Raw genomic sequence first — 140,136 nt, 5'->3', positions numbered from 1 at the left:
GGCGGAGGTGGATTGAAGTTGAAATCCGCCTCGGCACGTCCTCCTCTGAGCCCAAACATCACAAGCGCAGTCGGCTGTCCCACTTGGATGCCATTTTGTTTGTCTGTCAACTATCAGCTGGATGTCCAAAGTTACAGGGTGTACTTAAATGCATCGTTCTGCGCTGTTTGAATGTCACTGGGCAATTAGGAATGAAAACAATGCTAACATGCTAACATTAGCTTCCCCCAATACTGTTGAACCTTGGCTACACAGTTTCCACAATAATGCATTTTGCTCTGTCTCACCACTTTTGTTTCATTACCAAATGTGTGCTAACATTAGCTCACCCTTTTGTTGCTGCTTGTGCATCAGCCTTAAAATCGTCTGATTTTGCTCCACAGTCTTCACTTTGCTGTACTTTGCCCTCAGTCGCCTCTTGAGTAAAACTTGTTTCCTACTAAAAAAATATATAATCTACTCATGACCCTTCCTAGGTAGGACACTGCATTGATATACTCCACAGACTTTACTTTGTGGTACTTTATCAAATGCTAACGTTAGCTTTAACCTGTTGCTGGGCCTCTGCTCTGGAGTGGAATAAGTGTGTTGACAGTCTCTACTTTACTGTATTTTGCCCTCAGTCTCCTTTAGGATAAAAGTTGTCTTCTTACCTCAAAGTAAATACAAACCAGGCAAATGTATATACAACTAAAACACTTTAGTTTTGGATTCTGTTGAATTGTACTCCAAATTTCCACTTTGCTGCATTGTGCCCACAGTCTCCCCTCATTCGAAATTATTTAAAAATAAAGGCTGTCACTCAGCTGTACAAATTTACGGTATGATTGCTACTCATATGATGATACATACTTTTTTACTTTCCTACACTTTTCCCTTTAGTCTCCTCTTGAATATAATGTTCTCCATTACTACATGGCATGAAGTAACACACGACGTAAAAATACAGAAGAAAATGGGAGTAAAATGCCTCAATCTGGAAGCTGCCGGATTATACGTCACACTTTCCTGTTTAAAAATGGCACTGACTGGAGCTTCCTTGGCGGAGGTAACAGCCGCCAAGTGAGTAAGTCAGTGAAGGTATCACATGCTTTAGAGACTCTCTGCTGACACAGATGAGTGACAGCTAACCTCCCTCAGCGCTCTTTATTGATCACGTGTGTGTGCGTGTGTGTGTTTGTGTGTATGTGTCTCACTTGTGGTTCAGAGGTTATTAATACAGTATCCAGTGACCCTTGTATGAACTTCCTGTTGTGTGCTCTGCAGGTGTTGAGTGCCCTGTGTCAATTTTATATCAGTGCCTTTCCTCAAATAATACCCCCCCCCCCCCCCACCCCCAAACACACACACACACACACACACACACACACCATAATGGTTGCCCTGTCTGCTTCAGACAGTTAAATGCCTCCCTCAAATAGACGCCTCCCACCATCAGGAATTATTAGTGTTATCTAAAATGGCTAATTGGACAAATGTGGACATCTTGTCTGAGGGGTGTAGTCGCTTTTGTTGCCTGCGGCTTAAAAAAAATTCTCACTTCTTCAGTATTATCCCATAAAAGCATACAATAAAATATTTACTTTTATATTTATTTATGAGACTATACATCCTGTGGACGGTGGTGAAAAGTGACAAAGTACAAATACTTTGTGACGGCACTTGATTTTTCAGGTATTGTACTTGTGTATTTTCTGAGGACTTTTTTATGCCACTTTTGTCTATTTTTGATCATGTCTGCCAGTCACAAACAGTGCGCAGATGCTGACACCGTTTGGCTAACTGTTGTACTGCATGTCAACTCCATTTACAATCAAAATGTTTAGCAATAAATACAACAGAGAAAAACGAAAAAAGTCCAACTTTAATTCTTATTTATATGAATGAATGATAAATTAATAAATAAACGAATGAATAAAAAACAAAAATAATTAATATATTCTTAAAGTTTTCAAAAAGTTCAAAATTAAGTATAAACAATTTTTTCAAAACTAAATTATACGTTTCAATAAATTTGATAATAAATGAAAGTCCAAATCACAAATAGAATTTTTATAGTAAATACAATTCAAAATGTTACAGTTAAAAGGCAATTTGAAAGCAAATGTGAATACTGTACTGTTTAAACAATGCATTGAGTAAATATTTTTAAATTGTTGTTAAAATGCTAAATAAATCATAAACTCCTTATATAATACAATTATACATTTAAATTAAAAATAAAAATAATGAAATTATATTAAAATATAAATCAAATATATTTTAAATAAATATTCCAATGTTTTTTTAAATAAAAATGGAAAAACTCTTAAAATGTGATTATAAATAAAAAAATATTAAATAAAATGACTGACATTCTTGCACATACTGAACTGAATTTCAATATTTTTCTGAGAAGCAGTTGTCTGCTACATGTCGTACACATGTCTTTCTCTACTAGATCAGCAGAGGGAGCCATAACACAAACAGGAACCTTTAAAAAAAACAACAACAAAAAAAACGATAAAGACTGACTGTGTTATGAGCCACGTGTGACAGGATTCCACTAATAATGCAGTTAATAAAATATATAGTTTTGGACTAATGTGTGCAACTATGGCTCCTTGTCCTGTTGTCCACCCCCTACCCCCCTCGGCCCTCAGGCCGTAGTCATGACCCCGACTTGTTGAGGGCCATCCATCTGCTGGTTCATTTCCACTCTGGCCGAGTGTGGGAAAAAGTTGCCTCACTAACCTTTCACAAGACGCTTCCTGTTTCCTGGAGAGAACCGCTAAATTTAAATCCCACTTTGACCCCCCCCCCCCCCTCTCTGGCCACACACAGCACCAAAATTCCCCAATTTTATATATTAGGTGTTATTCACTGTGTTTTCTTTTTGTGTGAAACGTACATAATCTTGAAAATGGTTGTTGCTGTATACAAAATGTGGCTTGGGGTGAAATAAAAAACAAAAATCTTGTATAACCCTAATTTACAAAAAAAGTTAGTGTTTAATTTTTACTAATTAATACGCACATTTTTGCCCAAAATAGGTAAAACTACTACTACTGATGATGATGATGATGATGATGATAATAATAATAATAATAATAATAATAATAATAATAATAATAATAATAATAATAATAATAATAATAATAATAATAATAATAATAATAATAATAATAATAATAATAAAATAGGCGGCATGGTGGTTGACTGGTTAGCACATCCGCCTCTCAGTGCAGAGGACATGAGATCGAATCCGGGCTTCATCCTTCCTGGGTGGAGTTTGCATGTTCTCCCCGTGCCTGTATGTTTTTTTTCCCGTGTTCTCCGGTTTCCTCCCATGTTCAAAAGATATGCATGGCAGGTTAATTGAACACTCAAAATTTTCCCTATGTGCGATTGTGAGTATGAATGGTTGTTCGTCTCAGTGTGCCCTGCGATTGGCTGGCAACCAGTTCAGGGTGTAGCCCGCCTACTGCCCGAAGCCAGCTGGGATAGGCTCCAGCACCCCTGCGACCCTTGTGAAGAATAAGCGGTCACGAAAATGGATGGATAATGATAATAATGATAACAAAAATAATAAAGTTTATGGAGTGACTTTTGCTCACTTGAGTTACCCAAAATGGTTCCTTGCAGCCTAAAAGCCGAATTTCAGCGTTCATGGCCGGTAATGTAGGTCAAGCTTGTGCGAGAGAGCAAGTCAGGGATTTCCATTGTGCATCCTGTGTGAGAGGATGCAGCGAGAGGAAGCCATTGAATAATTCAGCGTATTTCCTGAGCCCGTAATGGCTCGCTGCCGCTGATGGCACTGCCGCGAGGTTAAGTGCTGCGTCTTCGTGCATCCGTCCGTCCGTCTTTAGGGGTTCGACCACAAATGACCCCAGAGTGGCTTGAATTATCAATGCTATTTGATGTATAGTAGCCAACAAGGAATGCAGAAATGATGAAAGTGAACTCCCAATTCACGCGAGGGTATGTACCAAGACACACTTGCAGCAAGTGACATTGTAAGACCATCAACAACAACAAAATATTTACCCCTCCTATATGCTTTAAAAGTTATAACACATTTTTTTAAGTATTCCTTGTGGCAAACCATAGAATTTAGTTTAACAAACGTTTGCTAGCTTAATGCTAACACTAATGCTAGCTAGCAATTTTACTTCTACTTCTACTACTACACCAAGTTTGCAACTTTTTTTTTTGTACCCGACCGTCCGCATCTTCCCAGTTTGTCCGGAACAAAAACTTTTAGCGAGATACGTATTGAATTGTCTTTTGCTATAAGGGAGCGTCAATTATTCGCTGATTTTGACACACACAGAGAACTAAGAGCAGCAACTCATACAAACTAATTATATAATATTAGTCCCAGGCTCATATTCTGCCTCTTCGCCTAAATGAGCCCCAATCAGGAGCAGGTGGTTGGTACTATATTGCCACGCTTTTTCGCCTTCTAATGTGTTCGGAGCATTGCTCAACATTTGGTGATCATTTCAAGGATTCACCATGAAAAAAGATTCACAAATGTCCGTTTTTGTTTTCTTTTCAAATCTGTTCTTTTCCACATCACATTCACATCTGTTTCCCTTGTACAAGAAACGCAAAGCTCAAGAGTCTCGACTGAGCTCTCAAAGAGGGTGGGAACATGCTGCGAGCAGATGCTTTATCGCTGTCCTTGAACGTAGCAGCTGCATGCTTGAACACAAGCCAACAACTCGGACGGACGTTCCATGTTTGACTTCAATTTTCAGTCTGAAAGGATCGTCTTTTGAAAAAAAAAAAAAAAGGAGGAACGGTCAGGAGGGGATGCGTTTGAATTCCAGAGGGGAGTTGTTGTTGTTGTCATACCAGCGGCAGGAACAGGAAGCGAGTTGAAACTTCTCGCCTGACCGCGTGACCCCAGCAGATAACATTCCCATCCTACCCCCAAAGCCCCCCCCCCTCATCTCCCACCCTCCATCAATGCATCCTCCTCCCTGTGAAACGTCTCTTCTTCCTCCTACTGATTTAGAAGTTTTTGTTTTTGTGCCTTGCTGTGCCCACATGCAATCATCAAAAGTTAAAATAAATGCATACAAATTAGCATCACCCATCTTTCTGGAAATGGCCGATATGTCAGCTTCAAACCAAAATAGCAGAATTTCTGTGTATTTTCAGCATGGCTTCTTGAGACTTTTTTGTGGGCCTACTTAGGATGGACATGTCTACCAAATGTCATACTTCTATAAGAAACTGGCTCCAGAATTTTTCCAAAAAAGTCCAGGGGTATGACACCTACCTGGAAAGGAAATTACCCAAAAATGGTCACTCAAAACCAAATAGCAGACTTCCTGTGAAGTTTTGGGTATGGCTTCTTGAGACTTTTTTTTGGGCCTACTTATGGTGGACATGTTTACCAAATGTCATACTTTTATAAGAAACTGGCTCCAGAATTTTCCCAAAAAATCCAGGGGTACGATACCTGGAAAGGAAATGACCCGAGCATGGTCACTCAAAACTAAATAGCAGACTTCCTGTGAAGTTTTGGTTATGGCTTCTTGAGACTTTTTTGTGGGTCTACTCATGTTAGACCTGACTTATAAATTTCACGTTGCTGTGTGAAACTGGCTTCAGGGGCTGAATTTTTCAAAATGCCATTCTGCTACCAACCTGGAAATGGCCAAAATGACCCAGAAATGGCTGCATCGAAACAAAATGGCAGACTTCCTGTGTCCTTTGGGGAGTTTCTTCTTCAGACATATTTGTGAGTCTACTCATGATAGACATGGCTACTAAATATCACATTGCTAATTTGAACTGGCTTCGGGGGTTGACTTTTTCATAGAATTCATGAGTACATGACTGAGCTGGAAATGGCCAATATCTCAGCTTCAAACCAAATTAGCTGTGTATTTTCCAGCATGACTTATTGAGACTTTTTTGTAGGCCTGTTTCTGATGGACATTTCTACCAAATGTCATGCTTCTATGTGAAACTGGCTTAAGGGGCAGAATTTTTCAAGAAAGTCCAGGGATATAATACCAACTTTGAAATTGCCAAAATGACCCTCATTGGTCGCTTCAAACCAAATGGCTGACATCTTGTCTCTTTTTTAACACGAGACTTGAGACTTTCTTGCGAATCTACTCGAGTTCTTCAGTCAAACTGTCTGAAAAGACTTCTGAGTAAATTTCCCATTTTCCCGCCTCCCGGGATGCTGACGTGTCGCCCACCCTGACCTCTGACCCCTAGTTCATTTGGACGACTCTCTGTTGACAGCTGTAAACAACAAAAAATTGGAGTAAACATTCCGGGGTAACTGTGATAGATTGACAGCTCAATGCGCATTTGATGGACAGCTGGTTTTGTCTCGGGGAGGGGGACTCCCAAGGGCGACAAGAGGATGGCTGGAGGGGGGAGTCGCTTGCTTTGACAGTGGGGTCAAAGGCTGGTTGTCTGTTCACATGGAGAGCAGGAAGAGTCTCTTCGGGGGCCCTCAACACATTCTTCAATGATCACTCCGTAAACAAAATGAACACTCACAACTTCAGGTGTTGATCCAGTGGAACATGGTTGATCACCAAAACAGCAGCACCTACTGACACATGTAGTTGGACAGAAGTGTGGAGTCTCCTCCTGTGTCATAAATAAGTTTCCTGATTTCACGTTAAGTTAGCAACGATAAGCGTTGGAAAAATAGAGTAGAATTGTTCTCAGCTTTTTGTGCTTTTTCCTACAAAATTGACATTGGAGTTTGACATTGATTGCATTCATTCGGCTTGGCTTTCTTTCTTAATGCAACGGGGGATTTTTTCATACTATAACTCCTTTTTTCACAACTTTTTTTCATATAGCAACAATACGACTTTATTCCCAAAACATTACAACTTTTTTCCATAACATTAGGACTTTTTTTTTTTTAACATTACAACATTTTATCATATTACCATGATCATATTTACTACTAATAATTATCATATTTACTCTTGAAACATTACAACTTTTTAAAATGTGACTGCTTTGACTTTATTCTGTTACCATTGAAAATGTTTTATCTTAATTTTACAACTTTAGTTCCCTAACAATACATTAGTTATTAAAACTTTGTTCTTACAACATTAACAAATATTTATAAGATTACGACTTTACTCTTGTGAGATCGCATTATTGTTTCTTAACTCTTATTACATTTCAACATTTTTCACATACTGTAACTACTTTTTTCATACGGTAACGTACGACTTTTTTTTTTCAGCACAATATTGCTCCTTTTTTCCGTAACATTACAACTGGTTTGTACAACTTTTTTTCAAACTGTAACATTACAGTTTTTTAACATGATGGCTTTTTTTATCATTACAACTTTTATTGGAATTTTGCAACTCTTTCCTCGTAACTAAACTACTTTTTTAATCTTTCACTACCATATCGCACAACTTTGTTAGTGACACATAAAAGGAAAGTAACATGGAAGGTTTTTCAAATCTGATATTATCATGAAAAGCAATTTAAAAAATTTTTTTTAGGTAGGAATTCCAATAAGACAATTTTTTTTGTTTGCTTTTATTTTTTAAATTACTGCTTATAAATAACTATTCTACAAATACTGAAGCATTTTGTGAGTCCTCTCTTTGAAAAGTACAGTAAAAAACAAATTTACTAACTTACCAATGACTTTTTCTGACCTTTTGGTGAATAGCCCTTCATAATTTTTTTCAACAAACTCAAATGTTTTTGTCGTAAGATATTACACCTTTGCCCCGTAATATTAAAACACTATTCTCCTCACTTTAGGACTCCATCCTTGTGATTCCACCCATTAAAATAAACATACACAGATGCTCAATGATGTTTGGAAAGCTCCTTTTTATTGGATGTTTGTCAGCAGCCACACCAACAAAAATACAAACGACAAGCACACGCATAATCTTATACTGTACTCCATGGTGGCCATTAACCTGTAAATAAATTACGAAATACACCACATCGGCAAAGAAATGTTTACTGTTCATATATCATAATAATAATCTTCATAATAATATTCAACTTTTAGATAGACTTCTGTATATATTTGCTCCATATACTCTCCTTAAATTTCTGTACAACAAACAAACAAGATGCCAATTGTGTACCAAAAGCATGTGTAGTGGTTATACTGTGTGAAGTGGGGGGGTGGACAACCTAAGGTGAATGAGCAATATGTATCCCCCCCACTGAGAGCGTTTGATTCAGCCCACCATGCAAAAAAAATAAAATGAAAATAAAATAATCAGATAAACTGTTTCAACAACACAAAATGTCATAATTCATAATAAAAGACTACTTTATTCATTATTAATTCACTAATTTAGCCCTTAGAGGACTGAAATGGCCCCTGATTGGAAAAAGGTTGCCCACTCCCGCTGTAGCTAACATGTTAGCCCCAAAACAAAAATTAACAAAATTTGAAAAAGCCCGCGTTACGTAATAGTATGTACTCCATACAATAGGAAATAAATAAATAAAACATAACACGTACCTCTACGCGCACATCCAAGAATAAATTCAAGTTTTCTGTTTTATTCAAATAAAAGGATCTTCTCCAACATGAGCCCATGACAGTTGAAAATGTTCTCCGTGACGACGTTGCATAATTTTTCACCCCCATGGTCTATTCTCACAAGAATTTAGTAGGATTTGAAAATATATCACGGCCACAGTCAATATATATATATCTATATACTGTATATAGATTTTGTGAAGTCATTACCATAATTTTTTTTAAAGATGACAAGAGAAAATATGTTACCGTTATGAGAATGAAGTCAAAATATTACGAGAATAAATGGTAAGGTAATGATACGTCGGAATATTACAATGATGAACACGAGCAAGGAAGCCTTTTTCTCGTAACATAACATTTGCCAAGTAAATTTATGACATTATTCACAGAATTTTACAAATTTATTCTCATAGAATATTTTTTTTTTTTTTAACTTTGTCATTGTTTTTCTTCGTAACATTATAGTTTTAATCGTAATTATACAACTTTATTCTCTGAACAACTTTTATTATTGATTAAGTGTTTAAAATTGTAATATTGCCACTTTATTATGCAAATTAAAAAAAAAATAGAATATTACAACCTTGTTGTCGTAACACTACAACTTTTTTACCGTTGTATTAACTTTTAAAATGATTCCTCACCTGTTTGTTTGTTTTTAGCCACCAAATGTGACATTTTGGGCTATCAATGCGGAAAGATGTTTTGTACACTATCCTACTAAATCCTTGTGCGTCCTCTTTTGATTGTTTTGTCGATGTCCCTGGCCCCAAAGGTTCCTGAATTGACAACCGTTGTCATGGAAGCGCAATAAAAAAAATAATAATTTCAACGCCGCTAGCTCGTATCTGCATATAAAAATATACCGGTAATCGCAAAGGAAGGTTTTAACGCGTCGGGTGTTGTTTTCATGCATCCCGCAAACACACACGCACGTTCATTTGAAAACATGCACACACGTGCACACACACGTCAGGAAACCCGAGCCTCGTTCTTTTTTTCCGCTCCATCCCGCCTTCTTCTCCGTCCGCCAAAACACCACAACTCCTTCCTGCGTTCTCGTCTGGCCCATTAAGAGCAATCACGGAGATAATTGCACGTCTGATCAACTCTCAACGGGAGGCTTTTAGCCCAGCGGCCAGCGAAAGAGGAGAGGCAGGCGTGGCCGGAGGGATGGGAGGACGAACTGGTGAAAAAGGGATGGTAGGCGATGTGAGGGGGACTAGGGTTTGGGCGGCGGCCTTACCAGGGAGCTTGGCGACAGACTGAGAAACCTGACCGGACCGGCGCAAGATGTAGCAGCGAGGCTAAAAATAAGACGATAAAAAAAACAACTCCTTCTTCTTCACACATACACACTGAGACACACACACACACACAGACGCGATGGACAAAATATCCACCCGGCCCACCCTGTTGTTGAATAACACACTGTTGAAAACGTTGTACGGTACTGCGCAAAAGTCTGAGACCACCAGAAGATTCCAATTCCGTTTCTATGAGATTTTCTGGAGTGGTGTTGCATACTACCCATTGCTGTTAAAAGTGTGCATATTGTCGCAGAATCCACCATCTGATCCTCCAGGAAACAGGAAGTCACCCGTGAGCGAACCCAGATACAATTTACTGTATCTCGGCAGTGCACAAGTTTTGCACAAAAAGTCTGAGGCCACCATCAAAGTTACAAGGCATTTCTATGAGATTTTCTAGAAGGGTGGCGCATAGAACCCATGGTTTTGGATGGAAATGTACAGTCCCAGAATCCACTGTAAGGTCCTCCAAGAACCAGGAAGTTGCCAGAGACTTTTGAGAAGCTTGCATCCATCTCGTACAAATGAAATGGCATTGAGATTTCATTCAGACAATGTGCGGTCAATGTGACTTCATAAAAAAAAGACATTCCAAGCATTTCAAGTGAGGGTAGAGTCCCAGAATCCAATGTCTGATCCTTCAGGAACCAGGAAGTCAACCCAAATGCAATTTCCCTCAGTGGCCCACAACTTTTGCGCAGTACCGTTCTTTTTTCAGTTGTGAAAGTGTGCAGAAGTCTAAGGCTAATGACTTGGGATGAGGACAGATTCAGTTCGAAGGCATTTCTCTGAGATTTTCTCAAAGGGTGGCAGATAGAAACCAGGTATCGGTGCCAGAATCCAGCGTCCAGCTCTGTGATTGGCCTTGGCGGCCCTCAAATTCTGCGCAGCACCGTGCGTCGACTTCATACAAATGAGCTTTATAGCGCTGAGATTCCATTCAGACAGTGTGTGGGTCCCTTTTTTCAGGGGCGTTAAAGTGTTCCAGGTGTGCTGCAAATGCACTGCGCAAAAGTCTGAAGCTACCATAGGTGACTTCTCTTAAGGACAGCTTGGGTTAGAAGCCAAGTCTATGATATTTTTTGGAGGTGTGGCATGTAGAACCCTTTGATTTTGGCGGCGGATCTAGTTAAAAGTTCCCAAAAAGTTGCCTACGAACTAACCCAAATACAATTTGCCTCGGTGGCCTACCACTTTTGCGCAGTACTGTGTGTCCACCTCGTACAAATGAGCTTAATGGCATTGAGATTCCGTTCAGACAGTGTGTGGTCCTTTTTTTCCGGGTGTGTCAAAGTGTTGCAGATTTGTTGCAATGTCCGCATGTTTACATCATTGCTTCCTTGGCCTTCAAATCTTCATTGGAAGTATCTACATTCTGTTATCCGTTATCTGAATTGTGAGTTCCTGATCCAGTCCGTGGTATGGGTGTCGACCACAAAGCGTTGGTAGACAGTCCGTTAATAAATATATGCATGTCAGACATCCCGATTAGGCAGAAGAAGGAAGGCAAGTTCAGTTCAGTTCTTCTTCAGGTTCAGCTTTTAGTTTCCAAGGCGAACAGGCACAGTAAAGCTTTTGGTCCCTCTTGAGCTGGAGAACAGGTGGATGCATACAAGGTAGGTGAGCACATGACATGGTTGCTGTCTTGTCGCCACCAATCCAGGCCTGTCATAGTGACTTCTCCACAGCCTTGCTCATGGAGGAATGACTCGGGTTGGGGTTCGAAGCGGAGATCTTGCGGCACACAGTGTTGGTGTTGCTACACCGGCAGCCGGGTCGCGTGGCCCGGTCGTGGGCGCAACGGCACAGGGCGAGGCACAGCCGGGCAGGGGGGTAGCAGCAGAGGCAGGGCAGGCAGAGAGCCAGGAGGCTCATGGTGCCCCAGCGGGCCAGGGCGTGGCCTGGGCCGCAGGAGCAGGGCCGGTCAGCGCAGTTGTCGTCGTCGTCTTGCGCTGAGCAGTGGTAGAAGAGGCCCTTGACACAACACAGGCAGGTGCCATACTCCATCGCACTCTCAGCTGAACACAGGCAGCGCTGCCCGCAGGCCCAGCAGGAGGGCAGGCGGCGCGGAGCGCAGCACTCGTGGCACTTGCAGCGAGCGCAGCGCTCGCAGATGAACTGGTGACGGCCCAGGTCGTCTTCGGCCAGGATTTTGCTCAGGGAAGTGTCATGCTTGAGCTCCCCTTTCGGTTGACTGCGCACAACCGAGGCCAGGCCGGAGTGCGAGGGCGTCAAGCCCGCCAGCAGCCTCTGGTCCGAGCCGGCGCTGGTTCGGGACATAGAGGAGCTCACGGTGCTGGAGCGGCTGATGCGGGACATGTGGGTGTGCTGCTGACTTTGGCTGCGGGGCAGGGCGGCGTGGCGGGGCGGCTGAGGGTGCTGCGAGTATATTCCATGCGGGTGTCGATCGTCGTGGGTGTAGAAAAATCCAGACTGGGACGCCAGTTCCAGCGCCACCGGCCGGTCCACGTAGTCGTTATGGGTCCGGATGGCACGGATCTGGTCGAGCGACAGCACCGGGACCTGCTGGAGGTCCAGCCCGTCCAGCTCCATCCTAAAGGAATGAGCGGGGTCCATGTCAGAGACCCACAGTAGGCGGTACCAGGATGGGTGGCACCAGGCCGACACTCACGGGACATCAGATAAACCTGACAACACAGGAATCACACAAGAAATAGTGTTAGTTAGTTGATTAGCTGCTGCTAATGCTACCTAGCCATAGTAAAAAAAAAAAATGCAGGCAAAAGTTTTTCATAAACCTGCTAACTCACTATCTAGTGCTCAAGCAAACTAACAAACCATGTGAGAAACCTCAATAACTCGACAGTTTGATGTATTTCAGTATTCTGATAATTATTTAACTAACAAAAAATAAACCAGCAAGCAAGCTAATTAACTATGCAGTCAAATATTATTTTACATAATGCTGTTGACTAATTGTAGAGTCAAATATTTCATTTTCACATGCTTCTATTTACTAATTATCTAGTTAACAAGCTAGCAAACGTGAAACTAACAAATAAGATGGCTAAAAAGCATGCTAGCTATAGCGTCCAGGCCAAATTACAGTACAGTTGGATATTTTTGCTTCCTGTTATCTAAATACCGACAAGCCAACAAGCTAACTAACTAAAATAGTAACAGTAAATAGCCAACAAGCTCAATACTATAGTCACGTCATAATTCTGCTTAGTAATTATATTACCAACAAACTTAACACTACTAAATGAAGAGAATAAGCTGTTGGAAATCAATTAATACAATTTACTGACAGAAATATTAGAATATAAATTCTACAATAAATCTAGGTCAGTGCTTCTGGTAGTGTTTCGGCTAGCAGAGAGGGCCTTGTGTCCCTGCATAAATTAGCTGTGAAGATGTCAGATAGACGTTCGGGAAAGGAAAATAAAGACAACAAGTGCAGGAAATGCACGGGCAGCAAAGTAGACTCAATTGAATAAAAGCTCCAGATGAATGGATAAGCAGATAAGGGAATAGGCAGAAGTCTCGCATTAAAGATGATGCTCGCCTCAGAGGACCTTTTGGGGGTACGCCCAAAAAATACATAGAGCATACATAAAACAAGACCAAAGATTTGCAATGTCTGTAGACTTTTGGCTCAGTGCAGGGATACAGAAGAACCTGGCATGAATCTGAGGCCTCTCTGAGGTTTATTACATTTTTAAACTCAAGTTAAAGGGTTGGAGCAGGGTAAAAGTCAGGGTTCGGGTTTCAAGTGTTTTAGGTTTTCGGTTACAGTGTTTCAAGTTATGGTTATAACTTCAAGTCAGAGGTTCATTGTTAAGATTTGGGCTTCAGGTTAGGATTCCAATATAGGGTTAATAATAGCCTACTAGTAGGCCTAGTAGGACTACATATTACTAGTGAGGCAAAAGTTGTGACTAGTCCGACTAGAAACATAAAATTCGACGAGTTAACATCTCGCACACGCTAACTAATTAACAAGCTAACTAGCAAGCAAGCTATATAAGTGTATATACAGATGTTTTTTTTCCATAATTCTGCTATATAGCTAACTAGCGAATTAGCTAAATAATTGTACAGTCAGATTTTTGTACATAATTCCGCTAACTATCTAGCTAACAAACTAACTAGTGGGCAGGCTAAATAACTACGTAGCTGTTTTGAGATAATTCTGCTAACTAACCATACAGTCAGACAGGTTTAAATATGTTAAAGGTGCAGTGCCGTTTAAAAAGGTCATGTTAAAGCTTTGTCTACATCATGCATGCTCCACCAATGCCCAGAGTACGAAGAGCCCTGACTGTTTTACTGTGACTGCACCTATCAGCTTTTATCTTCCCTTAACAGTTGAGTGTGCGAACCCTCACACTGAGTTTCCTTGGAGAGGGGCGGAGTTTTTCCTCACCTCATTTGAAGTTATCTCTTTGTTTGTCAACTGTGACTGTCGCTTTTAAATTGTGCACATACTCACACCCGCACCATGAACAAGCCTAACACAGATGCTGCAGTTACGCTTTGGGCCAGAGGTGGCAGTCACGAGTCAAAAAGTGACAAACTGCACAAAGATCCTTTAACTACTAGTGGGTAGCCGTAAACTCCTACAGTTTTGCTTCACTAATAGTATGTAGTTATTCTACTAATATGTCAACGTTGTCCTACTAGTTTTAAGAAATGCCATACATTAGTGTCATTTTACTAGTGAGGACAAAGAGGGTACTAGTCCATCAACCTGAAGCTGGATATCAAGTATATTGAGCTCAAACAGCTTTCCATATGAGCCTTCCTTCTCACATTACAAGACGAGCCAACAACGTGTCACATGATCGTTAATGTGCACCAGGGAGCATTAATGACGATGATGCAACAGATTCAGAAAAGTAAGATATTCCCCACCCATGGGCCATGGGTTTATTTAAGAGAATTGCTAGATGTTGTTGACACCAACGACGATTCAGTTGCACAACATCAGTTTGATGCTAATACACCCGAAAAAGAGATGGGTCAAAAATAAATAAATAAATAACTCAAATTGGGTCAAAAGGGATTGACCCAACATTTTGGTTTATCTAAAACAAAAAGTTGGGTCAAATGAATAACCCACAAAACAACCCATTTTTGGGGAACCGACCCAACATTTTAGGCTATTTATTTGAACCAAAATGTTGGGTCAAATGAATAACCCAAAACCCAATACTTTTGGTTGCTTGGGTTTTGTGGTCTATTCATTTGACAACCCAAAAAATTAATTAAATAAAAATACAACCCAAATTTTAGGGTTGTTTTGAGTGTTATTCATTTCACCCAACTTTTTGGTTAAATAATTAAGCCAAAACGTTGGGTCGGTCCCCTTAAAAATGGGTTGTTGTTTTTATTTTATTTTATTTTTTTAATCCAACTGTTTTTAGAGTGTATAAAAAATGGAGTGAAATTCAACTAGTCACTAATGAAACTTGTGTCACATGATGGTATTTCCAGAAAAAAAATCCTCTCACTTGGTGTGCATGCCACTGTTAAGAGCCAGGTTAACGCTTGCACAACCAAACATAAACCTGTCCTCGTTGTGGGCCCACCAAAGCACTGGGTTCTACATGGTGAATATTTTTTAATTTTTTAATCATCATCAATCACTTCTGAAAGTGCGGATCGAAAAGTTGTTCAAGATCCTGCTTGAGCCTGCCATTCTTCCACTTTACCGGTTCTTGTTCAGAAATACAAGACAATATAGGACAGACTCACTTCATTCTAGTCGATGTCACGCTCTAAATCAGGGGTGTCAAACTCATATTAACTCAGGAGCCACATGGAGGAAAATATATTACCAAGTGGGCCGGATCGGTAAAATCATGGTATATAATTTAAAAACAATTGCCATCAATTATACACAGATTTTCGGTATTTGCAGGTCAGCCCTAAATTGCAGGGCGCTGTAAATATATTGTCTCAAAAAAAACAACATGAATGCAAATGGAACGCGGCAAATACTTTGCCCATATGAGTTCCAGGCATGTTTTATCTACCTATTTTGCATATACTGACATCCAGAGCAATTCCGTGTACAAGTTGCTCATCTGAGGATTGCTTGTGAAATTACAAATGTATATGTTTTTATTGTGGCTAGCTGGTTAATTAGTCAGACATTACTTTTCTTTTTTTTTTACTTCACAAAGTAGTTTCGCAGGTCTGATTAAACCCCTTTGCGGGCCTGATCCGGCCCGCAGGCCGTATGTTTGACACCACTGCTCTAAACGTTATTGCCTTAAGACACCTAGTCGACTAGTCTGTAAAACCGTTAGTGCCAGCCTAATTTAAAAAAAACAAAAAACGTTTGTCATCTCTGAACCAAAGTGCTAAAAAGTGAAATGCGGATGCGGAAAACCTTAACGGAAGCCCTTGTGTTAGCAATGTGGTAACCTGAGCAAGGCCCCTATTGCGGTGCTGGGGGAGTATCAGTGTGACGGGACGGGTGGACCACCACACAAACACACACACATACACACTCGGAAAAAGATGCCCTGTGAGCCTATCTTTCTACAAGAACAGTTTTTCATGCATGGGTCACTTTATTAGGTACTCCATTCATGAGAGATTTGTATTTAAAAATTTGCTATCTGCCTCCGTGAAAAAACACGCTGGCTCAAGGTCGAAATGCGTTTCTTCCTTTGACTTCCGCTGAGTCTGGACGGTCGATGGGGCTTTTTAATGGACAAAGCAAGCTCTCTCCGCGATGACCTCATGGGCAAACCAAGCTATTTTAAAAAGCCACTACAAGTGAGAATGGGGGCGGGGGGGGGCACTTCCTCGGAAATACCAGTTAATCTCCAAGAAGAAAATATTAGTTGAATTGTGATACATCCGTCGGACAACACATTTAGCAACTTTAATGAAAGTGGAAGAAGACTTCCTGACACAACTAGCCACCACTTTGGAAGGTACCTCCACAAAAACCCAATTAGGTTCTCACATGATTTTGACTTTATTTCACCAATCAAAGTGAGCCACGAATAACAACATTCAGGGAATTTCTTTCCAGGTTATGCATGAAAAATTTGGGTGGGTGGTTTTGCTAACCAGGATGGTCACATGACCTGCTCACATATTGACCTTATGTTCTTCATTGCTTATTCGAGCTAAGTGCTAGTGCATCTTAATGCAATCAATTCAACATGCCGTGCAATTATCAAACCAAAACACCTGCGAAGAGCCTACAAATTCCTTGTTCAATTGTTGTATAATCGGTTTTCATACATGAAGTATTGTTCCTCAGTATTCACTAGGCACTAAGACCCTGAGGCTTTCCTTTCTCGGTGCCCTCCCGGGAGCAGCAGCAGCAAGATTGGATGACAATAAACTTGATGAGATACCGGATGTGCTGAATCTGACCGTGACGGAAAGACTGAAATAGACACTGAAGACCGGGGAGGGGAAGCGGGGGGGCGGTCACAGGAAGGAAAGGGTCAGCCAATGACCGAGGGATCACGACGCTATTAATGATTTTTAAATATAAATATGATGAAAGGCCGTCTGAGGGAAAGTTGGGAAGGAAGTTCCCCTAGCATAAGGGTGGGGAACCATTTCAGTTTTTATAAAGTCCTCTGAGGCCCAGGATAAACTGATAAAAAGTTAGGAAGTAACAACAAACACATTTTTTGATACACTATGGACATTTGGTGTTCTGTTTTTCGGGACTTTTGGGCTAAAACAACAAAGGAAAGCTGCCATTTTGGTTGGGAGCCACCATTTTAGGGTTATTTGGGCCATTTAAGTCAAGTCCACTTAGCAACGTGAAATTTGGTAGTCATATCCATCATGAGTTGACCTCCCCAAAAAAAAGTCTCAAGAAGCTATGCCGGAAAAGATACAGGAAGTCTGCCATTTTGATTCGGAGTCGCCATTATGGAGCCATTTGCATTTCCGGTTTCAACCCACACTGGAATAAAAAATTTTTTAAAAGCCAGTTCACTTACTGTAACAACATGACATTTAGTTGGAATGCCTGTCATGAGTCTCAAGAACCCCGTGCCCACAAAAACATAAAGTGCCATTTTTCTTTGAAGCAGCCATTTTAGTGTTAATCATGCTCGTTTACAGGATTTATTTTAAAGGGGAAGTCAAGTGAAAAATGCTCTTTACACTGTATTCTATGCAACACCACAATCTAAACGTGTCAGATGTCACACATGCTGGATATTTTGGGGCGTGGGTGGATTTGTGTTAAGTTATAATTTGTGTGATAGCTTTTTAGTATGGTTGTCATAGGCCGATCGCCTGACTGATTAATTGATCAAAAGGTGCATCCTGATACTTTTGTCCAGCAATGTGAGACAAATCTAACTCAGTAAAGTTGTCTTTTAGTGCAAATCGTACATTTCCGCAGGACTGTGGTCATACAGTGCATTAGTCGGAGCATTAGTGCTTCTGCTGTGGCGTTAAAAAAAAAAAAAAAAACTCCATTCATCCCCTCCCTCCCTTTCTCCATCATCCATTCATCCATTTCATCATCCGGCCTTCCCCCCTCCCTCCCTTATCCTCTCTTCCGCCCCATGGCTGGTTATTCCTCCTACCACTTCTACACCCCCCCCCCCCCCCACCCCACGTCACTCCATCCCATCATCCATCGGCCCACCCCGGCGGAGATGACTATCGACATTCTGCATCCGACCTTGAGGACAATCAATGGCAACCCTTGCAAGTGCGGCCCGGTCACGTTTACCCACACACGCGTGCACACCAACGTCCATTATGGGGAGGGCGTGACTTTTGGTCCCCGTGACGAGACAAAACCAGAATATGTACACAAAGTTCAGTTATCAGGGCTATGTTTTTGGTCCCCGTGCTTCAACAGCTTGATATTACCAGATGATTGGTCCCCACACAACAAGCCGACACTGCGACGGGATTGTGTAATCAGACATTTGTCCCATTGAATGACAGAACATACAGACACAAACATCCATGATGGGGACCTGATTCATGGTCCCTGTGCCGCACGGAAAACCCATAACTAGCGACTTTACAACAAGACCTCATGTGCACCTGACAACAAGACATACACATACAGTACACACAACCTTCAATTAGGAGGCTGTGATTTTTGGACCCTATGCATTAACTTTAAAAGTAACTTAGTTTCTTTACTGATTACATGACTTTAAAAGTAACTTATTGACTTTACTGATTACTCGATTGGAAAAAAAAGTTATATTACAAGTTACTTTATTAGTTACATTCAACAGTTGCCGACAACTCCGCTTAACAATACTTTAATGGGAGTGTATTTTTTTTTTACAGTGAAGTTTAAGAATAAAGTTTTATTTTTCAATTTTAAATAAAATACAACCTTTTTTGACATCAGTATATTTTTTAATGATTTTTTCTAGACTTCACATAACATAAATTTTAAAGAAAGTCTGTTTTGGTCTGACATATTTTGCTGTTAATATTGTTATAGCAAAATGCAATTTATAACATACGTTGTTTAGAAATAAGATTATTAAATTTGGAGACACAGCCTTGTGGGTCTTTCCCTTTAAGGATGAACGCGCTGCCGGCCATATTTTTTTGTTTTTTGTTTTTATTTGACATACTGGGAGTGATTTTGAAGCTAGATTACACTTTGTCAACAGCACAGCATGCAACGTACCTTAATATTTTCTTTAGCTGACACAAACTCAAAATAGTGACTGAATTTCCAGTTTTCCAAAATGCAAATCTTTCGTTTTCCTTCCTTCACATTAAATCTGAACACAGACACTTCCATTGTGTAATTTGTGGTCCACTGTGCCTCTAGGGATCTTCATGGTGTAACTATAAGCAAACTTTTGTCCCTACAGAGTGACGAGTACCTGATTTCTGGTCCCCACAACACATGCATAAACTTGTCATTTTCAAAAGGATGCACTTACCTCTGATTCGATTAAGATCCATTTTGCACTCGTGCAACTCGTCCCCTTTTTGCAAATTATCCTCACGTCAACTAATGTATGATTACAATATGCATCTGTGACAACTAGAGTAACTCACTTCACAGGACGCTGTTACACTGGAAAAGTCCTTGTCATAGTTGACGTGCAAATAAGTCCTAAATGGCCACGCGTGCGTGCATGGAGAGAAAGAAAGGCTTCATGGATGCTCTCTATCAGCAGGATGTGCCCTCTTCTTCCTCCTGCTCCTCCTCTTCCTCCTCCTCTTCCCGGAGCTCGGATCCCTTTGCGTCCTCCTGAGGTCACCTCCTCCCCCACCACCGCCGCCGCCTTCTTCTGAAAATCAGACTGCGTGCGATTCTTCCGAGGATGCTGGCGAGCTGGCAAGTAGGAGATGAGGAAGAGGCGTGGCTTTCATGGTCAGGAGCGGGTTAAAAAGTAAGAAAGTGCCTGAAAGTCAAGAAGATGGGAGTCACAAATTGTTTACAAAGAAGTCGCTTTCCCGCCCGGTTGTAGCATCCGCGTCTCTTCTCCAGAGATGAATGGCTGTGAGGGCTGCATGCTTTCTCGCACTCGCTCACTCTCTCTCTCGTAGAAACACACACACACATTCCTCCCTCTCGACCCCCGCCCTCTCCCATCACTGAATTCAACCCACTTCATGCACGTGCGCTCAAGTGGCCATCACACACACCAACGTACTTGAAACAATGATTAGTCGAGTCCAAATCCGTATGTACAGTGTATAGTGAAACTTTGTTGAGTATTGTTGCAGTATTGCTGCTTCGTGTATGCAAAAAGGGCAGTTGTTTGAAGGTTTATATTGACGTAAAATGTTATGGAAACGTGCTGATTTCCATTAGCCAATCTATGGAGTTTTACATTACATGTTAGCATTAAGCTAACTTTTGTTGAATTAATTCAGGGGTCTGCAACCTTCGGCTCTTTAGTCCCTCTCCTTTGACTCCCTATGGATCTTTTTATATATATATATATATATATATATATATATATATATATATATATATATTAATAAATTATTTAACATTTTTATTGTTTGGATAAAATATTTTAATGAAATTAAGATTTCGATTAAAAAAAATATATATATTTAATGTCAGAATTCAAATGTGTAAGTTGTCAGAAAAAGAGACGAAAGGTGGATGAAAAGGTTTTTAAAAATTCCTAAAAGTGTTCAAAGTGACCATAAAATGTCCAAAAAGAGCAACAAAAAACCCTACCATATAATATACAAAAAAAATGCCAAAAGTCAGAACAAATATTTTAAAAAGACAGAAAAGATGTTCAAAAAGTAACCATAAAATGTCCAAAAACAAAACAAGTAAGACTCAAAATTACCATAAAATGTCCACAAAATTGCCAAAAATGTCAGAACATTGATAGCAAAAAAGCAGAACAAAATGTCAAAAGTAGCCTTAAAATGTCCAAAAAATGGAAGGGAGGCAAAAAATTACCATATGTCCATACTGTTTTGTTCATCGCAACGTTCAAAGGTTTTGTGGCTTCAGACAGATTTTTTGTTATTTATTTGGCCTAAAATGGCTCCTTTGACAGTAAAGGTTGCTGACCCCTGGATTAATTGATAAATTCAGGATGTTTAATTCTCCTCTGTTTTATGTGTCACTTTATAGTAAATAACTGGGAGTGAACACTTTGAAGCAAGCACGCCTCGTTTTCATTTTGTCAAAGGGATGTCATAGGACGATAGTCTTTTATTAAGTGAGAACAGGCAAATAAATAGAAAAAATTCTCAGCATATTCTCGACATTGTCATCAAAATGTCAGTTCTGAAATGGATTCCAACACGTTTGAGCATCCGTTCCGTAGCAAGGTTTTTTTCCCCTTCCTTTGCCAGCTGCTTCTACGGTCACACCCACGGGCCCTCTAATTGCCGCTGATATGTGGGTGCGCAGATGAGTCGAGACACTGATCCATTAAGTGACCAGGCCCGGCTTGATTGGCTCCGGATGAAGCACCCCCTCCCTCCCCCTTGAAATAGCCCGATTGGCTGTTGGCCAAGCGGCCATTTCCTGTGTCTGAGAGGAGCTCCAGCCACCGGGGCTCGAATGCATTTCCTGACTGAGAATAAAAGTTTTATTAATGAGCGCCAGTGCATCAGTGGCCGGCCTCAGTCTTCTTGCCTTGCTCGTCAGGAAGGATGACGGGTGTGAAAATACAGACGAGGACGATTGGCCTTTATTTTGAAATTCTTTCTCCAGTTTCTGACTTCATTCAAAAAGAAGTGAGAAACACAAAGGCTCGGATGTTCTTGTTCCTGTGCTTGAATCCTCCTGGTGTCTTTCCTGACCTCCACCTTGGTTTTCACTACGGAAGGTTTGTGTTTTATGATTGTGGGGTAGTGTTCCAGTTAGGGATTAGGGTTAGGTTTAGGGAGGGTTAAGATTAATGGGGTTAGAGTTAGGGAAAGGCATGGTTGAGATGCTGCTCTACCAGGCCATCCTCAAACACACCTTTGATTGCATTTCGAAGGGGTTAGGGGTTAAAATTAGGATAGGTTAGTGTGGAGGTTCGACTTTGGTCCTGTTCCAGGGCTTCAACCCTCCGGGTGTCCTTCCTTAGCCACGCCCTTGATTTAGTTTCAGATGCCGCATGAACGTCCAGATGCTGCCTTGCATTCTTGGAGACCTTGGAGGGAGGTTGGACTGGTTGTGCAGAGTCCGCCAGACGTTTCACATAGCGGTGGTCAGACACAAAACTGTTTTTGGATAAAAGATCATTACAAAATTAGGGGTTCGATGTTGATTATGGTCCTTCTGGTTGAGACTACCTGGGCTGAGACCCTGCATCTGAAGTCTTTGGCTTTTTGGGAAGACTACCTGCTTCTTCCTCCTCACCATCCTTAACTTTCTTCTTCGGTCTGGACTGGTTTTTGCGCCAGCCACGACTGGCCGGATTCTGCGGTGAGACTTTAGTCTTTTTACCACGAGGATCTTTGCTATCACAGGCAGCCATTATCCCGCAGCAAAACCTAACACTGTGAAATGAATAAGCCTTTCATTAGCCAGGAGAAACCGATAAACTGATTTTTTAATCATTATTTAAGGTTCTTACTGTCGGCTGATGGCAAAGTGAGGCCATAGGTGGCTCATGCTGACAAACTGATGCTCCAGCACCTGGTGGGGCGTCATACGCATGGACGCGTCCATGTGGAACATCCCCTTCAGCATGTCCACAAACATCAGCTTATCAGCCGCATACACGACCTGGTCCAAGGGGTGTTTGGTATAACACCATTGGAACTGCTGGAGCTAGACAACAAAACTTATGAGAACCTCTTGAAGAGTCACTTAAGATTCTTTAAAGTCGTACTTGTAGAAGGTGGTCAAGAGAGCTCAACTTCTCTGTCTTGGCCGTCCTGACTGCTATTCCGGTTTCTTGCTGATAAGTTTCAGATGTCTGAAGACAGATGTTATTGAGGTTAGATTTGACTTTGACTTGGTATTCATGAGACTTGACTTGTCTTAGGCCTGAAATATATTTTTGCAAGTCTTGCCAAACACTCGACTTGACTTTGACTACCTTGAAATTTGAAGGCTAAGTCTCGAGACCGACTTTTGGCTTGCACATATGGGACTAGTTTGGAAAGGTCGTCTCTCTCTCACCATTTGTAAGAAAGCAACACTCCTGAACAGAACTCTAGGTGAGTTCAGTTCCACCAGTAGCACATGATAGGGTGTACCTTGAGACTCCACATACTGGTTTCACTTTCCTGGTGGAAAAAGTGTTCAGTCTTTTTGCCAGAGACCAGAAGGCTGTCTGGAAAGGCTCCTCGAGTCTCTGTGATGCACCTTATCTGAAGATACAACACAACAAAGTCGCCATGGAAACCTTTTGATTTTAAAGGCAAACATGATGTTATTAAGTCTAAAGGTAAAATAGCACAAAAAGTTCCCATAACCCTAAACTACACTTTATGTCAATTTGCTCGGCCCTTTCCCAAGCCTTCAAAGATATTTGAGCATTTTACCATACTGGATATTTACCATTTCGTAGTCATTCTTGCCAGGGAAAATCAGCGTACCCATGTACAAAAAAGCAGTCACACAGCCCATGGACCAAATGTCAATTGCCTCATTGTACGGCGCCCCCACCAAAATCTCCGGAGACCTGAGAGAGGGTCAGCAATGTCAAGTTGGCTCCCACGGACACCAATGGAAAAATCTCACAAACACCGATAGGGGCGACTCTGAATGTATGAGCCCGGTCTGGCATCTGCAGCGTCGTGTGTCAGGCCAAAGTCGATGACTTTGACGCGGTAGGGCTGCTGCCGGTGGTTGATGAACATGATGTTCTCCAACTTGAGGTCGGCGTGGATCATCCGCCCACACTTAAGGTGCTCCAGAGCCCTGGCGAGCTAACAGAAAATAGGTTCAAAGACAACCCATTTTCGAAAATTGACTTTTATTTTGTCTTGCTTTTTTTCTGGCAGTCAGCATACAAACAGCCACATGCTCAGAAGTGTATGTCATAGTACTTGCACAAGACAGGACCTCACCCTCAAAACAAGATATTTAACTCACTCACTGCCATTGACGGCTATAGACGTAAAAAATTCATTTGAACTATTTCTATTAGTTTAACATTTTTTCCACTTTTGTTAACAAGACTATGAAAACCTAAAAAAAAAGATATAAAATTTGTGATTAATCGTGAGTTAACTAGTGAAGTCATGCGATTAATTAGGAAAAAATTTAATCGCCTGATGCTCCTAATTTTTAATAATCATTTGTTCTTTTTTTAAAAGTATTTTTTTAATTATCTTTTCTTTCTTTCTTAAAAAAAAAAAGATTATTAAGAATTAGGGGTGTCAGGCAATTTTTAAAAAAAAATCATGATTAATCTGTTAATCTGTTCTAAATGTACAGTAAAAAAAGGTTCTCAATTTTGATACTCTTGTTAACAAAAGTGGGGGAAAAAAATTAAACTAATGGAAATAGTTAAAATGAACTTTTTTTTTAAAAAAAAATTTTTATGGAGTTAAAATGAACTTTTGACGTTTATAGCCGTCAATGGCAGTGAATGAGTTAAGAAATAAAAGAAAAAAGGGGTGTAACATTCCACACTCTAGGCTCTTGCTTTCAAGAAGAAGCCACTCGCCTAGTCGCAACGCCCTAGCTCCACCCCAATTTGCCGGTAACAGGGTAGAGAAGCTCACTTGAGACAGGGTCGCTGCATCAAAACGGGCTAGTTTCAGCAAGAAAATAAAAAGTTGTATGCTTTAGTTGATCCTTGGGGTAATTACTGACCAAAATGTGTCACATGCATACAGTAGTAAGACACCTGTGAATTGTTTTACATTGTGGAAAAAAAGAAAGCACACTCTATGTTGACTTGAAATCCATGCGATTGTAGCATCACTGACTGAACTCGACGTACCTGGTGGACGATGGGTCGGATCTCCTTGACTTGAAGAGGCTTGAAATGTCGCTCCTTCATGAAGTCGAATAGACTCTTATCCAGGTATTCAAATTCCAAGCAAATGTAGCCCATGTAGCTGAAAGTGCTCATCCATTGGACCAAGTGACTCGTGTAGTTTTCCAGCATTTGGATTTTCTGTAGTGCCTCAATCTGTACACATTAGAGTAATGGTTCTCAAAGTTCATTCTTCGTTGAAGTACAACATTTTCATGATGATCGCCAAGAAATGTATTGATTTTTACGTGTTGTGTTCTAACCTCAAACCTGGCCTGCACAGCAAAGTTTCCCCGGTCCCTGATCATCTTCACCGCCACTGTCTTGTTGGTGTCCGTCTTGCGACATTTGGCCACTTTGCCAAAGGTACCCTCGCCCATAACGGAGAGCACCTTGTAGCCGGAAAATGGCGATTGAAACCTGGCTCCCGGGCACAGGCAGTAGACGGTTTCGTTGGGGGAGTTGTCCATCTTTGTCCGTAGCGTTTTCTCTCTTCACGTGGAAAGCATTTTGATGAGATTGTGTGTACAAACGTTCTAAGAAATGAAACTGAAGCGGCCTGGTTGGACACACACAGATGATCAAAGGTACACAACACAAAAAATGGTCATTTTCTATTAAAGTGTGACATCACTGATGTCTGTACCATGCCTTTTGACATCACAGTGCCTTGCCTTTGTGTGTTTATTTGTATACTGACATCACTTTGAGAGATTCTAATAAATAAAATAAAATCAAGCATTAAAAAAAAAATCATTGGGAAAAATCAGGTAAAACTAAAATAAACCAAAAATAATGCTATTGACTGGCGCCCATTCCAGGCTGTAGCTCGACTCTCACCACAAATCAGGTGATATAGTTTCCAGCCCACTGTGACTATAACGAGGATAAGAGAATAGATGGATGGATGTTAAATTTAAAGACAGTTACACATTAAAATCATATACAGCCTACATAGTCAATTTTCTTTGAATTTGATTAAATATAACAAATGCACATCCGTAACCCACATTGGTTGATAAGATCTTAAAAAAAATGTTACATTATTTTGTAACGGGTGAAACCAAAACATTACAATGATGTGACTGTGCGCCTGTAGATTTATTTTGAAGGGCTGACATAGAAACAAGTTGTTGTTTTTCTTACAAAGTTAAAATAAAAAAAATATGCACATACAGTGCTTTACTGTATACACAATCTAATTTTGTAAAACGAAAAAAAGTGTGAGGGTAAAAAAAAGAATCGAAGCCGAAGTAGAAACACAAAGATCAGATTTTTCTTTGAAGGACTGCATTTTTTTTTTTAAAGGAAATTCTGTTTCTTATTGACACTAGGTCATGAAGTGTAATACGCGTGACAAGTATATTTTTGTGGGGTAAAGACTAAAACAAAGGTTATTGATATACTTTAACGCTTGTACAGTATGTTTGATTTTATTTTGAACGGGCAATGTCAAAAGCGGAAGTGTTGCTTTTGAGCACAGCACACTAGTGATGGGATGTTTGGCTCTTTTGGGTGATCCGATTCATTTGGATCAGCTCAGCTTTTGGGTCTTTTTTAACTTTAGCTTTTCTTTTATTATTATTAAATTTAGCATACATTTTGATAAATGACTTAAGTATTTCACTCTACTGACTGTAACTAGCAACAATTATCAAATAAAGAAAACGTTTTTTGTTTATTTCATTGAAAGTTAAAAAGGCTAAAAACAATAATAAAAGCAACAAAATTAAAACTTCAACCAACAACAATCAAAATTCCAAAAATAGTGAGTAGTAATTTAAGTGCAACAGCAACAATGAACTAAACAAACATTATAAGCTACTCAACAGGTCCATGATAAAAGACCTTATTATATTACAAATCGGCATTGAGAAAAACTAAATACTTCAACTCTTTTCTTCTGTTTGTTTTCTGCTCCTCCTCTCTCTCTCTGACTAGCGGAGACGCGGAGCACGTGCTCCGGGTGCAGTACATTCATTGCATGCCCCTCCCCTTTCCCTTCCTGTCTCTCCATCTCTGAGCAGCGCGGCCAAACACATGAAAAAAAAAAAAAAAGAGAGAGAGAGAGAGAGAGAGAGAGAGAGAGAGAGAGAGAGAGAGAGAGAGAGGAAAAATGACGGAGCCAGCTCTTGAGGGAGGGAGCCGACTCTCATCGGTCACTTCAAAGAGCCGGCCTCTTTGTACCGGCTCATTCGCAAATGACCCATCACTACAGCACACTTGCGAGTAGAGATAGGGTCAGCAAGCACGAAGTTGGTAAGTTAATAGGCTTTTTAACTTTTGTTTGTTTTAACGTTCTGCAGTATGTAATTAAAATCACTTTAAAAACGAGTTTAAACTCCCCTGATTTTAACTTGAGGGGGATCATTTCAAAATTAGAAAATGGCGGCATCAATGTTAGCAACTATGAAGATATCTATATTATATCATATTTTCTAGACCTTGTGATGTAACTTAAAATATAACAGGGAGCTCCACGGGGCTGCAGACCCCCTCGGGCATGTGGGGCATGGTTTGTGTGGTAAAAGGGGGTCGACAGGCCTGGCAGGCTTTGGATGGGGGAGGTTGGGTCAAAATGGTGGCAATACATAAAAGTTTCTTTAACTCATTCACTGCCATTGACAGCAATAGACGTCAAAAATTAATTGAACTAAAATAAAAATAATTTGAACTATTTCTATTAGTTTAGCATTTTTTTCCATTTTTTTAAACAAGAGTATGAAAGCCTAGATTTTTTTTTTTCACATTTAGAACAGATATAAAATTTGTGATTAATCGTGAGTTAACTAGTGAAGTCATGCGATTAATTATGATTACAAATTTTAATCGCCTGATGCCCCTACTTTTTAATCTTTTCTTTTTCTTTTTTTTCTTAAAATTTTTAATGATCTTTTTTTTCTTTTAATTTTTAGTAATCTTTTTTTTTAAGAAAAGATTATTAAAAATTAGGGGCGTCAGGCGATTACAATTTTTAATCGTAATAAATCGCATGACTTCACTAGTTAACTCACGATTAATCACAAATGTTGTAATACAATAAAAAAAAAATTACTAGGTATACTCTTGTTAACAAAAGTGAAAAAAAAAGTTTAACTAATAGAAATAGGTTTTTTTTTTCCAAATTATTATTTTTTACGTCTATAGCCGTCAATGGCAGTGAATGAGTTAATGGAGGTTTCAACCATTACATACATGCATAAATGGAAAGTAATAAGTATACTCAATGTCATCTTTTTTCCCCCTGAAATTAGCTTCTTTTTTTTTTTTCTTTTACCCAAATACACAATTCTTTTGCACAAGTTCACTGAGGCTGTTCTTGGTCAAATATGACCCATGTCACCTAAAATGTATTTTCTCAAAGTTCCACCTCAAAAAAGACTTATTTCTTACTCTAAATAAAAATGCAATGACAATCATTAAAATACAGACGTCGCACTATACACAGTAAAGATTTCAAAAAAATAAAATAAATAATAGATGGAGGCTTTATTCATAAAAAGTATATTTAAAATTGGAACCATTGAGCTCCCACCACGTTTTCATTTTTTCCCCCTACCATAAACATGTGTTATTCTTTGAATGGCTGGAATCAAAGTACATTTAGCCAAACCAGGGTAGTCCATATTTATTAACCACTGTATTCATCATTCAAATATTTATTTCACATCCCTTTCCCCTCCAATGTCAATATAGTAACTCTTGATCTATGCCAATAAATCGGTATTGATCTGATTAGAGGAGAGTGTGTATGTAGGTTATAGAGGGGGAAGGGATCATAATAATGCGGGCCGCATTGATTATAGCTAATAACGCTTTTGATGTGGACAATGCAGTTTCTCTTCCTGCCTCCATCGCACTCAAATTCCCCCCGGGCCTCTCAGAGGGAGAGTGGGTTTAAATGGATGCATCCGACACACGCAGAAGAAATTGCATGTGGCTGAGATGAGGAGTGAAAAGGTTGAACGGTATGGGAGTTAAAGTAAAGGGTATTAAGTCATTTAAAAAGGGGGGGGGGGTTGATTTACCGTACAGAACTCAGGAAAAAGTCACCATTAGATTAGTTTAGTTAATGCTAAGGGTGGACATGATCAGCTAATCAGTGCTAATTATGCTAACCAGTGAATTGATTGTTAACATTGTGGATTAAATTTGTGCCGGATGATAAACTTAAGTGGGACAATGATGACGCTTTTCCACAGCGCTGAGGAAAACTGCAAAAATCATGCCGCATTGAGCTCTCCAGTCGGAACGAGATGCACCAAAAACAACTAAAGAATGCTAAGAAAACAACTTCTATTGATTTTTCTTTTTAAAAATATGACACATTTTATTTAAGAAGAGACTAAGGGCAAAGTGGAGGCTTTGGAACGTCAACAGGGTAAGGTAAGGTTATGTTGTTATTGTCCATTTATTTTTGTTATTTGTAGCTGCAGGTCCAAATATTACATAGCATCATGTCAACAACACATTAGCACCTAATAAAACCTCAGTGGAACAAAATTTTGGAACACATTGTGAAGTTTGACCTTTTTTTGTGCCATCTCATAGCTGAAATTTGTTTGTAAGCATTTGCTGCTTTTTTTATTAACCCCCTTCTTCCCCTGTCATGCCTCATAATTAATTCACGAGGCCTACATACCGTCGAACGGCCTGCATAATCGATTGGGTCCAGGAACGTGTGAGCCGAGGGTGGGGAAGGATTACATTAAATGAAGCTCTATATGGAAGAGCTTCACTTTTACGTTGCTTTCTAATGTGCACATTAGAAGCCAGTCAGGATGGCTTTCATTTGTAGGAGAACGTAGGGTGTAGTGACAAGCAGTCGATGGATCACGCGGCAGCCAACAAGCCCTACAGAGCTCCCATGACCTCATTCCACGCTCCACTGCCTGACTCAGAGAGGAAATGGCGCCATCTGCTGTCTAAATCACAACAGTGCAAAACAACAACACACAGACACGAAAAGACAGTTATGTTCTGTTTAATCCCAAACACAACAGCGGACGAACGTATCCATCCAAAACATATTACAGTGAAAACAGATATTACCAGATTCACAAAATCTACAACCAGTTAATTTAGCCTAGCCTACTGTTAGCATTTAGCATCGTTTCCACCTTTGGAAAGCAGTCAAAAGTTTAGGTATTTTATTGCTAATGAGTTAGCATCCATGCTATACAGGCTGCCAGTTTCCAGTGGACAAAAAGGGTTCACTACAAACACACAAAGAAAATAAGTTGACATCATATTGTGCCTTAAAAAACATCTTAAAACTCCATAACCATAAGCACCTCAATCTATGAACCTCTCCCCTTCATACCACCCTCAGATAAACATGATTACATACAAGCGTCGGACATCAAAGCAAAGCAAAGCTCCCCATTTCTCTAAACCGCCTCACAAATATATATATTTAAATATTTACAGTGACAAATTCACCGTGCTTTGTGGGGAAACATCAATGAGCTACTGCAAAAGCCAGGCAGTGTTTGCTCATAATTGGTCAATGCAAAAAAAATATTTGGGGAATTGTTGTGTTAGTATAAAAATAAGACATCATATGCTTGGCGAGGACAGGATAGGTGATCTCCACGTTGTTCTTGTTCCCTCATTCCTGTTGGGACAAAAGCAGTGTTCATTCATAAGTGTATAGATAGAATTGCCTGCTGTAACACTTTTTGGCCACCAAGAGGCGCTATTTTGTTTAATAAACGTGAACCTGTTATCTCAGGTTTATATTTAACAAGTGGGCCTGTAATGTATCCCTAGTCTATGACAGGTGGGATAAATTCAAGACACACCCGCAAAAGGTAGAAAACTGCAAAATAGCGAGACCATATAAACATTTAGCATTTTGCTAATGCTATATTTCTCTTTCTCTGTTACGTACCCGTCTAATAATCTCTCCGGATCTTTCAATGACGATGGTCTTGTCTTCACTGATAGTGGGCGATGATGTCACCTGGTAGTCGTCACTCAGCAGGCCGAGGAGGGGGTACTGGTTCCGGTACCTGCAGTGACGGAAAAGACCAGAAATCACGCGGTTGGGTTTTTGGGGCGAATGAGTGGTCGAGTGTGATTTAAAAAAAAAATTTTTTAAATCATGTCACGCACCTTTTGGTGATGATAGTCTTGGTAGTCTTGGAGCTGTCATTTCTGTTTATGTCCATCATCAGCTTTCGGATCTCCTAGAGGCAGGTCAAGAATGTGACAGTTAGTAGCCAATACACTGAAGATGCGGTCAGTGGAAAACTTTAATCAGGACTTTTTTCTTTTCCAAGGGATGCGTGAGCCAACCGTTTACTGTCTCTGTTTTTCAAAGGCTAATCGTGTATCGCGTGTATCGTTTGTGAAATACTATAATGACTACGAGATTCCTACTAATGGTAAAATTTTCTGGTGAAAGAAGAGAGTCTACTCTTTCTTTCGGCTGGTTTTGTTGAAAGGTGTGCGTTACTTCCTAAAAACATTAAGTTAGAGTGTATGTGCTGTTAAAGACCTCCTCCTGTCTGGTGATGGTGGTCTGCCGCTGCTCCAGCATGGCGAGCAGTTCCGAGATCTTCAACTGGAGGGTCTTCTCCGATGCAGATGACGACCTCTCGGTGGTGATCTCTGTATGGAGCCTCGTAATCTGAGTCTGGAAAGAGAGAGAAGCAAAGAAATGGGTGAGCAAAACCAGTATCGATGCGATGTACTGTACAGTGAACCGTTAGCCTGTCCGTGGCGTTTTGCTATATGTGTTAGCATTAAGCTAGCAGACTTTGGCCATATGAAATTATATGGTTTGGTTGAACAGTTTGCGTCTTACATATACAATGGAAACAAATCTATATTAACTCATTCACTGCCATTGACGACTATAGACGTCAAAAATTATTTTTAACTATTTCTATTCGTTTAACATTTTTTCCCACTTTTGTTAACAAGAGTATGAAAACCTAGAATTTTTTTTTTATTGTACATTTAGAACAGATATAACATTTGTGATTAATTGTGAGTTAAGTCATGTGATTAATTATGATTAAAAAAAATAATCGCCTGACACCCCTCATTTAAAAAAAAAGAAAAGAAAATATAATATAATAAAAAAAAAAATTACTTTTTAAAAAAAGAACAAAAGATTCATAAAAATTAGGAGCATCAGGAGATTAAAAATTTTCGTAATTAATCGCATGACTCCACTAATTAACTCACGATTAATCACAAATTTTATATCTGTTCTAAATGTACAATCAACCCCCCACCCCCCCCCCCCCCCCCCCCCCCCCGCCCCCTAGGTTTTCATACTCTTGTTAACAAAAGTGGGAAAAAAAAGTAAACTAATAGAAATAGTTCAAATGAATTTTTTACGTCCATAGCCGTCAATGGCAGTGAATGAGTTAAATAGTGTGTCCCAGTGCTGGTCCATAAAAAAAAGAAAAAAGATTATTAAAAAATTAGGGGCATCAGGCAATTATTATTTTTTTATTGTAATTAATTGCATGACTTCACTAGTTAACTCACGATTAATCCAAAATGTTATATCTGTTCTAAATGTACAATAATTCCCCCCCCCCCCTAGGTTTTCATACTCTTGTTAACAAAAGTGGGAAAAAAAAGTTAAACTAATAGAAATAGTTCAAATGAATTTTTGACGTCTATAGCCGTCAATGGCAGTGAATGAGTTAAATAGTGATCCAGTGCTGGTCCATTCACCCGCAGCCGCTGGATCTCTTTGTCCTTCTCCTCTCTCATGGTCCCGAGCTGCTCGTTGAACTGCCGCGACAGCTCCTCGGTCTTGATGTGCAGCGTGCTGTTGGATTGGCCTAAATTCTGTAAAGACCAACATGTTCAAATACTGTGAGGCAAAAGCGAGAAGGTCTTTACTGAATACGGGCCGGAGGGCGGTCGGCTACTTTCTGTCGGAGGATCTCGTTCTCTTTCTCCAGAGCTCTGATGCGTCCTTCCAGCTCTCGCATTCGGAAGTCGCGGCTAGAGTCGGTGTTGCGGGCGCTCGTCAGCTGGCTCTCCAAGGAACGCTGGGAGGCGGCGGTTCCTTTCAGAGACACCTGGACGTACAAGATGGGTCATTGGGGGATGAGACTGGGGAATTCTAGTCGCAATGCAGCAGACACGTCCATGTTGATTTAGTCCATTTAGCAGTAATACATATTTAGCAGTAATACATTTAATCATAATGCATATATTTGTGGGGACTGGGGTCAAGTTGTATTTCACAACTTGAAAAATGTGCAGAATTTCACAAGTTCCTTCATGTTAAAGATTAGACAGCTCTTAATATGAAAAGAAGAATGCACTGAGCTGGCACCAATGTCTTACAAATGCAATTATGCTATTTAGTGGCAGGAAAATGATCTCAACACAAATCAATACCACACTCGTTTTTACAGTACCATACATCTTTTTTAAATTTTAACTCAATTCTATAAATTATTATTAGAGATAGACCGATATGGTATTTTCAGGGCCGATACAGATGCCAATTATTAGTAGTCAAGGAGGCCGATAACCGATATTTAAAGCCGATATTCATTTGCAGTAAAAAAAAAAAGAGGGGGAGGGGGGGATTTGCAAAAAAAATTAAAATACAAATGCTAATCTTGACTCTAAACAATTTTTTTTTATGTATTTTTATCTTAGACAATTGACATCCTTTAACATTTCTAACAAAACGTTCAGGGAGCTTAAAAAGTTAAATGGAAACTCAAGCACGTAAATACCAAAGCTCTCTATAGTTTTCTACAGTATACATTTTTTCCCCCAAAATTTAAAAATGCCTGAAATCTTAAAACTTTCACACTTCTTAGTTTTAACGTCAAACAAAAACAAAAGGTGCAAATGATTCAGAAAATTGAAAATTTTAATAAATAGTTCCTAGAGAACCATTCAATTTACCTTATATCGGCCGTCAGTTTAAAAAAAAAAAAGGCCGATACGATATTTGTCAAAATGCCCAATATCGGCGCTGATAATCGGCCATTATTGTCTATTTCTAATTATTATGAAATTAGTTCAACTTTTTTCCCCCACTTTTATGTAAACAAGAGTATGAAACTTAGGAACAAATATTTTTTTGTAGATTTTATTGTACATTTACAACAAATATCAAATTTACGATTAATCGTGAGTTAAATATCGATGTAATGTGATTAATTACGAATAAAAATGTTATGGAAACCCATTTTTAGAGGCTCTGTGTTTATTCTTACCTGAAGCTGTCTGTTGTTTTCGCGAACCTCTTCCAAAAGGCTGTCGTACTGGCGAGCCTGATCCACTTTGAAGGCCAGATCTCGCTCAAGCGCCTCCTTCTCGCTCTCCAGACGCTGGAACACCCGCAGCCGCGCATGTTTCAGCCTAACTTGGTGCCTCATATTCAAACTGCTGAAGTGTCGCTGGTCTTACCCGCAGATCGTCGGACATGTGGAGGAGTTCCTCTCTCAGGCTGCTGAAGGTGGACAGCAGCAGACGCATGCTCTTATCCGCGGTCAGGCGAGTCTACTTGTGAGCAAACATACACAGTTGTTGACATTTTGCTCGACGCTGACCTCAGCACGTGATTCTCAATAACTGACCTGGAGCAGGTAACGGATTTGCTGTTTGGTCAGTTCAGTGGCTCCTTTAGGGAGCATAGCCTCAACATCTTCCACCTAAACACGCAAAATTATTACTGATATTATGTGTTCAGTCTAACAAAATGAACATTTTGAGAATTTTATGTTAACACACCTGGTCAACACCGAGATCCACTTTCCTGTCGCACAAAATGGAGAAAGCAAAGAAAAAGAAATTGCCTGATTAGAGCCACAACAAAATAAAACGGCAATCATCTCACACTGAAATAATTTGGTGATATCAGCGCCAACTACCACTGTGACGTATAAAATTGTTGTTGGACAGCACAATAGGGGTGTGCCAAAAAATCTATTCTCATAAGAATCACAATTTCTCATGTAGTACGATTCAGAATCGATTTTAAATGGCACAAAATCGATTTTATTTAAATTATTTTATACTGTCTTGCCTTACTTGGAGCGCTGTTCATGTTGTACCCGGTTTGGCCACTGAGGGGCAGTGTGGTTCCATGCGGCCTAATACACTGTTAAGTTGTAGCCACATTAGAGAGTAGAAGGAAAAAGTCACGATCAATTTATTCCAATAAAAGGTTGTTGTTTTTTTGCAGCATGGAGCCGTTCTATTGAGTGATAAAAGTGCCGCGAGTAGCGCGCTAATTAGCATTAGCGAGTCAGACTGGAGTAGATCATTACAATTCCTTGCACATCTATAGATTGAAGCAAAAACCATTGTCAATCAAATCATAAAAAAAATAAAAAACGTTCTTAATCGAAAATCGATTATGAATCGAATTGCAGACCCAAAAATCGGAATCGAAACGTGAGACATTCAAAGATTCCCACCCCTACAGCACAACAGTGCGGAGTAGATAGCATCAGGTGTCACACGTCTGTCTGGATTTTCCATAATTCCTTTACGCTTCAAAACCATTTATGCTATGTGCAGAGTTTTAGATTTTTTGGGGTAGGGAAACTCGGCGCTTGTTTTTTTGTCAGTGCGCCTGTCGTGGTTTGAAGAGGATGAATATTTTTCTCCCCAATTCCGTGTCAGCGCCGTTACAAAACAGTGACACAGGACAAAGACGTAAACATTACATGCAGTGTGAAAGGGGCACAAGGAAGTATTGGATGAGTAATGCACTCCACTTACTGTCCTCTGATCTTGGACACGTGCTCGGAGATGCAGGAGTGGATGTCGCAGTTCTTCCTGTAGACGTCGGCCAGCAGTGCGGCAAAGTAGCGCGTGTCCATTTTGGTGGCCTCGCTCAGGTCGGTCTTCACCTCCGTTCGGGAGATCTTCTCGATGGCCGGCAGCGGCTTCTGCTCTATGACGTTGATGATCTCCGTCTCCTCCACTTCCACCGCCTCCTCGTCCTGGAAGCACAGCGTCGACCTTAGATGGAGCGCTGGATGCTCACGTAAAATGTCACAATAGAGGCGTTTGCTAAGAAGCCACTCGAGATCACAATTCAGCGGCTTTTTTTTGTCTGGAACGCGCCTTCCTGCACAGTAAACATTTAATTGTTTGAAATGTTTTTTTTTGACAGTTTGCACATTCCATCGTGGTGGTGGTGGTGACGAAGGTCCCAGATCCATTTCCAGTCACACTTCACATAACCAGCCATGGAACTCCATAGTTGGGCCCAACCGATTAATTAATTAATCCGCCGATATTAGCTCTCTTCTATTTGGCAAAAATCAGCTGATTTTTGGAGATTCCTTCTTTTTTTTTTTATTTATTACAAATTAACTAATTCAACCCCAGCCATTTTCAGTGAAGCAACCCCCTTTGCTCACGGTTGTTTTACTGGATTTTAACAGATTTTGCAAGGCCCACAGAATATTTTGTTTTATTGCTATAAAAACATGGAACCTACCAAAAGAAAGATTAAAGTTTCTTCTTTCATCAGGAAACAAAGTATATTTGTATCTGTTTCTGTTTTGCAGCAATTAGCATTAGTTTCATCATTATTCACAAAATAGAATTGTGAGTCATTTTGTTTTGTTTTTTCCAACATGGCCCTGGTTGATCTATTTTGCTCTGCTGCCACCTGCTGGTCGTTTGTGTAATAACTACCATTTCTTCGACCGTTCTTTGCAGTTGAGAGGCAGCGTCAAAGCTTTCTGCAAGCTGTAGTATAAAAAAAAAACATAAAAAAACTATTAATACCTCTTTGGGACACTTAAAACATTTAAAATAGAACATATTTACATGTTTTGGGGGAAAAGTGAGTTAACACAATACAACATAAGACGTCCATGCACCCTCCCCCTTCCTTTCGCTTTTGTTAAGTTAAATAACATAAAGCATTGTTGAACGGTCAAATGTTTTTGAAATTTCTGTAATTCATATCTTTATTTATGTAAGCATTAAGGCACCAAAAAAGAAATTATTTTATTCTGTACACTTTTTTTTTTTATTGATCGGCCAATTAACTCATTCACTGCCATTGACGGTTATGAACGTCAAAAAATCATTAAAAAATTTCTATTAGTTTAACGTTTTTTTCTACTCTCATCTTTCATCAGAAAAAAAAGTTTGTTTCTACCTTATTCCGTTCTTCAGTAATCAACAATAGAAAATGGTTAGTTTCACCGAAATGCTCTGTTTTGAAACAAAAAGTGGAGAAAAAGAGCTTTTTGTGAAACGATGTTATTTCATGCACTCTAGTGAATTCTACACTTCTTTTCGTCCATGAATGATGCCACAAACACCTAAATAGTGCTTTACTTCTGTAATACACCACCACCAACAATGAAAAAGTGTTTTTAGATTGCAAAATACGTTTATTTGCATTCAACAGTGTAACAATTTGACAAAACAATTTCGCTAACTATTTACAAATGTGTGCAACTGTGGTACTACTTACAATTATGTGGATGTTTCAAATATAGTTTTTCTTTTTGTAACGCTCCCATGCGTGCAAGGAGACGCAACAGGATTTGCACAACAGACTAGTTTCACTTGCGATGGCTCCTTTCGCGTGCAGACGTTACACTTTCTTGACGGCCTTTTTTTCCGGGGAATAGCAAGTAGCAGACTGTACCCACTCCTCCGATGAATATGCATTGGACTCGGGGCACTCTTCGTCGTCCGATTGAACGTCCGCCTGAGCGTGCTCGGTTGTGCTCCGCGTTTTCCGGTGTTAGCATCGCTAGCCGGTGAACCTTTATGACGTCGTCAAAGCCGCCGCGTGAGCGCTTCCAACTTCGGCGTCAACCTCGGAGTCACCATCATCATCATCGATGATGATCATCGTCGTCATCAATGTGCTCTTTCGCTTTGGTCGATGCTTTTCGTCTTTGAAAAAAATTCCCAAGTGTGAGCTGCTTGCAACCGGTCGCCATTGTTCGCTTCTTCAGCCATCTAGCTCCGCCTCACGTCTTCTACTGCCGCGTCAATGCTTCCAACCTCGGAGTCACCATCATCATCATCGATGATGATCATCGTCGTCATCAATGTGCTCTTTCGCGTTGGTCGATGCTTTTCGTCTTTGAAAAAAACTGCTCGAGCGTGAGCTGCTTGCAACCGGTCGCCATGTTCTCTTCCCTTCCCCAGCCATTGTCCCCTCTAGCTCCGCCTCACGTCTTCTACTGACGCCTACCCAATCTTGTCAAAAGAGAGTCATTGCTGCCATCTAGGGGCCAAAAATAGTCATTAGGCTAACTAGATCTGCTTGAAACTTTCACCACAGCTGGCCAAGGCTTTCCTCCACCCGTTTCCCCCCCAAAAAAATTAAAAATTGGAGAACGTCTTTTAACGTCCTTGGCGGCCCTCCTTAGGTTTTTACTAAACGTCATTTAACGTTTTTGGCAGTCAAAGAGTTAAAAGTGTTTTCAATAAGTTTAAGTGTATTGGAGGCGGTAACATTTTTCGATGGTCTCTACCACACAAGCCCCAACACACCCACCGCCATGTTTTTCTTATCTTTAGCCACATAGACCTATTCAATGTTGCATAACCTGTTATCTGCAGTCATGCCATGCAAGTGTACGCAACTTAACTCTGTAAACAACCACCTTGTCACTCTCTCTTTTATGAGCTGACACTTGACGGCCGACGTCATCATTTGCTCGGCGCGCTGCAAATGTGATTGATAATGGAATAAGGTGGACGTTTTGCATTTCTGTGTTGTCATTCAAACTGAAAAACCGGTTTGTCAGATTCACTCCATCTGTAATGTATGAAATCGGTGTGTTATTCCTACTTTCCGTTTTCAATTGGCAGTTGAAAAATGTAAGATATCTGTTTTTAAATACAACACAAAAATCTAAATTGCATGATTTTTCATATTTCAATTTTTGGCTTAGATCCCCAAAAATATACATGGCTTTTTTTTTGTGCGTGACATGTTATGCATCTAATGCTAATCTTTTTTTCTTTTTTTTTTATCATTGCATTCATTTACTGAGTCAGCATTTATTCCTCTCCTTGCTGTGGACTCAGGTTTCTGTTTGTCATTCTAGCAGCACCACTGATTGCCAGTGATGCTTCAATGTTATGTGTTTTTTAGGGCTGTCAAAGTTAAAGCGTTAACTAATTCATTAATCACAAAAAATTATCGCATTAATCATGTATTAACGCAGATTAATCACTATTAACTGCCTTCGACGGCTATAGACATCAAAAATTCATTTGAACTATTTATTTTAGTTTAACATTTTTCCACTTTTGTTAACGAGAGTATGTATAACTAGAATTTATATTGTATTAGAATAGATATAAAATTTGTGATTAATCGTGAGTTAACTAGTCATGCGATTAATTATGATTAGAAATTTTAATCACCTGATGCCCCTAATTTTTAATAATCTTAAAAAAAAAAATCTTTGCACTAGTTATTAAAAATAAAAAATAAATAAATGTTTTTTTTAAAGAAAAGATTATTAAAACTTAAGGGGCAAAAGGCGATTAACATTTTTAATTGTAATTAATCGCATGACTTCACTAGTTAACTCACGATTAATCACTGTTCTAAATGTACAAAAAAAATCTAGGCTTTCATACTCTTGTTAACAAAAATGTAAAAAAAAGAAAAAGAAAAAAAAGCTTAACTAATAGTTAAAATTAATTTTGGACGTCTATTGCTGTCAATGGCAGTGAATGAGTTAATTTTGACTACAGATGATCATTAGGCTGACAGCGGATGGTTACGTTTAAGGTAGCACAGGTTGTGTTTGAGCAATAAGCATAACTACATGCATTTAAGTAATGATTTAATAATTGTTTGCGTATGACATTCAGAATATTTGTTAATGTCAAACTATCGAGGTAATTTTTTCCCCATTTTAAATTATGCAAGTAATTAACTGATTTGAAAAAGGGGTGGATGAGCGTATACAGTGGATCAAAAAATGCTGAAGACGTCCTCATAACATTAAATGTCGAAAGAATTAACACATAACAGGTGCGCTTTAAATTTGGCACGGAAAAAATGTTGATTAAAAAAAAGTATTTTTAAATAAGCGATTAATCGTGATTAATTACAATTCTAAAATGTGATTAATCTGATTCAAAAACTTAATTGTTTGACAGCTCTAGTGATTTTATAAGGTCAAATATAAAAAATAAATAAATAACGTTTTTAGGTGGTCCCAGTTGATTATTTAACCGACTTTGGGACATGTCCCGATACTCTACCCTATATTAAATGTACACTTCTCACACCGGGCGACGGCCGTTGATGTCATTGTTTCATAAATACCCGAGACTACCCAGAGTTGCTCCGCCAGATTCCACAAGGGCCCGCGGAAAAAGCAGAAAGTGGCATGACAGTGAAAAAAAAAAAACTTCATAGTGTTACATTTGGCTTGTTTAAAAAAAATGTATGTGACAGCAATTTTTCAGGCCACTTGTAGAACTCATATGAGTAATAGTTTAAACTTTTTTTTTTTACTAGTACTAGTAGCCTATTTCACATTTGGCATGCCCTGGCTTTAATGAAAACATTCCGAGATAAGGCCCCTAACGCTTCTGTCAATTAAAGTGAAAACCTGCATGAGGAATCACATGGGTGTGTCGCCGCATGCCAGTCATTCCTGCACAGAAAGCGAGCAAAGGCGGCCCAAAAACCGGTCGGCGACTGCCGACCGTTCTCATGTTGACGGTTAGACGAGGACGCTTGAAATCGTTGCTTCAAATTGCAGTGACACCTTACTTAAGCTTGAAACTCAATTTACTCGTATGAAATGAAGTGAAATGTCATTAGTCCACTCAAAACATTTTTCTTTGTTATGTGGTTTTAACTCATTCACTGCCATTGACGGCTATAGACGTCAAAAAATCATTTTAACTATTTCTATTAGTTTAACATTTTTCCCCACTTTTGTTAATAAAAGTATGAAAACATAGAAAAGAAAAGAAAAATTTGTATTAGAACAGATATAAAATTTTTGATTAATCGTGAGTTAACTAGTGAAGTCGCTCCAAATTTTTAATAATCTTTTCTTTAAACAAAAAAAAACATTATTAAAAATAAAAAATAAATAAATGTTTTTTTAAAGAAAAGATTATTAAAACTTAGGGGCGAAAGGCGATTAACATTAACAAAAATAAATTATTTTATTCTTTACACTTTTTTTTTTTATTGATCGGACAATTAACTCATTCACTGCCATTGACGGTTATAAACGTCAAAAAAATCATTTTAATTTTTATATTAGTTTAATGTTTTTTTCTACTTTTGTTAGAACAGATGCATTTAGAACAGATATAAAATTTGTGGTTAATCGTGAGTTAACTATTGAAATCATGCAATTAATTTCGATTTTTTTTAAAAATTAATCGCCTGACGCCCCTAAATTTTTATAATCGACTCGACAGGCGATTAAAATTTTTAATTGTAATTAATCGCATGACTTCACTAGTTAACTCACGATTAATCACAAATTTTGTATCTGTTCTAAATGTACAAAAAATTATAGGTTTTCATACTCTTAACGAAAATGGGCAAAAAAATGTTAAACTCATAAAAATAGTTCAAATGCATTTTTGACGTCTATAGCTGTCAATGGCAGTGAATGAGTTAATAAAGACAAAGAGCACTCTATTAGAAATTCTAAAACATAAATAAAAGACAATGTAAAGAGAGAAATTGGTTGAGATACAACTGTAGTTGTATTATCCTGGATTCAAACCGCAACAAAACAAATTGCTGTACAACTCGATGATGATGCAAATTTCTGACACTAAAAATACTCCACATTGTTTTAATATGTGTAGTCGTAATACATTTAAGCCTCCATCAGGTCACACTCGGAAAATGTTGGTAGTGTCGATTGTCACACAATGCAAGAAAGTGCTTGGTTGGCTCTGCAATATCCATGTAAGCAGCAGATGCCAAATTCCAAAGACAAGCTTGAGCTCATGCTGGACATTAGACGAGGAAAAAACTCGCAAGTGCATTTCTGCTGCCGGGGCTGTTTATTTATGCAACTGCATATGGGGGAGTTGTCGATATTGGGGAATGTTTTTAGTCGGACAAACATTACAAGTTATTAAGACAACTCAAGATTCAAACAGCATAAAATTGACTATCAAGAAGGAATATAAACAGATTAGAAGACTTGTTATTTTGTCCAACTGAAGTTTTTTTCCTTCATTTTTTTTTTGTTTCCTCCCCAAAAAAATAGCTTACTTGCAAGAATAGTTCCAAAAGAGTAGTAAAAGAGTCATACACTTATAAGTTTTCATTTTTAGGAAAAACTTTTGAACCTTGTGAGAATAATAAAAAAAAAATTGCCGGACTTGTCTTTTCTTTATCTGATGTTTTTTTTTTTTGCTGTATTTATATTTGGACACTATTTGAGGAAATACTGAGTAAAATAAATCTCAATTTCATTCTAACACAGACTCACAAAAAGAGGCAGTGAGTGTGGTAAACCGACCCTTTCTCAACAACAAGCTCTTAGGTTACACTCTGAGAGCCACCGTGTCACACACTGACCTACATCACCATCGACGCACACAAACGAGCGTACACACGTACAGTACTTAATACTCTGCCTTTTAGTTTGCTACTTTCATAGCTGCTTGATCTTTTAATGTTTCATGCTTTAAAAAAAAAATCTAGCTATTTCCTCGTCTGAGTAGACCCAGTCGGGGATGAGCACGAGCCAGCAAAACGTTGCTTATCATCTTCTGATAAGAACGCAGTCAGCGCTGCCGTGGAAAGTTTCCATCCTTGCGGCGTCAATAGTGTCTGCCAGCAGCCACTTTTAGTTGACTGCCAGCTAACGCCTCTCACTCAAGCTGCTATTTCGCTAAATCGCATTCAAGCTAAAGCTAGCAAGCTAACTAGCAGAGGGTTGTTGAAGTGGAAGTCAACCTAAACATTTCTTGACAATAATATGTTATTTGTGACCTCCCTAGTCTAACCATGACATTCTGATTAATATTACATTTTATCATCTTCTGATAAGAACGCAGTCAGCGCTGCCGTGGAAAGTTTCCATCCTTGCGGCGGCAATAGTGTCTGCCAGCAGCCACTTTTAGTTGACTGCCAGCTAACGCCTCTCACTCAAGCTGCTATTTCGCTAAATCGCATTCAAGCTAAAAGCTAGCAAGCTAACTGGCAGTGGGTTGTTGAAGTGGAAGTCAACCTTAAACATTTCTTGACAATAATATGTTATTTGTGACCTCCCTAGTCTAACCATGACATTCTGATTAATATTACATTTGTGGAATATGAGTTATTACGAAAGCCTATTGCATTCACTTGGGGGAAAAAAGTCCTGTTTTTCTGACTATTTTTGGGGGAGCTTTGTTTTTTTGTAGTATTTTTTTTCTGTTTTATTGAATATTTTTCCCCCTGTTTTTAAAGTGTTTTTTTTTCTGTTTAAAAAAATCCTGTTTTCTGAATAATTTTTTTTCCGTTTTTCTGAGTATTTTTTTCCTGTTTTATAAAATAATTATTTTTCTGTTTTTCTGAATTTTTTTTTAAAAGTGTTTTCCCTTAAAGATTAGAGAAACAACCACAATACAGTATACACATTCATTCCTTTATTGAGAGCCAGTATTTAAACATGACCATCTTATTGCATATGGAGGTATGCGGGAAAGTGTCCGCTTCCGCTATTAGCAAGTCTGCAACAAGTCACTTGGAGTTCAGAGGTAAAAAATAAAATAAAGAAATACTCAAAAAAACAGAACACCAGCTCTGTTTTTCGGTTTCGGTTTTCGGTTTCGGTTTCGGTTTCTGAGTATAATTTCCTCCTGTTTTGCTGAATATATTTTTTCAGCCTGTTTTTCTGAATATTTTTTTGACAGAAAAAAAATCAGTAAAACAGAAAAAAAATCTGAAAAACAGACAATTAAAATAAATACTCAAAAAAACAAAGCACCCCCTCCAAAAATTTGTCAGAAAAACAGTTGTTTTTTATTTTAATTGAATGCAATACGCTTCCGTAAGTTATGAAGCAAAATCCAACCGTTTTTATCCATCTCAGGAGGCGGCCATTTTGCCACTTGCTGTCGACTGAAGATGACATCAATGTTGCTCAGGCAACGATCAATCACAGCTCACCTGTTTTCTGAAGCTGCTCTGTGATTGGTTGGATTTTGCTGCTCAACTCGTATTCCACTCACGCAATATTAACCAGAATACCATATTTAGACTAGTAGGGCTGCATATAACATATTATTGTTAAAAAAAAAAGTTCACTTCCCCTTTAACTCATTCACTGTCATTGACGCCTATTCATTTTAACTATTTCTATTAGTTTAACATTTTTTTCCCACTTTTTCACAACTTTTTTTTATTGCACATTTAGAACAGATAAAACATTTGTTATTAGTCGTGAGTTAAGTGAAGTCATGCGATTAATTACAATAAAAAATGTTAATCACCTGACACCCCTATTTTTAATAATCTTCTCTTTTTTTATCGGGAGTTAACTAGTAAAGTCATGCAATTAATTACGATTAAAAAATGTAATCACCTGACGCACCTAATTAAAAAAATATACATTTAAAAAAAAAGATTTAAAAAAAAGAAAAGATTATTAAAAATTAGGGGTGTCAGGTGATTAAAATGTGTCATCGTAATTAATCGCATAACTTCACTAGTTAACTCAGGATTTTTTACCTGTTCTAAATATACAATAAATAAAAACATTCTAGGTTATCATACTCTTGTTAACAAAAGTGGAAAAAATGTTAAATTAATAGAAATAGTTAAAATGATTTTTTTTACGTCTATAGCCGTTAATGGCAGTGAATGAGTTAAAAACGTTTTGTGAAAGTCATTTGAGAATGTATTCGATATCAATGATATTAAAGCCATTTGAGCATCTAGTCAAGAACCATCACATCCATTTTCAAGTTGTCTTAGTAGGCCAAAAGTGGCGCTAGTAGTGGGTAAAACATCCGTTGCACCCTAATTGTTCTTGTGTACTTAATTGCCTTATACGCAAATGGATTTCTGCCAAAATAGGTAAGAACTAAGTGAGCAAGCGGGGACCATTTGCATATGCACATCAACGAGACGGCAACATTTCACTCACATGAGACAACACCCCTACAATATCAATGTTTTGATGAAGTGTTTGTCATTTTCACGGAAAAGCCTCTCAGGTCAATAATTAGTAAGCGCAGCGCCGATACTGTAAATCACTTCAGCTGTGGCCACGCCTGTCTTATACGTGACGCTGCAAGTAGACATTCCAAGGAATGTACCCACCCACAGCAAAAACGTGTGGGAAGTGGCTCCAGACACGCCTTTGTACACACACACATTCACACCCTTGAATGCTTTGTCACACACACTTTGATCGACAATACATGATCATGTGCTTTTTGAGTTGATGTGTGTCTGTGCATGCACACAGACTCGCACACTCCCCCAACTTTTTTCTGCCTTCTTTTTCCCGTCAAGGCCAAACGTAAGACACTTTCCATCAAATTTAACATCCCCCCCTTTATTATGTGACCGTAAAGTTCAGAGAGCAGAAATGTGCAGGTGTATCTAATAAAGTGTCCGTTGAGTCTTCCGTACAAGCTTCAACAAAGTGCGGTCACAGACAGGCTATTTGAGGACACTATAGTTCACGCCGTATTTCTTCAAATGGTGGCCTCAGCTCTAATAAATGAATTGTCTGCTTGAATAAATAAATCCTCCAAGCAAATAGCCTTTATAGCTTTTTAAAATCGTTTTTAAAATAAAGCTAAACAACACATGGCATGTAAAGCTGAGGTGCCTCAGTCAGAAAATGTTAACAATTTTGTGATATTTTTGATTTACTATATCAGATGTATAGTTTCTAGAGTATTTTTACATCCGTTTTAAATCACAATGCTGTGTAGGCTCTGTCACAAAATTTTGCACAAATATTTTTGATGTACAACAAAAATAGAAATATTTAGTGAATTATTTTGATTGGGATTTTAGATGGAAAAACAACCACTTATGTCAATATTTAATTAAATACCAATCAAATTTAAGTACTTTAGTTTTACTCTGTTGTCTGCAGCCAGGTTCAAATGTAATATTAAAATACAGCCTAATACAGTCCACCTCCGATTCACGGCGTATAGGGACCAGGCCGGGCCGCAAGTAGTGAAAATCTGCAAATAATTGCATTAAACAATATACTGTAGATTAAAAAATGTATGTTAAATAAAAAAAAAAATGTTTTTTAAATATGCAAATAGGTAACTGTGTGCTGAACTGTAAGTATTCATCAGTATCAGCAACGTATTTAAGCAATTTCAGTCATTTGAAGCACCCTTGGGATCCTTGAACAGACTGTGAGCAAAAATATTTGTTAATAATTGTTTAAATATAAGTCAAGAAGCTACAGATTAGCTTCTTTTTTTTTTAACTCATTCACTGCCATAAATCCATTTAAAAAAAAAGATTTTTAAAAATTCAGGGCATCAGGCGATTAAATTTTTTAATCGTAATTAATCGCATGACTTCACTAGTTAACTCATGATTATATCACAAACTTTATATCTGTTCTAAATGTACAATAAAAAAAAATTCTAGGTTTACATACTCTTAACAAAAGTGGAAACAAATGTTAAACTAATAGAAATAGTTCAAATGAATTTTTGACGTTTATAGCCGTCAATGGCAGTGAATGAGTAAATAGTTAGAACCAGCATCCTCATCTAAATCAATGCAGGTACACTTTACAATCTGACATAATGATTTCTGGCACAAAGTAATAACTCGTCAGTTTTGCAGAAGTAATTCCACTTGAAATTCAACTCCTGCTGCAACCTGTCGTGACAAGTTTAAGCTCCAGTGCTGAGGGAGAATGCAATGTTTCCTTAAATGTGTTTAATTTCTCAGACTACTAAACACAAAGTAAGGCAAACAAAGGCCAAAGGCTTTCATGGGCAAAGGACACATATTTGTGCGCCTGCCAAATGGACGGCTGCTTCCCGGAGATTCTCCACCATTACGAGCGGCTTTCGTGGCGGGTGGGGAAGCTAAAACTGGTGTGTTTGTGTGTGCCTTGCCTCCTCCTCCTCCTCCTCTTCCTCCTCCAAACTGGGCTCGGGGGTCTTGGCGGGACTGGAGGACAGGCTGAACCCTGAGGACGAGTTCCTGCTCACGCTCTGAGACAAGAGGAAGAAAGAGCCGTGTTCATAGAAAGCCGTGGCTGCCGGTGACCTTCAACCCGGCCCGCCACACACCCGGATAACGCTTCTTTGTACTCCTGTTTGAGGAACATGCGGAAAGTCAGTCTGGTGTATTCGGTTGGATCGGCCCGCTACTAAAAGCTGTGCCGCTTTTGTTGTTTTACCAATTGGAACCCTGTTCACTGGTGGACCATCAGGTGCATAATAAACTGCTATCAAAGTTAAGACTTTGGTCTCAAGTCAGGCTGACATATGCACAAGCTAGCGAAAAAAATGCACGAAAGTCACCAAACGAGACTTTGGCAAGTCGGGTGGACATAGTTTTGGTTTTTCAATGACGTAATCAACCGTCGTTTACCACCCAGTTTCAACGTTTAAAAGCGTTTTTTTCAATAAGTAGTCGAAACAACACGATTTTAAGTTCTCAGTTCAAAATATTCTCGTTTCAAACGTGAGACTGCAAAATGCCAGTGTCTAGTCAACAAATGGTCAAAATCGACAGGTTTTTATTTGGATAGATTTGTGGTTAAAAACGTGATCTCGTGCCACGTGCATTAGTGAACCGCGTGTTAGCATGCATGCTACATCACGGCGCAAGTGTACTTTTTTTCTGGCCTGTGTGTGTATAGTAAGAAGTCATATTAAAACTTACTTTCATGCAATTTTTTAAAAGCAATAAGGGTTCAAGAAACCATCCTTGTGGTGTGCCATTGCCTTATGGTAGATTTTTTTGTTTTAGATATTGTTTTGGTATTGTCATTGTTTTATTTTCATTTTTTTTGTTCTTTTTTAGACACGAAACCCCTTATCTTGAATTTGGTAAGAAAATAGCTTGCTGCTGACATCCACAAGTTGTTAGATAATGAGTCTTTGAGCACAGAATGGTAACGCAACAAGAAGCTCAGACTGTTACTGGCCTAAAATGCCTTCAAATCATTTTCTTTTTTTTTTATATATACCTTTTACTATGTTTCTACTTGCACAATCGCTTTACAACCCCACCTGGCAGGTTGGAGTCAATAATGTCAGATACAGTATCTGCACTATGGAACTTTCGAGTGTTGTTGTATGAGTGACTTACATTCTGTTTGTGATGCTCAACACCTTAGTAAAAAAAACACACACACACACAATAGGAACTTGTCTTTCCAGAAAATTACTATAACGACATTGCTGACAACCGTCTTTAATAAAAAAAATAATTAAAAAAAGCTCCTGCTGGCCAATGTCTAAATGTTTCCTTTAATGGGGTTAATTTTTGGGGGTATATCCCCCCGCCAAATTTTGTTTTGAATGAAAATCATGTCAAGTAAATTACTCTGCAATTTAATTTGATTTTTTGCCTTTTTCTGCTATTTATGTTAGCTTTTACAACTGCACAGACGATGGTTAAACTTACATTTTAACATTCCAAACAGTAAAACGTGAATTTAAACAAATAGCAAGTCAAATGACAATAATATAAAGTGAAACTAGTCTACTCATGCTGGCAGACTATATTTTGTGTGGCATTAATAATAATGTAGATATAGAGTATAAATTAAAAATAATTGTTTGCATATCTTAAATTGAATTAATTGGTTTCGGGGTCAAATTGTGGCCATCTTAAAACCTTGAACTCTACAGGTGATGCTTGGATGACACTTTAGCATACAACTAAAACAAAAACAGCCCATGGCCATTTCCATTCTACCTTTTAGCTGCATGCTATTCAGGTTAGCAACTCCTTCCTGTCTGAATATTTTCAATACATTTTTTTTTTAACTTTTTTGTGCATTTGGATTGTTTTAGAATGTACACAGTATGTGTATTTAACCAGACCTGCCCGTAATGATCTGTCCGTCAGAGCACTAATGTCTTTTAAATAGCACACCACCTCATATGACCTATGATCATGTCGTTATCTTCTTCAACTCAATTTCAAGGTGTGCCACCTTGGCAGTCGGGTGGGCGGGGTGTGGCGCTCACTTGCTTTCTGACAATTCCGACTGGAGTTACTCAAACAGGAGAACAAATGAGCGGGGTTGGAAGTGAAAGAGGAGCCAGAGGAAAAACCCTTGGTGTAAAAAACAAAACAAAACAAAAAAAGTTAAAGAATAGTAGAGTCCAACCAAAGCAGAGGAAGTGGAAGTATTATTTTTGAAGGAGGTTAGTCAAGTCACTCTGGGAGCATGCGCAGGACCTTCAATGTACAGTATCATAAGAAGACTGTATCCTGGTGAAGATGCATCCCCAAAACTCACTAAGTAGCACCCTTGGAAACATGAAATTGGGAAGACGTGTACCATAACTAGACATATAACAACAAACGTGTCAAGGACCCATGCAGGAAAGTGAACAGGAAGTCCACCATTTTGTTTTAGCAGCCACTTTGAGATGAATTCCAGGGCTCAAAAGTTTGAAAAAAATTCCCTGATCGATGTGAAATGGGGTAGATGTTTATCATGACGGGACGTATGACCAAATATCAAGAGCCAATGCCACAAATCGAACAGAAAGTTGACCATCTTGGTTTAAAACAGTCATTTTGAGGATAATTCCATGATTTCGAACATTCAACCGCCAATATCAGTTTAAGCCATCGATGCGATATTGGTAAACATGAAAAAGTCTCAAGCACCCAAATTGAACAGGAAGTCGGCCATTTTGGTTTGGAGCTGTGAGCCGTCATTACCCAGTGCTTGTACTTTGATCCACTCCCACTTGAGAATTTGCCCAAATGAACCCCAATCGGAAGCAGGTATCCTAGACAGGCGGCTTTATTTGTTTAATTACAATACTAATTCCATTCACTGGATGGGGTGAAAAAGATACATCAGCGTGAGTGACAAGTCACTCATATCCATCATGATGACAAATGATTGCTCATGATAGGCCGCGAGAAGTCGGGGCAGCGTGTTAAGATGCGGTCAGATGACGCCACATGCACATGCACACATTGTTGCATCATGCATCCCGCCCAAAAATACACACAAACAAAAGCCTTGAACCGTCTTCTTTTGCAAGCATGCAAAGGAGGAGCTGGAATACGATGATACAGCCAAATACTTCAATGCAAATGACACAGTATGTTTTCAAAATTATGAGACATGCTGCTCATAATGCACACACCCACACTCACCATTGCTAAATAAAGACACTTCGCATGTGGTTGATTTATGCAACAGTGGAACTTCCATAATGGGAATTCCAAAAGACAATTTCACACTATCAGCAAATAATGTAGTATCTTATGTGTAATAATGTACTTAAGATGGAAAGCCTTTTGGCCATTTATGCCCTACCTTTAGGATTAAGAACCATGTCCTAGTAATACTAGTAACAAGTTGACAACCTCACTATCATTTTTTTCAATCCTGTATGACATTACTATTGAGACAAATCTGCACTGGATGACATTCGGGCGCTACTAGTATAATTTTTAGGTCACTAGTAGTTGTCATGCACAGTTGTGCCTCACTATTAATATGTAGTCCAAACAGTATGACAGTTGTAGGACATAGACTGCACTAGTATGCGGACATTAAACTGACTATCATTGTAAATATGTTCCTTGTCAACAGTCTAGAGATCAACAACTTGTTTCAAGAAGTTGGCAGTAGTGAAGTATTTAAGTGTTGCGTTCACGGACCGCGCAAGAGTCAACAGTGGACCTCACCGTGTTCTGCTGGAACAGGAAATCGGAGTCCACGCTGCTGACGCTCAAACGGGGGACGCCCTGCAGGTAGACGGGCGACATCATCTGCTGCATGACGGCCGGCTGCTGCACCAGCACGTAGGACTGCTGCTGCACGGCTGGCTGCATCTGCACGGTCTGCTGCATCGGCAACAAGTAGCGCAGCGTGTTGTAGTTGCCGCCGTTGACGGCGTACTGGAGCGGGGAGGCCGAACGGGCCGTCGTCGCGGTCAGCATCGTGCCGCCGCTCACCGGCTCGGGCGAGGCCACGTTCACGGTCCGGTAGGTGGAGATCTGCTCAGGCGAGGCCACGTTCACGGTCCGGTAGGTAGAGGTGGTCGTAGTGGTGTTCTGGTTCTGGACGGACATTGTTGTACAGATGCGGGAAAAAAGTTTGAAAGGAAACAGAAGTTGTGAAAATGTTTCAAACAAGCTGGTTCCTGGTGTTTTTTGCCCCCCAGAGAGGAGACGTGAGTCCTCCGATGTTACTTCCTCCTCTGCAGGCACTGGCAGCACTCCGGAGGAAAGTCCGGTTAGTGGAGTCGCTCCCGGGGGTGGGGTGGAGAAGCCATCGACGTGCGGGGGAGGGAGGTGCTTTTGCGCGGCATGCAAATATCGACTCTGCTTCTGTGGAAGTGGGTGGAACCGAGAGAAAGTCTCACCACATTTGTTGACTTATGGCAAGCTGTACGAGTTTGGTCGATATTCAGGTTGTTACTTTGGAAGTTACTTAGCTATCGTTAACATTTTTTTTTAAACATACTGTACTATAATGGGTGCATCAACTAGTGCGCCGTTTTGTCTCAACGACTATTCGAAAGTTGTGCCACTAATGTGCAAAAATGTCATGTCTTGTGATATCAAGAATATGAAACATCTGGTTAAACGCCTTTCACGCTGTTTACTAGGCAATAAGTCATTAATCTTGTTCGCTGGTTGGTGGTCGCCATGGAAACGTCCACCGCTCGGCTCATGAATGTAACAATAGGAGATGTATTACGTCATTCTGTGCTACTGCTTAGTCGACCGCTAGATGTAGCCAAAGAGCCACTAATGTTCAGACGTACCGTACGCGCACTTAAAAATAGAAAGTATTCGGACGTGGTTGCGATGTATTGGCGTGGGAGTCTGTAAACAAAGCAAACCAAAATAAAATTAAAGAACGTCAAATTTGGTTTAGCTGCAAGCAGTAAGATGGCTCTTTATCCCATAACAAAAGCCACAAACTCTCGCGAGATCGTGACGTGACGTCGCCCATCCTTCCCAGAAATCCTTCTAATAAATCAGCGTAATGGCCGTCAAGCATTTCAACTTTTCCGCAAACTGCTTACTCGTCGTTGGAGGTTCACACTGGACACTATAGCCTCACGCCCCGAAGGCACCGTTTTCGGTAAGAAAGACAATCCCCCGTAGGAGGTTTGGCCGCCAGTTATGTCGCATCTGGTAGTCCTTGAGCATCACTTGGTTCAGCAATCTGCGGCGCCTAACTGCGTTCTAAAATTTCACGGATGAACGAGGCCACCATATTTTCATTTCGAGGGTGATTAAAAGGTTCTTGTACGCTTTTATGTCACGTTTTAGCCGACACTCTTCAGTTCGGCGTCGATGACGTGCACCCAAGCCGTCGTTCATCTTAAAAAAATAGTTTGCTACTGCCCTTCGACGAAAACACCCTTAAACGGGAATGTCGTTGAAAATTGCTGACGTCTACCTTTAGCCTTTTGCAATTGTAACTAGGTTTATTATGAAGCATGTTGTACTTTTCTTATTGGTCACGGTCTTTCAAAAAAATGCTTTTGTTGACATTGGATCGCCTGTTTGTGCAGTTCTTTTTCTGGCCTGGCTGGCTTCCTTTTTCATGATGCACAACCAGAGGATTTGTGTCCATCTGACTGACCTGATGTAACATCAGCCTCTCCATCAGCCCGGTCCACAGCACATAAACACAGCCGGGTGTGATGAGCCCAACCACTGCCTGCTTCTGCTCTCTCCTGCCACTCTAATCACAGGTTAAATTGCTGTTTTAGTACTCCTCACTAGTCGTGTATTGACCGTAAATTCCCACAATAATGTGGGGTTCAGTGTCAATATCATTCTTGCATTTCCTGTTCCCACAGGTGCTGATTAATCTTTGCTCTTAATAGTACAGAAACCATGTCTGGTTCAGGTGACTTACCAGGTGAGTTGGATACAATAAATAATAATGATAATACATTCTATTTGTAATGCACTTTACATTTCAAGCGAAATCTCAAAGTGCTAAATCTGGTGTTTAAGTTAATGAACAAAGGGCATGAAATGACAACGTTATTGCCTCGGCAGCTCTCGAAGGTTCCGGGATGAAGCTCCCCATCGGCATGACCCGACGGGCACTCAGCTACGACGACAACATGGAGGCGCCCATGTCCACGCCCCCGCACGACATCAACATCACCAATTTTTGGAGGCGCCCTGTTGTTCCCGAGAGGAAGTTCAGCCACCTGGCTGAGGTGGGACACTAAAACCTGAAACACTCCAATCCCTTCTACTTTATAAGATTTTAGAGTTTGAAGGATTGCTAGGATAGGATAAAGTTTCTTAAGATAGAGAATTAACATAAGTGTGCATAGAGCTCTGGAGTGTGAGGCCCGTAAAACAGTATAATTGCACACAAAAAATAAGTTATATTATAAAATCTTTAAGAAGCGTTACCATTCACTGAAACATCATTTTAAAATGTAAGAATGGTATTGACTTTACCAGCAATAATTACTACTACACTTTTTGATATTAACACACTATAAATGTAATGTTGGCAAAGTAGCCTGCACAGCTAGTTGTCGCTGTATCGCGAGAAGGAAAACAATGGTCAGTTTCACTTCACGCATGAGCTGCTGTTGTTCCTTTTGTAATTTTATTTAGATAAAATTGCAACTTTATTTACATAATTGCATAATTTTCACACCGTTTTTAGACTTAATATCACATTACTGCTATTTTTTCATTTTAATGAACTTTATTCACATAAAATTACCACTTTATTTACATAACTAATCACTGCCTTCTCATGCTACTGCTACGTTATTTTTGGACAATTTAACACATTGGAAAGTTGGGGAAACTAAAAACTAATCTTTGATCCCCTTGAAATCTGCTGCATTTAAAGCTGTTTTTATTATTGTAATAATTTGGTGAATGTGTATCGCCACCAGGAGGACGAAGGTGTTGCAGTGCGTCAGTCTAACGTGTTCGATAGCGCCCCCGCCAGGTCCACAAGTGTGGTGAAGACCAAGGCTTCCTCCCTCATCCTTAACTCTCTCATCACCAGTACGGCAACCACATCACACTTAAAAATATGTTTGCACTTAAAGTAGCACTAAGGAACTTTTCAACCTTAATAAAATATTTTCATAACTCTTCTGATGAAACATCGGCTTAAATCTAGTTGAATGTTATGTTACCTTTGCCATGGTCTGAGGGGGTTCTGTATCATTTTTACTGGCACTAAGCAACTTTGAAGAGGGTGGCAGGAACACTGCCACACAAAAAAATACAAATGTGATGACTGCTTTATGGCATACATCAAAAGCTACCCCAGATGAAAGGACAGTCAAGGTTCAACATTGGTCCGGATTTCACTCGCTGGAGTCAGCTAAAAAAACGATGCAATGCGCTTGTCCTCATAGGAAATGCAGTCTTCCTTCAGACATAACAATACCGCTTTTGTCCATATATAAGGTGAACTGAAAGTTCCTTAGTGTTGCTTTAAATATGAAGTATTTTACATCCAATTTTTTAATCTGTTTCCCACAGAGCAAACTCATGATAGCATGTACAAGTTTGAGCAGAAAGCGGGGCTCACCGACACCAGTTACACTCCACACAAAGGCCTCACAGCAGAGGAGACGAGACACCACCATCGCATGCCAGAATCCTTCCAGGTAACACACACACACACACCTACACAATAAAATCACCACCATGATTATATATGGAATTTGTTACACAGACTACAAACTCATAAAATCTTTATTTGCCAGGGCTTAAAGTACTACGGCGTAAGAGCCACTAGCCAATCAGAGGCAGAGTAGGGCTAGTGTTGAAACACAAATCCAGCAAAGTAAACAGTTTACATTGTGGGGAATATTTGACACGTCTGGCAAAAACACCGCCAATGCAGAGAGAAGGCCAACTTGAAAATAAACCTTTCCATACCAAGTAATATTTGGAGCGCAATGCCAAGGGACACTTTTATTTTGAAGTTTTTCCCAAGAGCGACGCAACGGATGACTTGACTCGTCTTGTGGAATGTGTGTCTGCCGTTCTTATTGCCGGCATAAACTAGCAACTAAATATTGAGTTGAGGGTGCCAACAATTTTGTCCAGCCCATTTTTTGCATTCTGTGTACATTTTTATCAATTTTGGCTTTTTTTCTTCAGCTTTGCGTTTTCCCAATACACATCAAAGACAAACACGGTGACACCTAAAACATTTGTAATTGCAAGAATTTCTGGGAGAAATTGTGCATTTTCTGGAAAAATTCCAGGGGTGGCAATAATTTCGTCCATGACTGTAAGTACTTGTATAAACAGAAGTTAACCAGTCAGATATAAATATACATAAAACGGTAAAATACTCTTTAAGCTCTCCTTATTTCATTACGTTTTTATGTCATTATTTCTTTTTCACGTTATTTTACATTTACACTTTTGTATTGTAATATTGACATTTTTTTCGTGTAATATTATGACATTGTTTTTGTTATACTACCTTTTTTTTGTAATACTGTATTCCAACTTTTTAATAATAATATTTCCACTTTTGTAGTATTGCAAGTTGTAACTATATTCTTGTTATATTACAACTTTTAACTGTGAGGGTACAACTTTATTTTTGTAATATCCTAACATTATCTTTACACAATAATTTTTATTTTTGTTCTCCTAGAATTCAAACATAGTAGGCCTATTATTATTTACAACTTTATTATCTTAAATAACATTACAACTTTGTCTTGTTAATAGTGCTGATTATTTTTGTAGCATTTTTGTTGCTATATTAGAGCTGTTTTCTTTTAATATTACATCTTGTTTTTGTTTTTTTATACTACAACAATATTCCCATAATATTAAAAAAAAATCTTGGAATATTACAACCTAATTCTTATACAGGCTCTCGTAAAATTCCGACTGTGTTTACTTGTAATTTAAATGTCAGAATTTCTTGTCGTAGGAGCACTAATACTTTTTGTGTTATATGAGTAATTGTATTCTGTAGTAGTAGGACCTTCTTGTGTTTAAAGTAACATTATTTTTATGACATTTTCGTTGTGATGTAGAAAATGCAGATCCAGAGCATGGAGGCCCGGGAGGAGCGCCAAAACTCGTCTGCCCAGTCGACGCCATCCACCACACCGCACACCTCCCCAAAACAGCAGCGCAGGTAGGCCAAAAAAAAAAACCAACATCCCGGGCTAATCTATAACCAGCCCTGCCTCACATTTGTTGTTTTGTTTTGTTTAGAAGCTGGTTCAGCAGCACCAGTTCGGACGTCAGCGTGAGCTCCTCCAACAGCAGCGGGGATCTGGTAGGTGGCGACGGAGGAGGAGGCGTGCTGGAGCGCTGGGGCGTATTTGGGCCACGGCCGCCCGTGCACAAGTCCACCTCCGATCTGGGCACCGATCCCTCAACGCCAGGTAAACACGGCTGTGTAAACAAAGTGTCGAGTGTGTCTAAAGTGTGTTTATACAAAGACATCTGCTGTAAATTAGGTGCTATTCGTCCCAATAAAGGTAATTTTAGCCACTTACAGTAGTAGAATATCAATTAAACTCCAGTGTTAATCTCAGTTTTACAGATGCCACATCCACTCCATAATACTGTGTTGTTGTAAAGGCGTCTTATTGCCTCATGAATAACCACAGAGCTGCCGTTAGACTTGGTGAAGCAGCATGTGGCTCGTTCAGCAAGGTTTCAAGTCGCCGTGTAAACAACCATATCTTTACGAATAACTGGAGTGACGGGGCTCACGTGCAAAGCAAAATTAAAATGCAAACAAAAGCGGGGGTTTGGGTTAATGAGTGAAAGGACGACCTTCAGACCGGTGGCCGTTCTGGATGGCTGCGTATAAAAAGCAAACGGATGCGGATCAATTTCACGCCGAGCTCCAAGCAGTTGGAGGAGTGAGACTCGGCGTGCTGGGAAGACGTTGAAGCCTTTTGTCGCTACATGACTTTGGGTAGGTGACTTAAGAGTACGCCTTTATTTATCTATTGTTTTAAAGCAGGCTGCTCCATGCCATCAGATCTGTCAGTCTTTTTCTTGAGACTAGGTGAAGCAGCAAGTTTCAAGTAACACTTGTATGTTTGTGAATGTGAGGTGCCTGAAGGGTTTCACACAAGTGAGTTTACTCTCTCTTTGCTTTTTTTTTTTTTTCTATTCCCCAGCAGGCTTTGCTCTGCAGGCGTACCGCGGCGTCCACAAGCCCAGCGCCGCAGAAGTCATGAAGTCACAGGCGGCCGCCCGGTTGGCCGATGGCCCTGACGCCCAGAAGGCGGCTGCCCCACCCAAGATGGAGATCCCAACGGTGGACGGGCGGCGGCAGGGCGCTCGCCCACATAAGCTCAAGCCGCGCGACATGAACATCTTGACGCCCTCCGGCTTCTAGACGTCAGAACCCGTCCTGTTACCCAATTGGCTACGACGAGGTCACACGGTTCCCCCTTAACGTTCGGGCCGCTAACTTCCGTCTCAAAATGGCAGCTCTCATGTACGGTGGAATTTATCATTAAGAACGCAATCTGTGATTGTTTTTTGCGGCATTTTAAAGTTGCTGACAAGCACAGAGGAGTTTACCACTGTGTAATAAAACCAAAATACAGTAAAACTGCTCTTCGTGAACAGAGTGGCGTTGGCAGAGCGATACTGTCACCAGTCAGACTATGGCGGTTCTAGTCCATAATCATATCTAATCGTATCATAATTGGCATTAGGAAATGAGCTACCGTCACTTTAATCTGTGTAGCCGTATAATCTGAACGGAATATAACATCCCTAGGCAATTCCAACATATAAAAACAAACTTTGATTATACAGTATGTGATGCAGTGATGGACAAAATAAAAGTCCGGTAATATTTGTTGCATTACTTAATTTAATTCATTAAGTTAACATTTTTATAACCTAAAATTGGTTACATTGTAGTTTTTATTTTTTGTATTTCATTTATCTGAATAAACAATCGGTTTATTGTAAAGAATACAAATAAATGAAGATGAGAATGTATATACATTATGATTTTTAACATTTAAGTGCTAGGCTAATTAATTAAATTCAATGATAAATAATACAATAAAATTAGGCACGATTTCTGTCCATTATCGAAATATTTAGCATTTCTTTTAATTTCAACATTTCTTTTTTGTAACCTCATCCTGCCCCTGTGCACTGGAGGTTTGCCTAGCTCTGATATAGCGAAGTATATGCAACTGAAACTATTAACCTCAGCAAATTGTCACCTGTGAAAGAGTGACCCTTAGTATTATTGCCATGATCCTTTCAAATTACTGAAGAAGCCCGTCCTTAAATTGCACTTTATACTAACCATAGTCTTGTGCTTAATGATTCCATAAAATGTTCATGAAGTATACGGAAGTAACAAAAAGGTGGTCTCAGGAAAATGGTTGACACGCTCTCGCTGAAATATTCCGCTTTTCTACTTTTTTCTTGCCTGTTTATTATTTTAGTGTAGTGAATACATGATTGAAGTCTGTTTACTGTTTTTGACGTCGTTCAAAATGCCTAAAAGCAACACGTAGCTATTGTTAAAATGGTTGTCCTATGCGAAGATTGTATTTTTCCCCACCTTTAGTTGCACTTTTTCGTTGTTTTGTTATTGCACTTTTATTTTGATGAAGTGGACTAAGTGGTGTTGCTGTTACTTTGCTGAGGTGTTACCTTCTCTTCAAAAGAAAAAAATAACACACGCTGTGAATATTAGAGGACTTCTTGTCTGTGTCTAAGTGTGGCCAAGTTCTCCAAGGGCCCAACTGAAAAAATAAATAAAACACTCCTTGGAAATTTAGAAGAAATGAAAACACAGACACATCTAACGCATCCGTTTGATTCGTTTTTAGAAATGCACGGCAGGCCCAAAGAAAATGTTCTTGCAGGCTGTATATGTTGTGACCCATGTGACGTATGTTGATCCAACCGTCTAAATGGACTGATGTATGTCTCAAAATGTGTCTCTTTTATTTGTTGTGATTTATAGTTTCTGCACATGGTTATTTCTGACTGCATTAGAGAATAAATGTCACATTCTCATTACCCCAAAAACGTGTTTTGCCTTTCCTGTGAAAATATGCTGGTGAGGTAGGATTTGGTCATTGAAAATGAAGTGTACAGGGAAGGATATTGTGCTTTAGGTGTTGGTCCGTTCATGAAGTGCAAGAAATGATGTCGTTAAAGTCAACAAAAAGCACAGATAAAAGGGACTAAAGCTTGTATTTTTGTCCTTTATTGTAAAAGTTCACTCATGCAAATGAACGCAGACTTGCTGTGTGTTGTTTGGCATATAAAAGATGTAATTTGGAGAACCGCGATTAAATGTAAATCCATCAACCCGAATGATTCATTCTTCATCTTTCCTTCCATCCTCACAGGCTTAATACGCGCTCCCTCTTTCCTCCTCTATCATCATCCTCATCCCGCCGTTCCTGTGTTCTGATCTTTCCGTACGTCCGGAAAACCAGCTCCATGTCCGCCTGCAGTGTGAAGTTCCGGCGGTCGGCAGCAGCCCTGGCGCGCTCCACTTGACGGATCCTGATCTCGGCAGCGCTCTGGCTGCGCCTCTGCCGCTCGAGGCGGTCTCGCAGCGCTGCCACCTGCCGCTCTAGGGTGTCGTTGCCGCGCTCCAACCTGTGGCGAGAGTCCAAGAAGGTTCTGGTGAATATGAACATTTGTTATGTTGATCAGTTTGGATGGGTTTGCTGTTAACACCAAGCGACTGGTAACATTTGGTTCACTTTGGTTTTTCGGAAGTTGTGCATATCAAACGGAACAAGAGACTTGTATTTCTGTTTACCTGTGTATCCTGGCCTGGTATTCTGTCCTCTGCTGGGCCATCTGCTGTCGAATTTCGGCCAGGAGCGACTCAGCATCATCAGGCTGTGACTGAAGTTCGGGGGGTGAAGGTTCTGCAGGACCAGACGGCAGGAACACTTCTGAGCTCCCGGTGCTGAGGGGGCTCAGAATCGAGCCGGAAGTCGGGGTGTTCAAATTGTGTCTTCCGTTAAAGTCACTTTCTGTATCACCATCAAGGTGTTTGTCATCTTCTGCTGCTTGACTTGAGGGAGATCTCATTGGTGTCACGTCAGGACTAACCCGACCCACAGGATCCTTGTCCAGAGGTAAAACCTCACAGGAGGACCATGATGAGGAGTCGTCCACTGTCTGCCACGCCTCCTCTGTTTCTTCACCAGAGTTTCCCTCATCGTTGGGGTTGACATGTTCACCGGCGACGTCCTCCAAGGTCTGACCGGAAGGCGCCATGTTGAGGTTGTCATAATCGGATGGGCTGCTGTCTTCCTGCTCCTCACTGCTGCCTCCACTGGCCACTTCGGGGCCCTCACCTTCTGCCACTGCAATCTGAGTGGCACTGGAACTGCACAGGTCTCCGCCTGCCAGTGGTGAGTAGTAAAGTACAAATACTTGGTTACAAAATTTAAGTAGATTTTCAATTCACTTGAGTATGATTTCTCTGATGATTTTTTACTTTCACTCCCTACATTTGAAAATGAATCGATACTTGTTGAATCAGTACTTCATCTTTTCCCAAAGTATTTTTTTAATCCATATTTCTACTCAAGAGAGAGATTACTTTTCCCACCTCTGTCGCCAGCTTCTCCAAGACTGGTCCAGACTTCCATCCAGCCCATGTGTCCAGATCTAGGCTCCGCACAGCTGCGGACATTTGCGGAGGGTGATCCAAAACTAGCTAGGTGCTGGTGTTGATCTCTTGTTCTCTCCTCGTGGTGATTCTGGAGGGGCTGACTTGAGGAGGGTAGCGGGAAGAAGCAATTTTCCGGATGCGACGAAGTGTAGCGATGGCCCAGGAATCGCTTGTGGTCTGAGGTTACCTCTGACATTGCTGCAGCTGAGGGCATAGAGCTGCAAAAACAACAGGTATCTGTACTTTCTACTCTTGTCATAATGTATGTGTTACTTTTTTCAACCACTGCGGATGATGACACGACGTAAACAAAGAGGGGTAAAATACTAAACCGCAGTCACTCTCTTGGTTGATTGAGATCTTGGTGACTTGGTGACAGTTTAACATGTATTTTTTTACAGTTAGGATCTGGACTGGAAAAAAACTTAAATCAGTGCTTTGGCTTTCATAAGAGTCTTTTTCCACGAAGGAATAAATGTACTACCTAACTTTGCCACCTAGTAGGCAACTCAGGTTGGTTCTCAGCATTGAATCGAACATAGCTTAGCTAGTTGCTAATGTAAGAAGCCACGATTATAAAAAAGTTGAAAAGTCTGCAATGAATAATTAGGTATTAGAACTTTGTTCAGTGCATTCAATAAACAAAGTCTTTTGCTTAGTTTCTGAAGTTGCAATGTTCCTGAGGGCTCTATTCCTAAATCCACTGGGTTTTAGTAAAAGTACATTTTCCACCTCTAGATTAAAGGGTTTTCTGGGAGGATTAAGCGACAGTTGGTAGAGTGGATTCACAGTCAGAAATCCAGAAGGTACCTGGTACTCTGTCCCGGCTCTCGGCATCGCTCCGCAATAAGCGGCAGCGACATCTGGCGAAGGCAGGGGGGCTGGTGCAGATGCGGTCGCCTGAGAGCACCCGGCGATGCGTGAAACTCTCTGGCTGCATGTGCAGTAACTGGTACCGAGACTCTAGAAAAAAGGGACTGGTGTTCCCTGATGAGCTCCAACATCAGCACCTGGACTAGTGCTGCACCTGGAACACAATCCTTCAAAGGTCTTTCTGATGTTAAAACCTAACCACGCGAACCTTGTGAGTCGGTATCTACCTCCCATGATGCTTTCTGGGTCCTCCGCTTTAGCTCTGAGAATGTTTGGTCCAAAGACTGTAGCCAAGTTCTGACAGCTCATCTTGTTCCCATTTGAGTGACTCTGGACCTCGTTGAGAAACCTGTGCAAAGACAAAGCAAGGATTCAGTACAGTGGCACCTTGACTTTGAGTATTACGAGTTATGAAACGTTTTCTAAGCATGGGTCTAAGAAAGTGAATGCCAAGAAAAAGAAGATGGTTATGTTCATTGAATGAAATCTTGTGCCACCCTGAAGCAGAAGGATTCATAGATTGTATCTAGTAGATGCTAGTATTGGGTATTTATGCGGTGGATCTTACTGGCATATAAACTTGAGAAGGTTGAAATTGGCCACTGGTAGCTCCTGAAGAAGATTCCGCAACTCCCCCAAGCCCTGTGAAAAAACGAAGAGCGTTTGTAGTGTTTTACTTTCCACATAATATACTATTTCCTCACTCTTCTTCATATCATACCTGCGTGCGGTCACTTGAAAGCTTTTGGCCACTGAGCAGGAAGTCCTGATAATGGCTGAAAGGAACCAAAGGCTCTGGCAGCTGTCGTAAGTAGAGCTTTAGCAGTGATGCCACTGTGTGGACATCTGTGTTACTGCAAACAGATCAAGCTTGCTTTAAAATTCCTCATTGAATTGACGGACTGGATTTCAAACATAAAAAGTTGCAGGCTTACTGTCCGGACCTGTCGAAGGAGGGCCTTTCCCCGGCGTCAAACGCCTCTTGAAGCTCCTTCACCAAGCTGGCCCGTCCTGGTTGGCGAAACAAGCCTACCTCCTGGAGGCCCCGTTCCCGTATGTAGGCCACGCATTGTTCCACCACGAGGGGAACCGAGCGTACGCCGTAACGACGCTCGTACAGCACCGTCTCCTCTAGACGCTGACCGAAAACACCTAAGCAGGAGTCACGAATAAATTGTGTCGGTGTGGTAGAGATAGTAAGATACATAACAGGAGACACCTGACTTTTGTCATTCAGTGCCATTGACAGCTATAATCGTCAAAGATCCTTTTTAAACTGGGCTGGCTGTGAATGAGTTTAGCTGTTTTACTCTTTCACTCTGCAATTTCCCGCATGACTCTTGAAAGAACAACAGAGGCATCGTTCTTTAGAAATCTGTGCAAATGTGGTGGACACACAGCCAATTCTTGGGACTGTTTCATGCTTTATCTTAAACACGGTCCCATTAAGAAATACACATATTTATGGTATGGCAAAATAACAGTTTTTTTTAAAGGTATGTAACAAAAAAAAATCGGCCATGTGAAGGTTAATATCTCGGGAAATGCATGCGCCGGGTCACTCCATAAGTACCACTGGTACCACTGCACAGCTTTAGTGAGTGGGTGGTGTTGTCCCATAGAGAGACGGATCCGAATTTACTGATCTTTGGCAGGACTGGCCGGCCCCATGTTTTGAGGCCAATAAAAGTTGCTTAGCAATGTGACTGTGAAGCCCATTCAGTACAAGTTCTAGAATAAAAACAAGCATATCAAAAGGCTCATTTTGTTTACCTGTGAAGGGGATCCAGACGCCCTTGTTGAGGCTTTTCAGCCACTCGTCCCCCTGGCCGGCGCTGTTGGACAGGAAGAAATACGAGCCCGGGCTGGCCAACACGTCTCTGTTCCCTGCACACACCAATCCAGACATTCTTTTTATGGTTTTGGCTGTAAAGGGTCCCATCCCAAGTGTTTAGCAAATCAAGATTATGTGTTATCTTTTTCTCAAGACAAGCCAAAATCAGCGGCAGAGCAGAAGCTACTTAATGAGCTAAAGAGGAAATTAGATTATGTCAATGCAAGATAAAATCACAGGAGGTCGAGGCTCCAACCATCTCAATTATTGTCAAAACAGTATTCATTGATATACAATAGCTACTTGAGAGAACTTTCAAAACCCTGAGTCATTATTTGACCTCAAGGACACACATAATCTGGAGGGATTAATATATTGTTTGTGTGTGTGAGTCACCTTTGAGGCCTGCTCTGTCATGTTTCCAGGACTTGAAGCAGCTGAGTCCCATGCTGCAGCACTCCCGCTCTCTCTCGCTTGCCGGTTGCCGCGGTAACAGTGATTTATAGATGCTCAAATGCAAAGTTGATCTGATTTTAAAATAAAGTTGTTATCGTGTGCCACCTCTGGCTGTACGCACTCCTCATCTTTAGTGGAACTTTCATCCCAGATGAACAAATTCCAATCTGGGCTGTTATCATTTTTTTGATCAATTGTGTAGCTCCTTGTGTGTTTTGCTCCATTTGCATTGGTGGTCCGGGGGAAAATGTAGTGTGTTTCACACAGACTTTTCTACACCACCTCAATGCCACCTGTGATTGACTGTTTTGTGACCGTTCATCTGAGCTACAGCTGAACAGGAAAAAACAAGCAGACACTGGAGGATTGTATGGTCTTGGAAACGAGCCCAAGGAGATAACAGGAAATTCGAGAAGATACTAAACCTTAAATCTAAGCTCCTTAAGGCCAGGTGTTTAACCTTGAACCCCCGTTTCCATGTTCTCCAAGAGATGATCCTGGTAGTTCTAGAACCGTAGGATGTATGACTGTGATGTGAGAGTGTTCGGTTTTGGGGTTTTAAGATCTTGCTGCAGAATTTCAGGGTAGCCGGGGGGTAACTAGCAGAGACAGATATTTGGATGCAGGATGATATTCTGCTGTGGAAATCGTCAAGTTTAGCATGGAAAGTAGAGCGCCCGAGGGCAGGTTAGGTGGTATAGAAAGACATGGATGAATTTAAGTTTTAGAAGAGATCAAACCTCCAGTTTTGTTTCCTTGTGGATGCTTAAACTTTTCCATGTTCTTCTAGAGATGATCCTGGTAATTCTAGAATCTTGCAAAATGTTACTGTGGTCTTCTAGCCTAAAATACTTTTACAGGGTCTGACAGTAGCTGATGACTCAGTCTCCAGTCTTGGTTCCTTGTAGATGTTTCACCTTTTAAGGAGACGTTTCCACGTTCTTCTGCAGGATTGAAGGCTGAGTGTTGAGGGATGTTCGTAGAGGTAGGAATCCCCAAGTTGAGAATGGAAAATTTTAAGTGCCGGTCTTTTTTGGTGGCTGGACCTCACAAGCCAACTTCTCCTTGTCCTAAAAACGGAATCTTTTAAAAGAAACCAGCATCTTCCATCTGTGGTATCCTCCTCAAACTAGCGTTTTCATTCTTGGTTGTGCTGATTCCTCCTTGTGTAACCTTCTCTCCTTCAGTGTGTGGCTGCTCCAGTTAAAGGGTAAATCCCACAGTAGACGAAACCCCTTTTGGACTGCTCTGGGGGGACTTTGTAAGCCCATCTCTTGTTTGTCTGTCTTTTGGGTACTTCAAGCGGACGAAACCACAAAAGCGGCATTATTCCGTCCGTCTTGGAAGTTGTCACACATTTTTCTCTCTTGTACCCTCGTAAAAAAACAAGATTCTAAAGGAACCCCCTTTCAACATTCCCTCAGTTTAACTGAATGTCCTGTTCCGTCCTAGAACATCTGGCGGTCTTTTTCCCTCTCGCCTCCATCCCGTCCCCCCTTTTTCCCTCCTTCCTTGTCCGGCTTGTCCCTCTCTTTGTCCAGCTTGTCCTTCTACTATCCTCCCTCTCTCGCTCTCTCTCTCCATTTCCCAGCACAACGCGTGGCCCTGTGTCGCCCCCTCCCCATTTACCTCATCAATAACGTGGTGCTGCGTGTATGTGTGCCAGTGCATTAGGAAAATTGGTTCTCTGCGACGCAGCGCTCTTTTACTCCAGTAATCACAGCAGAGAGAGAAGGATGTAGAGAGAGAGATGATCTGGCTCTGATTCTGCTGCTGAGATATGGTCTGCAGCACTACACACACACACACACACACACACACACACACAAACACACTGTCACAATGATTCACATTAAAGCGAAAGAGACTGGTTGTCCCTGTCAACTTTTGAACTCACTGTAAAAAGCTCTCTCTCGGCTTCAGCTCGATATATTTTATTCCTTCTGACTTATTGCCCTGATGTTCTATCTGCCAGCAGTACCAAAATGTGTGGCTACTCTGATAATTGGCAACCTGATAAAAACTCCCCGGAGACCTATTTTGGATCTTTTTATTGGAAATGCTGGCATTGAAGACCCTTTCAACCATTTATTTTCTATCGGCCTAACCCAGTTGACTTTGGGTGAGAGGTGCACCCTGGACTGGTTGCCTATCAATTGCATTTAAGAACTCGAACACTGAGGAACACTGCAAGATGCAATTTAATGTACCCCATAGAGTGAATTACTGCACCCCAATGTAGCTGTTACCTTTGTTCTCACGAATATAGCCCAACATGCTAACAAAAAGCAGCAAACTCAAACAACAAAAGTACCCTGCATTTTATGAGACAAAAAGTAATAATTATTTATCTTTTGTGTGTTTCAACTAAAGAATAAAAAAAAAAATCTAATAGTAACACTTTTCTGAAATCTGAAAATTAGACATCTACGACTAGAACAAAAGAACAGTGGCTCTTGACAGGATCCCTGGGGAACACAACAAGATGGATTACCAGTTTCAAAAAAATGCAATATTTACTTTCAATTGCTATGGGTACAAAAGCAGAATGAACATGTGACAACACACTGGACGAGGACGTTAAAGGCAGCTCCCGAGGATCGGTGTTTAGCTTCGGAGCAGGCCAATTGATATTAACAGCCGACTATATATCTGCCTGATCGATAGTGTCCCGGACTTCTAATCCCGGCCGAGAGCTTTAACAGCTGTCCGTGGATACGAGCGGCACTGACTACTTCCATGACGACGACATAACTCTGTGTTCGCCTGAGTAACAAGCTTTTCAATGAATGAAATATTGAAGCACCTCCTCTCACTAATTGAATTAATGAATGATGCACGAGAAAAACGTGCCGCAAATATTGTTTTTACTACTACTTACTTATCTACTTTTACCTTGTTTTACCTGCTTCAAATAAAATGTATTATTGTTATTATTATTTTTACTTAGAGATTCGATGATGGAAGACGGATCATTTTTATCATTTTTGAAATATGTTTTAAATATTAAAAAATATATATTTTATTTTTCTGCAATTTAGTTTTGCTTCTGCCTAAAAAATGTTTTTTAACAAATTGAACCTCTTGTTAAGAGCTCACTTTAGATGAAAAACACTACTACTACTTCTAACTACTTATTCTTTTGAAAAATACAAGACCTCATGACAATCTAGTTTATATTGAGAAATTACCACTGTATTTAGATATTATTTATAGTGTTGGCAAATATTGTAAAATATGTTGTCATTTACCGATCCAACTGTTGACGAATTATCCTAAAAGGTATCAATCACCGTGTGGCATTACTATGGTGAAATACAAGGCCGTATCACAATGCTATTGCTATCGTTAGTGAGATATTTGTTAAATCATGACAATATTGTGATACAATTTATATAGTCAGTAAAATATTTTGAAAATCTATGACTGGCTCACAGTACCATAAATGTTGTTGTGAAATATATCCCTGTATCATTAAACTATTGATATTGTTGGAAAAATAACGTAAAAGGCAAGACCGTATTGCAATATGATTTCGCTACATATTTTAGATACTATAAAAAATACTGCATTTATATTTTTTAAACTTACTGTAGAGGAACTTGCATGCTTGCATTGTCATTTTTATTCACAATTTTATTAACATGATATTTGACTCAATTCACGTCATTAAGGTGAGATTTCATGTGCCAACGTGTTCCCTCGGCTCAGCCCGTTATGCAACCATCATAATTACCCTATCTAATAACAAACGGTTCCCTCCCACCACCGGTGGGTCACCGCAAGAACGTGCGGCAGCTGCTGCAAATTGTTCCGCTGTCTGGCCAGTGTTGGGATTGCGTGCAGCCAATGGTGTTGTTATGTTAATTTTAGCCTGACTTTTAGATGAGGTGCTGTTGCTTTGCCCGCTTGGCGCTAAAACTAAAGATAGGTGTTGACTTGCATCAATTAAGAAACAGGGACATTGCTAAGTTGTTTGTTTTGTGGCGATGCACTGATAAGTAGCTAGCCACATAGTTGATATTTAACAAATTGTTGCAAACATGTCAATGATTTTTTTTTGCCCCCCAATTATGAGTGGTTTTAGAACAGAATGTTGCATATATTGGAATTATTTTTTTAGTGGTATATTATGTGACCATGTATTTCCTAAAACAAGACAAATGCATTTAAGAAAAGCTATTGTTCGCATATATTTGATATTTTGAAAATGTGGATCTTGAAATAAGTCCCGAGGAACACCACCTCACCACAACTTGTCTCCTTTTATTATTTACTGTAATTCTGACTTTACTACTGTGTTAGCGTAGGTTAAGCAATGGATTATGCCTCCATGTGATTTGCATAAACATTCCGGTTACGTCACCACCGTAGGAACTGAACTCACTCATAAACCAAACCCTGTAATTTGTGCTTGCACTTTAGCTTTAGCATGGTTAGCATAACACTGAACTTGTGCAGTGTGTGTGGGGGAATTTCAAGCCAACCCTTTACAGCTTTAGCTTGACTGTGTAGCCACTACAACAACAGATGAAAGAAAACAAAAAAATGCCTCTAGAAATGAGCCCTGAGGACCACCACCTGTCATAATTGTCTTTTTAAGTACTGTACAGGCATTCCAACTTTTCTTTTCTTTTTCAAAATTTGGGTTATGTCATATAAAAAGAGGATTAGGGCCAGTGATAAGAGAGAGAAAAGTTTGGCAGGATTCTCACTTTATTCTCAGAATACTTTATTCTCAGAATATTAACTTTAGTTTAAGTGAAAACAGAGAGATTAAAGGCAGAATTCTAACTTTAAAGTGGGAATTCTCACATTAAAGTCCAAATTCTGTGATTAAAGTCAGAATCCTGCCAAACTTTTTTTTTCTCTCTTCACTGGCCCTAATCCTCTTCTGTAATGTCACCACTTTTGATAGAAACATCAAAACAATCCATTGCAGCTTTAATTTGATGTACTGTAACAGTGATTTTTATTTCAAAACCACAACTCTAGAAAGAAACCCTGTGGAACGGCGGCGCTTGAAAAACAATATTTACTAAATCCGGTTTCTCCATACAGTCACTCTCTAAAAATAATTGCCTAATATATATATATATTTTTTGCTTTAATCATCTCATCATGATGCAAAAGGTTAAAATTTTTGTGTTTCCTGAAAAATCTGAAAAAAATGACTTCAGTGATTATTTTAAGGTGTCGTCATTAAACATAAAAAAAAACAAAGAACTTCAAAACTTTTTTTATACATAAGCTACAGTATGTTTGCTTCAAATGTTAACTTGTGAAGATACCAGAAAGTTAACAAACACATTTTTCCACTGTAGTGGAAAATGTACAGTATGTACTGATAGCATGACACGTTAAATTTGTACGAATGTGATTCTGGATTATTTTTTTTGTTTGTCGTTAAATGAATGCCACATATTGACATTTTAGGTGTCCAACAACACCACGCGAGCCGTAACGCATCGTGAAATGCAGTGTACCTTTACATCACAAAACCATTATCTGCTAGTAAAATTAGAAAGGCAATGTTTTTTTTTGAAAGAGGAGCTCGTGCTGGGTCACCATCAGGGTCTGAGGCAGCGGTGTTTCCGCCCCGTCACCCACCACCCGCCACCTTACGACCCGTGTCTCGTTTCACTGCAGCTGGCTGTGACTTTTAACACCACTGAGATGTTTCGAGGGAATGTCCAACGTCTTGCTTTTTGGAAGAACATCATGTTTTATTGCACTGGTCACGCCAATTCCGTACCCCCTTTTTTGGCAGGCCGCGTGGCATTCGGCAATCACGTTCCACCTTGTGGGAGGGAGAGGAGTGGAGTCAAAACAAAGCTGCCGGAGAGCACGAAGAGCAACCAGCCAGCAGAGAACAGCACACAAAACAGAGCAGCTTTTATTCAACATTTGTTGTATTAAGGTGAGGACATTTTTATTTATTTTTATTTTTGGTGTAATGAAAAGCAAAAAACTAATTTTGTAATTTGAATTCTTAGCCTATTCTTGGTGGAAATTTTCGCTGAACAAAGTAGGAGATAGTAATATATGATAGCTTTTATTGACAATTTGTTGAATTTGTTTTAATGGGACTAAATCTGGGATGTATCCATAGTTACAATTAGCAAATATTAGATTATAATTCCGAACATATGAAATAGAACAGATTTTTATTTTTTTATGAATGTTCTGGAACATTTGGTAAAATTAATTCTAAAATATTGTTTTATACATTTAAATATGAACTAAAAATAGGTCAAATTCTAAATGCAATATTGTTAGATTTTTTTAAAAATGTATCCTGTAAATTTGGAATACCATCTCGAAGGTCAGCCGTCAAAATCATTCGCCTGCATTGGTTGAAAACACTGAGAAGTTATAAATTCTAAGACAATCCCTCTCTAAGACCAAGACTTGACTCAAAAGGTTCTGCCTAATAACACTAAAAACTTAAATATTATAATAAAAGGACTAAAGAAAAAAAAAGTAAGAATGTACATTTTTCCATCTTCACAGCTGTGGTTAACATTCTCTGTATATATATCTCAAAATTATTTGAAGAATTACAGGGTGCCTATAACTGACGCCTGAGGTACGTGTTACAGTTCAGAATTTACTGAAGAAAAGTGTGACGCTCGCTCCACTCGACAGCACCCTGGCAGCAGCCTTTGAGACTTTCAGGCTCTTAAGTGAGTGACAACAATCCTGCGTGTTGACAAGCGTTAAGAGTCTTCTTCGTCGCTGATTTACAGTCTGGCACTGCAGCCACTGACACCGTATGTGCTCTGTTGATTTCGGAATCACATTATTGGCGTCAAACATAAAGCCGATAAACTTCTCATCAAAATTACACCTGGAAATTAATTGCTTAAATAGCCTACATTTTTAAATATGTAAAATATATTTTTAATAATCATACATAGTTAACAATTCATAGAATTTTATATATAGTTTTTCCCATTTATCTTCTCTACCCAGTCCGAATTTGGACGTGATGTGGACACGAGGGAACGAAAAGATGAGTAAGACGTCACATCGAGGTGCATGAGAGGCCCGCTGCTTGCCAATGGCATCTCTGCTATTTGTGGAAGTGGGTTTATTGAGGGGGTGGCGGGATGTAACCTTGGCCTTGACCCACATGAGTAAAACCGTATGCTTGCGGAGAGACACCCACCATGTTGTCAAGATGGCATCAACACAACTTAAAGGTCATTTAGGAATTCTTTAACGGTGGCTAAAAGCAACAGGAAACAGATGACAGCCAATCAAAATTAGGAATTATTTGTGCCAAGCTCAAAGGCACAATGTCTTGTTTTGATCGCCTTTTTTTAAAAACTCCATTATGGGAAAAAATGACTGACCTTATTTGTTTAGTGATTTATCACATTTTTCAAGAAAGAGCCCATTTGATTTTGGTGCAAAATTGCCAAATGATAAAAATGCAAAATAATTTTGTCTCATTGGTCGAATGATCCTAAACTAGAAAGTAGCCTGTTAGTTAACAGAGAAACACAAATATGGTGTGTCAAGACTTTTTTCATTTTTATTATCATGATTATTTTCTCTTAATTTTTTTTGCGACCTATAAACGTGTGTCCTCCACGAAGACAACGTAGCCTACTAGCTAACTAATGGATGGACAAATTGATTAAAACAATTTCTTATCTTTATTTATTTTTTTTTTTTTCAATTGATTCTTCATGGATGTATTCTCCTGTCGCAGCATCAAAAATGGTACAGTCCGTGAATGACTATATGCTAACTAGCAATCTGAATTACCGGTAGGTCCCGCCATGATTTTTTTTTCTTCAGTTTTATTAAAAGAAAGTACATTTGGCTTTTCCATTAGGTTCCTGATAGAATTAAGAAATATAAGGTAGATATTTATTACATTATTTTTATATATATTTTTGGTGCTGATTTTGGACTATTGGTTAGTTTATGAAGCTAGCACAAGTGTCCAACATGTGTAATCCTATAGTTTTTTATTGCATGTTCTTTGCTACTGTTGCCATGTCCCATGACCTAATTTCCCCAAAGGGACTATCACAGTTTCACGTTATCTTCTCAGCACTGCGGGAAGCCGAAGGTCGTTGGTGTCCGGGAATGTGTGGAAGCCTCATAGTGACACAAGTGAGAAAGAGGGGGGAAAAAACAGGGCTCCTTCGCTATGTATAGCTTTGAAAACAGAGATGCTGGAATCGGTGTTTGAAGGGGCCGTTGACACCTTTGGCCAGGCAGCGAGCTCAGAATGCCGGGCAGATTCACGGCGTGCGTTACAAGCTGCAACATCCCGCGTGTGCTGTTTCCAACATTGGACATGGACAAGAGTACACACGTGTTTTAATGACATGGCTGGGACATGTTCTTGTCAAAATACTGTGAAGTGATACGGTTCAATATCTTAAAAAGCTTGTTCTTTGTTTTTCTCACCCATCCAGGTATCAAGTCTTGCTGAAGCGGGCGACTCGACTCTGAAGTATCAGCACCATGGGCAAGAAAGACCAGGATTTTGGTTCTTGGCTGGGTATTTCTACATTAATCTTGTCAAAGTCATGAATTTTGAGTACCGATATTGCTAATTGCTCCATGATTCGTCTTCTCTGGTAGACAACAATGAGGCCAAAAGAGACTCGGTCCAAGTTGAGATGAAGAACAGTGGAAGTGACAACCAACACAGCTCGACAGAGACTCACAACTCTGTATGTAATATTATTTTATAAGAAACATTCAGTGGTACCTTTGACAACTTTTTAGGCCGTGCTTATGAAAATCCAGGATGAACCACGATATATCCGGGGTTTCCTGTACAAGCAATTAAAAAGTCACTTTTTTATTATATGTCCGCTGTAAGTTATCCTTTACAGCTTTAGCTTGACTGTGTAGCCACTACAACAACAGATAAAAACAAAAAACAATGCCTCTAGAAATGAGCCCTGAGGACCACCACCTGTCATAATTGTCTTTTTTAAGTATACTGTACAGGCATTCCAACTTATTTATTTTTTTTCAAAATTTGGGTTATGTCATATGAAAAGAGGATTAGGGGCAGTGATAAGAGAGAGAAAAGATTGGCAGGATTCTCACTTTATTCTCAGAATTATTTTGTTGTCAATCATGTTGTAGTAACCATATAGCACTCTCGCGCTTCTTCACCCCAGCTGGAGTCCACTCACCTTAGTGATGACTACAAGGTTCAGAGGAGTCAAGATGGCGGGAGTGGCAACTACGATGAAGAGGAGGGTCACCTGGTCTACCGCGTCGGCCTCGTGATTAAGGAACGGTGTACGTTTCTGTTCTTTCTGTCTCACATTCCCTCAAAGTCGGTCAATAAATGAACGTCTACCTGTCTTTTTCAGATGAGGTGCTGTCCACACTGGGAGTGGGGGCCTTTGCAAAGGTGGTGGAGTGTATTGACCGAGACAAGTAAGCTACATTTTGATCTGAAAATTTTGTTGTGTCAGTGCTAAAAATGTGCCTTAGTTCAAAATTAGTAAAAAAAAAAATTAAAAAAAAGGGGGGTTGTTTGTCATCCATTAGCAGCAATGTGTGCACATTTGTTTCAGAGGCACGCACGTGGCAGTGAAGATTGTACGAAACATCAAAAGCTTCCATCGGGCAGCCAAGTGTGAGATCGCCGTCTTGGAGGAGATCAACACATTGGACGACGACGGTAAATTGTGAGTTGACTGAATTTCCTCTCGTGAAACATGAAAGTACTCCAAAGTACAGTTCAGTTGTATTTTAACATTTTGTATTTAATCTTTAAGAATGGTTTGATTTTAAACATTCATTTAGGTCATGCAATACCTTTTATTTGAATCATTATTTTAGTTTTCTTTTAATTTTCTTAAGCACAGTGTTAATGTTCCAAATATGCATAATGTTTCAGTGGCTTACATGAATATTATCATCATCTTAAAATAATAGCCTAAGTCATATTTTGACAACAACAAAAATTGCCTTAAATATCTCATCAGGATGTTGGCCACCTCCACTTAAATCAGCTACATTCTGAGTTAAATAGATCACTCATTTATACAATTTTTCCTTTTCTTATAAAATTATTATTAAGTATCATCAGTATTCGGTTGCGTGTTTTTGTTTACTGAAAAAAAAAATACTTAAGGCCATTATTGTAGGAAAGTGATGATATTTTTTTAGCTAAAAATCTCAGTCTTGTTTTTGAGGAACACTTGATTGTACCTAAGAAGCATAAAAAAACATGGCTCTAGAAATGAGCTCTGAGGAATACCACAACTTTAGAAACAAATTGAAACGCTACACTTAGTGAATCCAGGGATCAGATTGTCAATATGCTAATCACTTAAAATTAGTCCAACAGACAACATGGCCACCACCGTTTAGCTAGCTAGGCTGCTGGTACATTTGTTTCAATGGTAAGTTGTGAACCAACCAAAAAATGACATTTTTGGCAGTGTACAAATAAAATACTCACTTCTGGGAAGTGACTTCCCTATACAGCATTTGGATGTTAGTTTTGAAGTTACTTGGAGAGCAAAATATTTTTAGGTGGTGCATGGTGTAAAAACTATATCCAACAGGAATTTTTCTTTGTCTTCTTCCCAGTGCATGTGTACGGATGTTGGACTGGTTTGAGCACCAAAGCCACATGTGTCTGGTCTTCGAGCTCCTGGGACTCAGTACCTACGAGGTCCTCCGGCAAAACCAGTTCCTGCCGTTCAGCGTGGAGCAAATTCGACATATGGCTTTCCAGATCTTCCGAGCCGTCAGCTGTGAGTGTTGAACTAGCAAAAGACTAACGTAGCAGTGTGTTGAACCTGGTTGCTGGTCTATGCATCCATCAAAAGTCAATGCAGAAAAGGCAGGGGGGGGGGGGGATGTTTGATTTCTCATGAGATGGATAGGCGGGCACTCTAGGGACACAATTATTTGTAGATAGATTAGTAAAAACTAAATTTCCCCTAATACATCCCCTTTTCAGGCATTTTCTTTTGTGATTTCCCAGTCCTGCATCGCAATAAGCTGACCCACACTGATCTGAAACCGGAAAACATCCTGTTTGTCTGCTCTGACTATGACATGGAGTACAACCCCCGAAAGGTAAAAGCCTCCCCACAGTTGCCCTTAAAACTCCAAAATATAACCTGAATTGGAAGTGTTTGTTTGTGTTAGAAACTCGACGAGAGGAAGATGAAGAATTTGGATGTAAAGGTGGTGGACTTTGGCACCGCTATTTTCGACCATGAGCATCACGAATCCCTGGTGTCCACGCGCCACTATCGAGCTCCGGAAATCATACTCGGTAATGAACACAAACAGCTGGTTGGGGCCACCCCCTCCCCCCCAAAAAAAATGTAAAAGTTTTTTTATGAATAGCACTCTAAAATATTTTACTTCATAAACAATGTATTGTAAAAAAAAAAAAAAATGCAATTAAATAAAATTGCATTATGATTTCATGCTTTATTTCAATAGATATTGCTCTGCTCCTTTTTCTAATATTGCTCATAATTTAAACATGTGTGGTCAGACCTAGGCTGGAATCAGTCTTGTGACGTTTGGAGTTTGGCCTGCGTTCTCCTGGAGTACTACCTCGGACAGACGCTATTTCCGGTATAAGCACACACACTACAGCGGGTTCCAAATGGTTCACATTGAACTAGTTTTCTGGGCGGAGTGAGAATATGTGGCACTAACAAGGTCCTCGCAGTTAATGCTCTACTTGCTAACTCCACAAAATATCCAAAGAGCTGGTTCTTCATGTATGTTGCTCCAGACTCATGACAGCAAAGAACATCTAGCCATGATGGAGAAAATTCTGGGGCCCATCCCGCCGCACATGCTGAAACAAACCAGGTACCGGTCTAAACAAAGCACCTCAACATGGTTCCTTGGCAGCAAGTTGTCACAACATGGCAAAAGTTCTAAACTGGTGAATCTGCGACTGCTGTGCTGTATTGTGTTTAGAAAGCAACACTACGTCCTCAACGGCCGACTGGACTGGGATGAGCACAGCTCTTCGGGCAAATACGTACGGAAACACTGCAAGCCTCTCAAGGTGTGCTGGACACAGGAAAGCACGACAGGAAGTCAGACAGGAAGTGATGTAGTCTTGGTGTGTTTTGGCAGAGCTTGCTGAGACGCAGCGAGGACGAGCGGCAGCTGTTGGACCTTCTGGCCTGTATGTTGGAGTACGACGTGGGCCGACGCATCACCCTGGAGGAGGCGCTTTGGCACCCGTTTTTCGAACCGGCCAGAATGGAGAAGCTAAGGCGAAGCTAACATACACACACATGCTGTAATACAGTACAGTGAACAAACGCTATTTGGTTGAGGGACCAAGGCCAGCTACAAATAGCAAAAAATTGTTAATGATGGATATATATATATATATATATAATTTATTTGTATTTTTTTAATAGGCCAAACAATACAATTTGATGTAAACACTATAGACGTCTGGGCACCATTAAAACAAAAATAAATATGTTGTAGGGCACTGATAGGTGTGTTTCTGAGCACATAGTGTTTGTTACCTCCTACAAAAAAAATGTTGTCAGTAGTAGGCAAGTTTGCAAATGCCGATTTGTAAACTCAACAAGGGTTGACTGTATATAGAAATACATTCTACCTCAACCTGCTGCGTTTTGGGTTTCTTGATTGTTGAACTGAATTTTGTCACAATGGCAAGCATTCCTGTTAGCAAATGACAATAGCATGCTTTTCTGTTCATTCTTGTTGGCGAATAAATATGTGCCATTTTGGTCGGTTTTATCACAACTTCGATTTGGGCATTTTTTTCTGCTTACATGACCCTTCTGAAATGGCAAGTAACACTGAATTAGGGTATATTACGTATCTTGCCTTGCCTGATTAGATTACATAGACACTGCAGCTGGCAGTCACACTTAAGTCAATATGTATCCAAGCCGAGCCTTGTTCATGTGGTCTGGTGGCAGATTTATTGAGAGTGAAGCAAACCAGGACATTTCCATGACTGAATAATCAACTAGACATACGAAAACCTTTAGATAAACCTTGAGGCGCTTGGGTTTGTTATCTCCAGTAAAAGAGTCTTACTGTGAATCAGTTCATGTACGAATTGGATGTACTTTTGAAAGACACAACCAATTGGTGGTGGTGACACGTCGTTGGAGTATGTAGTTAGTAAATCTGTCTCACAGTCAAAGGGTTCTGGGTTTGAATCTGGTTGGTGGTTGGTTAAATGACATGGAAGCGTCGTCTCTTGCCAAAAGTAAGACGGTCCGAGCTCCAAAGATATGGAATTGCAGAGTTCAGCCACCAGTTCAAGTCTGCGCATGCGACTGACGATCCCCAACATTCAAAACCGGTCCATGTGCCGCCCCCCTTCCCGCCAGGCACGCAAAAATGTCTGCTATCTGCGTCCTCACCTCCCTCTGCCAACAGGCGTACACTAACGGGTTGATGAGCGAGTTGGACATGCCCAGCAGCCACAGGTGGTTCTCCAAAACCGTGATGAGCTGGCAGCTCGTACACAGCAGCTGCACGATGCTCACCACGAAGAAGGGGCACCACAGGGTCAGGAAGCAGCCCACCAGCAGGGCCACGGTCCTCAGGGCCTTGACGTGGCTCCAGTACCGGCTCCTCGCTTGGGGCCACTGGTGGTGGGCGGCGGCGGCGGTCCGAGATCCCGCCTGGCTGATCTGGAAAATCTGCCGTTGGTGGCCGCAGGCAATCTTGAGGATGTCCATGTAAATGTAGACAAACACGGAGAGGACGGGGAAGAAGCAGACGCTGAACAGGACGATGATGCCCGTCGGGTAGATGACGGAGAAGAAGGCACACAGGCCACCGTAGCCGTCTGTCTGCAGCTGGCGGACCATCACTGAGGATGTCAAGAGAGGATGAGTGGTTAGGACGTTGAAATCTTAAACAGGAAATCAACCCCCCCAAAAATGGACAACAATATGTTCTATGCAGCTCCACTAGTTTTAATACGGCGTTCTGGTTAATATTGCATCAGTGGAATGAGTTAAGCAGCAAAATCCAGCCGTTTTTATCAACATCAGAAGGCGGCCATTTTGCCATTTGCTGTCAAGTGAAAATGACATCACAGTTGCTCAGGTCTCAGGTAACAACCAATCACAGCTCAGCTTCAGAAAGCAGGTGAGCTGTGATTGGTTGTTGCCTGAGCAACTGTGATGTCATCATCAGAGTTCACCTGTTTTCTGAAGCGGACCTGTGATTGGTTGTTACCTGAGACCTGAGCAACTGTGATGTTAACTTCTGTCAACAGCAAGTGGCAAAATGGCCGCCCCGTGAGATGGATAAAAACGATTGCATTTTGTTTCATAACTCATATTCCACAAATGGAATATTAATCAGAATGTCATGTTTAGACTAGTTAGGTCACATACAACATATTATTGTCAAGAAATGTTTAAAGCAACACTAAGGAACTTTCAGTTTTTGCTGATAATCGCGCCACTGTATGGACAAAAGCGGTAATGTTATGCCTGAAGGAAGACCACATTTCCCATGAGGACAAGCTCATTGCGTCATTTTTTTCGTGCGACGACATTCAAATTATTTTCAGTTTTTGTAATGAATAGGGGAAGGGGGAAGTGACGTATGCCATAAAGCAGTCAACACATTTGTAGTTTTATGTGTGGCAGTGTTCCTACCATACTCCTCAAAGTTGCTTAGTGCCAGTAAAAATGATACAGGCCCCCAAGGTATCATTCAACTAGTGTTAAGTCAATGTTTCACCGAAAGAGTTATGACAATATTTTATTAAGGTTGAAAAGTTCCTTAGTGCTACTTTAAGGTTGACTTCCCCTTTAAAGAAACACCCACATTAGTAATCTATATAACATAGAAGCTGAAATCTGATTGGACAAAAAAAATCTACCATCCAGCAGTGCAGCTAAAATAAATGATATGAAATTAAGAGAATTCAAAATACCAAATAGAAGTCTTAGGTACTGCGTAAATCTAAGGTTCTGCAAATCGAAACATACTGACTGATTTAACTCTGATTTTACCTGGTAAGAATCCCACAATGACCGAACAAGCCCAAAGAGCCACCAGTGACCCGACCGCTGTCCCCATTCCAGAGAACCTGGAGTACCTCAGGGGCACCTTGATGGCAGCGTAGCGGTCCAGCGAGATCAGAAACATGGACAAAATGGACGCCGTGCAGGGCGACATCACAAAGGCCATCCGCATCAAACAGCGGTTCTTTCCCGGAGCAGGAGACGTCAAGTTCCCGCCACCTTGACGGTAGTGGTAGTCCGTTGAGGTGACGTTGGTCCCAAAGTCCTCTGTAGCCAGACCGGTGATGGCCAAGCCCACCAGGGTGTCGGCCAGGGCCAGGTTGAGAACGAAGCACCAGCTCTGGCTGCACCTCTTGGCAAGGAGGCGCAGGAGGGCGGCGGCCACCAGGAGGTTGGTGCCCACGATGAGGCAGGAGGCCACGCTCAAGATGAAACCCGTCACCCGCGGCCTCACCTCGCCAGGAGTCATGCTCGCTCTAGTCCTCTCGTAATCTAGACGCTGCCAGCTTTAGCAACGCGTGCACTCCTGCCGCCATCCGCCAGCCAGCACCTTAATTAAATGGAGCTTTTTCCAACATCCTCGCGTCCCTCGGATTCAGTCTGGTTGAGTCGTTTTAAAAAAAAAAACAGCAGCTTGAGTTAAAGTACAACCTGCCAGACCTACTTTACTCCCGCCCGCCCTCAAGAGAGACATTTGCCATTACGGGACATTTTCCACTCTGCTTCACACACAAACAGATATGGCTAATGATGTTTTTTTCACCGCCTCGCGTGAAAGACCGAACGTTAAAGGATTTCCATGATAAATTGTGATTTAGCAACAACAAAAAAAGGAATTAAAGTCATGATTTAAAATGGTTCTATGCTTCTATGTTAATTTTATCTATCCTCAGAGCACAGTATTTTATTTTTATTTTTTTAAATTAAAAATTATACCCTTATTTTGGCAGGATTGCCTGACTGAAACATTCTGCATGTTTTTTTTTTATTGTTTTTTTTTTTTTTTTTTAAAGATTTTACAAATAAGTACTTTTTTTTTTTTTTTAGATAGGACATTATTTATTTTGCTATCGGCATTTAGGCATACAATATACTGTAGCAATGGGCTCTTTGCACAAATCCACTACTTCCTGAACTCAGCACCACTCCTTCATTTCCTGTCTTTCATGATTGGACAAACTGATTAATCCAGGTGTGTCTGGCCATTGTCGTCGTGGTTACTGAGGTCAGGCATACCTGGATTAATCAGTTTGTCCAATCATGAAATACAAGAAATGAAGGAGTGGTGCTGAGTTCAGGAAGTAGTGGATTTGTGCAAAGAGACCATACTCATGAGGCTATAGATTTGTATTCTTCTTTGTGTATATATTATAATGTACAGCGTATATTTTACTGCTCCCTGGTGGCCAAGTCGGGCACAACAGAAGGAGCAGCACAATATCTATTGTGAATTTGCGATGAAATCGCGTGAAATCACAATACAAAAATGTTCAATTGTTAAAATGATACTTTATTATGTCATTGCTATATGTTATACTTTACAGTGTTCCATCCACCCAACCATTTTCTTAACTGCGTATTGTAACTTTTTTTAATTTAAAAAATCACAAACAAAATTGTTGGTGGTTTTTGAGTGCACCACTGTATTTTTTTTTTCTTTTTGAGCATACATTTGATTTAATATTTATTTGATAAACTTAAACAAGGCTAATGCTAATCAATTCCAAACAAAAGACAGAAGCTGTTAACATACAGTATGCTTAAAAAAAAAAAAATCATGAATTGACTTTTGACTGCCTCATTGGTGGTGTCATTTCGTTTATCAGCTTTACATGACTTGGACTCAAGGCGTCACATCAACCTGAGAACTTTTTATCAACCTGTCACCCACTCCTCCCCGTCCCCAAAACACATAAATAGCCCCTGCCACATTTGACACAATGCATCGATGTTATCCAAGCGCCGCTGGACCTTTCAGGACCTTTTGAAAAGTGCCAGCCTCAGCAGTTTATCGTGGGCCGTGGGCACGAGGTTTGGGTTCCACTTTGGGTTCTGTTTACACCCTGGGACAACGCCTACTTGCTGACATCCCTTTTTTTTTAAGCAAGAGGATCTTTTCCTGAGGAGGAATCGGTAAGCAGAGAGTGTTGTAGTGTGCTGTTTGTTAGGGTGCGACGTTCAATCTGCGATGTTTTTTTTACATTGCTTTATAAATAAAATTGAATTGAGTATAAAATAATATTAAAACACTGTAATAGGCCTATATATAAGAAATAGGTATCAATAGAAATGGATAGATATATGAAAACAATTAAAATACATGAATTAATTTGTAATGAATAAATAAATAAATATATATTATTAAACTTCAAAGTAAAATTACTCACCCTTTTGACAGTCACATAATTGAGATCGAACAGGAAGTGATAGTATTTCCTTCGTATTAAAAATTTGCTCTGATAAGACCAAAAAACTACTCATCCTTTGAATTCAACGTATAATGGAGAAGAAGCAGGAAGTTGTTTTTCTACTATTACTGTTGTACTATAGTAATAATACTGCTTAGCCTAATTGGTTTCAGATATGTTGCTGGAACTGTCTGTTAATTATCAAAATATAAAAAAAAGATTATTAATAAAAGAATATTAGCATATTGGCATCCGCTTAGCATGACGCGTAAATGAGTGATGGGCATCAGTGCATCAGTTTCCGCTTGTGTTACAGACTAAAGATGTCTGTGAAAAGCCCGCTGCTGGCTGTGCTGGTGTACTGGGTTCAGCGTGCGGCCAAGCTCTTCTGCGGTCAGCGCAAACAAAACAGCGGAACCTCGGCTGGACCACGGTGAGACTTGGTCGCTTTATTAGGTATACCCCCACTCGACCCCCGCTAACTCGTAGTTCGGCACCCACAAACTCACATACTCGCTGATTCCCCCCCCCACACACACACAAAATGATGTTTTGTTTTTTATTCTTTGTGAGTTCAAATTGACATTTTGAAACGGTGCTTGCCTTTAAGATGCTCACATTTTCTTTCCCACCAAATATCTCCCATGTTTACTCTCTGTCACCATAGCAACCTGATGTCGCTGTTCCAGCAGCTTTCCAAGAGGTTCACACACCTGCTGCGCAACTTTCTGTGAATCCCGACTAGGAATGAGTGACGACAGCAGAAAATGTGGAAAGATGATGATCATAGTCCACTATAGGAAAAGTGCTGTTTCCTGCTGCTGTGGGATTCTTTTGTCATGTTGTTTTTAACTCAATAAAACACCCTCGCTGTTTTCTTGTAACTATTGTCATTATTTGAATTACAATAAGCGAAGACGGTCAAATATTTGGTTTGTATGTTTTTCAGCTTTATTTAAACATCTCTTCGTCTAGATTTAAAGGAGAAATAAAGTGAACCCACATAAAGCATGAAACTCACCACAACATAATGTGGAACTTGCCACATTCAAAAATGAAAATTATATTGAAAATAAAACGTATCACATTAAAACGCGAAAATCATATTCAGACATGAAAAGTATCTCATTAAATGTGAAGCATGTCATATTAAAATGTGAAAATTGCCACAAAAAATGTGAAACTTATCACATTAACAAATGGAAATGATCATGTTAAAACGTGAAACGTACGACGTTATTTATCACGTTAGAATGTGAAACTTAAACATCAAAACGTTAAAAATTTTTACATTATCACGTTAAACACACTTATCGCAATAAAATTTGAAAATTATTACGTTATAAGGTGAAACTTACTTCTTTAAAATAAAATTATCACGTTTTAACGTGATATTGACCTTGCGCTTACTGGTGTGGCAGGAATGTCACTTGAGCTTTTATTTTGAAACTTGTGTGTAACCATCACGTCACACAGCACTCGCACTCCTTTCTATCACCTTGTACAATAGCATCAATAGTTTTTATTCTGTGAATTAACAACGAATGACACCATTTCACTTCGATATTCTCATGACCTTGCACCGGACGTCGTTTTATTTTGAAAGTGTAACCCGGAAATCCAGGCCGTGTCGCTTCCGTTCCACTTGACATTAGCTTAATTGTACACTAGCCGAGAGCGAACGGCGAACAAGTTTTTTGTTTTTCGCTCCGTTGGAGTAAACCCTGCGTGTGTCTCGAGTCATGGAAAAGCGAGAGAAGTAGCAGTTTGTGGATTTTATCCACTTCCTCCAGGTGGGTAAATAAAATTTATTTGTACCGGCGAGTATTTGGAAGAGATCCAACAGGCTAGTAATCCCTAGAAAGTGCTAGCCGACAAAAGCTAACTCACTACGACGGCGTTCCATGTGAATGCTTCTAATTATGCAGTAAAATGCCAACCAAATGAAAAAATCTTAACGTTAAAACATTATTGTGTATTCGGCGGGTTTGTTGTCAGATGTGACTTCATAAAGAACTCCGTGTTCCATTCGACGCTCGTTCGGTTAAGGTTCGCCTCCTCCACTAGAATCGCGGAAACATTTGATTGACATGGTTGATAGCCAATAGTAGCGACGAGCCAGTGTGACGACGTGTCGCGTCTACTGTCGGTCGCATGCGAGTATATTATGGACAGATTTAATATTTACTTGTATTCGTTAAATAATTAGAATAAAACAAACAAATTTGTGTTATTTTATACAGTTTTTCGATAAGGTTCGTACTCCTCCAATAGAACCGTGTCCTCGTTTGATTGACATTGCTGACAGCCAATAGCAGCAATGCGGCCGCCGTGACGACTCCCCGCGTCAGTTTCCGGCCGCAGTGCACTTTCGGGTGCTGATGCTGATGAGGGAGCCCCTGCGGAGCTCGGTAGCATCATGTTTTTTGCCGTGCTTGTTCGCCTGCTGTCACAGCGCTGCTGCGTGGACCTGTGCCTGGGCGGCTTGCTGTTGTTCCTGGCCGGGCTGCAGCAGGCAGAAGCAGCCGCAGCCGCAGCCGCAGTAGCTGGAGCCCCCACGGCAGAGATGGCCAACCTGAACTGGAAGCCGTTCATCTACGGCGGGATGGCCTCGATCGTCGCAGAATTCGGTAGGTGACAAGGCAATTGGCTTTTATATGGAATAAAAGGAATTTTAGATGTTACACCTGTCCAATGCAAAAGCGGTGTTATTAGTTTACAAAAATAGTCATGAATTGAATGTAATCTTGTCAGGCAGGTTTTAAATGAACAATAAATATATTAAATTCAATTCATGCTTCTTTTGTGTTGTAGGCCAAATTGGTTCATTTCAAAGTTTAAAAACACAAGAACATTATTTGTAAAATGTACAACATAAAATATATATTGAATTATTATGGTAAATATGTTCACCCAACAGTGGATCAAAATGTTTCTTTTTAGATCGTATATTGTCATCTATTTTTTTCAAATTGCTAATTTTATTATTTTTCTTATGTTTGACATTTGAATTTGCTAGTAAACTGATGCCTCAACATATTCTCAAATCAACTTTCCTCATTAAAATGAATTGAAATGCTACTTATCTGTTCCAGCCTCACCCACAAACCTCCAAAAAAATTGGGGGAAAGTGTTTTCAATAAGAAAAATAGCATTCTGTAATATTGTACCCGGTTGTTCAAAAGTTTGTGCTACTTTTGTTGTTGTTGTTGCTTTGATTCATTGGACATTGTGCTGCTTTAGCTGATGAATGTGCCAAGGTAGTTGTTGTTTTAAATATAGTTAAACATGCAGTTGGTCATATTGACTCATTAGCATGTCTAGTGTACCAAAGAAATGTAACGAGGGTTGAAAACACATCTGCAGTGCCATCGCACATACCATACACACTTTATTTGTCCTGTATTGTCACCTCATTACAATTGATCATAATGTATTTCTATTCTTAGGCACGTTCCCCATCGACCTGACAAAGACGCGGCTCCAGGTGCAGGGTCAGTCCCAGTACACGGAAGTGCGCTACAGAGGCATGTTCCACGCCTTGTTCAGGATCGGCAAAGAGGAGGGCATCCGGGCGCTCTACTCAGGGTAAAGGACTTTGAGCTCTCTAAGCTAAGCAGAGCTGCAATGTCAAATTGTTCATTGTGCTTTGGGCTAGAAGAAGCAGTTCCTCATAGAAGTATTTGGAATTGGCCCCACAGTAGAGGAGCAAGGAGAGCAGTGTCTTACTTGCATGAGACAAAACCGCCCCTTCAAAACAGGCTAATTCCAGCAAGCTTTGTAGAACAGCTTGGAATGTCAACTGTACGGGCATGTTATAAAAACACCTGGAAGATCTTTGAAATTGTGAAAAAATGTCTGATCTCTCCTTGTTGCAGGATCTCGCCTGCACTCTTGAGACAAGCGTCTTACGGCACCATCAAGATCGGAACGTATAACTCCCTGAAGAGGCTTTTTGTCAGTCACCCAGAAGGTGATTAAGACTATACAGTACTTAAAAAAAAAAAAATATATATATACATACACATGTTTGCTTGTTTCACAGACGAGACCATGGTCATCAACGTCTTCTGCGGAGTGGTCTCGGGTGTCCTGTCGTCCTCCCTGGCCAATCCCACGGACGTCCTAAAGGTCAAGATCCCAAGTGGACAAAAATAACACCTGCACCTCGTATGCATATTTTGTATATATATTTAATGGAAAATTGAAGAAAAAAATTTGATTTGTAGATCCGAATGCAAGCGCAGGGCAGTCTGCTGCAAGGCAGCATGATGTCCAACTTCATCAACATCTACCAGACGGAGGGCACCAAAGGCCTGTGGCGAGTGAGTGAGCGAGCACCAATTAGAAAGCCCTTGAAACCATTTTCCAAGTTAAAGTTATGTCTTTGTGTTCCTCAGGGCGTCATTCCCACGGCGCAGCGGGCCGCCATCGTCGTTGGAGTTGAACTTCCCGTCTACGACATCACAAAGAAGCACCTCCTCCGATCCGGCGTCATGGGCGACACCATTTTGACGCACTTCATGTAAAACTGTTTGATAGTCTCAGTACTTCTGCTTGAATCTTCAGTTTATCTCACTACACCTTTTTTTGTGTGTGTGTGCAGTTCAAGTTTCACATGCGGCCTGGCGGGGGCGCTGGCCTCCAACCCCGTAGACGTGGTGCGTACGCGCATGATGAATCAGCGGGTGCTGTCGGGGGCTCCCATGTACAAAGGCACGCTGGATGGCGTGATGCAGACGTGGAGAAATGAGGGCTTCTTCGCGCTCTATAAAGGATTCTGGCCCAACTGGCTGCGGCTGGGGCCTTGGAACATTATCGTATCCTTTGCATTGTTTGCATTTGAGGGTGTTGTGTGCATTCACTCAGGTAAGTACATGTTATATGTTTGCAATTTAGGTGAAAGGTGTCTTTATTACAAGTCAATCCCCCACCGTCTCCATCTATCTTGATTTAGAACTATGCGTTGTGTTGTGGAATTTTCCGCAGTTAGGCGAGATGAATGAAACCTAATATACACAAGTCTAACAGAGCAGTCTACAAGATAGTGGCCTGTGAGAGAGTGCGCAGTAAGAATCATGGGTAGATTCTTTTTGCTGCCTGGTTAGGGTTTTTTGGGGGAGAAACTGAGGGTAAGCTAGAGAGGAAAGCAAGCAGTCTGTTCCGAGCAGGCTTATCAATCAAGGTCACTTTGATATTGCTTCATGTACAAGAAGTGAAAACCCCATTGTTAGGGAAAATACAGGTGTCCTCAATATAGTATAAACTTATGTTAAAATATGCTAAATAATTATTTTACATAACAGTTGTCAAGAATGTGCCTTCATAAACACAGTGTGTAATATCGGTGGGGTTTCTAGGCATATACTGTATATTACTATCTTGTAAACCAAAATATAAAGTAAATTTTAGGGCTGGGTTTAGAAAAAATCTACTAATTGATATTAAATCAATTTTCCTTTTGGTGCCCAATATCGATTTGTAAAACCATGAATCGATTATTTAAATATAATTTTTTTCCCCATAAATTCGTAAGAAAATAGGATTTTAAAGGTGAACTTGAAATTTACTGTTCACGTGAATTTATAAGTATTTTCTTACATTTATGAAAGACATGACCTATTGCACTTTAAGACAAATTTTGGATATTTTTAGTTTATATTTACAATTTTGATTTAGAATTATGAAAATATTTTTATTTCATTCTTGCTGATGTCAATGTTATTTTTTTTAATAACACGTGTTACTTTAATCAATGAACTAAATTATTTGACCAGTTGCTGCCTCTGCAAAATTTACTTTATTGTAAAATGTAATATTTGTGGAATTTTTATAATGTCCTTGACATTTAAGAAAAATGTATGTTCCATAATTAATCGATTGAACTGAACTGAATTGAATGATATCGGGAAAAATCTAAATCAAATCGAAACAGAACTCGAATCGATTGAAGAAATTAGAATCAATATCCAGCCCTAGTTAAATTTAAAATATATATTAAAAGAAGCACTACTTATTTCAACAAATTTTCATAAAGGATGTGTTAAAGGGGGAATTAAATGAATTTTGGTGCTGGTATGGGAGGTTAGTAGTGTTGTTGATGTTTTTTTAAACAACATATAAAATAGCAGCTTTTTCCGCTTATTTTCCTTCACCTGCCTCTCAGTTCTTCATCACCTTCGAACAGCTGAAGAAGCTCCCGTTGTAAGCGCTGAGTGCGAGTCGGGGCAGCGCTGATCTGTCGGACTGTGTCGGCCATTCAGCCTATTGAGGAGACGAAGAAGAAGAAAGAGGAGCAGCAGCATTTTGAGGGTTGTGGCACCAGTCCATACTCACACTCCTTTACCAGCAAGTCAACCACAGCATCAGCCAACTTCCCAACACCTCATGTAATTTTTTGCTCTTTATTTATGGGTGACTGATTCTGTTTTCACCACAGTCGTTAAGCACTGAGACCAGGCAGCTATTTTTAGCAGGGGTTTAGCAGCAGGGAAAGGGAGAGTGTTAGAACCTGGTTACCGCTGCACACCAGGTGAGTTTAAACCTCATCTCTTTTTTTCTTTTTTTTTCAAAAATGTTACGTGCATCTCCGAGGCTTGAAATGCATTCTAAAGGGCCGTCGTCCTTCAGTTACAAGAACTTAACGGTAAGGTGCCATACTTTAATTGATGTTTGTTGGCCAGAGATTCTAGAAGCGGAAAAAAGTCCAACATGAGCGTCAAGCTCAGCCAAAGTTTTGCTGTGATACTGATAGAAACACAGCAGTTACATGAATTGTGTGCTTTAAGGTTTTTGCGGGTCATGACTAGAAAGGAGGGCCAAATGTGCCAAAAGTAGTTTTAATCAGTATTGCCTATTCCCAAAATGTCTGTGATTCTTCCACTGTTTTTGCGTCCCTGTTGCTGACAACATCTGCATTTTTGCCTGTTTTACTGCCACTTCTCCTTTCCCACCTCTCACGTTGTAATTCTCGTAGCTGGTCTTAGAATGTCATCAGCAGGTTGCAACAGAGACTGGAAGAGTCACAGAAAAGTGTAGATGTGAGCGTCCTTGGCTTGCGTAATCAAATTGGCCAACCACGTGACGTCTTAATGATGTGTACCGCGTTTGTTAAAAGATGCGGTTTGTCAGACTTGGTTTCACACAAACAGACCTAATTTAGTTTAATTTTACAAGTTTAGTTTGTAACATTAAATTGGAAGTCAACCCCCCAAATTTTTTTGACAATATTATGTTCTTTGCAGCCCCACTGGTCTAACTATCTGGTTAATATTGTGTTGGTGGAATATGAGTTAAGCAGCAAAATCCAGCCGTTTTTATCCATTTTAGGGGCGGCCATTTTGCCACTTGCTGTCATCACAGTTGCTCAGGTCTCAGGTAACAACCAATCACAGATTGGGTTCAAAAAACAGGTGAGCTGTGATTGGTTGTTGCCTGAGCCCTGAGCAACATTGATGTCATCTTCAGTCGGCAGCAAGTGGCAAAATGGCCGCCGCCTGAGATGGATAAAAACGGCTGGATTTTGCTGCTTAACTTGTATTCCATAAATGTAATGTCAGAGGGAGGTCAGGTCACATATAACATATTTTTGTCAAGAAATGTTTAAGGTTGACTTACACTTTAACACGTAATAAAACTGAAAAAACTCAGAGATACATTCAAGACCAAATATGTTGGAGTTTTCCAACGATTGCCATGTTAAACTGTGAGAAGAAGTCCCAACATGGCATGAGATGAGAGACTACTTGGTTTGCTGTCCAATAAAAAGTATGTAAAACGCTTACTCTTCAACCACCACAACAACAGAGTAAAAAAAAAAAAATCCCTACTAAAATAAGGCAAACATTTTTCCACATGGGAAATAATGAAAATAATCCGAAACAAGTTTAAAACTAGGCAACCTCAGATTAAGTTAAATAAGAAAAAAGTTAGAAAAAATTCTGGGTTGTGAAATTTAATCTGCTTGACTTGTTAATAAGTGTATTATGAATGTAGTTTCTGACATCCCGTGTCAAATTGACCCAGGGATGTTTTTGCTGTTTTTGAGATATGTAAACTTGAGCGCACCACAATCCAAATGAATGTGGATTTTAGGACACTTGTATGGTACCAAAAACATCAAAAATTCCTCACTTTTGACTGAATAATTTCCGTTTTTGTTACCCAACCAAGCCTTGTGTAGTTGTGCGTGTTTGTCACAGAGTGCAGTTTCTTATTTAATGATTATTGTTTGTGGCACATTTTCACGAGTGGGTTGACTCTTGCTTTTGTTGTCAAATACACTTAAATTGACGCTGTTTTCATTCCCGCTCGACTTCATACAGTCGTTCTATACATTGAACGCTCACACGTTAGGGAGCAGTTAGTTTTCTCAATCAGGCACGTCACTTTCGCGCCAGTCATTCATTCCTTTAGTTACATCATGCAAAGAAAAAAAAGGATCAATTATTGGCCTTTTTTTTTAAACCGTTTTCTGATTTTTGATTGTTACTATTTAAAGCACCTTTTGCCTTTTGTTGTATTGAATAAAATAACTGAAATATACGATAATAGGTCATTGAAATGTTTTTATGAAGGCCACACTAAATTTAAGAATTTATCTGCTCAGTTATTTGTTGGTGGTGTTGGTTTTATTTTTGTGCTTGTCTAAATGGAGGGGTTTTATGGTGGAGGTTTTGAATGTGCGATTTTTTTAAATTGATTTCTTTTGTCAAAGAATAGCTTCAATCCATGTACACTCCAAATAATAAAAATGAATGAATCCAATCTTTTTTTTCCTCCCCCCCTTTGTTGATGAATCAGACGATGCGGTAATGTGTATTAAAAACAACAACATATCCATATCATAGCCTTAGCTTAATGCTTATAAACCATGCAAAACGCCATAGACAGGCAATGTCCTTATCTTGTTTGCATCCATATGTCTCTCTTATACTACAGCAAAAAGGAACTTGAGAATTGCTTAATTTTTAATTTTTTTTTAACTATTCAATTGTTATTAATATATGTTTACAATGTCGCAAATCTAAAAAAATAAATAAAAGTTTCATCCTGGTTGTTTGTTGTGAAAATAGTAGTCCAATGACTGCAACTGAAATGGTAAATTATTAAAAATGTAATAATTCCCCCAAAATTCTAAATAATACCTGAACATTGTTTTTAAATAAAAGCATTTTTATTACAAAATATATATATATATATATATTTTTTTTATTGATAAATGGAAATAGTCAAATGGAAGTATGGGCAGAACATTCCTGCTATTGAACCAATCAGATGGTTTGCTCCGCCCATGTCAATTAAATCAAGTGTCTACAGGTGTTGGCTGCTCCACAACAGACTTGCAACTGCAGTCAAATTAAGTTTAAAACAAGAAGGCTGGCTTCTCTGTGGAGCTCCAACAGCAAATATGTTTGCTTGAGCTGTGCAAATTCTCTATCTTCTTAACTTTTACTTTTTTGTTGTAGGAGCAGCCTACGTGTTTTTTTTTATTTATCGCGTCACCATGTTTTAGCAGAGAAACAGTCTTCTCCTATAAGGTGTTTTTGATTTCAAGCGACGCTATGAAGGAGGAAATCGCCGCCGCCGTATTTTTCGTGGGCCGCCTGGTCAAGCGTTACGGATGTCTGGACAACGACAGCCGTGAACGCTTCGCCGCCGCGCTCACGTCGGCCTTGTTTGAGAGCTACAAGAACCACTGGCACCCCTACGTGCCCACCAAGGGGCAGGGCCATAGGTATGCTTCCTAGGGATGGCAGAAACGGAACATTGAAATGATCGAATCATTTGGAACAATTGATTTAGGAAAAAGAATCGATCTTTTGGAACGTTCGAAACATCTCCCCACAGCGACATCTGGTGGCCAATTGTAAAATATTACATTCAAACAGTAAATCAGTGTTGCCAGCACCCCAGTAAGGAAATAACTATTGGATGTGTGTCATCACGTATTTTACACAACTGGCAATCGGCATATACTATAATTGTAATGGACGCCATAAGAGACAAATAATATCATAGGAGACAAAAACTGAATAGCCCCCACCCTGTCAAAATATGTATAGAAGTACAAATAAGGTTTTTTGTTGCAGTTTGTTTTTAATTTTGCCTTTTGAAATAGATCATTTCTTCAACATGACTTTTATGCTTTGATGAGACCTATGTACTATCACATTTAATCTAACTTGTACATTTCAAAGGCTTTATTTATTTTGCGACAGGGCGTCTTAAGTTTCAAAATCATAACTCCAGGACCGGGAATTGAACCGGGGTCGGCTACATAACGCATTATTCTCAATCCATTATTCGGGTGCGTTACAACCACTGTGCTCGAAAGATTATTTTATCACGTGGAGTAATTAGTCAACAGCCAGGGCAAATTATTGTACATACGAAGTATACTTAGTTTGCATATATTTCAGATTTAAGACATTTTATACAGTAGTGCAATGGTAGGATTTAGATTTTATAAAAGGTTACATTCACTTGCTGAAGCATAATGGCACGCGAAAGGCAAATATCACGTGACATGGAGATTCGAAGGCAGATTTAGAAACGCGATTGAAAACCAAAACAATTTCGATTTTGCTATCACTAATGCTTCCATGCTAAGTTTTGGCCTTGTAAATTCTATATACTTAGACCCAGTTTGTGAAAGTCGCTGTAAAAAAAACTTGGGAGTTTTTATTTTATTTATTTATTTTTGCAGATGCCTGCGAATGAACCGGATGCAACTTAAGGATCCAGTGCTTCAGAAGGCATGTGAGAGAAGTGGCGTGCGCTACGAAGACCTGGGCTTGCCTCAGGAGCTCACGGTGTGGGTCGACCCCGGCGAAGTGGCGTGCAGGTTGGTGGACATTTTGTGTATAGAACAAGCCGGAAGTTTCTCTCAATATCTAAACAGCTGCTTGAATTTAATCAGTTGAGTGTTTGTTTGTTTTTTTTTACAGTTAATTGTTAACTTTGACATCTGCGGCAGGTACGGCGAACACAGCGCCCCCTTCTCCATCTCAGTGCTGGACGGCAGCCGACGCTCCGACGGCCAGTTCTCTCGTCGAGTCCACGATGCGGTGGAGCGCGCCGGCCTGGACGTGCCCTCGGAGAGTTCTTCAGATGAGGAAGACGACAACAACGACGCCGGCGCCGCCGGCAGCACCAGCCCGTCTCTTGGTGCCGAGCCCAAAACAATCCCAACTGTTAACAACCCAAATAGCGTCTACCGGGTAAGTCGGCACAGGTAAACACTGGAAGTAGTCCCCCGCCCCCTTTTAACTGAGTAAAAGTACAGACTGGGCATACTTTTTTTTTTTTTCCTTCCAGTTCCCATATGCTTTAAACACTTGGACTTGACCTTCTGGGCTCTATGCTGACCATTTGTGCCCACCGTGATTCCTGTTTTAAAGCATTTTAGCCGATTCCAATGTAATGAAACTTGAACAATTTTTTTTTTTTAATTTTCTTATTTACTGGATTGAATCTATAATCTGATTTAGAATAGTACAAAGCAATAGTAAAGTATTTGTACTTTATTTTCCACCATTGTAAGTCTGGAAAAGGTCACGGAATTTTAATTTTTTAATTTTTTTTTTTTCTTCTCCCCTTTCCTCCTTCATGGTCATTCTTTCCCGTCAGTTCAGCGAGTTTGCTCCCGGCGCCCCCCAGACATGGCTCACCCAGCCCAAGAAGAAGCCATTCAGCGGGGATGCCTTCCTGCCTTTCGCCCCCATTGCTCCCCTCTCACCACAGCGGCTGCCGGGCTCCAAAGGTTTCAATTCCTACCGGGCCATGTTCACCTTCGCCGGGCCTCGCGTCGATAAGTACCACTGGGTCAGCAAGTCCCGCTCCTAGAATCTCCTGGATCCCTAGAGAAGAAAAGAAATCAGAAAGTCTCAGGGCTGATTGTCTGTCTTTAAAGGATAAGTTTCTCACTATTTGTGCATGATTTAAAATGAGGTTTTTTTGTGTTACTTTTAAATTTTTGGACACACTCAAGTGCTTTTAAATAATTCTAACTGTAAATGTGCTTTTAAAATCCAGTAACTGTGAATAAAGTAAATTGTGTACTGTAGGTGAAAAGAAATAAACACTTTCATTTCAGCTCGTTTCAAAGTGTTAGCTCAATCCACCCCTCCCATTTTTAGGTTTTGATTAACATGCCGGCATTGTATTTAATGTCATGTTTGCACTTTATGATCATGGATCACTAAGACACTTATCCTAGAACAATTTTCCTCGGGTGAAATAATTGCAGTGTTTCACGTGATATGTGCTGTAAAAATTGTACTTAAAATGGGAAAGAAAAAAAGGATAACGTTGGGCATTAAGTGGATATTACTGCTTGTTCATAAGGAGCGTCTCTTCCAGAATTAATTGTTAGTGACATGTACTATTAAGTTTTTCTCCCCTCTACTCCAATAAAATTTGTGTAGTGTATAATTGTATGTTTCCTGTGCAATTTGTGATTAAAAAAAAAAATAAAAATCCAGTCTTTCATATTATCCAAGCTGTAGTGTGCCTTGGATTTATGGTACACTTTGCATTGCTTTAAAAAAAAAATGTTTTCCCACTATTTCCAGACTTGTCACACGTCTACATTAGGATTTTGATGCTACTAGTAGCGTCTAAAAAATTACTAGTGTAACATCACATGCCAAATAGTAGCACAATTTAATAGTAATAGGTTGTTTGATATCCTCGACATCCATCTTTTCATACAATCTTTATCCTCACTAACAAGGCATCTTTGGTATACTAGCACAGTGGTTCTCAACCGCGGTCCTCGAGTACCCCTTTTCCATGTCTCAAACAGCCAACACGGGTGTTTCAAACGATCAGCTAATCAGCAAGCTCTGCATGATGCCCGATAACGATCCTCAGCTGTGTTGGCTGGGAAGACATGGAAAACAGGCTGGCTAGGGGTACTCGAGGACCGGAGCTGAGAACCAGTGTACTAGCAGAACTTACAAGTTACGAGTGAACTGGAACCAAACGCTCAAACTGCTTTCCACAGGTCGAAGCAAGCATACAGGAAGTATTTTCGGTCGACGTGTGGACGTCACGGTCCCACGGCCGCTGTCGGGCCAATGACAGGACCGTATTATTGGCGCGCACCACCCGTCCGCCCAATCAGGAGGCTCGTTGTTGGAACGTTGTTCGGCGCTGGGTCACATCCGGTCGTATATAAACCGCCACGAGTTAGCGGCGAATTTGGAGTGTCCATTTTGAGCTGAGATCCGGCGTCTCCCTCTTTTCCCCCTTCTTCGAGTAAGACACGTTTGCATCTTTTTGACTATTTAAGCGCGGGTTTGTAATCTTGGGGTAAATTAGGCGTCCGTATGGGGATATTTACGTTACGGTCTACCAACCTGTTTGAACTTTATTGTGCTACAACAGCATTTTCCGGAGCGGTAAGACGACGCTATCGGTGAGCTAGGTAGCTAACAGTAGCGCTTTACATAGGGACTCATGTATTTAGGGCGAATGAATGGTTATCGCGCAATCCAGATGCAATGTCTACCTAAATGCACGTTTGAAGCGCTTTTGTTGTGCTCTAATTTAATTCCCGTGCATGCTATTTGTTTACTTTCGGTTTCGGGTGGTCGAATGTCAACCGGGGCCTTGCTCGGTTCGCCGTCCGCGGACCGTTAGCATCCAGCTAGCTGTTTTATTGTTATCAAACATTAGCCGACGTCGCTAGGTGTGAAGCACCGCCGTCTAAAGTATCTTTGTTAAAAACTGCGTTAATTCTTAAATCTCTACTGTGATATTTTTTTAAGTACTACAACTGCAAATGGGGATAATTTGGTATGTTTTGGTCTGGTTGAAAAGCGTGCGTTTTTTGAATGGGAAGCCCCCCCCCCCCCCCCCTCCCGTTGCTCATTCAAATCAGGTATGGCTCAAGCTACTTTGAAGGCATTCTAATTCATGTGAAATGTTAGCAACGCTAGAAAATTCAAATTTGCGCTATGTATTATTATTATTATTGTAATATAATCTCTAATCTAGTGAGGTGGATGTTTTACAGTTACCGGCAATTCTGTTTTTGCCGTGATTCCCGCGAGAACTACAAATACAAATTCTGCGCCGGTGAATGTGCACCGGGTTGTTGCTAGTGGTTAGAGCGGTTGTCCCAAAACTGTTGGGTCACAGGTTCGAATTCCGATATGTACTAGTTTTATTTAACTCCAATTTATTGCAGCCAGTCAATAGTTGTAAACGAGACGGTTTTTTTCAAGTGTTTATTGAAGAATTGAACTGTTGAAGTAGAAGACGCGATTGCTGCATTTAATAATGAAAACTTTTTGAAAAGTGAACAGAAGGGGGCATGACTCGCGGGAAAAATGACTGATTCCCAGCAGCCTAAACATCATGGCATCACGCTAAAATAACCGATTCCAGGCCAACTTAATGTAATCACGGTAAAATAGCCCTTCATGGCAGCCCAATAATACTGTCAGAGCTGTTAACAAAATAATGCTAGGAGAATTGCCGGTTACGACAAAACCACTGTCAATAAATTATAACTAATTAGAAACCTGAGATGCCTCTCAGATTTCAAAACGTCATCTTTGTTGCTGACGGTGAGAAGCGGAAGATTTTGCTCATGGCATCATAGCTCGAATGTTCATAATCTCCCTAAAGAATTATGATTCTGCACACATTAATCATAATCTCATATCAGGCTTGGTTAACAATCCATCCTCACGATGGCCGACGCTGACATGCTGCTCATGGAGACATCGGAGCAAAACGGCAACGAGGGTGACGAGAACGACGCAGCTGCAGACGCAGAGTTGATGGCCGACGACGACGACCAGGCTGACGGCGGCAAGATCGACGCCAGCAAGAGCGAGGAGGATGCTGGGTGAGTGCCGCTTCATCGGCGTACCGGGGATGAGCAGGAAGCTAAAGCAGTAGCAGTGTAACAGTCAACCACTTGTTTATCATGGGAGATGCATTCCAAACTTCAATTTTGGTCATTGAGACCAAAAAAAACCCCAACCCTCTGTTGAGTAGGGCTGCCACTAGACGTGGAGGGCCGGAGTCCTGCAGGTTTTGCATGTTTCCACATCTGGTTCCAATCAACAGGATTGTTATCAGATTTGTGCCGTTTGCGCCGATGAGCTGATCATATATCAGCTCTGTTGCAGAAGGGAACATCCAAAACCTGCAGGACTTCGGCCCCGAGGACCGAATGTGCCCACCACTGGCCTGGAAGGTGGTGAAATCAGAGTAAAATACACTGTGCTGAATACAACTAAAATGACACTTATATTGTTTTTTTCTTTAATTAACCTTTATTTAAAATGTTTAGTTTCTGTATGTGTAATTTAAAAAGTAGTAAATTGAGCTACACAAGATCTGGTATGCGCCTGGGGGGAAAGAAATCCTTAAAGATTAGGAGGAAATTCGTTTTTGTGTTTTACTGTTACGTGCTGCCGTTGAGGGCTTGTGGCAAAGCTGTCATGTCCTGATGAGTTGCCATGTCCAAGTTCATAAACGCAACACTTTGCGTGTTTGCGACTCACGACTGGAAAGAGAGAGACCTCTTTGAAACACACACGGTGCTAATGCTAGCTTCCGGACATGACTGTGAAGATAATGATCACTATGGCAGAAATGCTATTAGGATGAAAGGGAGCTTTACCCCGTATTAAGTATTTTGGGTGCAATGCGCCTGAAGTTTCAGATCGTTTTGCTCACACGGGTTAGGCATGACACGCCACTACCCATAATCCTTTTGTTTCCATGCGTTTTGTGACTATTTTCTGTTTTTTTTTTGTCATAGTGGGAACTTTTAATGCTCTTGAATTTATCTCTTTTTTTTTTTTTGCCCTCCCATCTCTTCTCCAGCAAAATGTTTGTGGGCGGCCTGAGCTGGGAGACGAACAAGAAAGACCTCAAGGACTACTTCAGCAAGTTCGGCGAGGTGTCGGACTGCACCATCAAAATCGACACGGCCAGCGGACGCTCCCGGGGCTTTGGCTTCGTGCTCTTCAAAGACGCCGCCAGCGTGGACAAGGTGGGTTGGCCGTAGAACCGCAACGAGTCCTCGTCCCCGCTTCGGTGCCGGCTGACTGTACGCGCTTTTGCAGGTGTTGCAGCAGAGCCAGCACAAGCTGGACGGCCGCCAGATCGACCCCAAGCGGGCCCTTGCCATGAAGAAGGAGCCCGTTAAGAAGATCTTCGTCGGCGGTTTGAACCCGGAAGCCACTGAGGAGAGCATACGGGCACACTTTGGGACCTTTGGAGAGGTGAGGAGACGTGGCTAGAAAGTGAAGCGTGTCGAGTCTGTTGACGAAACGCAAAGCTTTGGTCAGCAATATATGCTATTGCCAGTCATTTTATTTATATTTTTATACCTTATTCCCCTAAATAACTTTACAATTAGCTTCATTTTTTTTCTTCCATTTATGACTGAAATGCCTTCTAATTAGTAAATTAACACCTTCGCTGTTCACAATGGGTACTGCAAGCCCCTGGCCAATAGTTTTCAGACTGGATTCAGGTTAGAATTACCCGTGGTGTGTGTGTGTGTGCAGAACGGTATGTGCGGTTTTATTTTTCGTCAGCAGGTGGCAGTAGCGATTCGAAATGGAATATTCTTGGTTCAGTAGCTTTAAGTATTGTTTTTGTTTGATTTAGTATAGATGAATGCAGTATGCGTTCAGTCTAAAATGACGAGCTGCATCCCGTAACTGAGTTTTACGTAGCGGTTGTGTTTTTAATTAATTTATGTATTTTTTTATCTGCCAATGGCTCTCTTGTTCTAGTAAAGTACAACCACAGCTGAAACCCATGTTTCAAAATGAAGATACAAGTTCACGCGTGTTGTCGTTTCCCTTCAGATCGAAACCATCGAGCTTCCTCTGGACCCCAAGTCGAAGAAGAGGAGGGGGTTCATCTTCATCACATACAAAGAGGAAGCCAGCGTCAAGAATTGCTTGGAGAAGAAGTTCCATAACATCGAGGGCGGAAGGGTCAGTTGTCTCGTCTAGCTGGCCTGTTTTTGTGGAGGGTGGAAAAAAACGAGGATGTCAACGTTGTCGTCGTGTGTGTGTTTGTCAGTGCGAGCTGAAGATCGCCCAGCCCAAAGAAGTGTACCAGCAGCAGCAGCAACAGCAGCAGTATGGTGGAGGACGCGGCGGCGGAGCCGGTGGCTACGGCGGCCGAGGGGGCAGAGGACGCGGAGGAGGTCGGGGGTCATATTTAACTTACTGCCATTGACAGCTATAAAAGTCAAAGATCCATTTCAAAAGTAGTGCAATTGGATGCAGGTTAATAGTTGGCTTTGCCATATGTTTAACGGCCAGTCTCCATTGGCAGGCCAGAGCCAGGGCTGGAACCAGGGCGGCGGCTACGGCGGCGGCTACTACAACCAGGGTGGCTACGGCAGCCAAGGCTACGGCGGCTACGGCAGCTACGGTGGCTACAGCGGCTATGACTACCCCTCCGGTGGTTACTATGGATACCCTGGATATGACTACAGTAAGTACACCACAATCCACTGTGAATGTGGAAATAATTGCTAAATTGTTCCAAATGCAAGTTAGGACGACGCATTTTTTTTAACAACCTTTTTTTTTTTAAACATTTCTGTGCAACTTAAACTTTATTTTAAACTAGTTTTATTGGTAATATTTAACTTAAAAAAAAAAAAAATTTGCTTATTAATTATCTTTAAATGTATTTGGCACTATTGCTCAAAATATGTATTTTCTATAATGGTACTTTTTTGTGTTAATGTCACTTTTTTATTTTTTACTTGTAAACAAACGTTTTTGTTTCGGAAATACCTTCATATTTTTGGCGGGAATCTTGTAATATGTACTTCATTCTACTTGTGCGTTGGCAACCTGTAGGTGGGAATGTGTTTTGGCTATGCTTGAATTGATTTTGGTGTTTTTGTGTGCGCTGACAGGCCAGGGCAGCGCCAGTTATGGCAAGGCTCCTAGAAGGGGCCACCAGAGCACCTACAAGCCATACTGATGCATGCAACACGTGAGGTGCGACATCCACTGTCTTCATATTTTTGAATGTGTCCAACAGACTTACACGGTTGTTGTTTTTTTGCTCCTCAGGATCCAGTGAAATAACACCCAACTGGACGGGCGCAACTCCTTTTATGACAGAAGACCATTTGTACAGAAACCAGAAATGTAACTTTTCCATGTTTTTTTTTTTTTTATGTATGCTTTCATTTTTTAGGTTTTATTTCTCCTCCGTATTTTTTTTCTTCCAGTTTTTTTTCCTTCCCTTCCCAACATTTCCCATTGAAAGGAAGTGTAATTTTACTGTACTTTTTGGTACCTGTTTTGATTCTAATGTATTAAGGGTATTTTACATGTCAGCTGGCTTTACAGGTTGGATGTGTTGGTGCTGTAAAGGAGCTTTTTTGACAAATAAAAAAGAGAAAAATTCACTAAAGATGGTGTCCTCTTCAATTCTATGAGAAAATAATACTGCTCAATTGATACATTTTATTTGACGGTTATGGATTTGACTTGATTGTGGAGATCTTTTGAGTTTATGTATTCACAGTTTACAGCATACAGTTTACAAGTAAAGTTTTTAGTATTTACAAAAACATGTTGCGTGGGTGTTTTTGTTTATTTAGATCCACAAATCTCAAGGCGTAGTTTACTAATCCAAGCTATTTTGTTTCTAAAAAGTATTTGTTTTTACATAATTATATTTTGCATGAGTATGCATGCATATGTACACCAATGTGACGTTTATGTATCAAAAATGAATACTTTTTTATCTATGATTCTTTGGGGACAAGTTCTGTGTCTTGTTTTCAAGCGACATTTAATCACATTTTGTAATCAAAATCATTCTCTTAAATTACAACTATCCAAAGTCCAATGCTGTTTAATGATCGGATATCAAATTACAACAATCCAATGCTTTTCAATGAGCGGAGAGCGTCATGTCACCATTTTGATTTGTGGACTTGGGACTTAGTTAGATACATGGTCCGTGTGCGTGGGTTTCCTGTGGTCTTGATGCTGCCATCCTGTTCGTGATGAATACTTATGTCCAAAAAAGCGAGTTGTTCTTCCACATGTCATGTGTCAACTTGATATTTCCAGTTTTGTCCATTGTGTTGAGGTGGTCTGTTAAATCTCGTGTATGTCCTTGTACTTTTTTGCAGAATGAAATCCACGTAGCGTTTCTATAATGTGGGTTTGTGTGTCGGTGCTGTGGTGATTGTCCTCCATGAAGAAGTTGCTCATGATAGCTGAAAGAGGATCTCCCATGGCAAAACAGTCCTTTTGTTTATTTTATATATAATGTTTTTATATTGAAAGTATGTGGATTTTGCTACAAAAGTGATAAGTTGCATTGGCATCTAATACTGATGAAATTTTGAGTGATTTGTCTCGGGTTAGTGACAGTCTCTCCTTCACTATGTTGAGGGCGACATCTACTGGCGTTTTTGTGAATAAAGATACTACGTTGTGTGATATTAATATTTCGTCCTGTTCTAGTTCAGGAACATCAGCTGATAAGACACGTCACAACTGTCAGTTTGACAGCTCTTGAGGAAGGCGGCATTAGTCGGCCCCCGAAACTGGTGAGGTAAAGCACTTTACGACCTGGTAATGCTATATCAGGTGATTGGTGCTCAGTTTTGTTTCAATGGGTTTTCGTAGTGTAGTGGTTATCACGTTCGCCTCACACGCGAAAGGTCCCCGGTTCGAAACCGGGCGGAAACACACTTTTAATTTTTGTAACATTTGTATTTTACAGACAAGTACACACAAATACTTTTAAGTACGGTATAACATTATCATTAATGTATGATTATTTAATAACATGCTACCATGTTATTCTCAACAGGTGGTGATGGAACGATTTGGCTTTGACAAACTTGGTTTGTACAAATTATACATATTACAGTAGATTTTAAAGCAAATGTATACTTATTTATATATGGATTACTGAAAATGTATTTTAAAATGTAATTATTTAAATAAATCTATAATTGTTTCAATGTTTTTTTTTAAATATAAAAAATACATAACTATATCAAATTTACAAAATACTGGTTAACAATGGTAAGAAATTACAATTTAAAAAATTAATGAATAAAAATTAGTTTCTTCAAAATTATGTAAAGTTGATGTTTAAAACTTGTAATTATTTATAAAACACATTATTATCATTACTTTAGAAAGTAGTTTAACATTTTTATATCCATTCCATACATAAAGATATACTTTAAAATACATGATAGATTGTTTTAGTACTTATTATTCTGTAGAATGTCACAATGAAATTTCTTCATAATTTGGCACCAAATCAAATCATTAACCCTCTCTTAAAGGATCTTTGTGCAGTTTGTCACTTTTTTTACTCATGACTGCCACCTCTGGCCCAAAGCGTAACTGCAGCATCTGTGTCACGCTCGTTCATGGTGCGCGTGCGAGTACGTGCACGATCTTAAAGTGACAGCCACTGCTGACAAAAAAAAAAGACATGACTTCAAATGAGACAAGAAAAACTCCGCCCCTCCCCTCCCCAAAGAAACCGTGGGGTGTGCGGGTCCGCACACTTAACTATAAAAGGAAGATAAAAAAAATATTTGAAATAATATTTTATATTTATTGAGGTACTGTGCCAATTTAGTTAATAAACACAAGCACCCTGGTTGTAAATGTTAGGATCCAAGATGATTTGAAACAGCATGAGATGATAGAAAATGGGCAGAAATCCTTCACAAAGCACAACATCTTTCATTTTAATGAGCAAAGCCTAACATGATGTGTACCAACTACATCTCGGCGATGGCCGCCAGTCTGGGCGTCTTTAACGTTCTGGACTGCCTGCCTGCCGTCCTCACTGATGCGCCAGCGCCTCTGTAGTGATGCAGTTTGTCCTCTTTGACTTTTCGCTCGCCCCCCCGCAGGTCAGCGTGGTACGTTCCACGCAGAAGCCGGGCCGCCGTCAGGAAAGGGTCGGCCGCCCTCTCGTTCTCCTCCGGGGCTCTGTGGGGGAGTCCGGCCCTGGTGGAGGTTCGGCATCTTTCTGTGTCGGCGATGCCCTCCATTTTGTGCTTTCGCCTGCAAATAAAAGGCAAATTGGAAGCAAGTACATAAAAAAAAATGATGAGAATATTGAGAGTAACATCAATTTTGAACCTAATGGTCAGTGGGAGGTGCACGTCTCTTGTCCTGTGCTGGAAAGGTTTACTACTTCACTCATCTTTTGACTCCTCCTCCTCTCTCTCTCTCTCTCTCTCTCTCGATTAACCATTTTGTGGATTTTCAATTAGAGTTCCTTTTGCATTTGTATTCATTTTTAATCATAAGCACCCCTATTCTCTTTTTGTACAACCCCCCACCCCCCAGAAAGTTGTAATACTTGACCCCAATTGGGTTATTGATGACAAAGCAATTTTAATTATGTATTTAGCTCATAATCTAATCGGGATCTGATTGGTCATGAATTAGTATTATAATGCAATAATTTGTCATCATTGGTACCCTTCTGGGGAAAATAATCCATGGTTATTAGTTCTTGTGTTTCAGATGGAAAACTGCACAAGTCGGAACCCCGACGTGTTCCAGTGACCTTCGACCCACATGAGGATCCACGCGGTCCGGTGTGAACCGGCCGAAAGCCGCCTGGCGGACGAACCCACTGACCCGCAGTGGCGAGAAAGCAAACAAATGAGCGACATGGACCGAGAGGTCCATGCACTTACGGTATGGACGCACACATAATTTTTCAGTTTTTTTGGTGTGTTTTTTTTTAAACAACCAAGGCGGGGTTTTTTATACTATCATTCGACGACCAAGAAATGTGTTTTTTTTAAACGACCATGTATAGTAAGGTGTTTTAAAAAAACAACAACAAAAAACAACCATGTATACTGGAGAAAGGCGTTTTTTTATTTTTAAATGACCATGTTTAGTAGGGCACTTTTTAAAAAACCACAATGTATATTAAAGCATTTTTTTTTAATGATCATGTATAGTAAGGCGTTTTTTTAAAGGACCATGTAAGGCGTTTTTTGTTTTGTAAAAGATGACCATGTATAAATGTAAAGCATTTATAAAAAAACAACAACATGTAGAGTAAGGCGTTTTTTTAAATGATTATATATATTTAATTAATCGCATGACCTCAATAATTAACTCAAGATTAATCGCAAAATTTATATCTGTTCTAAATGTACAAAAGTTTTCATACTCTTAACAAAAAAAGGTTAATCTAATAGAAATATGGCTGCATCTTTTAGTAATTGATACAGTAATTTTCTAATAATTTATTAAATTGAATTAAAATTACAAATATGTACTGTACTGTAAAAAATTAATGTGATATTGATTTGACTTTTTTTTCTTTTTTAACGACCATGTTTAGTAGGGCACTTTAAAAAAAACACCATGTAAGGCATTTAAAAAAAAAACGGTGAAAAAAAAAGAAGACCACGTATAAAAAGGCATTTAATTATTTTTTTTTAAATGACCATGTTTATTAAGGCGCTTTTTAAAAAACACACCAAGTATAGTAAAGTATTTAAAAAAAACATGTATAGTCAGGCATTTTTTAAAGGTGACCATGTATATAGTCAGGCATTTATTTAAAAAAAAGAACCATGTATAGAAAGACTTTTAGTATATAAAAAAATACTATGTATAGTAAGGCTTTTTATTATTAAAGAAAATTACTATTAGAGTAAGGAATAAGGGATTTATAAATAAAAAAACATGTATAGTCAGGCATTTACTAAAAAAAACATGTATAGAAAGGCTTTTAGTATTTAAAAACATACTATTTATAGTAAGGCTTTTTATTATTAAAGGAAATTACCATTAGAGTAAGGAATAGGGAATTTATATGAAAAAAAAAACTATAATAAGGCATTTAAAAAAAGATAACCATGCATATTAGGCATTTATTTAAAAAAAAACATTTATAGTAAAGCTTTTACTATTTTTAAAAATAACTATGTAAAGTAAGTTTTTTATTTAAAAAAAAAGAAAGAAAAAAAGACATGTATAGAAAATGAGGTGTTGGTTGGGTTTTTGTTAAAACGACTATGTATAGTAAGGCGGGTTGTTTTTCTTCTTAAAAAAAGACCACGTTTATTTTATTTTTTTACTTTAAAAAAACGACCATGCATAATGAGGCTTTATTTTTTAATGCTATTTTTTTAAACGACCATGCGATTAGTCATTTTACTTTCCTGTTTTCTGGCTGACTTAGAAGGTTTCTTGCTAAAGTTAAACAAACTAAAACAAAACAAGTCATTTGAATGAAGCCCAAATAATGGCGATTGTTTCTTGAAGATACAGATGTGCAACTTTAAAATGACGTACTATATGCATACTACGGATGGCCACCGGGGGAGCCCATCCCTTCTTGCTTGGGGCCCCTGTGGAATGTTGCTACGCCACTGGGGGCAATTGATTTCCAGGTGGGACCCCCATGCCCTCACCCAACCCACCACACCCGCTTCCCCACCCTACCTGCCTTCTTCCGATGGCGATGACATCACATTCTCCTTGAATGTGTTGTCATTTCGACCACAACAGGCCCAGCAGGTCGGTCCGGTCGCTCCTCTCAGGTTTTTATTCCTGGAGCTGCTCGCGTTCTGACAAGACGTACGTTTGCCTTCCCGAACGCCTAACGCACACGGTAAAAATTTTTTGGGGTATATTATGCGCTATTTCATAATGTCACTTTTTCGTATTTAGTCTATACGACTGGTTTGAATACGTGCATCTGATTTGTGAGATGGTATTTTTTAGTATTATCTTTGAATAGGTCATTGAAAAAACTAAGGAATTCTTCATTGTAAAATGATGACAGTGCTCTTCAAAAATAAATAAATATTTTTTTAAATGAGACTTTCCTGTGGTAGTTTATAAATTTGCTCATGACTTGACAATTTTTAATTAAAAATTTGCTTTAAAAAATAGATTTTTTTCCCCTCGAATAACCTTGTCTCATGATAGTTAAGTGAGTTTTTTTTTTTTTTTTTTTTTTAAAAAGATGACTTCCCAGTAAATTTCTAATTTAATATTAAAATATGACCTTTACATTGTCAAATGTGTACAATTTAAATTTTAAATTAGATTAAAAAGTATTATGTTTCCTGGAATAACTTTTTCTCATTGTAGTGAAGTTTTTCTTGAAAAACAATAATTTTTCGTCATAAATTTCCAACTTCATGTTAAAATATGATCTTTTGATTTTCATATTTTTATCTTAAAAAAACAAAAAAATCTAGCTCCAAATCATACAGAGATATCTTGTTATCTCCTTCGAAATATGATATCTGATATATATATAAATTTAAAAAAAGGTGTTCCCAGAGGTGCTTTCTTTTTGAAAAAGCACACACCCAAAAGTGGATGCAATTATCCATTTACAGGGCTGCAAATAACAAAAAGCAAAATGTCAAAATGACACAGCGCTTTGTGTTCTGTGTCGTCCGTCCAGGAGCCAAGATGACGTCCAAGATGGTGTTCCAGCAGCCACAGCCCGTCATGGTTCATCAAAACTCCAACGAGTGGGCCAGCGGCATCTGCGACTGCTGCAATGACGTCCCCATGTGTGAGATACACACTTATTGCCACTCGCACCACTGCCACACCCCAAATCTCTCCTTTTTTTATTTTTATTAAATTTCGATATGGAACGTATGGTGTTCCACAGGGTTCAATTTCAGAGCCTCTGCTATTGCCACTCGCACCACTGCCACACCCCAAATCTCTCCTTTTTTTAAAAATTCAATTTCGATATGGAACGTATGCTGTTTGTTAGATATTATTAACATTTAAATTCTTTATTTCATATATTAACCATTGTTATACATTATTAACATTTTAATTCTTTATATTAACCATGTCGAAATGTTTTATAGATGTGAGATAGTGTTGAACTCAGTATAATAAAAAAATTCCTTCTCAGTGTTCTGTGCGAAAACACACATTTGGTCCTTGAGAACAGAATCTGCTTCGAACACACACCCCTGACTCTGTTTGTGCCATCGTTCACGGAAAAGTACCCAGAGAGTATGTTTTGTCTATAAATGAAAGAGAGGCGGTCTGTTTAACTATAAGAAGCCATTTTCCACGCGGAAGAGACACATTCGGGACTCTGAAATTCCACCTGTTACGTGATGTTTGGAGTCTGTCACGATGTCCAGAGATCTCTGTTTTTTTATTAAATCATTTTTGCAAAGGTGTTTTTTCTTACATTAAATCTGTCTTCAAATTTTTGGAACACGCAAAGAGGACAAATAAATTTATTCCTCTTCATGTTCCACAGGGTTCAATTTCAGAGCCTCTGCTATTTTCATTGTATCTGCTGCCCCTGGATTCCATCTAAAGAAAACAGCAAGTGCTCTCTAAATATAGATTTGAGTTGAGTGATGGGATGCTGGTAATCCAGCCTAACTGGCTATCGCGCCAAATTAAAGCAACACTTCCTTAAACTGTACGGAGATGCAGAATACAAGAACACAACTTTGTGAATTCAAGGTGAAGAGAGTCGGATTCACGTTTATTTACATCAAAACACAGCTGCTGTAGCTGACGTCATGACAAAGGAGACGCTTGTTTTGCTTGAGAGCGAGCGTCTCTTTCTGTCAAGTGAAATCTAGCGGTGTGTTTGTGTGTTGCCGGTTAAAAGGCTGCTGCGCGTTTTGGTGCTTACCTTGCTTTACCTGCATGACCGCCAAGAAGCACGGCGAGTGCCTCTGCCTCCCCCTGGTGGACATCCTGCTCAGCCCCGTCGTCCCTCCCGTCACCATGTCCACAAGGGTGTCCATGCGACAGTTCTACGGCATACGGGTAAGAAAATGTTTGAAGCATTCCTACAATATGTTATTGTCATTTTTATTCTCCTCACTTTTTGGACAGACATTGACATTTTTCTAAGTCCCACGTTCCATACTGTTCAGTGGAACAGTTAGTAAAGAGCATTGTTCAGTAACCATGAGGTTGGCAGTTTGAATCCTGTTTCCGCCACATTTTAGTACATTCGATGATACTGACTATCATATCAGGAAATGGATTATCAGTACTCTGAAATGACTAAATCCCACTTTAGACAGATTGCAGTTCAAGTTTTCATTTTTATTAATTTGTCATTTAACTACATTAAAACGTTACAATTTTCACATAGTTTATCTTTCAATTTCTTTCATAAGCATTCAGTTTAGCATTTAGCTATTAGCATTCAGCTTCCAGCATTCCCACGCAATTTCTGCAGAAATTGCATTTAGTCTAGTTACGTAAAACGTTTTCTTTCTTTTTTTTAATTTTTATATAAAATGCTACTTGTCATCCGCAGGGCTCCATGTGCAACGACTGTGTGTGCTCCAGCTTCTGCACGGCGTGCGTTTGGTGCCAGATGGCGCGCGAGATGAAGGCGCGTGCCATCGAAATCGTGCTTGTGAACAAACACACCAAGACCATTGCCTAACAACTCGGGCTACATTTTACACGGCCACTCGCGCGAGACGAAAAACACAAATTTGTGCGCACAGGCAAGTTCAAAATCCATCTTGTTCCTGACTTGTTCATTCCTTTCTGGTGATGCCTTATTAACAAAATGTTTGCCTTTTATCTTTTGGTCACATTTCTTTTTCTTTTTTTTTGCTTTGTGTTTACGAGCCAAAATTTGAGTACAAGCCAGGTGCAGATACACCGCCGTACATTTCATTTTTCTTCCTTTGAAATGGATAAATGGCATTTCAATTCATTTCAATGAGGAATATTGATTTTACAAAAAAATTAATATTAGAGATTTAAAATAATAATAATAATAAATTCTGTATGGGTGCAATGCATTATGGGATATATTGCTTTTCTAGTGACCAACACAGCCAAAAGGTTGTCGATTGAGCCATTGCCATTCACTGATTTCTCTTTCAGTTCTCCTTACAATGTCACTCACCGTCACCCCCCTGTGGATCATAACGGTACTACAGGACAAAATCCATAGTTTCGCTTAACAAATTGTGACGTCACACCCTCCCACTAACTTCTTCATGCAAGTTATGAATGATGGCATGCATCATTTTGAAAATAGATTTTCATTAATTCATCTCTGGAAATGATTGATTATGTATTTTTTTTTCCATTAAATTATTACCTAAATGATTAATGGGTAGGCGGCACGGCATGGTGGTTGACTGGTTAGCACATCCGCTTCCCAGTGCAGAGGATGTGAGATCGAGTCCGGGCTTTGGCCTTACTGGGTGGGGTTTGCATGTTCTCCCCGTGCTTGCGTGGATTTCCTCCGGGTACTCCAGTACCCTCCCACATTCTAAAGACATGGTCTCTGTGTGCCCTGTGATTGGCTGGCAACCAGTTCAGGGTGTACCCCGCCTATTGCCCGAAGCCAGCTGGGATAACCTCTAGCGCCCACTGCGACACTTGTGAGGAAAATTGATGGGTACTTTTATGTCTATGTTGCTTATCAATATTTATCTTGACTATTGTATAATTGTTATTGCACAAGATAAGTAATATATAAAAAGCAAGCCTGTTCACTTTTGCTGATTATTGTTTTGTTCTGATTCAAACATTTTTTTCCCCATATGTAAAAAAAATAAAATAAAAACAAACAATGCTTCATGTTATCACATTAAAGTAAATTTTACTTGTCCACTCGGAGTCTCACTTCACAATCAAGGTGATCGGGAGGAAAAAAAAACAAACAAACAAAACATCCAATGACAAAATTATTTAGTTGTGATTAATAAGAAGTAGGTTTGAATAGTTTGAATGGTTAACAGAGACATTCCTTTCCGGCCTCATTTTCATTTGGAAAACATTCAAATGTTTGTTTGTTTGCTTTTGTTGTGAGTAATGGAATCACCAAGAAGGCAAATTTGTAAAAAAAAAAAAATATATATAATAATAAAAAAGAACATTAGCCAACTAAAAAAACATCACTAAGCAAATTTAGGATCGCTTTCAATCGTTAATAAGTTAACAATGACATTTCTGTTAAAAAACCCACACACAACCAAAGAAAAACTTGAAAAAAATGTAAAATCGTAAATGACCTGACTTGACAAATGCAAATATTATTACAAACAAATAACTTTTTGATGAGAACTTCTAGAATATTTTTAGGGGCACTTTACTGTGATTTTTCATTAATTAAAAAAAGAAGTCTTAATATATATATATATTTATATTTAAATTGTTATGAAATCAATCAACTATGTTTTTGTAAAAAAAACAACAACAAAAAACTACAACAACAAATACAGCAAATAGCAAAAATAAAGCTAAGACTGCAATCCGTACAAAGAAAAGTTTTTGGGGACACTTTATGATTAAAAAATAAGTTACCGTTTGAATTGTTACTAAAAATGAATAGTTACAATAATGTTACAAAAATTCAAGTGAAAAAAAACTGCATGAACAAACCATTCAAACAGTACAAACAAACGATTCGTCAAAGTGAGCGAGTGACAGTCGTTAGCCAAACGCTAACAAGTCCGACATCATTTTAAAGCCGCCTTTAATGAATCGCATTAGCCCACATGTGTGGTGCGGGCGGTTTGTTGTTTTAATGGGATTACGACGACAGTTACGGTTTGCCGGGACGAATGCGGCCCACGTTAATGGGGTGCGAGTGAAGGGGGCGTGTCCGGGCGAGCTCGTAAAGGCGGCAGGAATGTTCATTTCTGGCTGGCTGGCTGCCCTCTTTGTTGTGTTGGCGGGGGCGGGGGGGGCACAGGGCTTCTGTTGTGCCTCCTTGAAAGGCCCGCAAGAACTGATTTAATATCTGTGACTTCCACACACACACACACACACACACACACACACACACACACACGTACGCACACGCACACCTACAACCCCCACTTCATCCACTCCCATTCTTGGAGAAAATAGACCCCGTGCTTGTCTCATTTCCTCCATGTTACTTAATCAAGTGGTTGGTGCTCCCCGAACCCGGATACCCCCATTCCACTCTGGCTATGATCCTGTTTTAAAACGTTACTAACCCGTGGGTACAACTTGGGCTACGCAATTAATCAAATTTTAACCGTGATCACGACTTCAGCAAATATGATTAAATGAACGTGACAGTTGGCGATTTTTACATTCCGAATGTGTAACTGCGCACTTTCTTAAACTGTAGTCAGCCAACCACCAGGGGGCGACACATGGTTAAGTCTTCATTGAGCTACGCCAGAGATGGAAACAAAATAATAGCATATTTATTCTGTTCGCACCTGGTACATTTGATTTTAAAAGATTATCTATCGTTTATTTTAAAATGGGAATCCATTTGTTTTAAAGTTTCATGTTGCATTTAACTGCATTTTTTCATTGTGACACTGTTTTTCCTAACTTGATGAGTGATTGTAATGAACTCATTCAAACACAAAAACATGTAAATACGTTTTTTAATACTTTGTCCATCACTCCCCAAAACTTATTTATGCGTTTTTTGGGGGTGTTTTTTTTTTATGCAAGAGCAAACAGAAGGCTTTGAGCTTCTGACATGAAGAAGTGGCTTAAAGCAATGGCAAAAACGTCCAGCAGGTGGCAACAGAGTATTAGAGATCATTTAGGGCCATGTTGCAACAAGCTCTTTTTGCCAGTGTTTTCAACAGGAATGTGAATAATGATGAAATGTAGATATATTCTAATCCTAATTGCTACAAAAGGAAACCGATAGAAATAAACTTTTTTTTCCTGATGAAAGAAAATACTTTAATTAGGTTCCATGTTTGTATAGCAATAGAACACAACATTCTATGGGACTTGCATAATCAGTCAGAATCCAGTGTACAGCCGGGAGCAAAGGGGGTTGCTTCAGTGAAAATGGCTGGGAGTGAATGAGTTAATCAACGTGATTAGAATATTGAGCAAAATAATCTTGATTTTGCTATGTTAGTTAATTTTGTCGTACTTATAAAAAGTAACAAGTTGTGCTTTTGTGAGATTAATGTAATAACTGTGAACGTAAATTTGATGAAACATTTTTGGAGGAGTAACGTGGAAAAAAAACTTCACAAATAAACTTAAAAAAAAAGTGATTTCATGGGGGTAAATATTTTTACAATACTAAAGCTGTATAATTGTGAGTATAAAGGGGAAAAGGCAGTTTTGATTTAATATTATGATGATTATTATTATTATGATTAGTATTCTTTGAGAGCAAAGTTATATTTTACCCAAGCACATTTGAGAATTACTGGTTATAACTCATAATTGAATTTATCAGTCACTTAACTCTGATTGGTCACTTGTCACCAGGCAGAATTTACCTGACAGCAAAACTGTAAAGCAACACAGCGCCATCTCCTGGACTGGTGAACCTAAAAGTTAAATACAACTGAACTGCACTTAGGCAGTGATTATTTCCTGTACCACTAGAGGGAGATTGTGTAGCACACTTGTGAGAATCAGGGTCATTGGATGGATTTGAACCTGAGGCCTATGAAGCCCACCTGAGTGACACACAACCACCTCCCTCCTGATAATGTGACCCCAGTCTTCCGCCATGACAGATAGAGACGCTGTCTATCTGCGACGGAGTCTCTGCCATTTCCTGGGGGAAGTGTTCCTTTTTAAAAAGACAAGCTCTGAGTTTGGGGGGTGGGAGTTGGCTGATAACGCTCAGATTAAGATGAGGTGATGGTTGGGGGGGGGGGGGGGGGTACGGTATATGCATGGGGCGCTCAGGCGTAGTCCGACTATCACACCGCGGGCCTCCGGGCAAACAAACAACTCTGACCTCTGAAGACAACGGCAGCAGGGAGCGTCTGATAGCTGTGTGTGTGTGTGTGTGTGTGTGTGTGTGCGTGCGTGTGTGTGTGTGTGTGTGTGTGTGTGTGTGTGCGTGCGTGTGTAGGAGAGTGCGAGGGTCGAGGGCAAAGGGGCACGCGGGCCAAGAATTATCAGACCCCCACTGATCTCGCCGTCCGTTTCAATCAGAACGAGATTGTCAATCAAAACAGTCATTCAGTACTCATGCTAGAAGCTCCGCCCCCTTGACGTATTGTAATGGCAACATAAAATGTGAGAAAATGCACTTTTGTTTGCAAAAGTGGAAAAAAGAAATTGAATGTGGCAGCTGGATCAAAAGTTGGGGCTTTAGTTTTACACGACTTTAAGTTGTGATATTGTAAGAAAACATTTTTTCATTTCATTTGATAAGAAATGTTTGAATTTGTGAGGTTTGCACGTTTAATTGATCCTAAAAATGTAAAAATTTGAAAGTTTTAATATTACAAGAAAAAAGTCATAATTGCAAAAAAATTGGTTTTACCTTTTTGAGATTACCCCCCCCCAGCACCGTATTTTGCAAGATGAAAGCAAAAACAATAAAAATAATCTGATATCACGTGTGATATTAGAGACTAAAGTGACGCTATGACACAAAGCTGAAATGTGTATAAATTGAAAGAATATTTTTTTTTATGAGACTTAAGTGAAAATGTAAGACAAAAATAAACTAATAAATAAAGGTTTTACTTGTACAAGATCAATTGTAATTTTATGAGAAAAAAATATTTCCTATGATAGCAAAAAAAAAAAGGAGTTTTGTCATTTTAGTACATTCGTAAACGAAGGACCAAAAGTTCCCTTTTGAAAGATTAAAGTTGTACATTTTACAATAAAAAAAGGGATGATTGCAAAAATGTACCAAAAGGGGAAAAAAAGATGGAAAACAACTTTGTAATGATTTTTTTCCAATAAAGTTTTATTTCTTGGAATGCAATGTTGCGCTTGGAAAACCATCAGTTTTTGCATGAAGATTTAAAAAAAAAAATGAAATTAATATATTTTTTTTCTTGGAAGGAAAAAATACTTTTTTTCTTTGAAAAATATGCCTTAATGTCAAAACAAAGAAACGTGACCTCTTAAAAAAATTGACAATTTTCAAATTTTTTTTACCATGTGGCAGGATGGCTCAATGATAGAGCAGTTGTCTCACAACCCAAAGGTTATGGGTTCGATCCCTACCCTTGTGACTATGTTTGAGCAAAGCACTAAACACTTTCTTGAGGCAATATTCTATCTTTTAGGAACACAACTTAATAAATAAATAAATCAATAAATATTCGACTTCTTCTGAGAATCTGCATTTTTTTTTTTAAATATGACTTTTTCTTGAAAACTGTTACTCTTTTTCTTGTTACATCCATACTATTTTTGCATTAAGTTATCCTAAAAAGTGAATGTGCATCATTTTGAAATTCTGTTTATTAATTCCATATTGTTTCTTTTTTTTTTTTGGTACAATTCAGTGATTTGCGTGAAGCCTTGTGACAATGCCGTTGTCGACCACTAGGGGTCAGCATGGGACGAGGGGGGCTGGACACGTTCTCCGTTGGCGTTGTTAACGTGGTGATATACGACCGCCGCAAACAAGCTCTAAGTGCATCTCGAGGTTCATTGGAAGGCTGACGGCGATCTATAACTCTCGTGCGACTTCTTCAGCCAGCGCGCATTCGACTCCTTCGCAATCGCGACTACTTTCCGCTTTTCATTGAGGGGGGCGGGGGGGCAAAACAAAACCACACAAAGATAACGCAAACAATACTGCAAACATCAGATCACTCTTAGCTGCTATTAGTTTTGATCTTCTGACCTTTTGACCTCTGATTGTGTGTGACATGAATACAAAACACGTGATCCCTAATATAAATGTAAAAGAAAAGAAGGCACTGGCGTGAAAGTAAGCGTGCATGCAGACAGCTCACGATGGATGCGTGTTTTGCTCAGGATGAAGCCTCAGGAATTACCTTTCACTGTCAGCAACGACTTAAACTGTCCAGACCGACCCAGTGTGTGTGTGTGTGTGTGTGTGTGAGTGTGAGTGCGCTTGTCTTTCTATCCGTGTGCGACACAACCCTTGACATCCCACTTTTATTGCGGGGACATTTGGGCTGCTCCGCGCAACCTTCGCCCCATTACATGCACTTACATGTGTGCATGTGTGTGGGTGCGTGTGTTGGTGCACCAGCACTGCAATGGTTAGTACTTTTCACGTCTTATACATCGCTGACATTTTCCCCCCCAAAAATGAAATAATGAGATGATTTTTAGAATTTTAGTAAAATTGAATGTTTTTTTTAATGTAATGATCATTTTCATGTTAGCAAATTTGTACTTTATTGTTGTAATTGTTGTTGTAGCATCTATGCAACATTTTGAAATCTTTTACTTTAAAATTATTTTTTTTCACAAAAGTACAAATCACTTCATAACATTTGGACCTTTTTTCTCCAAAAATTGTATTTAAGATTTTGAATTATTTCTATAAAAACTACAACTTTCAGGAAAAGAGAAAAAAAAACAAAAAACAAACAAAACGCAAAAAATTATATATTGATTTTTTTCTTTTCTTTTTTTGATTATAACTGTTTTTTCCATGAAATATTAAAAGTTGTTTTTGGATTTTTTTTTTAAATTAGAAAATTCCCCACTTCTATTAGGAAATAACTTTTTCAATTAAAACCCAACATCACTTCTTTAAAAATAATAAAGTTTATTACCTGTAGTTTTAAAACGTTTTTTTTTTTTTTACATCTAAGATACTCCCCCCCCAGAAAAAAATAAATAAATCAAATCCCCCCCAAAAATTTTCCTTCTCAAAAATAAAATGACTTTCTTGAAAATTAAGATTTTCATTCCAACTTATTTCTTGAGAAAAAAAGTAAATTTAAGCATAAAAAAAAAAATCAATTTCTTTTTTAACTTAACTTTTCACAGTGTTTTTGGGACTTTTTTCCCCAAAAATAATTCAGACTTTTTTCCATAAACCTTTTAAGTGTGCGTGCCTACATTTGGTTTGAAGGATGCCGTTTAATCCTGGCTGACCTGTAGCGCCTCTAACCACCCTGACCCACGCCCCCCATTCGGCCCCGAACCCTTAAAGCTAGACTCCTTGTCACCATGGTGATTGCTAGACTAAACAGCCAGCAAAATTCACCAGATCTGCATCCCATTGGATGCCCCCCCTCCCGCCCCTTTTAGCAGGCCACTTTTGGGGCGCACATTCACACACGTGAAGCAGCAGCGAAGGCTAACGTGTACCCTTAACATTCTTGAGGCCGTAAACAAAAAGCGAGGCGGACAGATGCATCAGCGGGATGGCTGGGAATGTTTACGCCGCCCTGTCGGCCCCCAACTTCGTGGCCCCCAGCCCACCTGACAAACGTCGTCGGCCTTTTCACGTCGGCCTTTTCACGTACAGATGAAGGTTCAGCTTCCAATAAATATTTTTATGGCTTTTTTTTTTTTAGCACTTTTTGGGATTAGCCAAAATTTGGCAAGGCTAACTGGCTAAATGCTAACAACAGCTAGCATGTCAATAACAATAAGGGTTCGCTGGCAACCCGGCTACGTTTAGGGTTTGACATTGTTTCAATTTGAACAATTTCAGTTCTAAACAATTCTCAATTCCGATTCTTTTTTGGGGCGGGATCATAAAAAAGTTTGCATGGTTTGAATCAGCGGTGACCAACGCAAAGTTATTCGAGATAACAAAATGAAAATTTGCCTCCAAATAACAGTGACATCTACTGACTTGTAATACTTTTATGAATTGTTAAGTTTCTTGGAAATTCCCAAAATTTTGATTTTAAGTGATTGTAATTTCTCATTTTTGTTTAGCATTAGCGCTAATGGCTATATCTTAACTTCCCACTTTAACAATCGTTTTTGGATTCCTAACATTTATTTATGTTTTATTTGATGTGAGGGAGAGGAGAGAAAAAAAAACATCGTTATGAGAACGACCGCCAAGCGGCCGGCAGACATGTTGGAGTCCCTCAGGTCCGCCAACGCGAGCGATCGGTTGACCGCATTCTGGCATCATGACTCCACATCAGTCAAGAAGACGCACACGCACGCGCACATGCACTGTGTGTGTGTGATCAGTCAGAAGAAGACGAAGAAGTTTCCTGGCCTGGGAGCTTGATAACGAGCCTCTTAAGCTCGCAGGCTAATCAAGCTCAAAGAGAGCAGAAAAAAAGAGAGAAGAAGATAGATAGCGGAGGAGAAGACGAGGTCTGCCTCTTTCTCTTCTTTCCGCCACTTTTTCAATTCCCTCCTTATCTCACTCGCTCAGCGGGGGGACCCTAATGGCCGTTAAGGGGGGGCGGAGGGGGCTCGGCCCCCTCAACCACATACCAGCACTGCCATACAAAATGGACGTCGAGTCACAAAATGACATGCTGGCAATACATTTGGATTATGTTCAAAATACACATATGCTCATTATTAGGTTACTATTAATATTAGTTCTATTATTTTGTTAAAATAAATACGTCTTGAAAAGGAGCACTTACTCAGAAAAAAAAGAGACTATTTTTACCACTTAAAGGAGAATTGAGGAATTCTATTGGAAGATTTTAAAGTGTTTTTTTTAGATTTTTGTTTTATTTTTTAACATTTTGTCCTTTTCTTGTAAGATTGTGGATTTTAATTTTCTTTGGTGTTTTGTTTTCTTGAAAGCTAAGATGACGTTTACATGTGCAGTAAGATTACAACGTCTTTCTTGTAAGATTAACATTTTTTTCTTGGGAAAATCTTAGAATCTTAACTTTTTTTCTTGGAAGATATCTGTTTCGTTTCTTATAAAGTATGATGTTATCGCAAATAAAATATTATTTTTTTATGTAAATTGATTTTTTTTGTGGTGGTGGAGGCATTGTAAAATAAGTTTAAAAAAAGAGAGAATTTTTTTACTTTTATCTCAAATGTTTTCCCATGAAGATTCAGTACTTTTTATAATGGTTTGCCTTGGATATTTAGTACTTTTTTATTGCAACATTTTGTTTCTAAAATCATACTATTTGATGTGAAAACTCAACTTTTTCTTTAAACTGAATAATAAAAAAATAATTAAATGAAAAGATTTTTCTTTCTATTAAATAATAAAAAAAAAATATTAAATTATAATTTTGTGCTTTTATTTTTAAAATCATTTAAAAAGTGTCCTAAATGAATTTAGTGTGTGTCTTGGCGCGATAACATGAGTAACAGGAGGGGAAGAAAAGAAAGAAAGAAAAAAAGAGGAGAATCATTCATCTGGGAGACGTGAAGAGAAAATGAAATAAACAGCAAGAAGTGGCTTCTACATTTCTATTTTTCCTCTTTGGCACACGTTTAACGTTGTTGTCATCTTTCATAAAGTTGCCTTCAACTTTTTAGAAGTTCAATCCAAACGTTTTATTTTTATACAACCAATGTTGATGAAATTAACTATTTACTTCAAAACATATTGTATCATGTTGTTGAAAATACAAATAAAAATCTCTTTCTACAAGGTTTTATCTTTTAAAAAAAACATACAGGAAGAAAATAAAATAGAATTGCGTTGTGTGGCTCCTTCTGTACCTTGACCAGCAGGGGCAGTATCATATACGCAGACATACAATACGTAGATTTGATGTTTAAACAGAAGAAGACTATCATAGCAACAAAGCTGCAGTAACATGAGTCGTTTTTCGCAGAGGATAAAGAATATACGCCTGTAAATATTAATTTGATTTTTTTTGTCTTCTGATTTAGATTTTTTTTTCTTGATTTGGTTTTCTTTCAAAACATTGTTAAGATATATATTTTTCCCATGTCAGACTATTTATAAGTTTATTGTCTTTATATAAACGTTATTGTCAGATTTTGGAGGGTTTTTTTTTTCCTTGGAAAAAAATAGCTGAAGTTTTCCCTCAGAAAATTCACAATTTTCTAAAATGACAATTTTTATTAGAAATAAATGGTTTTTTTTTCTTTTGAAGTCAAAAACATTTTTCTGGAATAAATTTTTCGCACATTTTGACTTTAATCGCCTGACCCACACCCCCAAACCCCCTTTTTTGTATGAAATTTTTTTATCTTGTAGCATCCTGACTTTTAATTCACTTGTTTTTTCAAATTGTTTTGTGGTAAGATTCAGCTCTTAAAGCAATTTCTGTTTCTTGAATTTATTTTGACTAAGATTCAGTTATTTTCTTAAAAATTTATCCATCCGTTTCATTGTAAGATTCCAACTTGAATGTGAAATGTCATCCCAGTGTTTGTGACGTTAATAATGTTGGAGTTTCGCGTGTGTTCACGCTCACCTCATCACTCTCGTCGCCGCTCATCTTTTTTTCCCACGACTTTTCTTTTTTGGACTTTTCTCGTCTGGTCTGCTCGTCTTGTCATGTGCTCATCGCGAGTCACCTCAAAGTCTTCCTCTCCTTTTCCCACATCCACTCGGACTCACGTTGACGGCCTGAAGTGGGAAAAGGGATCACTTTTAACCTCCTTGGGGGAAATTAAATGTTTGTATTTCAAGGTTAACTTTTGTCATTACAATTCAACATTATATTCATTCTTTAATTAGATTAAGTTTATGCACGGAGATACACAATTTAGACACGGTTTTGATTTCTACTTTTATATTCATTTTTTTTTAAATGTTCGATACACAAAGTATGTTTATTAGTATTAATAAACGTTAACAGTAAAGGGTCAAAGAGAGGATTTATACAAGAACAAATGCAAGTGAAACGCACACGCGCGCACACACACACACACCCTTCTTGATTGCTAACGTCACCCCTGCAATGAGATAAGCCTGAGCCAGGCTGCCATGTCTGTCACTCTTCAAGCACGCATACACACACGCACACACGTTTTTGGAGGGTAATCGCATCACAAATGACTCAACTGGCGCTTGGACAAAGATTGAAATAAGATTTGCTCACTCAAGTCACATGATTTGGTGCAAGTCAAAGACGACAAGTTTACAGGAAGTGACGTGATGACATCATCTCAACAAATTGTTTCGTTCCTCCTCGTTTGCCAATAATGATGAAGGTGAGGATGACGAAGGCACCAAGACAGGTGAAAAACAAAAGTGGTCGAAGTGGATGTTGTTTGCAAAAAAAAAAAAAGAAGGATGGATTATAGTGTTTTTGTTAAGGATGGGGTCCCGCAGGACGCCACTCTAGGTCCGCCACTCTTCTCCATTTACATGCCCTCATTACAGACAATTTCAACATTCAGAATTAGGATAAGACAATTTGTTGTGAAGCAAATGACACAAAACTACATCAATCAAAAATGTTACGATGCTGTCATATAAGATGTCTTCTTGCCAGAATTTTACACGGTACTTTTTAGGGATTGTTTTTTTTTACATTGATCCATCTATTATCATACCACTTTGCCTCAATTTTGCAGAAAAAAGTTTTATTCTTAGAGGAAAATTCTAATTTTAAAATACTCATTTTTTTTCCAGAAAAAAAAATTCTCAATTTTTTTTTTTTTAGATAGAGATAAAGTCAGCTCTATCTATCACATTTAAAAAAAGAGAGAAAATCCTTTTGTCAGAATTTTTTTGTTGGAATTTTTTTTTTCTTAGAGAGAAATTTCAAACTTTTGCAAAAAACATTTTTAGAGAAAAGAACGTCAAATTTTGAAAAGTATATTTTTTGAAGAGAATTTTTTTTTTTTCAAGTCATTTTTAGAGACGCTCCACCCACATCATTTTTGTTGTTGAGAAAACAGACATTTATGAGACAATAAATAGCTTCTTTTTTTTTTTAACTAAAAAAGCAGATTTTTTTTCAGAAAAGTGTGATACTTAAAGAGAGATATATATTTTTTAATTGTTATTTTTTTTCGAGGGGGGGGGGTCTGAAAAAAGTCATCTTCATAAAAAGGTAATTTCCAGAGAAAATAGTATATATATTTTTTTCATTAAAAATAAAAGTGTAACGTGTAAAACCTTGTCTTTTTGCAAAGCTTGAACCCAAAATAAATACTGAAAGTACACATGAAGTAGAATGAAGGCAGAAATGTCCGAGCTGTTGCGTTTTTGCGTGCGGGTGTGGTGGTCACGTGCCGACGGTTCCTCGTAAACGTGGTGAAGCCGTCCAGAGGTTGGCGCGTTTTTCACCTTGGGCGCGCAAACGTAAATGTTTAAGCCGCCCGCCGTAAACACGCCTCAATCATCATGCCGACACGCAACTTCTGGCAAATGAAAGCCCACAGACACACGCGCCTTTCAAAACACATCTCCCTATTGGACATTTCATGAAGTACACCTGCATCACCTAAGCACATATAAAAAGTCTACACACCCCTGTTTGAATACTAGGTTTTTGAGATGTACAAAAATGAACAAAAGATAAAACAATGTGATAAAGAACCTCAGCAACTTAGTTGAAAATCTTTTTTGGGGTGGGTTATGTTCAGCTGTTCTAGTAGGCTTTACAAGAGTGTCAGTTGTGTATAAGTTTTGAGTGTGAATTACGCTAACAGCAACAAAGAGGCGTAAAAGATTTTATGCAATCCAAATTTTTATAGAAGAGAAGCCAACATGGGCTTCTTTTGAGAAAAAACGGGTTAATTATTTTTTTCTGTTATTCTGCTAACCAATAAAAAGTGCAGGAAACAAACTGTATAACAAAACAACGCCTGATTATCTTATCAAAATTCTCATTAGTCGGTTGACCATCTTGAATCCCAAAATAGCAAAAGAGGGTGCATGGGAAATGCTATCTTGTCCCTTTCATAATCAAAACAAAATGTCCAAACTTTAGAAAATTACTCATCAAAAATGTTCCTCCACAGGACGCAAACAAATCATTAACGGACTTGCGTGACCGCGAGGTTGCATGCCGACATCGCGGCCGCTGAAAGTTGACGCTAACCAGCGGCCAATGAGACAAAATGAAAATCAAGACAGGAAGTCGAATGAGGAGGCACCAGATAAGCCATCATCAAAGTGTACTACCAGGGAGCCCTCTAGTGGTTCAAGAAAGAATCTCTCAATAATTTTGAATGCTCAACTTTTTCAAATCTAGTACAGCACATTTGTCGTGCATTCCTAATATATATATATATACACATACATACACACACACACACTGTATGTTAAAAAATTATATTCGTTTGTTCAAGAAAAAGTAGATTTTTTAGTTCTCAATCATACGCTTTTCGCACACTTGTATTTAATTTGGCAGCTATACATTATTAAAACTTCTCCCTTCCCACCAAATAAATAGCGACCCCCACCCCACACCCCTTCAGTATCTCTCAGCTGCGAGGAAGCTGCCGGGCTTCTTGGCTGGAGCCACAGTTCTGCCCCATCCATCATCCTTATCATGGGGGGGGGGGGGACACAGGCAGGGAGGGAGGGGGCACTCTGGATGAATGGACGGACGGACAGACGGATGGATGGATGGAGGCGAGGATGTGGGGGAAAGTTTGGGGTAAAATTGCCAAATAAAAAGCAAGCCAACCCAGTCATAGCTTAATGACGCAGGGATGAGATTGAGGTGCATTTAAGTGGGAGAGTCTGGGTTGGGGTGGGGTGGTCGGAGGAGTGATAAGCACTGATACAAACAATAACAAGAGACACATCAAAGCCCCCCATATAGATTTGCGCTTGCGAGGGGTTTGGACGCCAGATCAGGTTGGAGCTTTTTCTTTTACAACACTTTCAAATAAACAAGCCAGAGAGTCGGAATGTTTCAGATAAAAACCACAAGAAGAAAAAAGTTTATGGTCCGTTGTTTGGAAGCTGCCTCACACGCTCCGGCGAGCGTTAAACACATGACACACTTTCACTCCGTCAGGCGTAGCGCTGTTACTTATACGGCATTTTAAATGAGGGCATTAAAAACAAAAACAAAAACTCATTAAGATTAGTTTGAAAAGCACAATAAAATAAATGTAAATATTTTTAAATATATTGCAATTGTCATATAATTATGTATAAAACAGGAAACATGTCATGTAAATCCCTCTATTAAACAAAAAATGTAACTTTCCTATTTCTATAATACAAAATATATAGAAATGACTTCAATACAAATATTGCGACTGCCCAAAAATGTCATAACAAATAAAAAATTAAATACAAAAAAGATTAACCAAACCAAATTTCATCAAAACCAAGTAAAATTCAATAAAAAAACAAAACATTTTTAAAAGGAATTAAATAAATACTAAGCTCTAATTCTATGAGAAAAAAATATTACAAAAATCTATGACAAATATTTAAATAATCAAATATTATTAACAATATGTAGAAGAATTCAACAAAAAAAAAATTCAACTTTGTTTAATAAAAATAAAAATCAAAAGTAACCACACCATTCAATGCGATGGAAATCAACTCCACACAAGTCTGAAGTCATGCTAAAGCTAATGCTAAAACCAACATTTGTGCCATCTGCCTCGCAGTAAAAACTCACTTTTCTTATAACTTCCCATCTTCAAATAAACATTGACGATTCTGGCGCGGAGGCGACAGTTTTACAAGCACCTGAAGTGATGCTAATGCTAACTCAACGCTAGCAGTAGTAAAACGCGTTTGTTTTAAAACATGACGTCAAGGAATAAATAATTTATCATCTTCGTGTGCGACAATGTTTTTACAAGCACCGCACACTCGCTATTGCCACTGTTCACATTTGTGTGGACATTTTAAACAAAAAACAAAACAAACTGTCATACATTTCATTGTTTCCATGGTAACGCCTAATCATCCATTTTAGAAGTCTATATTCATGTTGGATCAGCCGACATTCCTATTATTTGGGGCGTCAGACTAACATTGTTAGCATTGGTGCTAACATTAACACGCCTCACAGTCTAAAATGGCTGATTCAGAGTTACCATAGCAACAATAGACTATTCTCCTTATGATGCCCCCCCCCCCCACCTCCCCCTTAGGTAGGCTGTACAATAAACGCGCATTTAGCCGGGGCTAACGTCGCTAACAAGACTCCGACTGCCTGCCTGGGGCAAAACAGATGCAGCCGTGTCATTGTCGCCAGACTCCACGTTGACCACCATAAAATAAAATAAAATAAGAACCCAGAGCGATCCGTCAAGATGAGGATGGACAGCCCCCGAAACGTAATAAAAGCGTCCCTGTGATGCGGCCGAGTCGCATTATCTTCATTAGCCGCCAGCGCCGTGATAACATTAAAGCAAAAGCTTCCTTTGTGAAGTGCGCGTCTGCTCTACGCCACACTAACTGCTGCTGGCGGGAGACACAGCTGCACGCAAAAAAAATCACATTTGAGAAAAACAGCAAATAAAAGGCCTCCACCAAGGCTTTCAATATTTGAAGCTAGCGACTTGAAAGCCACAAAAAAAGATAAAATGTCAAATCTAAATTTATATTAGTTTGAAAACCACTAATATCCAACACAGATATGATTTGGGATGTCAGGGCATTGTTTAATTCATGTTCATTTTGTCCAATTGAATGCACAACAATTTTTCCAAATTCTGTAACATTTTATTTTTTTCCCTCCGTTTGTGTTGTCTAACCAAGACGATGCTTCACCAGATTGTATTTTTTATTTTTTTTTACAATCATTTACGGCAAAAAGCACATTTTGTGTTTGTTTCGTCCAATAGCAACAACAACAAAAAAACTCTTTTGCATGTCCAACATGTTTTTAATATGAATTTATTTATTATCATTATTTATTTTTATTATTTATCTTTTTTTTTTTATTTACTTAATTTTCTATTTATTTTTTATGTACACCAGCAAAACGAAGAAAAAAAATTCCCTTAAAAAAAACATGTAACTCCAAAATAGTGCCACAAAAATAATCCTAAAAAATATTTGCATGCCCAACATTTACTAAAAGTTATGTTTTTTTTGCACATATAAAAAACATTTTCCAGCACGGTGGCTGACTGGTTAGCACGTCCGCCTCCCAGTGCTGAGGACGTGAGATCGAGTCCGGGCTTCGGCCTTCCTGGGTGGAGTTTGCATGTTCTCCCCGTGCTTGCGTGGGTTTTCACCGGGTACTCCGGTTTCCTCCCACATCCCAAAGACATGCATGGCTGGTTAATTGAACACTCCAAATTGTCCATAGGTGTGATTGTGAGTATGGTTGTTTGTCTCTGTGTGCCCTGTGATTGGCTGGCAACCAGTTCAGGGTGTACCCTGCCTACTGCCCGAAGCCAGCTGGGATAGGCTCCAGCACCCCCGCGACCCTTGTGAGGAAAAGCGGTCAAGAAAATGGATGGATGGAAAAAACATTTTCCACCCAAAATCATGTATCCCTAAATCTTGAAATAATTTTTTTTTTTTTATCATAATCTGCGCTTTGTCCAGGCCAACACATACTGCACAGTAGCACTTTTTTTTTCTCCACAGCTTACCCTCCAGATAAGTAGAATTCCACTGATTAGCTGTAGAAAGACTGTAGTAAGAAGAGCTGATTACGATTGGACTCATCTACAGCTCCATGTGCAGCTTTCATTAGGTACAAGTATCAAAATCTACAAAAACAAAGAGGATTAATGCTGACTTTCTTTTAACCTTGTTACCATGGGCATACTGTCATAAATAGCCAAAAAAACAAGATTTTCCTTGCAAGTCCAAGTATCTCCAATGCTTTCATGGGTGTGGCGATGGCCCCGCTGGTTGTTTTGGCAAAAGGGCAAAAAGCTGCCAGGTATGGGCGCGTTCCTAATTGGAAGCGTCTGGTCTTGCGTGTCCGCTCGTGTCTACACGTATGGCGGAGATTCCGACTACATTACAACCATCACGACGCCGCTCTTGCGCTGATCTACCGGCCGCCTCGGACCGTGGGAGAGGCGAGGGCCAACAACACGCTCAAAACCCGGACGCAAGATAAACTGCCGCTTGTCAAGGAGGATTTCGGGACGAGTTTTAGCGCTGCTGCTGTCACGTCTGACTGGGAAATCAAAGAATGAAGACGTTGCTACATTGTGTGACCCAACATTTGGTGTCCATTTGCTTGGATTTACAGAAAGTAAGAAAAGCTCCCACAGGAAAATAATGGAAATAAATTAGCATGTGTAACATGACATCTAATAACCCAAATCTCGAAACTTGTGGTGTTCCAGATACTCCATGCTCCGCCTGCAAATGTATTGTGACATCACAATTCGGTAACCGGACGGTGCACATGTTCACATGAGAATCTGGATTAGGGGGGTGGGGGGTATTAAGGCCTTGGCGGAGGTCCCGAACACGAGAGGCGGTGGTACCAGCGGCAAATAGTGACGTGGCCCATAAATCCCTCGCAGAAGAAGAAGAGAAGCTCGCGTCCAGATGTGAAGCGGCGCGAGTGAAGGCGGGGGGACAGATTTATGGCCCCCTCCTTTCTTTAATGAGCTAACATCCTTTTTGCTCGTAAGACGTTTCAAGATGGACAAACTCACCTCTCCGTTGCTTCTTCCGCATGCTCAAAAAGCTTCTTCTGCCGGGCCGGCACTCCCCCAGGGAGAATGTCGGATTTTGACCATTTTTCTCCTTCCTGACGTCAACTGAGCAACAGCTGCTGGAAAAAAAGGAGTGTGGAATACTTGAATGGCAACATAAACACAGCCAAGTGATATACAAGAGCTAGCTCTTGAAAAATGCTGAGGAAAGCACTTTTGCTGAGAAAGAGCTAGTGAAAATGCTAACAGGCTAGCTTGAACACAAAAGGCACTACACGCCAAGGCGAACATTTTCAAATGTTTGTTTCAGACGTACAACCGGACAGTAGCGTCCGGCTAGCTAACTGTACCATTTTTCAATGAAAGAACATGACAGTATTTGTAGTTATTAGCTAAAAAGGCTATTTCCTGGTTGTGAGAGGATGACAAAGAATGAAATGGTTCCATCATAAAATAAATATATATATAAAAATAACATCCTCTAACAAAAGTGTAATATTGTTTTGGAAAAATGCTAACAGAAAAACACTACAACATGGCTATTTCTTAAACATTTGTTGCTTATTTTGTCCACAAGTTAGTATCCATTTAGCTTACTTCCTGATTAACGCAAGATGATGTACTATGACAGGACTGTACCATTTTTTAATGTAAAGAACTAACTAACTAGTTGTTAGCTTAAGGCGACTTCTAGCTTTCATAAAGAATGACGCACGACGAGACTATACTGTTTTGGATTCTGAGGTATTTTAAACAGAAATGTTTTAATAAACATATTTTGGTTTGCTCATACACTTACATTCTGCTAACAAAAGTTATGGCTTCATTTACACAAAAGCAAAAAAGATTACTAATTTACTTTATATAAATGAAAATAAAATGTAAATAATAATAAAAAAATGCTAACTGCTAACCGTGTGGTGCATCAGTTTGGTAGCTAGCAGACTACATTCTGGTTAACAGAGAATGGTGCAAAATGATGGCAAAGTGTGTTTGTTTGTTAGGTATTTTGGTTTAATTCTGTAAATTCCTCTAAAGAAAAAAAAAGTGAAAATATGATGAGTGCCATATTTGGATTTGTTAGCTAGCAGGGTAATTCCTGGTTCATGGAGAATGATGTAATATGACGAGACCACCATATAGTATGTAGTCATTTCATCGTCACTGAAGCGTCAAAAACAGACAACAACACAAAAGTTTTAAAAAGTTGTGTTTCTATGTTATCAAGATAATGATGGAACTGCCTTTTTCAATATATATATATATATATATATATATATATATATACATATATATATATACGTATAAAATCCTGGCAGTAGACATAATTGCTTCCATCGTGAAAAAAACTCTTAATAAAAGTTGATGAAAAAAATAATGGCGCAGCATATTTACATTTGCTAGCTAAAAGCTACTTCTTGGTTTGGGGAAATGACTGAATTTTTTATTTTTTTTATTTTGTGGGAATGATTCAATTGTGACAAACATCAAAAACTTCCACCAACAAGACTGATTTCAAATAAAATTTTATCAGTGTTTGTCCAATCGTTTGCCAGTTTGTCAACTTCATAGCTTGGATTAACTTTTACACGATTCTGGAAGATGGCTACGTAGCTTAGCATTGCTTAGCATCATTTGTCCTCTGGCATGTTTTATGCTCTCATTTTATTTCACTGACTTTTGGAACTCTTTGGATTTAATGAGTGTCCGCCTTATCCAGCAGCTCACGTTATCGCTTTTAAAGCCGTTGCTTTTCAAACAAGAAATCCGGAGGGCTGATTGGTATAAAAAACGACGGCCTGCTGAAGCCGTGGGCGGCCATTTATGAGCTGTTAACATGACTGAAAGAAGCTTTTAAAGGCACAGGAGGTAACAGAGGATTTGTGTGGCAGGCCCTCACCTGGAACACAGACCGCTTTGAAATTGACGCTGGACCCACCCTGAAGGGCGGCGGCCGGCCGGTGGGGGTCAATGACGACTCCCCCTGCTCATTAGACCTGGTCCCACCGAAGGTGGGTACGAGGGTGGAGGTCAGCAGTTAATTGACAAATCCAAAAAGGACTACATTTACAGGTGTAGCCTCTGACCAACTTCCAAGAATGGGAATTTTTCATGAGCACTGAGAATAGACAGGTACCCATGGGCACCTGTAGAAATTGGTGGTGGGTTACGCAGAGCCCTCACATTCTCGCGGTGCCAGATAGCGACAGGAGTCAAAATTGAATTTCCGCGGCCACGATGTAATCCGTCCGCCGGGGTCAACCCCGAATGTTGTGATCTACAAATGCGGGGCGTCATTTATCGCAGGTAGGGCACGGGGGAGTCTGCCCGATGACAAGTTTCCAACCTTATCCCAGCTGTTCCGAGCTGCCAGCTGATTTAGGACGCCCCCAGTCACCGCCGTCCCACCTCCGCCGTGCCCCGGTATGTAAACCATGTGCTACAGGAATGTATAAGCAAGCCGTAAAAATTGAATTCGCCAGCGAGACGGACAAGACAGATTATGCCGTAAAAAAAAAAAACAAGGCGCTCTATGGGCCTGGGTTGTTTTGGGGGAGTTGATGGGGGGAAGGGGGTAGCTTGAGGGGGTGTGGGCGTGGCGATTGTGTGTTTAAAAAAAAGCCCAGAATGGATTATAAATTGGATAATGTACGACCCTCATGAGGGAGCTCATGTATATGTATATATATATATCTATATATATATGGTACCGCCCATTTTATGACATCCTCCATAAACTAGGAAGTAACAGCCTAACTAATGTACACACATACCACACCGTATACATAAATATATATATATATACATATATACATACACACACACACGTGTACACACACACACACACATACACAGACACATTCATATACATACATATGTGTATATACATATATATATATTTTCTTCCCAGTAGGAGATTGAGGCCTGGTATGCAAATGCAAAATTTGGTGAGCTTTATTTTTTTTTTTCCCCTTTATTTTGATGTTAAAATAAATTTGTGTGTTTTTGACATGTTGGCAAATGTGACTTGAAAGGCAACATTAGTGTGTACGAGTAAGGGATGTGGTATGTGCGTGGAAAGTCCATTTATCTTGCTTTGTGGCTCGCTTGAAACCAGACCATCGCTCAAACGTTAACCCCAAAAAAAAACAAAAAGATTGTGGATGAAAGCGGATACTTGAAGCAGCCGCAGGAAGCCGCCGCCCACAAACTCGATCTCGCCGCTCAAATTTAGCCGATGGAATATTGATGTTGATAAAGGACGTGCGCTAAACGTTGACGTATCAAACAAAGCCCCCGTGATGATGTCATACGGATGCTTCTTGTAATAATCGCGCTGATAATCAGATCAAGACGGACAATGTTCCGCATAAGCCTATAATCTCCTTTTAATCATTTAAAGGCTCCCAAAACGGTTTGCTTTATTGTTTGATGGATCTCAGCCGGAATTGCACGACAATTTAGGAACTTTTTTTGAAGAACCAACCATTTCCTTGGCAGGTTTTTGTTCCGTTTTGAAGAAAACAGATCATCAACCATCATAAAATTTGATTGGTCCAGCTCAACTGTCAACGGTGTGGAATGTCATTTCTGCTGAGTCATGAAAATCTAAATTTTTTTCCTCATCTAGATGGTTTCAGTGTGTTTATGTTGAGAACATGATTTCTATTTCAAATATGTCCATGATTAAAATTTACAAGGAAGATAACTAAATAATACCAAAATGTTTATTGATGGATTTTTTAACAATGAAAAAAATCTTTTCTTTTTAAATTAAAACTCTATAACTATATCTCAATTATTGACTGTGTAATTTTGATTTCAATTGCATGTTTTCACTTTTTTTTATTATCACATCCTACATATCTTACATGATAACGTCATTTTGTGTGAAGCTTGTTGATGATTTACGACATTTTTTTGCTAGCTGACGTCATTCAGGTGCGCGTCACGGATGGAAGGAATGCGCCCAACTTTTTCGGTTATTGGGAGTCGAGCTTTCATTCATTGGACTTGGCGACAGGAAGCGCCAGTGTGACTCCCTCGCGTGCCAAAGTGCCAAAATTACCGCTTGTCATGCTGCATCACGCCGACGCTCTGCAGCCTTGTGTGACCAGACGACGGCTCCTTGAGGGGTGGGGTGGGGGCTATTCATATTTTATATATTCAGATTTGCACCTTGTGTGAAAATTTGATGCGAAAAAGTGCCTTTTCTTTTTTAACATGGCATCTAATGCACAACTGAGGTCATGTGTTATAGAAGGCCTGCCATAAAAATAAAGCCCAAGGGGCAAAAAGTGTGTGTGTGTGTGGGTGGGTGGGTGGGGGGGGGGGGGTTGAAAGAGAAGCGGAGGAGGAGGAAGGGCGGCAACACAGGAGGCGTCTGTTTTTCCTCAGCGGACAAACGGCCCAGCAAAGTCGACACGCAAAAGCCGGCAGAATGAGAAAATGGTGCGCGGGGTAGCCGCATCGCGCCTCCGACCCGCTCCCAGAAGCCTTCACACACACACACGCACATTTTTCGTTGACTCCATATCGAGAGAACAGCCGGACTGATACACTTTAATAACAGTGGTGTCAAATATAACCCAATTTGGGTCAAAAGGGGATCAACCGGCTACTTGAGTCAAATTGACCCAACTTTTTGGCTTCTTTTGAACAAAACAACAATTTTTTTCGATTTCTTTGTACAAACAACCCAACTTTTGGGGATAAACAAATGACCCAAAAAGCTAGGTCAGTCCCTTTTTACCCAACTGTTTTTTTTAAAGTGTGCACACTATGCACTATATACAGGTGTGAATGGCCACCTTACAAAAGTAATCGATACCATAACAGCAAAATGTGATTAAAAGGCAGCAATACATCAGCATTGCCTCTTCCTACACTTTAAAAACTGCTGGGTCAAAAATAACCCAATTTGGGTAAAACATGGGTGAATTTCTGGAAAGGGACAACATATTGGGTTATCAATTTAATTACCTTTTTGGGTTATCACATTTAACCCCAAAAATTGGGTCAAATTAATAACCCAGAAAACAACCCAATTTTGTGGGGGGTGTTGAGTACACAACAACCCAATGTTTGAGGTTGTTAAATTTGACATAACGTTTTAGGGTTAAGTTTGGTTAGTTCCTTTTTGACCCAAATTGAGTTATTTTTTTACCCAAGTATTTTAGTTTATTAGTTTTTTTTCGAGTTTTCTTTTTAAAACTGTTGGGTCAAAAGCTACCCAGCGCTGGGTCCAAAAAAGACTGAGCTGGGTTATTTATACCCAATGCATTGAGTTGAGGATTTGACCCAGCATGCTGGGTCAAGATTTAAAAACTACCCATACAGATGAGTTAAAGGTTAACAGGATAAAAATACAAAAAAATACAAATACAAATTGTATTACTGATATTTTCTAAGAACAAGCAACTTTGTCCTGCAGTGGTGGCCACAGCAAGCTCCTCGCTTGATATGTTTATCGTTTTTCCACCAGATCCCCTTCCGGACGCAACCAACTAAATTTCCCGCCCTGACTGAGTCAAAATAATGAGCCCAATCTGGGTGAAAAGTAACCCAATATCCTCAAAATCCACATCTGCCAAGTGAGAGGGTTAGGAAAACAACCCAGCATTTTCTACAACCCAGTATTGTAGTGTTAACATCTGCTGATTCACATCTGCCTACACATATGGACCGTAAAGCTGTCATTTCCATCTACGTATTGGAGTGTTTACTCCTGAAGCGTAATTTCCACATTCAATGCTGCTGACAACTCTTGCCACTTTTGTAGCGTTCTCCCACCTGCTTTCTTTTAGCTGCATTTCGCAAACACTTCACAACAGTCCATTTGTTTCAGAGCCAGACATGACAACGTAGCCCAACACCAAGTCATCATCGTGGACGGCGTTTGATGATGTCATCGCTATGGGGGGGGGGTGTAATTGTTTGTGGGGGGGCAGGGAGTCCGCTGGCACCAGCGGGGCTTAGCCCAGATTGACCCCCAGCCTCTCATCTTTGCTTTCCCACATGAACGAGTGACCTGGGCAGCCACAAAGCGCTCGCCTCAGATTTATGTGGACGGCGGCGGAACGGCCAAACTCCGCCGCCTCCCATCTCAGGTGTAATTTAAGGGAGTCACTCTTATCTTTACAAGTATTTTAACCTAGAAATCCATGCTAATTTATATACAACCTTATCAGTGCTACATTTCTTCCCACGCTACGATTACATCTGCTTGGGAAACGCGCAATAGGTTTGCTACTCGCCAAAGGCTATTTTTTTTTAAGGAATAAACAAAGTAGTTAAGTAAGATAAGATGCTATGACTTGAAACAAAACAAAACAAAAATCAGTTAATTTGGAGATAAACGTGATTTTCAGAGTACAGCGACTGCTACCGCTAAGCTAACTCTTCCTCTTCGACTTCCTGTCCGCATGTTTCTGCCCATGTGTGAGTCAAAGTTAAAAACAGCAAAGGTGCGAAAACAACATGCTGGCTGGTCGGCTGCTTCACACGCCTGCGACGGCATCTTTCGGCTGATACCGCAAAGGTCATCACGCCAACCGCGGCCATGATAAGCATCCAATCAGAGGCGACGCTGGCCGTGATAAGCATCCAATCGGAGTCGGCAGGCCTGTTGCGGCATTCCGCAGGGGCCGATCGGCCGCTATCACCGTAGCTGCCAGGCTATTTTTAGACGCTGATAGATAGGGAGGGCCGAGTTCCAACTTAAGCTGGGACACAAAGCTGGGAGTCAGTCAGGAGACGTTAACAGGACAGGATTTATTTATTTTTTTATAAACAAAGTTTGTTTTCACGTTCCTTTTCCTTGACAATATATTAGCGATATATAATATACATATTAATGTATATTAATATACTTGCCGCTCTTTTTGGCTGTCGTACGCCGTAAAGGTATCTAAATAATTTCTGTTGTCTGGTTGTATTTAGTGAGTATGATTTTCTGGCCAGAGTCTCAGACACTTAATAATTTGCCTCCTATTTTGCTGTTCAATGTTGGTTGTTCTTTACTTAAACGCGGTTCCAGCCAGACTTCCGTGAAAAGTGCACTCAAACAGCCAAGCAATTAATTCCAATCTTAGGTTAGTTTAGCAATTAGCATGGCTCCTTCGTCTTTTCTTGTAGTCTCTCGTCAGATTTACCGCCATGCAGGTGATGATGACTAATTCAAGAGCAAGTCTGCAACGTGTTTAGCTGGACTAGTAGCCAACCGAAGCTAGCTACTTGCTAGCTACAGTAGCTAGTGCAGCGTATATAGCGCTAAGGTTGCCTCGACCAAAATTTGGGACCATCTCGGAGGTTCAATTATCGGAACAACTTAAATGTTTATTTTCAGTTTTTGCTATTCGTTTTGATGAGGCACAAAATGTTAATTTTGGCTCGCAGACCGCTTATTTCAAGCCTTGAAATGAGGACTAGTGAGCTGCGTTTTGGACTATGGTATTATTTTTGAAACTAACAAATCATCAGCTCATTCGAGTAGGTAGCAACAAATATCGGACATTTGCTACATATTGTCAAAAGTTAAAAGAATAAGGTAACCAAGCAACAAATGCCGACATTGTTAGCTTGTGTAGCCAAACAAAAAAAATAAAAATCACCTTCCAGGTAAAGCTAATGGCCCGATGGCACATCTGTGACCCATTGGTGGGCTTTAATGAGGCTGGCTGGCGACGTGTGGAGAGTATTAATGAACAAGCGGGACCACTTTAACTAGCCGCCACCACCATTAGGGGCCATTATGTTGGGCCAAAGCACAATGACCTCCAGAGTGTTGCTGCATTTCTTCCTGATTGGATGAATAGTCTTTAGGAAGGGCGGCATCCGACTTGTACACGGGCAACGACCTCTTCGGTTTATTTTACTGTGGCGGTGAACGGAAGAATAATGAGACAAAGTACACTAAGATTCCATTTTATCCAGGGTTTAGAGCTTATTGCATGCCAAAAAGTAACATCACATTTTTTCCCCGACAATAACAAATCTTATGGCAAGTCCGACAGTACATTAAATACAGCAGATGATTACATCATGCTAAATTCCAAGAATACTTTCACTTTGTTATTTAGGTTTGAGTGGAGACAAAAGCAAAGTGTAACGTAATATAACCCAAGACAACTATAAAAGTAAATCCCTGCACCTGAAACCATTTGAACTGAAATGCATCTTGAAAGTAACCTGAACCTCAAAACCCCGACGGAACCTTTGGAGGAGTTCTTCTGTGGATGAAGAACGTCTAGGCATTCTTAGCTTCAAGTTGTTGTTTTTTTACATTTACTTGTCTGTATTTCATACCAAAAAATGATTTTTAAACCTCGACCCAACAGAACTTTTTGACGATACGAGGCCCGAGACTTGAAAATGGCCATAATGACTCAAAGAGGTGCACTTCAACACAAAATTAAAACGTTTTTGGCCATGTTTTTTTTTGACTTTTTTGTGGGTCTACTCAAGATACACAGGTCTACTAAATTTCATGTTGCAAAGTGAAACCCACTTAGGGGGTTGAATTCCCCCCCCCCCCTAAAATTTCAGGACATTACTTACCTGGAAGTGGCCAAAATGACCCAAAAATGGTAGGTGTCCTGTATCTTTTTGTGCATGATTTTTTTTTTTGCAGGTCTACTAATGAAAGACATAAAAAAGAATAATTCCATGCCACTGTCGACCGGAAAATGACCAAAAAGGCTTCCTGCGACTTTTCAGGTATAGCTTCTTGACACGTTTTTTGGTGGGTCTGCTCAAGATAGACATTTTTCACACATTTCATGTTGCTAAGTGCAATCAGCCTTTACCGACCTGGAAGTGGCCAAAATGACCCAAAATTGGGAGGCTTGTTGTATCGTTTTGTGCAAGAGTTCTGTGTTTTGTGTTTGTGTGAGTTTTGTGGGTCTACCAACGAGAGACAAGTCTACCAAATTTCATGTCACTCAGTGAAACTGGATTTGGAGGCTGAATTTTCAAAAAAAGTTTCTCTGATAGTGGGTTATGTTTAGGGTTACGATTAGGGTCAGGCCAACCTGGAAATAGCCAAAAAGACAAGACAATGTGAGAAGTTGGAAAGATTTTGAGAAAGCCCTTAAAAAGGCGACAAAGCAATTTCAAGAGGGCCTTTCCCGCGGCATAGCAACATTTGTGAGCACTCCTGCAGTGTGTGGAAAGGCAAAAATGCTTTTAGGGACGTGGGGTCCCTGACGCGTCTCCACCTGGAGCTTTGCTCGGGGTCAAGCCTTAACGTTGGTGTTTTGACTGTCAGCCTGGCTGCAATCCTCGCGGGCTCGTCTGACACAGAGCAGCCACCCCCTGTTAAAGCCGCTGCTGTGAAATCATTAGAGCCCCGGCCCGCCCGGTGGTCCGCCCGCCGGACCGCGGGCACACACAGGACACGCTAACAAAACCACAAGCAACGCATCAAAAAATTCCACCAGTTCTTTTTTTTCTGTTCTTCAAGGTGATTTTCTAAAAATCATTCAGTTGTGTAGATGCAATAATAACATTTCTTAGTAGCAGAAAATATAGAATTAAGATGAGCAAAGTATTCAATTGTAAATATTAAACACGAGGTTGTTAAAATGAAGTGCAAAACTACTTGTAAGTCTCGGATTTTTGAGAGTTTCTATCGATTTTTTTATTTTTTTATTAAGTCAAACTTCTTCTTTTTTCAACCCTAAATGATTTCCATTTTTTATCATAGTATTTTAAATATAAATGACTTCTCTATGTCAAAATGTAGTAATTAAATTTCAGGTGAACAAAGAAACTTTGATATTTTTAAATGAAAAACATTTGGGGGATATTATTTAGATTGGTTGTGTACTTCGTTGTTTTAAAAAAAGAAATCATGGAGGCATGCAAACATTTTACAGTACACTCAATATAAATTAAATACTGTATTTAATTTTTTCTTTTTTTCTCAATTCTTTGTAATTTTTCTATACATCCAATTCTTGAGTTTTTATAAATCAAAACAAAACATAGAAAATATATTTTGTTGTCTATGGGATCAAACTTTTTTATTTTTATTTTTTATGTTTTGCTTTTTAGATGAGCATAATCAACAAATTGCTTGTTACAAACTCTGCCATTTGCTATTTCCTTTTTATTTTATATTGGAACCAATTTTTGCGGCCAAAATTCAGCACACTACGACTGCAACCTGCAGAGGCACTGTTGAGTCACCGTGCACTAATTTGCCATCTAAAGCAGATAATTTAAACAAACAAAATGAAAAAAACACACCACACAAATAATACAGAAATAGAATTAATCAAGTAATAAATTTGCAATTCATTTTGGAGTTAAATTGAATAGAGAGAAAAGTGGCAAGTCAAGTTTGACATTCCGGCTAATGACCACAAATAAAGCGAAAAGAAAGTTGCTTACAGGGTGTCACGATGCGTCTTTTTCATTTCTCCATCTCTTCAGTGTCACCTTCCTACGGCATTCCAGACGTCCGCCTCTTATCTTTATTGGCTGTGGACGGGCAGAATTGCAGCGGCCCGGTCCTGCAGGATCAGAGAAAAGTTCTTATCAACGGCCTGCGGGATGAAATATAGATATATACAAAAATATGCACGCGTAAGAAGAGATGAGTCGCGCTGGTGTTAGACATGCAGCATCAGTCGGGTCGGGAGGGAAGGTGCGAGCTAGCCATGAGTGAAGTGGAGTGGAGTGGCCGCAGTAAAAGTAAACGGGGCGCTAAAGCTGCCAGATCAGCAGCAATTCAAAAAGTGCCAAGTTTTTTTGGGAGGACAGCTTGAGAAGCCGTCAATCATGTCCATGTTTAATAAAAGGCTTGGATCGACAAATTCTGTGCTTTCTTTTCTTTTCAAAATACAAAAATAACAAAAAATAAACACTTGTGATTTTTTTGTTATTTTGAAATTACTTTATTGGTTAAAATGCTTGAAAAAATGTGTTGTTTCTTTCTTTGTGTGCGCAACCCGAAAAGGTTGATTTGAGGCAACTAGATTTTTCTTTTTTGTTAAATTTGTTGTTTTTTTGATTTTGGAACACACTCAAAAATGACTGCGCTAATATGCTAGCAAGCTAACGACATATAGATATTCAAGACATGGCAATGGCGGCAAAAATAAAGTATAACCTGCATTTTGTTTGTTTTTGTTTTTTACTTTTTTAATTTGAAAACAATGAAAATAAATTTTCTTTGTGATTAAAAAAAAAGCTCAACCAACATGTTTTATGTCCAATAAAAAGCATGTGACTGATTGATGTTAGTGTGTTTCTTCGCTATGCAAAGAAAAACAACATAACTTATTACCATGTAAAATCGACACATTTTGGAGTTATTCAAGGTTTTATTGCTCAAGTTTTTGCCAATGGTGCAAACGGAACAGTTCACCTGAGAAACAAAATGCAACCTCCACAGATTTTGAATACGATTATCTACAAACCAGGAAGTTACCTGCTAACTAATAAACAAACTGTCTATTTTTGGTAACGTTTAGCAGAGTTAAGCATTCCACAACATTTCTACTATCTTTGTGGTGGATTCTGTTAAGTTTTGTAACCAATATTTTTGCTATTCGTTGAAATATTCATGTGGCTGTTACTAGCTAAAATGGCATCATTCATATTCAAACATGTTTTTAATCACATTATTATATATGAAGTAGAAAACAGTCCACTAAAAACATTTGTGAGTCTGCAAACGTTTGAAGCTAGCATAGCCCGTTTTTTCGACTCGCCCGCGACTGTCAAAACGGCGCCACCGCTCGTCTCCACAAAGCCGACTCGCCCGTCTTAGCTAAAATGACGGCAACGTTTTAACCTCTGTGGGAGACCGCCGCCATGACGTGACCGCCGTTTTTTAGCTAGCTAGCCGCTGCCGCCGCCGCGTCTAATTAAAGCCGTTGGATTTAATTAGTCTAGTGTGCCGTACTGTAGCACTGGGTAAACACACTTTGAATCAAGGGCCGGATTTTTTGTTTGTTTGGAGATGTAAAGTTGAGGGTAAGCACACCGAAGAGGCGGGAAGCGGCGTCTATTGAAAAGTCGACGCCACGACACAAACAATTACGCCGGGAATTTATAACACGGCCAAGATGGCTGCTAGCGGCTTATTTAGGTCGTTTCCCATGGCAATGCAGTGAAAGGGGTGGGGGGTGTCGGTGTGGCTGGGGGGTGGGGGGCTGCACTAGCCCCTTTCAGCACCTCAGCTGTCTGATATCAAATCCAAAACGAAGATCAAGAGAAGCTTTTTTTTCGGGAAATAACGTGACGTAATGGGATGGAGAATAAAAGATTGCGAGAAGCCGTTTGGGGAAAGATGGCGAGATGCTTTTGGGGGTGGAGGCTTGGATTTCATGTCTGCGTAGTGGACGTCTTAATCAACAGTGTCAGGTTTGCTTTCTGGAGGCCGCATGGATTTCTTCAGCCTGACAGCGGCGGGGAAGCAACGAGCCCGACCGATCGCCAAAAATATGAAAAATTGGCTTCCAAGGCGTAATCTTGGATGTTAACCCTGTCTAACCCTAACCCTAATATTGTGATTAGGAAAAATGCAATCGGAACAATAATTTTTAAAATATTCTGTTTTAGATTTTAAAAAATCATCAAATTCGTAAACTGTTTAGATACGTGTAGTGTCAAAATAAAGGTGTACATGAAAAATGTGTTGTTTTTCAATCAGAAAATACATCTAAATCTACATTTTTTATGTAATGACATTTAATTAAAAACAATTCTCAAAATGTGATTTAGAAAAAAATGCAATAAGTAAAATATTTTCATCTGTTTCAGACTCAAAATCTGAAATTCACAAAATTTTGAGATGCATGTTTGTATCTTTGCATGTCAAACAAAAGGCATGCAGTGACAAATTTGCTGTTTATTGTTTTGTTTTATATGGAAAAAAACATCTTATTTATTTTTTTCTTCAAAAGCATTTCTCCACATTTTTGGATCTGGAAAAAAATGTAATCAGAAAAAAATATTTTATTTCTGTTCTGATATAAAACGTCAAATTTGCAACGTTTTTGTTGGGCAGTATTAAGGAGCTCCATTTAGATAAAAGTAGTGCTTTGATGCCATCTTGTGGCGTCTTGATTTTTTGGGAACTACATTGAGGTGCGCTGTGGAGCTTCATTTAAAGAAAAGTAGTGCCTTGATGCCATCTTATAGCATCTATTGGCAATTGTAACCCTTTTCAATAACATTTCACTATTACTATACTAAATACATGTCTTTATTGCACAGTGATGACATTCTAAAATTACGTTTATTTTCGTACTAAATTGATACTAAATTTGCAAAGATTTAAAGTGTGCTAAATGCAGATGTATTCACATGGCGAACGCAACACTAGCAAGTGCGCTAACACTTACGATTGACTGATTTTGCAGACTTTTTTCCAGTCATAACAAGCGCAACATCATCAAATATACGGTAATCAAAATAGCAAGTAGACACGGCACTACAAAGCTTGTGCTAACTTCATTAGCAAGCGATTATGGGAAAATTACGAACATAAAAAGAAAAACCACCAAAGAAAATAACCCGTGGAGCTTTGCGGGCTTGGATTGAAAAAAAGCTTCTCTTTTTTGGTTCTCTTTTGTGAACTTGCACTAATTGTGAAATAAAAAATAATAAAATAAATAAAAACGTCTTGAGCGTATTTATTGAGGAGGCGGGACTGGAGTGAGTTGTTACATTAATGGTGCGTTAAAGTGAAAGCAGCACTGGAGGAGATGAAAGTGTTCAGCTAACGGCAGCACACACACGCGCGCGCACTCGCACGCACGCACGCGCGCACGCACACACACACACACGTGCATTTTACGCACACCATTGACCAAATATTCACCTTTTTTTTTTAACGGAAAAAAATTATGATGCAGAAACGTTTTTGTGATATCATCAGCATGAAATGTTTTGAAATCCACACTTTCATCAAATGAAGGAAAAATCATACAAATGTGGGGGTCTTATATTATATATATATATATATATATATATATATATATATATATATATATATATATATATATATATATATATATATATATATATATATATATATATATATATATATATATATATATATATATAGCGCCTTGCAAAAGTATTAGCCCGTCTTGAACTTTTTTATCTTTTGCCACATTTCATGTTTCAAACAAAGATTTAAAATTGCTTTGTTTTTGTTGTTGTTTTGTGTGTGAAGAATCAACACCAATTGGGACACAATTGTAAAGTGGAACGAACATTTTACGATATTTTAAACTTAAAAAAATAATAATTCAACTTTTAACCTTATTTTACTTTTACTTACCTATATATTTTTTTTGTAATGCATATTTTTTTAATTGGTGGTTATTTTTTTCTTTTTAAAATGTTACTTTATTTCCTGTGTTTTTTTAACATTAAATGATTGATGTTAGTGATTAGTTAT

The 140,136-nt window shown here is 39.5% G+C and overlaps 11 protein-coding genes, 2 long non-coding RNA genes and 1 other non-coding gene across 26 annotated transcripts; 8 read left to right on the top strand and 6 right to left on the bottom strand.

Moving 5' to 3' along the window:
• Window positions 1-7,819: 7,819 nt before the first annotated feature.
• Window positions 7,820-20,627, bottom strand: LOC144036728 (protein sprouty homolog 3). Its single transcript, XM_077547575.1, has 2 exons — window positions 19,710-20,627; window positions 7,820-12,470 (listed from the first exon to the last, which is right to left on the bottom strand). The coding sequence occupies exon 2, from the start codon at window positions 12,397-12,399 to the stop codon at window positions 11,491-11,493; it is 909 nt and encodes a 302-aa protein (XP_077403701.1). The 5' UTR covers window positions 12,400-12,470; window positions 19,710-20,627; the 3' UTR covers window positions 7,820-11,490.
• Window positions 20,628-21,440: 813 nt separating this feature from the next.
• Window positions 21,441-25,975, bottom strand: LOC144036793 (homeodomain-interacting protein kinase 2-like). Its single transcript, XM_077547687.1, has 9 exons — window positions 25,445-25,975; window positions 25,146-25,337; window positions 23,942-24,123; window positions 23,753-23,876; window positions 23,449-23,562; window positions 23,079-23,165; window positions 22,821-23,017; window positions 22,537-22,743; window positions 21,441-22,464 (listed from the first exon to the last, which is right to left on the bottom strand). The coding sequence occupies exons 1-9, from the start codon at window positions 25,649-25,651 to the stop codon at window positions 22,242-22,244; spliced, it is 1,533 nt and encodes a 510-aa protein (XP_077403813.1). The 5' UTR covers window positions 25,652-25,975; the 3' UTR covers window positions 21,441-22,241.
• Window positions 25,976-30,149: 4,174 nt separating this feature from the next.
• Window positions 30,150-54,532, bottom strand: pof1b (POF1B actin binding protein). Of its 4 annotated transcripts, XM_077546530.1 has the most exons (15): window positions 54,462-54,532; window positions 52,919-53,020; window positions 51,004-51,648; window positions 47,223-47,321; window positions 35,907-36,130; window positions 34,911-34,935; window positions 34,757-34,831; window positions 34,587-34,679; window positions 34,394-34,507; window positions 33,080-33,232; window positions 32,880-32,996; window positions 31,684-31,821; window positions 31,299-31,372; window positions 31,075-31,195; window positions 30,150-30,798 (listed from the first exon to the last, which is right to left on the bottom strand). In XM_077546530.1, exons 1-15 carry the CDS (start codon window positions 54,468-54,470, stop codon window positions 30,793-30,795), a joined length of 1,995 nt encoding a protein of 664 aa, XP_077402656.1. In that variant the 5' UTR covers window positions 54,471-54,532; the 3' UTR covers window positions 30,150-30,792. The 4 variants fall into 4 exon arrangements, with proteins under 4 accessions (XP_077402656.1, XP_077402657.1, XP_077402658.1 ...); XM_077546531.1 differs by lacking the exon at window positions 47,223-47,321; XM_077546532.1 differs by lacking the exons at window positions 52,919-53,020; window positions 54,462-54,532 and adding an exon at window positions 52,353-52,643.
• LOC144036155 (putative monooxygenase p33MONOX) lies at window positions 52,250-59,628 on the top strand. 2 transcript variants are annotated; one of them, XM_077546544.1, is made up of 9 exons: window positions 52,250-52,411; window positions 52,848-53,030; window positions 53,139-53,200; window positions 53,344-53,510; window positions 54,213-54,327; window positions 54,814-54,941; window positions 56,340-56,443; window positions 56,524-56,696; window positions 57,450-59,470. In XM_077546544.1, exons 3-9 carry the CDS (start codon window positions 53,176-53,178, stop codon window positions 57,665-57,667), a joined length of 930 nt encoding a protein of 309 aa, XP_077402670.1. In that variant the 5' UTR covers window positions 52,250-52,411; window positions 52,848-53,030; window positions 53,139-53,175; the 3' UTR covers window positions 57,668-59,470. The 2 variants fall into 2 exon arrangements, with proteins under 2 accessions (XP_077402670.1, XP_077402669.1); XM_077546543.1 differs by having other exon boundaries at window positions 52,251-52,411; window positions 57,447-59,628.
• LOC144036148 (rho GTPase-activating protein 24-like) lies at window positions 59,503-65,615 on the bottom strand. 3 transcript variants are annotated; one of them, XM_077546528.1, is made up of 11 exons: window positions 64,856-65,615; window positions 64,056-64,186; window positions 63,599-63,712; window positions 62,761-62,977; window positions 62,547-62,679; window positions 62,394-62,467; window positions 62,053-62,174; window positions 61,763-61,979; window positions 60,890-61,170; window positions 60,086-60,680; window positions 59,503-59,919 (listed from the first exon to the last, which is right to left on the bottom strand). In XM_077546528.1, the coding sequence occupies exons 2-11, from the start codon at window positions 64,105-64,107 to the stop codon at window positions 59,658-59,660; spliced, it is 2,067 nt and encodes a 688-aa protein (XP_077402654.1). In that variant the 5' UTR covers window positions 64,108-64,186; window positions 64,856-65,615; the 3' UTR covers window positions 59,503-59,657. The 3 variants fall into 3 exon arrangements, with proteins under 3 accessions (XP_077402654.1, XP_077402653.1, XP_077402655.1); XM_077546527.1 differs by having other exon boundaries at window positions 64,056-65,615; XM_077546529.1 differs by having other exon boundaries at window positions 62,770-62,977; window positions 64,056-65,613.
• LOC144036150 (dual specificity protein kinase CLK4-like) lies at window positions 61,037-76,877 on the top strand. Of its 3 annotated transcripts, none has more exons than XM_077546536.1 (14): window positions 61,037-61,185; window positions 69,886-70,035; window positions 72,554-72,639; window positions 72,723-72,814; window positions 73,274-73,397; window positions 73,472-73,538; window positions 73,679-73,792; window positions 74,703-74,869; window positions 75,103-75,197; window positions 75,270-75,399; window positions 75,628-75,710; window positions 75,874-75,953; window positions 76,065-76,155; window positions 76,227-76,877. In XM_077546536.1, the coding sequence occupies exons 3-14, from the start codon at window positions 72,603-72,605 to the stop codon at window positions 76,377-76,379; spliced, it is 1,233 nt and encodes a 410-aa protein (XP_077402662.1). In that variant the 5' UTR covers window positions 61,037-61,185; window positions 69,886-70,035; window positions 72,554-72,602; the 3' UTR covers window positions 76,380-76,877. The 3 variants fall into 3 exon arrangements, with proteins under 3 accessions (XP_077402662.1, XP_077402660.1, XP_077402661.1); XM_077546534.1 differs by having other exon boundaries at window positions 75,079-75,197; XM_077546535.1 differs by lacking the exons at window positions 61,037-61,185; window positions 69,886-70,035 and adding an exon at window positions 71,655-72,245 and having other exon boundaries at window positions 75,079-75,197.
• Window positions 76,878-76,947: 70 nt separating this feature from the next.
• Window positions 76,948-81,822, bottom strand: gpr119 (G protein-coupled receptor 119). Its single transcript, XM_077546541.1, has 3 exons — window positions 81,523-81,822; window positions 79,124-79,735; window positions 76,948-77,964 (listed from the first exon to the last, which is right to left on the bottom strand). Exons 2-3 carry the CDS (start codon window positions 79,602-79,604, stop codon window positions 77,405-77,407), a joined length of 1,041 nt encoding a protein of 346 aa, XP_077402667.1. The 5' UTR covers window positions 79,605-79,735; window positions 81,523-81,822; the 3' UTR covers window positions 76,948-77,404.
• On the top strand, window positions 81,055-82,427 carry LOC144036157 (uncharacterized). Its single transcript, XR_013288596.1, has 3 exons — window positions 81,055-81,268; window positions 81,860-81,976; window positions 82,211-82,427. It is a non-coding gene; the product is annotated as an uncharacterized LOC144036157 (long non-coding RNA).
• Window positions 82,428-83,165: 738 nt separating this feature from the next.
• Window positions 83,166-90,309, top strand: slc25a14 (solute carrier family 25 member 14). 3 transcript variants are annotated; one of them, XM_077546539.1, is made up of 8 exons: window positions 83,166-83,336; window positions 83,999-84,173; window positions 84,993-85,131; window positions 85,422-85,516; window positions 85,589-85,674; window positions 85,773-86,068; window positions 86,150-86,363; window positions 87,710-90,309. In XM_077546539.1, exons 2-8 carry the CDS (start codon window positions 84,110-84,112, stop codon window positions 87,749-87,751), a joined length of 936 nt encoding a protein of 311 aa, XP_077402665.1. In that variant the 5' UTR covers window positions 83,166-83,336; window positions 83,999-84,109; the 3' UTR covers window positions 87,752-90,309. The 3 variants fall into 3 exon arrangements, with proteins under 3 accessions (XP_077402665.1, XP_077402663.1, XP_077402664.1); XM_077546538.1 differs by lacking the exon at window positions 83,166-83,336 and having other exon boundaries at window positions 83,895-84,173; window positions 85,773-85,868; window positions 85,944-86,068; XM_077546537.1 differs by lacking the exon at window positions 83,166-83,336 and having other exon boundaries at window positions 83,893-84,173.
• Window positions 90,310-90,875: 566 nt separating this feature from the next.
• LOC144036156 (maternal B9.15 protein-like) lies at window positions 90,876-93,639 on the top strand. 2 transcript variants are annotated; one of them, XM_077546547.1, is made up of 4 exons: window positions 90,876-91,279; window positions 92,252-92,389; window positions 92,522-92,765; window positions 93,180-93,639. In XM_077546547.1, exons 1-4 carry the CDS (start codon window positions 91,107-91,109, stop codon window positions 93,357-93,359), a joined length of 735 nt encoding a protein of 244 aa, XP_077402673.1. In that variant the 5' UTR covers window positions 90,876-91,106; the 3' UTR covers window positions 93,360-93,639. The 2 variants fall into 2 exon arrangements, with proteins under 2 accessions (XP_077402673.1, XP_077402672.1); XM_077546546.1 differs by having other exon boundaries at window positions 90,878-91,279; window positions 93,175-93,639.
• A 1,055-nt stretch (window positions 93,640-94,694) lies between these two features.
• Window positions 94,695-99,969, top strand: LOC144036154 (heterogeneous nuclear ribonucleoprotein A/B-like). The gene is made up of 9 exons (XM_077546542.1): window positions 94,695-94,806; window positions 96,224-96,406; window positions 97,396-97,564; window positions 97,638-97,796; window positions 98,391-98,522; window positions 98,611-98,737; window positions 98,869-99,030; window positions 99,464-99,548; window positions 99,624-99,969. Exons 2-8 carry the CDS (start codon window positions 96,249-96,251, stop codon window positions 99,529-99,531), a joined length of 975 nt encoding a protein of 324 aa, XP_077402668.1. The 5' UTR covers window positions 94,695-94,806; window positions 96,224-96,248; the 3' UTR covers window positions 99,532-99,548; window positions 99,624-99,969.
• A 1,222-nt stretch (window positions 99,970-101,191) lies between these two features.
• On the top strand, window positions 101,192-101,264 carry trnav-cac (transfer RNA valine (anticodon CAC)). The gene has a single exon. It is a non-coding gene; the product is annotated as a tRNA-Val (tRNA).
• Window positions 101,265-102,264: 1,000 nt separating this feature from the next.
• Window positions 102,265-107,355, bottom strand: LOC144036048 (uncharacterized). The gene is made up of 2 exons (XR_013288556.1): window positions 107,221-107,355; window positions 102,265-102,611 (listed from the first exon to the last, which is right to left on the bottom strand). It is a non-coding gene; the product is annotated as an uncharacterized LOC144036048 (long non-coding RNA).
• Window positions 105,062-109,148, top strand: LOC144036047 (cornifelin homolog B-like). 2 transcript variants are annotated; one of them, XM_077546303.1, is made up of 4 exons: window positions 105,062-105,195; window positions 106,003-106,116; window positions 107,197-107,357; window positions 107,860-109,148. In XM_077546303.1, exons 2-4 carry the CDS (start codon window positions 106,011-106,013, stop codon window positions 107,989-107,991), a joined length of 399 nt encoding a protein of 132 aa, XP_077402429.1. In that variant the 5' UTR covers window positions 105,062-105,195; window positions 106,003-106,010; the 3' UTR covers window positions 107,992-109,148. The 2 variants fall into 2 exon arrangements, with proteins under 2 accessions (XP_077402429.1, XP_077402430.1); XM_077546304.1 differs by having other exon boundaries at window positions 105,141-105,161.
• Window positions 109,149-140,136: the final 30,988 nt, after the last annotated feature.

Source organism: Vanacampus margaritifer, chromosome 16, assembly GCF_051991255.1.
Source record: "Vanacampus margaritifer isolate UIUO_Vmar chromosome 16, RoL_Vmar_1.0, whole genome shotgun sequence".
Taxonomy (NCBI): domain Eukaryota; kingdom Metazoa; phylum Chordata; class Actinopteri; order Syngnathiformes; family Syngnathidae; genus Vanacampus; species Vanacampus margaritifer.
Note: the sequence above shows the minus strand (reverse complement) of the source record. Positions and strands in the feature narration are given on the sequence as shown.

What these genes read in the sequence shown, in the direction of transcription:
- LOC144036155 (XM_077546543.1), top strand. Translation starts at nt 53,176, where the DNA reads ATGTCTGGTTCAGGTGACTTACCAG. An exon ending in AGTTCAGCCACCTGGCTGAG is followed by an intron (nt 53,511 to 54,212) that starts GTGGGACACTAA and finishes TATCGCCACCAG; the next exon opens with GAGGACGAAGGTGTTGCAGT. An exon ending in GCATGCCAGAATCCTTCCAG is followed by an intron (nt 54,942 to 56,339) that starts GTAACACACACA and finishes GTTGTGATGTAG; the next exon opens with AAAATGCAGATCCAGAGCAT.
- LOC144036150 (XM_077546534.1), top strand. Translation starts at nt 72,603, where the DNA reads ATGGGCAAGAAAGACCAGGATTTTGGTTCTTGGCTGG. An exon ending in GGATTTTGGTTCTTGGCTGG is followed by an intron (nt 72,640 to 72,722) that starts GTATTTCTACAT and finishes CTTCTCTGGTAG; the next exon opens with ACAACAATGAGGCCAAAAGA. An exon ending in TGGAGTACAACCCCCGAAAG is followed by an intron (nt 75,198 to 75,269) that starts GTAAAAGCCTCC and finishes TGTTTGTGTTAG; the next exon opens with AAACTCGACGAGAGGAAGAT.
- LOC144036156 (XM_077546546.1), top strand. Translation starts at nt 91,107, where the DNA reads ATGAAGGAGGAAATCGCCGCCGCCGTATTTTTCGTGGGCCGCCTGGTC. An exon ending in ACCAAGGGGCAGGGCCATAG is followed by an intron (nt 91,280 to 92,251) that starts GTATGCTTCCTA and finishes TTATTTTTGCAG; the next exon opens with ATGCCTGCGAATGAACCGGA. An exon ending in CCCGGCGAAGTGGCGTGCAG is followed by an intron (nt 92,390 to 92,521) that starts GTTGGTGGACAT and finishes CATCTGCGGCAG; the next exon opens with GTACGGCGAACACAGCGCCC.
- LOC144036793 (XM_077547687.1), bottom strand. Translation starts at nt 25,651, where the DNA reads ATGGACAACTCCCCCAACGAAACCGTCTACTGCCTGTGCCCGGGAGCC. An exon ending in TCCGACCCATCGTCCACCAG is followed by an intron (nt 24,124 to 25,145) that starts GTACGTCGAGTT and finishes ATTTTCTGTTAG; the next exon opens with CTCGCCAGGGCTCTGGAGCA. An exon ending in ATTCAGAGTCGCCCCTATCG is followed by an intron (nt 23,877 to 23,941) that starts GTGTTTGTGAGA and finishes ACCCTCTCTCAG; the next exon opens with GTCTCCGGAGATTTTGGTGG.
- slc25a14 (XM_077546537.1), top strand. Translation starts at nt 83,963, where the DNA reads ATGTTTTTTGCCGTGCTTGTTCGCCTGCTGTCACAGCGCTGCTGCGTG. An exon ending in CTCGATCGTCGCAGAATTCG is followed by an intron (nt 84,174 to 84,992) that starts GTAGGTGACAAG and finishes TTCTATTCTTAG; the next exon opens with GCACGTTCCCCATCGACCTG. An exon ending in ATCCGGGCGCTCTACTCAGG is followed by an intron (nt 85,132 to 85,421) that starts GTAAAGGACTTT and finishes TCCTTGTTGCAG; the next exon opens with GATCTCGCCTGCACTCTTGA.
- LOC144036154 (XM_077546542.1), top strand. Translation starts at nt 96,249, where the DNA reads ATGGCCGACGCTGACATGCTGCTCATGGAGACATCGGAGCAAAACGGC. An exon ending in ACTTTGGGACCTTTGGAGAG is followed by an intron (nt 97,797 to 98,390) that starts GTGAGGAGACGT and finishes GTTTCCCTTCAG; the next exon opens with ATCGAAACCATCGAGCTTCC. An exon ending in ATAACATCGAGGGCGGAAGG is followed by an intron (nt 98,523 to 98,610) that starts GTCAGTTGTCTC and finishes TGTGTTTGTCAG; the next exon opens with TGCGAGCTGAAGATCGCCCA.
- LOC144036728 (XM_077547575.1), bottom strand. Translation starts at nt 12,399, where the DNA reads ATGGACCCCGCTCATTCCTTTAGGATGGAGCTGGACGGGCTGGACCTC.
- LOC144036047 (XM_077546303.1), top strand. Translation starts at nt 106,011, where the DNA reads ATGACGTCCAAGATGGTGTTCCAGCAGCCACAGCCCGTCATGGTTCAT. An exon ending in CTGCAATGACGTCCCCATGT is followed by an intron (nt 106,117 to 107,196) that starts GTGAGATACACA and finishes GCCGGTTAAAAG; the next exon opens with GCTGCTGCGCGTTTTGGTGC. An exon ending in GACAGTTCTACGGCATACGG is followed by an intron (nt 107,358 to 107,859) that starts GTAAGAAAATGT and finishes TGTCATCCGCAG; the next exon opens with GGCTCCATGTGCAACGACTG.
- gpr119 (XM_077546541.1), bottom strand. Translation starts at nt 79,604, where the DNA reads ATGACTCCTGGCGAGGTGAGGCCGCGGGTGACGGGTTTCATCTTGAGC. An exon ending in CATTGTGGGATTCTTACCAG is followed by an intron (nt 77,965 to 79,123) that starts GTAAAATCAGAG and finishes TGACATCCTCAG; the next exon opens with TGATGGTCCGCCAGCTGCAG.
- LOC144036148 (XM_077546527.1), bottom strand. Translation starts at nt 64,107, where the DNA reads ATGGGACTCAGCTGCTTCAAGTCCTGGAAACATGACAGAGCAGGCCTC. An exon ending in TTTCAAGTGACCGCACGCAG is followed by an intron (nt 62,468 to 62,546) that starts GTATGATATGAA and finishes GTTTTTTCACAG; the next exon opens with GGCTTGGGGGAGTTGCGGAA. An exon ending in TGGAGAAGCTGGCGACAGAG is followed by an intron (nt 60,681 to 60,889) that starts GTGGGAAAAGTA and finishes CACCACTGGCAG; the next exon opens with GCGGAGACCTGTGCAGTTCC.
- pof1b (XM_077546530.1), bottom strand. An exon ending in ACGAGATCCTCCGACAGAAA is followed by an intron (nt 32,997 to 33,079) that starts GTAGCCGACCGC and finishes TGGTCTTTACAG; the next exon opens with AATTTAGGCCAATCCAACAG. An exon ending in AAGACTATCATCACCAAAAG is followed by an intron (nt 31,196 to 31,298) that starts GTGCGTGACATG and finishes CCGTCACTGCAG; the next exon opens with GTACCGGAACCAGTACCCCC.